Here is a 144179-nt window from a genome sequence, read left to right as displayed (position 1 = left end):
GGAAGTTATGAAGAGAAAGAAATCTACAGAAGTCTCCTGTGCTGCCACCAGACAGAAGCCCTCTTCATTCTGCTCATGGTTTCCATCACAGGCTGGTAAACTGGAAAGTTCTTATTTCATCATGTTCTAGCCCAAAGGAAAAGATGGCAAGCAGACACAAAATAAGAATTCAGGATTTAACTCACCATGAAAAAATTCAACTTGGTCTAGTTTTTTTTATTTGTTTTGTCTCTGAGCTGTCTTCTGGTGGTCATTAAATGGCAAAATTATCTGCTTGTACCATTTAAATTATAATGAATGCACTGGATCTCAAGGACACAGGCCTGGATCACATTCTGTGACAGTAGCGCACTGTGGACAATGGGTAGAAGTGTCATTACTAGTCTAAACAACATTCCCACACCACTAAAGGAACTTCCCAAGGAGCACATCCAAAATATATTTCAATGACATCTGAAATCAGCCTTCTTTGAAGAAAATCATCCTGGAAAATGGAGCATAGCCAAGGCCATTTTTCTGTCCAGTTTCAGAATGCTCCAGTGTTTTTAAGAGGAGAAATAGTGTGTTACTCAAGTCAATGAAGCATATATCACTAAAACGTCTACATCTTTGTGTGGTATCAGATCTAGCTCTATAAAAAAAAGCAAAATTATGGTGTCTTTTTTATCACGTCTCCTAAAAACAGAGTGTTCCCATGAATTTTAAACCAGTAAAAGAATTCTTTGGATGACCAGAAGTTCACCCCCAAACCTATATTTTCTCAGTCTAATTAGGATAATTGCTTAGTAAATCATCTAGTCCCCTAAATGGATTCCTACTCATTAAATTCTATGACTTGCAACTGTAAACAATGGAGGCACATTCTTAATGGTAAAGACTATGAGATGGGAACCTTTGTACGGGTCTTCACCCTTCACTTTGCTGTGACAGCAAAGGCCCCATTAATGTCATATTGGTCTAAAGAGATGCAGGCTAAGAGCAGTACCCTGCCTCTACGATGCCAGAAAATATACCAAATCTGTCTGTCTTGGATGGTTTGATCAGGCCTTAAGTTCATATGGATTTATTTCCCCGAAGAAAATCATATAGGGTGTATCTTCATCCCAATGACTGTTGAAAGTTCCATCTTCCAGATAATAAAGGGACACTGTTGCAGTGATACGTGGCATAGAACTGGTACTCAGAGTAAAAGAACTGCTTACAAATAGGTTTTATGGGCTGCCAATCATAGCCATGTTCTGCACGTATAAGATCAAAATTTGAATCTTCAAATACTGCCTATAAATGAAGAGGGGAAGATACAAAGTGTTTTTATTCCTTCCAGTTATATTCTTGTCTTTGTTTTCCTTGAGAAACAACTAAGGTTACCTACTTGTAAGACTTTCCTAGCTAAAGAAATCAGAATTATAAGTAGACAACTAAAGTAGTATCAACTCTACATGTGGAATATTTCTTCTTTCAAACATTTGCCAAACTTTAGACACAGAAAAAAGGTTAGCAAAAGTTCCCAAGACAGAGCAGAAGTCCTCAGTAAAATCTTAGTGAATTGAGTCCAACAATGTGGGGAAAAATACATTATAGCCAAGTGACATTTATTGTAAGAGAAGTATAAGACCTTAAAATCATCCTCATTAACAACCTAAAGAAGGGGGTTATATAAGCATATAACATGATTTGTAAAAGGCATTTGGCAAAAAAAACATTTATCGTGATAAGCCTCAACATTCATCATAGAACCTTCTCTTTGCAGTAGATAGCACTTAGCAAAGAGATCCACAACTGGTCAAGGCACAGAAAATAAGAGACTATGGAATGCTCAGTCCTAAACAGGACATCTGTATCACACTCCCTCCCCTCAAGGCTCAGGGAATAGGGCAGGGAGACTTCTCAGAGGCACAGCAGTAGACTACAAGGAAACTGTGTGCTGGACACATAGGGAAGTTGCACGCTTGAATTCACTGCAGTTAACAATAGTGTGTACAAGACCTTCGAAATTTCAAACAAGACCAAATCCTAGAATTGGAAGAGGAGGTGGTCACACAGTCTCACCCATAGCCAAGGAATTATTGATAACTGATAGATGCCAGGAGAGTATAAGTTCATTTTTCTCAAGGAAGCAGCCCCTGGTAAGGCAATTATACTTGATGGGTTAAAAAAAAGAGCGACACAAAGTTGAGTGGGTGTGGAAGTTCCATAGATCTGGAAGAGGGGGTGAAATGATCTAAATACACTGTACAAAATTATCAAAGAATTAAAAAAGGTAAAAAACTGTAAGTATACTGGGAATAGGGGAAATCCTCTCCATCATAAAAACAAAAACCTAAATAAAGACAATAAACTTTCAAAGCATTTGTTTGGTGAAGTCAGCTATAAAATATGGCTCAGAAACAAAAAGATACCAGTTATGGTTTGTTTGGACTACTGAGTTTCCCTTGAGAGAACTTGCAAGATGTTTTAGCTAATAATTTGTGGAAAAAAATTGCACCACCAAGTACTGAAACACACCATGCCATGACTTAGGGGTGTCAATAATTCTTAAGGTTGCAGTAAGTATTTCCTGTGAATATTATCACATAAAATCTTCGGCTGTCATCAGAAGGTAGCCACCCATTTATGAATGCTTTTAATCACTTCTCTTCTGCTGCCCATCAGCCATAGAGTACTACAGCAGTGAGCCTGGCATTTGGAGAAGACAGCAGAACCCATGATTCAATGTCTCTGTTCCCTAAAACCCTCATCTTCACAAATCATTCTATGTAAACGTAAAAGACAAGAACTGTTCTCTGCATCTGGCTAAATGTTTTCCTGTAAGAGGTGCAGTTAGCCAGAGCTACAGTTATGTCTTGGCCCATGAGTCTAAAACTAAGAGCAGTCCTCTGATATGTTCCAGTTCTTTAGCTGTGGGGAAGGTTAAGTGAAGCTATCAGAGAGGGCTCACAGAACAAGTGCAAGGACAGGCTCTGAGGTCTTCCACTCTTCCTCCACTGTGTTTTGCAGGAGTTATCTCACTTAGATACTGCGGTTATCCCAAAACATACACCAGCCTCTCAAATCAGCCATCCTCCAGTATCCATTCAACCCAGGGCAGCAAGTTCATGCTTTTATGAGGTGTTAAGAACCAATCCTGCAGACTCTAGAGGAAGACATTGCTACAGCCACTCGGAATCCCTGCTCCTTGAAGAGTGAGACCAGAGGAAGGAGCAAGTGGAGTGACCCGGAAGGCAGGGTGAGCATCCAGATGCCTTGGTCTGAGATGTCATGGGGGCTGATGTGCTACCTACAACTGCCCTATGGAGAAGAAAGGTGCCTCAAACAAGTCACACACATTCCCAGGTATAGCCTACACCCATGGCTGATTGAGGGTGATATGAGGTCCTAAAGGCCTCATCTTAAATCCAGGGAACTCAAAAACACTATCCTGTCTCAGACATCTTCATCAACTGAGGCCTTCTCTGAGTCTCTGTCATTGACTTCTCTGACTCACCTAGCTCCCCCCCCTTTCCCACACATTGACATCCAATAGACATCCCACTATACAGTTCCTATACTTTATCTTCCTTTCCGAGTCAACCTTGTCCATCTATCCATCCACCAAAGCTTGTAACAGATTACCATAAGAAAAAGTTATATTTTGTATGTTTTTAGTATGTACACATACACATTACACACACACACACACACACACACACACACACACACACATACATATGGAGAAGACAGACAGACAGACTGACAGACAGACAGAGGGGGAAGGAGCAGATATCACTATGGACTCTCTGGACCCATTAAGCTTCCAGCTCTCTTATGTAGATATTTTCGGATCCAAAAAGAATATCAAGAAAATGATCTCAAAGTTGCAGATGTATACATTTATTTGCCAATACAAAGTAGAAATCTAACTGCACAGAGTTCAGCATCTCTGAGCTACATTTATCTTCACGACAGACTGTCTCCTGACAGCAGTTTAAGATTCCAACACAGACAAAAGCCTTCTCACTCTTATTTGCCATCTTTTAGGAGGCAGGACATCACCACCCATATGACAAAGAGGAAATGCTTCCTCCAAGCACCCAAGATGGAACATGAGCCCTAAAGTCTCTTCAGCCAGGTGTTCCGTTGGAAGGGACACACTGTCCTTGGTTTGCTCGGCACTCATCCTGGTGTTCAGTGGTGGTGCGGACGGCAGTTCTCAGCACCACTCCATTCAGTCCCTCTATGGCATGGACTTCAGACAAGTGAAATCCTGGTTCTACTTCTGGTTCTCTAAATTCACATCTTGATTTCAAAAATCTTTCTAGTAGAGAAAAGCAATTTCTAAGAAAGAAACAAAATGTACAGGAAATAATGAAACTCATTCTAGAGGGACTAAATCAACCAGTTTAATTTGGAAAGAGACAGGAGAAGGAGAGACCTCAATAAGAAAGCACTGGAGCCAAGGCTCAGTGGCCGGAAGAAAGTACACCCACCCGAGTCTTCATGGTGGCCCGCTGCCCTGACAGTGGCATTTCAATAAAGGGAGACAGCATGAGGAGGATAAGAGTCTTTGTTTGTAGGAAGTACAAGGAGAGTTAGGGATCAGTGATCCACAAGCATGGGACAAGGGGGCTTTGGCAGAATTAAAGGACGCTATGGGAGCCCCTGAGACCAAATAGGAAGAAGGCATTTAAGTCATAAAAGACCACATTGTGGGGGTGAGAGAAAGTATTTTCCATAAAAGCTCTAAGGAAGAGTGAGGAACTACTTAAACAGAAATTCTTCCTGCATGAGAGATTTTAAATTGTGGCTTGCCCTTCTCTATTATTTAAAGTTTGGAGACTTACTGAGTTAGATAAGTCTTAATAAAATGCTTTATTAAAAGTAAAAATGAATTCCTTTTATATACTAATCAACCACTTCACCATGTCACAAGACTTATGGTCTTTTGGTCACTTACTGCTAAGAAAGACCCTACGACACATGGGGCAGACAGTGAGGAAAGAGGATGATGGCTGGGCCGGTGCTCTGCTTGTGACCTTGGCTGCTACCATCATTCAGAATCCACTCCATCAGTGGAGAGCAGCATCCCTGCTTCCTATGCCATTCCACAGCTCTGAACCTTCACCCTCTCTATACCTCAGCAGACCTCTGTGTCTTCACATACTCCAAGAAAACTTGGTTTTAATTGTGTTGTCTCAGAGACTACAGGAAAATCCACTGTTAATCATCTCTTGGAGAATAAACATATCCCACTTGAAATCCCATTTTCACTTTTTAAAAGACAGTGCTTTCACATAAGTATCACTTCCTTATGTTTTAAAAGAAGATGATTTCTGCTGCGTTCTGGCAGGGTTTGCTAGCACACCCAAAGCAGAACATCTAACATTTATGGAATGCTTGCTGTGTTCCAGACACTGTGCTAAATATCATCATGGCCACGCCTTCAGTGTGGCACAGCTCTCTCCTTCTGTTCAAGATGAAGAAGAGAATATGACCTCAAATGCCCTGGCTGAGCCCTGGTGACTCAGGAATGAAGCAGGGGCTCTAAATTTGAGAATTCAGACAGAGACCGCAGTTTGCAAAATTTTGAGACTCAGAGGCTGTCAGCTCTGCAAAACACCACCATGAACTGGTTCTAATTTATGTCAAAACTTTGGCCTTGATAAATTGGTCAAAGAAACCAATTTACTTTATAGAAGGCTGATGACTTATAGAAACTCAATTTCCAGGTCTTGAATCCTGCAGAATGAAGAAAGCCATTTTCTTCATTCCCTTTGGGTGAAGAAGCTACCTAAAACCCAGCCTACCTCATTGCCCCTACTGTATATAGTCAAATGGACTACAGTCATACATTTCTCCCACATCTGAGACTTAACAGAATGATGCAAAAGGCAGAGAATCCCAAGTTCCCAAATCTCCATCTTCTTGCACATGGTACTGATGCTGGATAGCCTCACTACAATCCCTCTCATTTATTCTCCATCTTTTCAACCCTGTGTTCTGCCTGAGGAGGCTCACACTTGTGGAGTACTTTAGCAGAACCTTTGCCATTTGGCTGGTCAGGTTCATCCACTGGAGGTAGAATTAGGAGACCAAACATGAGAAGAAGGTACAGGTGGTCCATTGTTACCTGCTCCACCATTCCGGGGAGTGTGGTGACCATAACTCTACTGATAGTTATGGTGTCTGTCAGGCAGCCATCTCTACATAGCTCAGGTTCTAGCACCTCCTTCGTCCACCCCTTCAAGCCTAGGAGTGGGAATAGGAAACCCTATTGACACAGGGTTACCCACCATTGCTCACCACTTCTCCTAAGCCACACCCATTCCCACATGGTCTTTTCTTCCCAGTCTTCTCAAACTTCCCAGTCTTAAGGCACTATCTGTTTACCGTCAGAATCCTCACTGATACAACACTGAAAATGTTGGCAAAAGGCTGCAAGCCTCGCCAAAAAACATTAGCAGACTATAAAATAAGCTTAAGATAGAATTGTTAAAATCGCAAGAGATAAACCTTTTATAATGTCCAAGCTTTCTTTGTCAAAATTTTTTTCTAATTTCAAAATTTTTAATTGCGTTCAGATGTTTAAAAAGAAAAGATCAAGTTCTAAATTATTGAGTGAATTACTCACTGACTCAGAATTAGATGGAAAGAGACAAGATTTCTGTCTATATAAATAAAAATATTATTGTCTGTATGGCATATTAAAGGTTGGCTTGTTTGTTATGATTGTTTGAGGTTAGTATTCCTGACTGCTATACTTTTGAGGCCACCCAGCAGCACCAAGGCTCTGCTTTCTCTTTTCTTTCCTACTATCTGAAGTAGAGTAACATGGAAACTCATCTCACTCCAGAAACCTGGTGCCCAGGCCTTGCTTTGCCACCTAACAATATTCACCTTGGTTATACTGTAAAATTTCCCTGAGTCTTAGCTGCTCTTATGGACTAAATGCTTACATCACCCACCCACACCTACTCATGAAGCAAGCCTTGATCCAGACATCATTGTACCATCAGATTAGATATTCGGATGGTGTAAATGAAGGCTAATATGGAATACAGGCCTGCCGACTTTCTTCATTGATTTTCCAGGAAGCCTTCTCTATTTCTGTCACAGTGACTCATATTTATATGTCTGTAGTGGTGGCAATGATGATTAATACTGAGTCCAGCTAAGTACCAGGCACTGTGCTAAGAACTTGATTTGGGTTATCTCATTTCGTTCTCACAGAAGGCCCCAGAGTATACATTATTACTCACAAACTGTAGAGTTCTTCTTGATAAGCTTGTTATGCAGAGAAATTTGTTAAGAAGACAGGGGTAAGGGAAGAGGAAAGGGGATAAATGAAGGAACACCCTACACACTGTGGAAGAAGGCAGAGATGGACTAGGTGGCAACTCCTGAAAGCACAGGGTCTACACTATCACCCTGTGGGACATGGAGACATGTAAGATAAGACTAGAATTGCTGGGTTGTTTTCTCCCACTGGTGTTTTCTCCATTTGACAAGGTGCAGTTGCTCATTATCCCTAGCCTTCGGAGAGCGTTCATCTTCAATAATGTCAGTTGCTGCAGAGTAATGGGAGAGAAAGAAGTAGAATAGATATTGTGTTCCTATGACTTTCCATATTAAGGATATAAAACACACAAAGGGAAATGAATGAAAAAAGAAAATTAGATTGACTCAAACACACCCCAATTTAGAGCATTGTTAATTAACTGTGAAGCTGATTGTGAGGATAGGGCATGAGTGTAACATTTCTCACAGGATGTGAGTCTGAGAAATACCCTTATATAAATGCTGCATCTACCTACTGTCTAATGGAGTAGGTCAGATCATGGCAAATTAGGACTGATAGAATGACCTGGAAGAAAGTTAATATAACTGGGTAAGACATATTTACACTTAGAAATGGCAGTGGAAACTTCAAAAATAGTACACCTAGCATATTTGGTGCTTATGTTTATTTCGCTTATGCATAAGAAACACAAAAAGAGCTAGCTGGTCTGTGTCTAGTGTACCCCTCAATGAAAGCCCTTGCTAGTGTTCTATTAATCTTTTTCCAGTATGACTCCCATGCAATTATGTTTCCAAGATAGCTGCTGAAGCTCCACATATCCTGTCTGTGTTTCAAACAAGAGAAAGAAATAGTAGAAACTTCCCTTTGAGCCTCAGTGACTAAGATTCTGCAATACGAGTATACCCTCCTACCTGTAAAGGACAGTTAAGAAAAAACAGTCTAGCTTAGTATGGCAGAAGGCTAAGAGTTCAGATAGAAATAAAGAAAAAAGTTCCTCTACAAACATTAAGGTTTCTCATAATAGCCTAACCCTGTAGTTTGTGGCCTGAGTCAAATGTTTTGAAGAAGTTGAAACCAAAGTGAAAACTGGTGCCTAATAAGCAAGTTTTCAAAGAGCTCTTGAAAAGCCTCAGGCAGGGGAATTAAGGGCAGAACTTGTTGCACTGTTAATCGCTGCAGTGTCAATCATTGTGAAAATGTGGCCAATCACTGCAGTGTCAATCATTGTGAAAATGTAGTCAATCACTGCAGTGTCATTGTGAAAACGTGGTCAGGAGCAACCAGAACATATTCACACATGGCAGTGCATGACTCACACTAAGTAAGGCATGATGGTGCTGTTTATAGTGTCTGCCTAATCCCTCCCATTCTCACTCTCTTTCTCCTTCCCTGCTCCTGCCATAATTCATCAAGAAAATCTGAGCTTTTTCTGTAATCTCCAGAGAGCTTGGATTCCAGGCACCACCTGAGATTTCTCTTTCAAGAAGACTCTATGGGTGGTGGTGCACCTTTAATCCCAGGACTTGAGAGGCGGAGGTAGGCAGATCTCTGTGAGTTCAAGGCCAGCCTGGTCTACAGAATAACCCTATCTCAAAAGGAAGGAAAGAAAGAAAGGAAGGAAGAAAGAAAGAAAGAGAAAGAAGAAAGAAAGAAAGAAAGAAAGAAAGGAAGGACTCAAACTCTCTCATGTTGGCATTTAGTTCATTTTTAAACTATCTTCATTAATTTTTACTTCCTAGAATATTGGAATATAAAACAAAGTAGTTCATACACAATTTTTATGACTTTTTATGAAGTCATGCTTTACGGCTATGCATACAATTTTTATAAGCATTAATCAAAAATATCAAGCTATCACATAGGTATGCCCTAAAAGCCTGAAGTTTGAGAACTTGGAGGGATCTTGCCAAGAAAGTGTTTTGAGGGGTAGCATTCTGCCCAGTGCATTTGCACTATATGATGTTCAGACTGAGGGTCTGGAGATGAGCATCTAGAGTAACGAGCTCCCCACATAGCTCAGACCAATCAAGACACAATTTGCACTGTGGTCTGTGTAAATTGCTCTCCTAGAGCACACGTCCATAGACCACCCATGCAGTTGCCATGACAACAGGTACAGATGGGTAAGGATGCCCTTCTAAAAGTACCACATGGCAACGACTGAAAACAATTTAACATTTTATTCTCATAAATGTTTTCCATTTTTAAAAATCTCACATATGAATAGAGTTGCTATACTTCGTCACAGCAGAGGAGAAAAAAGCTTCATAAGAGTTCAGTGATATTAATTAGTTGGACATTTATATCATTTGTATATACCCTCTCCAAGTCTCATGGAACATCATGGAACAGGGGATTGGAAGAAATTAAGAAACAACATCAGGGAGAGGTGTGACAAAATGACATCTTCTGGGCATGGCATAGATTTGTACTTGTTACGTCACTGTATAAGATTTCCTCATGGATTGCAGGAGGGCCTACACAGCTCCTCATTATATTAAGTGTATAAAATGTTTATAGGGTCTCACACTTCCTTAGTAGTAGAACCATGGAGTGCCCCAACATGTACTATGACAGTACCCAAACAGACAGGCCCCAGTCTCCCTTGAAGACATAGACATTTCATTCCAAAGTTGTTATTACACATGTCATATCTTCTTTCTTCTTCTGGTTATTCACATAGCACAAAAGCCTCAAGGATAGTGAGTCACTAGTTTATTTAATTATATGGTTAAAAGTAAGAACTACTTTCAGCTCCCCTCATATGCAAAACTTACCTATACTTTCATATAAAAAATGAACTCTTACTCACATTAAATTTATATTGGAGACTTGGAGTCCAGAGATGTGTTTCTTATTAAATGGCAGGCTTAGACCTTGAATGCCTTTTAGAATTCAATACTGGCCTGAACAAAAGCCCACTTATACATACTAAAAGGAATCATTCCTTCCAATTCCTATGGCACTATAAAGAATGATGCAAGATAACGCAGCTTGTCTACATGACAAGGCTTCCCCTAAAATAGGAATCCTAGAATATCTGCTCATGAGACTGGCAGCTGGAAGTCTCTCAGTTGCCTGGAACTGCTATAAATTCAGAAAGAATTTCGTTGCTTGCCTCTCCTCCCTACTTCTGAAGTCTCAATAGCTACTTTGAGACATAAAACTAATAGATCAATGTTTCATGCAGCTTAGTGCACTGATAAGCTTGTGGAACTGTCGTTACTACCATTATGTGCTCAGGGTGTAATTTTCAGAAGAAAGTTTAGGGGTTTGTACTGCTCTGTTTCCTTGCCAATGCTGGTCCAAAGCCCAACCTCTGATACATAGGCTTCTATTAACAAGTAGAAAACAGTGACTCAGAAAATAACTTGAACATGTAGGAGCCACAGAGGAAATTACCATTTTCTACCTTCAGGTTTCTTCTAGAGTGAAATGAAGCATAGTAGTTGACATTGGTCACCTGAAACCACATATCAAGTCTACCTCTCCTGAGCTCAGATTACCCTTGGTTATTCTATATCTTTACACAAAAGAACTTCCAGCCCCCAAGACACCTAAGATTAAGAGGCACCAGACAATCAAGACAGTCATACTAAACGATGAATGGTCTTGGCTACCTGTTATGTTCTCTGTCTCTACTCCTGCACATCCTTATTTTCTGGAAAGTTGCTGCTGACATTTGTTGAACCTCTTACTTGGTAAGTCTGTCAGTGTCAAATGGAACACAGAGCCACAATCACTGAATGTTCCATGTCCTGTCACTCCTCCTCTACCAAGGCCCCCTATCATGCCTGACAATAAACAACTATCTTCAACAGATTACATGGTCCTGCCCCAGAGCTCTGGAGTATGTGCTAAGCTCCCATCAAACCCCACCATTAGTCCCACATATCTACTTCCCCACTGACATCTCTAACAAAGGTCTTCTGTGCACATGGTCAAATAGGCAGGACTGTTACTGCCACCTTGCACCATCCTTATGAATCCTTCTCAAACCTGGAAGCTGCTACATCAAATCAGGTCATGTCCAAGCCCTCAATATTCAACATGCTACCTCCAAAAACCAAGGAAGCCAAGTGAATGCTTGGAAAGCACAAAATGATAATCTGTGCCTATTGAGCAGAGGGCACATGGTTATTGTTATTTGTTCTTGGTTTTGAAAGGGATGTTTTGTCATATGCATGGCAACTACAGTATCACACAGGAATGAAGGTCTGTGAGACACAGCTGAGATAATACATTCTGACCTTTAAAACCCTAGGAAGACACGCTTACAAGACAGGAAAACTTATTTCATGAAGATTTCTAATTGTTATTGTTATTGCCAGCATCTAACAACACACGTCAAAACTGTTCTGAAGGCATTCAAGGAGAGGGGCCTGCTATCCCCTCCCTACTCCATCCCATTCTTTACATGTGATTGTTCTGGATATTCACAAAGGCTCAGCAGGAACAAGGAATGGTCTATCAGGGACAGCCTACCACCCTATAACTCCAGGTGCTTGAGGTACCAAATCTAAGTCTTCACATACTTCACACATGAATACATCCATCCCCTGCATCGCCCTTACCATGAAGCCAGAGGTGGAAGTCTGAGAAGGAAATATGGCATACTTTGTGAAATAGAACAGTGTTTGATATTTTAATGGCTTGTTTCCTGAAGAAGGAAACAAAAAGAATTCTTAAGCAACTAGGAATTAGGAGCTTTGTGAGAATCTGGCACTTGATTCCTATATCATATTTTGAACACTTTCAGAGGAATAACTTTATGTGGGTGGGGTTGCATAGGCTTCCACAGCTCAAGAAGACAGGAGGCATCCAGTCATCTGTGATTGAAGGAGGGATCCTGCACCCTCGCTGTTTACATGCTTATGTAAGAATGCCCCAGTTTCACAGCTGAAGCCAGAAGGAGACTCTGCATCACCACCTCTCCATGGTTGCCTGGCTGCAGGGTATTCCACCCGCTTGTGCATCATGCAGCCTGTGGCCCAGCAGTTCACTGTTATCCTTTGCTGCTAATGAGCAGATCTGTAATAGAGAAAGGTGGAGGGTGCTGCTCCTCCCACCTCAGACTACCCGGCACCTACAGTCTATTCTTCCCTTGCCAAGTCTCAAGGCTCAACCCTTTCTTCCCACTTATTGCCTACCTCTTCATCTCCAACTCGATGCAAGAAAGCCGGACATGACCCCAGCTTGGTCTCCCATGCCCAGAATAGAGTAGAAAGAAGGAAAACAAAAAGGAAAAAGTTTATGGAATTCGAAAGCAGAGGGAAAACGAAGAGGAAAAAAATAGCTGTCTCTGCCTCAACCTGGCTCCTCACCCGTGGCTTAGTTTCTAGACAATCTTACCACTCGCCCTATTGTGGCGTTCTTCTAGTCTGTTCTAAATTCTGAAGCCCCTGTATCTGTCCATCATCTTTCACAGCCAAAGCCTTCCAGAAGCATGCTTCAAAAAACAATAATAACAGTGCCTCTCTCCACACAATAGAGCCAGAGAAGTTCAATATTGTCAGCTCTACCAGAAAGCAGGCGTCAAAGCCTGCGAGGGAGCCCCTTACAGCAAATACAGCAGAAGTGTGTACCCTGAAAATATGAAAAAGAATTTACAGGTATGTCATTGCTAAGATTAACTTGGGGCACAGGAATTATTCATGCATTTCTGACACCATCACATATAATGTTCTGCTCTGACAGAACATGTTTATTCTCAGAGTCCCAACTTACCACATGCACCAAGTATTGAATGTACAAGAACACAGTACCACCTTGCTTATGAAACAATGAATTCCTGAGGCTGAGGAGATCACTCAGTGGGTAAGAGAATTTGTTATGCAAACATGAGGCTCTGAGTTTGGATCCCCAATATCAATGTAAAAAAGCCAGGCACAGCTGCATGTGCGTGGAACCCCAGCATTTGATGGTAGAGACTACTGTGGTGGTTTGCATAAGAATGTCCCCATTTGTTGAAGATGCTTTCTTCTTTCCATTGTATAGCTTCTTTGTCAAAAATCAGGTGTTTGTAGGTGTGTGGTTTTCAATTCAATTCAATTCAATTCAATTCCGTTGATCAGCCTGTCTATTTTTGTGACAATACCAAATCAGGGATGATGAAGCCTCCGGAAGTTCCTTTATTGTACAGGGTTGTTTGGGCTTTCCTGGGTTTTTTGCTTTTCCATATAAAGCTGAGCATTGTTCTTTCAAAGTCTGTGAAGAATTGTGCCGGGATTTTGATGGGGATTGCATTGAATCTATAGATTGCTTTGGGCAAGATTGCCATTTTTACTATGGCGATCCTACCTATCCAAGAGCATGGGAGATCTTTCCATTTTCTGGCATCTTCTTTAACGTCTTTCTTTAAAGACCCAAAGTTCTTGCGACACAGGACTTTCACTTGTTTGGTTAGCATTACCCCAAGATATTTTATATTGTTTGTGGCTATTGTAAAGGACAATATTTCTCTGATTTCTTTCTCAGCACATTTATCATCTGTATATAGTAGGGCTACTGACTTTTTTTTAGTTAATCTTGTATCCTGTCCCTTTGCTGAAAGTGTTTATCAACTGTAGGAGTTCCTTGGTTGAAATTTTTGAATCACTTATGTAAACTATCCTATCATCTGAAAATAGTAAAAGTCTGACTTCTTCTTTTCCAATTTGTATCCTGCTTGATCTCGTTTTATTGTCTTGTTGCTTTAGCTAGAAATTCAAGTACAATTTTTTTTATTCATTCATTTATTTATTTATTAACTATGCCTCTATTTCTTTTATTTTTTCCTTTTATGGGACAGAGTTTCTCTGTGGAAATCCACCTGCCTCTGCCTCTGCCTCTGGAGTAATGGTATTAAAGGCTTGTTCCACCACTCTCAGCCATTATCCTGTATCTTTTTTTCTTCCAAACCTACGTATATGTTTTAAACTGTAAACCTTTACAGCTTTTTCTGCATCTGAATCTGTCTTTTCTGTAAATCTTTTTTCCCTCAATATATGTTTTTATTTGAATTAGAAAAATGAATGATTCACATGTCAATCCCAGCTCCCTCTCCCACCCCTCCTCCCTTGTCTCTCCACCAACCCACCCATCCCCAGTTCAATCCCCACATCATTCCTCAGGGAGGATGAGGCCCTCCTTGGGAGGATCTCCAGAGTCTTTCATTTCATCCAGGGCAGGACCTAGGCCCTTCTCCACGTGTCCAGGCTGAGAGAGCATCCCTCTATGTAGAATGGACTCCCAAAGTTCATTTGTATATCATGGTAAACACTGATCTACTACCCAAGGCCCCGGAGATTTCTGAGGCCTCCTCACTGACACTACATTCAGTGGATCAGTCCCCTGTTGGCCTCTCAGCCATCAGTCTGGGGTTCAAGAGCCCCCCCTTGTCTGGTCAGCTGTCTTTGCTGGTTTCACCAGCACGGTCTTGACCCCTTTGCTCATCACTCCTCCATCTCTGTCACTGGGCTCCAGGAGTTCAGTTCAGTGTTTAGCTGTGGGTATCTGTCTCTGCTTCCATCAGTCACTGGATGAAGGTGGATGTTTGTCTTTTTGTGACTGGGTTACCTCACTCAGAATGGTTTCTTCTAGTACCATCCATTTACCTGCAAATTTCAACATTCCATTGTTTTTTCTGCTGAGTAGTACTCCACTGTGTAAATGTACCACATTTTCTCTATCCGCTCTTCAGTTGTGGGGCATCTAAGTTGCTTCTAGGATCTAGCTATTACATATAATACTGCTGTGAACATAGTGGAACAGACATCCTTGTTGTGTGAATGGGCATCTTTTGGGTATATGCCTAAGAGTGGAATTGCTGGGTTTTGTGGTAGACTGAGTCCCATTTTCCTGAGGAATCTCCATACTAATTTCCAAAGTGGCTGTATGAGATGGCACTCCCACCACCACCAACAGTAAAAGAGTGTTCCCCTTTCTCCACATCCTCTCCAGCATAAACTGTCATTGGAGTTTTTGATTTTAGCCATTCTGACAGGAGGGAGATGGTATCTCAGGGTTGCTTTGATTTGCATTTCCTGGATGGCTAGGGATGTTGATCACTTTCTCAAGTGTCTCTCAAGTGTCTTCCTCTATTGTGAAGTCCCCTACTTTTTAATTGGATCCTGTGGTGTTTTGGAGACTTGCTTCTTGAGTTCTTTGTACATTTTGGAGGTCAGCCCTCTGTCAGATGTGGGGTGGGTGAATGAATATCTTTTCCCAATCTGAGGGATGCCTTTTTGTCTTGCTGACTGTGTCCTTTGCCTTACAGAAGCTTCTCAGTTTCAGGAGGTCCCATTTATTAATTGTCCATCTCAGTGTCTGTGCTACTGCTGTTATGTTCAGGAAGCTGTCTCCTGTACCAATTTGTTCAAGAGTACCTCCCACTTTCTCTTCTAAGAAATTCATTGTGGCTGGATTTATGTTGAGGTCTTTGATCCATTTGGATTTAAGTTTTGTGCATGGCAATAGACATGCATCTATCTGCACTCTTCTACATGCCAATATCCAGTTATGCCAGCACCATTTGTTGAAGATGCTATCTTTTTTCCATTGTATAATTTTAGCTTCTTTGTCGAAAATCAGGTGTTCATAGGTTTGTGGATTAATATCAGGGTTTTCAATTCTATTCCATTGGTCTACCTGTCTATTTTGTGCCAATTCCAAGCTGTTTTGAGGACTATAGCTCTATAATAGAGCTTGAAGTCAGGGATGGTGATGCCTCCAGACGTTGCTTTGCTGAGCAGGTTGTCTTGGTTATCCTGGGTTTTTTGTTTTACCATACAAAGTTGAGAATTGTTCTTTCAAGGTATGTGAATAATTATGCTGGGATTTTGATGGGGATTGCATTCAGTCTGCAGATTGCTTTCTGCAGGATTGCCATGTTTACTACATTGATCCTACCTATCCAAGAGCATGGGAGAGCTTTCCATTTTCTGGTGTCTTCTTTAATTTCTTTTGTGAAGACTCAAAGTTCATGTGATACAGGCCTTTCACATGTTTGGTTAGCACTACCCCAAGGTATTTTATGTTGCTTGTGGCAATTGTAAAGGGTGATGTTTCTCTGATTTCTTTCTCAGCCTTTTTATCATCTGTATAGTAGGGCTACTGATTTTCTTGAGTTGATCTTGTATCCTGCCACTTTGCTGAAGGTGTTTATCAGCTGTAAGAGTTCCCTGGTAGATTTTTTGGGTCACTTATGTAAACTATCATATCATCTGCAAATAGTGAAAGTTTTACCTCTTCCTTTCCAATTTGTATACACTTGATCTCCTTTTGATGTTTTATTGCTCTACTGAAGAGATATGGAGACAGGGAACTGCCTTCTTTTGTTTCTGATTTAAGAGGAATCGTGTTGGGTTTCTCTCCATTTATTTTTATATTGGCGGTTGGTTTACTGTATATTGCTTTTATTATGGAAGCTGGTGTGTAGAAGACTGCAGATAGATCCATATCTATCGCGATGCACAAAACTTATATCCAAATGGATCAAAGACCTCAACATAAATCCAGCCACACTGAACCTTTTAGAAGAAAAAGTGGGAAGTGCCCTTGAACGAATTGGTACAGGAGACTGCTCCCTGAACATAACACCAGTAGCACAGACACTGAGATCAAAATTAATAAATGGGACCTTCTGAAACTGAGAAGCTTCTTTAAGGGAAAGGACAGAGTCAACAAGACAAAAAGGCAGCCCACAGAATGGGAAAAGTTATTAACCAACCTCAAGTCTGACAGATGGCTGACCTCCAAAATATACAAAGAACTCAAGAAGTTGGTCACAAAAACACCAAATAATCCACTTAAAAAATGGGGTACACAGATAATTAGATAATTCTCAATAAAGGAATCTAAAATGGGTGAAAGACACTTAGGAAAGTGCTCAACATCCTTAGCCATTAGGGAAATACAAATCAAAACAACTCTGAGATACCATTTCCCTCCTGTCAGAATGGATAAAATCAAAAACACCAATTACAGTTTATGCTGGAGAGGAAGTGGAGAAAGGAGAAAACTCCTCCACTGCTGATGGGAGTGCAAATTCACACAGCCACTTTGCAGTCAGTATGGCAGCTCCTCAGGAAAATGGGAATCAACGTACTACGAGATCTAGCAATTCCACTCCTAGGCATATACCCAAAAGATGCACATTCATACAACAAGGACATCTGTTCAACCATGTTCATAGCAGCATTATTTGTAATAACCAGAACCTGGAAGCAACCTACATGTCCCTCAACTGAAGAATGTATAAAAAAAATGTGGTACATTTACACAATGGAGTATTACTCAGCAGGGGGAAAAAACAATGGAATCTTGAAATTTGCAGGCAAATGGATGGAACTAGAAGAAACATGAGCAAGGTGACCCAGTCACAAAAAGACAAACATGGTATGTACTCACTCATATGTGTATTTTAGACATAGAGCCACGAATTATCAGCCTACAATCCACACCGCTAGAGAAACTAGGAAACTAGGAGGACCCTAAGAAAGACATACATGGTCTCCTGAGAAAGGGAAAGGGACAAAATCTCCTGAGCAAATTTGGAGCATGTGAGTAGGGGAGAGGGACTTAAGAGAGAGAGAAGGGGAGAAGAGGAGGGGAGAGGAGGATATGAGGCAGCAGGAAGACTGAGTCAGGGGAAGAATAGAGGAGAGCAAGAAAAGAGATAGCATAATAGAGGGAGTCATTATATGTTTAAAGAGAAATCTGGCACTAGGGAAATGTCCAGAGATCAACAAGGATCACCCCAACTAACAATCTAAGCAATAGTGGAGAGGCTGCCTTAAATGCCCTTCCCTGATAATATGACTGATGACTACCTTATATGTTATTCTAGAGCCTTCATCCAGTAGCTGATGGAAGCAGAAGCAGACACCCACACCTAAACACTGGGTTGAACTCCTGGAATCCAGTTGCAGAGAAGAAGGAGTGATGTGCAAAAGGGTCAGGACTAGGCTGGAGAAACCCACAGAAACAGCTGACCTGAACAAGGGGAGCTCATGGACCCCAAACTGATAGCTGGGGAACCAGCATAGGACTGACCCAGACACCCTGATGATGGGTGTCAGTTAGGAAGCCTGGGAAATCTATGGTGCCTCTGGCAGTGGATCAGTATTTATCCCCAGTATATGAATGGACTTGGGGAGCCCATTCCACATGTCAGTCTAGACACATGGTGGAGGGCCTAGGTCCTGCTCCTAATGATATGGGCGACTTTGAAGATTCCCCCATGGAAGGCCTCATCCTCCCTGGGGGACAGAAAGAGGTTGGTGGAGGTCAGGGGAAGAGGGGAGGAAGGGGGAACTGAGATTGGCATGTAAAACAAGCTTGTTTCTAATTTAAATTTTAAAAAAGGAAAAAAAGAATGCCCCCAGGGGCTCATAGAGTTGAATGCTTGCTCACCAGGGAGTGGCACTATTAGGAGGTATGACCTTTTTGAATTAGATGTGGCATTGATGGAGGAAGAGTGACACTGGGGTGGGGTTACATGTTTCAAATGCTCAATCCAAGCTCAGAGCTTCTCTTTTGCCTGCTAATCTGGATGTAGAACTCTCTGCTCCTTCTCTAGCACCATGTCTGCCTGTGTGCCGTATGATCAGTGCCATGACTCTAATGGACTAAACCTCCAAATTGTAAGCAAGCCCCAATTCTTTTCTTTTATGAAAGTTGCCATGGTCATGGTGTTTCTTCACAGCAATAGAACTCTGACTAAGACAAGCAAGCTCTTGGAACTCTCTGGTCAGATAGCCCAGCTGAAACACAAGTTTAAAAATCAATGAGGGGCCCTGTCTCAAAAGAATAAAACATAGAGTGACATATGAAGACACTTGATATCTTCTATCTCCATGTACATGTGTGTAACTCCACAGAGGCACACATTGGCACATACACATATACCACCAACACATCACAAAGACACACACACATAGACGCCTTTCTTAGACTACTCTAATTTGGTTGTTTTATTTCTCTCCATCCCATTCAGAACACATTATCTTTCAAGTGTAACTTTTCTTTTTTCATTATATATATATACATATATATATATGTTACAAAGAGTCTTTATTTCAAAATTTCTGAAATTTCATAATAATATCCTTGATTGTGATTTAAACTTTGTTTTTAGGGTGACCTTATTATAAGACCCTTTGAACTTGAAGGTTAACTCTTATCCACTCTTCTAAATAATGTAAATTACTTCTTTAAACTTTTCCTTTTTTCTTTAAAGACCTTTTTTAATTCTGCATTTTTGTATCATAATCAAGATTAATTGATTCTCTACTCTACTTCTCTTATTACTTTTCTATTTCTTGCACCATCTTCCAACACTGAATTATTTGAATCATCACATATTTTTAATTATGTGTTCTCTCTCATATTAAACATCACTTTTTATTATCTACTATTCCTGTTTCATGGATACAATATCTTATTATATGTGTCCATTGGAAAACACTAATAGAAAATTAGTTATTTTTCTTTTGTTTCTTTTTTCCTGTTTTATTCCTACTATTATTTCAGACAGAATCTCACAGTGCAACCTAGACTGCCCTTGAACTGCTGGTCCTCCTGAATTCTGGGATCATATTGCATGCCATTGCTTGGTTTGTTTTGCTTGCTTTGTATTTTGACATTTTTAGTAGGAGTTTTCCTCTATTACCCACCATCTTACTGTCCACATTTCAGCTCTGGTTATACAAGAGCCAGGTACTGATTCCTTGCAGAGCTCCCTTATGGTATCTTTTTGTTGACCTTATTCTTGGAGATTGGCAGGTTTAGAGTGAACTGACCTTGTCTGGTATCGAATACTTCCTTGACCTCTTTCTTTTCCTTGGCTTGTTCCCCACCTGCATTATGTGTCTGCAATAATGTTTCCTTTATAAACTACCAGCATCCAGGCTATTGTCTCAAGATCTGTTTCTGGAAGAACTGAGCCTACAAAACAAGCAAATCCCCGAAACCAATTTAAGCAGATCGATTATACTTATCCCATCCAAGTTTCTATTCATAGTGCCACTGAAATTGGTACTTAGGTAAATGCATAGATATTTTGCAATAAATGTTAAGAAATAATAGACCATTCCAACAAAGGAGATGAGAAGTAATTTTCTCTTTTATGTAGATATTTGATATTGGTACATAAAACATGTCAAGAGTTTCAAAAATTATGTGCTTCCAAAGAGAAGATGTCATATAAATTTTTCAAAATCAAATTTGTCAACACATAAAAATCAGAGTAATGTATTAAGTAAAAACTTGGCAGGCAGAAATAAATCCTAAGGTATTTGAATAACATATTAGAAAGCTAAAATTCCTCCCCCTCAAAATAAATGCCATAACACTGAACACTGTCAAATATCCAATTTCCTAAATTTGAAATTTCTAAGAATTCTTGTAAAATGCACCTTCTTAAATTCTCTTAATATTGCACCCCCTCATACACACATATACACACTACCACCACCAGGAGCATACATATTCTCATCACTGTGGAACAAAATATAGTTGGGGGGGAGTACCTAAGAATTACAGCCTTGATTTACAGATGACTTAAAGGGATTCTCAATAGTTATTCAGAATTTACTGGGTACAATTCCAGGCATTAAAAAAGAATGGCCCATCACCTGAAGGCCTGGTGTGAGGGAAAGTGATGAGACCATAAGATCAAATGGATGGGAATGAACCACAAATGTGTTCAACTGGGAAAAGATAGGGAAACATGTTTTGCTTATTTTTGAAAGTTACAGAATATACCCAATGAATGGTATCTATAAAGCTAGTCTGGAAAGAAAGTATCTGCTCTCCACAAAGAATGCCTAACAAGTAAAGTAGAAGCTATGGCTCCTGATGTTTCTGGTAGGCTTAGGAGGGCACAGGCCTTGACAGTGACTGCTAGTGCCTGAGGATCCCTCAACATGAATAGGAAAGTTTTTCTGACTAAGGACAAACTGTGTTCCTTTTGTTGATGAAAGTTTCTGCCCCGCAGCTACTCAGTCCCAAATAAACACACAGAGGTTTATGTTAATTATAAATTGTTTGGCTGATGGCTCAAGCTCCTTATTAGCTAGCTCTCTCTTAACTATTAACCCATTTCTATTAATCTGTGTACCTCCATGTGACCATGGCTTACTGATGATACCTGGATCTCTTGCTTTCTCAGTAGCTACATGGCATCTCCTTGAATCTACCTACTACCTTTCTCTATCCCTGTTTGAATTTCCTGCCTGGCTAAATCCTGCCTGTCCATTGGCTTGTGCTATGCCATTTCATAAAATAAAACCCAGAAGTACCATTTCTAAACCTACTTCAGTCTCACCAGCCTGAGCCCAGACCAATTTCATGTCCTACTTCCCCATCTAAGGCCTTCAGCTAATGCCTCAGACATCCATGACCTGCTCCCTCGTCATTCCTCATCCCTTCTGCTGACACTCTGACTCTAATAGCTGTAATGGACTCCCTGCCATCTGGTCCCTGCTTTGTCTCACATTGGTAGTAGATATTAAAGATTGCTGTGAATTTTAGTAAAGGACATCTCAATTCTTCAGCAAGAAACAACTGTTCCCAGAAAAGGTTATTATTGAAATCAGATGAACTGAAACAATGGGAACTGTCTGGAAGGACACAGAGCATTTCATTGAATCCAATGACTCTAGAAGAACTAGAACCTCAAAAGGAGGAAAAGAAGTTCTGCTGTCCAGGTTCATGGGCCCAAGTGCCTTCTTTTTTAGATTCCCCCTGCAGCTAACTTTTCTGGCATTAGTAAACCTTAGCAGCCTCAGACCTGTTTCTATGTGACTTTTCAATTCCACCAACTAAAGGCTGTTGCCTAATCTCAGATTCTTGAAACAGAAAATTTGATATGCTCAGTCTGGTAAAAAATCAACCATGACAACAACAACAACAACAACAACAAAAAAAAAAAACCAATCAAGTAGTATCTGTAGAAGATTCTTTAGCAATGTGGGAAAGATAACCCACTCCACCCCAGGGTGACAGAGAATGGTTTCTACTTTACCCTTTCTCCCAGAAAGCCTGAAAGATGAGTCATTAGGAAACTGTTTTTCATGGTGCTAAAATTTTATATATACTCTAAATTATGTTTTATTGGCATCATGCTTATTGAAAATTTTCTAAACCTATATTTCAAGATTCCCTGCCTTCATAATCAGTATGCTGTGGATACCTAAGCTTTTCTCTTATGACTCATCCATCCTTATTATCACCATGTACTTTGCATTTTGCAGTACAGAGAGCCTCGGATCCTTTAGAAGCTCTCTGGGCTATTTTCACCCACATAAAATGGCATAAATTGTTACATTTGAGGTCATTTGTCTGTTATCATCAGCTTCCTGTTGCTTTCAGCGTACCTATCTGAAAGCCCTTCTCCTCATGTTTAATTTATGACCGTTATGCTCCCTGTGGCTTTTCAAATTAAATCACACAGGCTATTAGTTGCAATCCATTAGTTTGCCAGAACAGTCACTCAGGATACTCAGTTAATGGAGGAAAATATAAAAATACACAAAATATTAAGGTAACTCATCATTCATAAAGCTAGCCCACACAGTGAAATAGAACATTGTTCAAGGTGCACTTCCCAAGTCTTCTGTCCCAGTTAAACTGGTCCATTTGGGGAGGCAGAATCTGAACCCCAGAGGGAGTGTAGTGAAAGTAAACCCCTTCCTGCAGCTACCGTTAAGTGGAAAATTTTGGAAAATGGTCAAATATAGTCTACCATAACTGAACCATGCATTCTACTGGATTTAAATATACAAATAAATTAGTGGGATTGCTTATAATAATATAAATTTTGATTAACTAGAGATACGTGGGGCCTGATTATTCTCTGGTCAACAGGCACCAGGAGGTTCCTGAGACAGATCATCCTGGTAACATTGATTTGGGTGTTTTCAGGTTGTGGCCCATTAATACCTCAAATCTTTGCAAGAAGATCCAGGGGAGATTCCCAGACTAAGGGAGGATCTATGGAACACACAGATGCTTGCTATATGGACAGGCAGGTCTGTCAAGATGGCAAGAGTGCCTTTTTTGACTAAGTCTTCCAACCCTCACAAGCCTCAGAAATAGTTGTGGGACTAAGTAAGATCACATATGTCATCCATGATAGGAATCCCATTTGGTCACTGGATGACTCAGAGTGTAGGGCTGAGTGCCACCCAGAAAAAGACCTATTGTTTCAAACTGAGCTAAACTGAGGGCCTGATGATGGCCAACAGTCAAGAACGGGAGCCTGAACTTAATCTGCCACTGCATCAGGGCCAGAGACAGTCTTGTGAGGCAGATGTGGAAAGGAGGAGGGTCCACCACTGGTAATTTCTTCTATCTTCCTTCCTATCTGTGTTTCTTCTCCTAAACAATAGGAAGGACCATGATTTGTAGCCCTCTCTTTTTTTCTTTTTTATATTTAAGTTAGAAACAGATTTGGCAATAGGGTGGGAGGGTGGGGGGGAAGGGGAGTGCGGGAGGAGGGGAGGGAGAGGGAACTGGGATTGACATGTAAAACAAGCTATTTAAAATTAAAATAAAAAATGATAAAAAAAAATAAACAAGCTTGTTTCACGTGTCAATCCCAGCTCCCTCTCCCTCCTCTCCTCCCCGGCCCTCCCAACCAGGCCCCCCAATCCCCCACCCAATCTCTACTCCAATCCCTAGGGAGGGTAAGGCCCTCCATGGTGGATCTCCAGAGTCTGTCATTTCATCCAGGGCAGAGCCTAGGTCCTCCCCCAAGAGTCCAGGCTGAGAAAGTATCCCTCACTGTGGGATGGGCACTCAAAGTCTATTTGTACGCCAGGGATAAATACTACCCAAGGCCCCATAGATTACCTAGGCCTCCTGACTGACACCCACATTCAGGAGGTCTGGGTCAGTCCCATGCTTTCCACACAGCCATCAATCTGGGGTCCAAACTCCCCCTTGTTCAGATCAACTGTTTCTGTGGGTTAAACCAGCCCAGTCTTAACTCCTTTGCTCATCAGTTCTCCCTTTCTGTCACTGGATTCCAGGAGTTCAGTTCAGTGTTTAGCTGTGGGTGTTATCCTTTAGTTGGTGACACAATTATTCTCAGTTCACATCCCTAAAATTCTAGTCCTTCTATCTTCAAGCTCCTCTTCCATATTTGTTTGGCATATGAGGCAAAGCATTGTAGATGTTTATTAAACCAAAGTTTAGGTATCTTTATTTAAGAGAAGTTTGAGTTAAAAAATTAACAACCTACCTCAAAATTATGAATGAAATTTAACTGTTGAATGTTACAATGCAAAGCAAATATGTAACTAAATAGTTTTTAAATTGGTATCTTATGAGCATAAAGAATATGTTATAAAAGGTGACATGAATCAAAGTGTATTAAGATTGAAATAGTCAATATTGTTAAGCCTAGTAGTGTCTAATCTGTGAACTATGAAAATAGTAACACAAATCATGAGCTATTTTCAATATTTTCACTGGCAGAGTCATTGCTTTTGTATAAGATTGTATCAAATTTGTGTAAGACCAGGTTGTAGAGTAGGACAGTGCTGGTCTCTGTCCATGATAAGAAGCCTATTCACATGCAAAAGTTAGGAAATCTCAGACTTAAACTGAGTAAATTTTACACACAATCAAGCCTGTATTTAAAAATAAGCTGAGATTTAATAAGCTTATCTGTTGGGGGAAGTCCTGTGCATTTGTCAATAAAGTACTATTGAGCCAATAGGAAACCTAGATAGGAGGGACTAGGAGTCGAGGAGGATTCTGGGAAGGAGAAACACAAGAGAGTTCGAGATGTAACGCCATTGGGGTAGGAAGCCCGGAAACCTCTCCGGTAAGAAACATACTTAGATTAACAATTATGGGGTAATTACTTAAGTCAGAGCTAGCCAGTAAGAAACAAGCAAGACCACCAGCTTCATAATTAATACAGCGTCTTGTGTGATTATTTGGGGACTAGAATGCGGCAGAGCCCAGGCGGCTGGCGGGTGATAAACCAAAGCGGCTAGAAAGGAAAGGCTTCTTGTTACAAAATGGTGATCAGGAGTGGGATGATGAATTTCCACGCAGAATGACAAAAGCTTTAAAGGAATTTTAGAAACAGAAGAGCGGAGAGTCGCACAGATTTTTGGTAGCAGCATTTTCTCAGGTGTGCTCTGTTTTGCTAGCTACAAGCAGAGATTCACGCGGCTCGCTTACGGGAGTCTTCCTGACTCGGCATAAAAAGAAAAAAAAAACCAGCAAGGTTGTTTTAAGAGACTCTGCTAACAATTGAAAAGTTGTACGTACAGCTGGAAGTGGCAGCTTTTGCTGGAGGTCAGCATGGACTGAGGCGGTAAGCTGGAGTCACGCTTACGCCCGCCATCTTGACGAAAAACCGGCAGTTTAAAACAGCCTTAGTTTTACAGATAAGACACGTGGCCAGAAAAACTTAAAGATTTACTGTAAAGTCAGACTTGGATAAAGGAAAGCCTCTAAAGGTTTACAGTGTGTTTAAAAATATACGTGAGATTGAGAGAGAAAATGAAACAACAAAGTGGTAAATAAATAAAAAAGCCGACGTTGTGGTGGCACACACAACTGGATTTCCTCCAGAGGCAGAGGCAGGCAGATTTCCAAAGAGAAACCCTGTCTCAGAGAAAAATAAAAGTAAAATAAATAAAGTAATAACAGATAAATAAATAAGCCACGTAAAGATGGAAAATACACAGAGAGTCTGGATACTGTACGCTATTGTGTTTTTCAGTTTTTTCATTGCTAAAGGAACAAATGCTAAAGTACACTTGATTATAAATGCTGCTGAATTAATCCAACTTATATCTTTTGAAAATGCCTTGACTTCAAAATTTAAGTATAAGGATATGTTACTTGGAAAAGGAGATTTTACTTATGTTTCCACAGAAAATGAAAAGCTGAGGATTCCTTCCAGGCTTCTGTGGTTTGACGAACCAAGACCCCCGGAAGCAGTGAACCAGGTGTTCCAACAACTGAAACAGCTAAGATGATGGAGCTTTACAGACCACGAAAATAAGGACTTATACAGGTTTCTGAGTTTTGTCATGATCCCCATGGTATGAACAGCGCCCCCTTCCAGCATGAAGCAGTTTGGAATGAGCGACGTCCTAATTCCCATCTTGTTTATAAATCTTTGTTTTCATTTAAATGGGATTGTTTATAATTGGCTAATGATCACAGCCGATCTCTTGTTAATGGAAAAAAGGGGAATTATGGTATGGGTATGGTTTTTCATTTATTGATACAAATTCAAGGTCAATTTTGTGACATGTATACTTCTCTTGATTAAGTATTGTGCTTATACTGATCTTTTAAAACGTAATGCATAATTGAATACAGACTATAGATAGTTATTGATAATAGAATTTATAGTTAGGTAAGTTAGGTTTTCTAGACATACAGAAATATATTTGAGATAGACAGTCTTCAAACCTCTCAGAGACCTTCAGAACATGGCATTTAAAATGGTTTAGGGTTTTTCTTGACAATGTCTGCTCCTGGCAGCACCAATTACGTCTGAGAGGAAGATGGGCATCGAAGAAACTCGTTATGGAGTTTGCTTTCAACATGGCAAGATTAGCCATTTGGGCAAGAAACTGCTCTTGCCTAGACTGTTTGACTGTTGTTATATAATCTGGACATGCAGGACCCACAGAAAAGTGACTGCTGAACTCAGTCTTACAGGGTTCCTGCTTCACGGAAGAGTCTACCAGACTTTCTACAGGACACAGAAAAATGACTGACAGACTGCCAATACAGATGGACATTTTGAAATTTCCTGCTTTGCTGAGAAGTGTTCCAGACACATTGTGGCCTATGAGCTGAAGATGGATGCCCCAACGTTACAGAGGAACTTCGGGTGACTGTCCAGGCAGTAAGATGTCTCTGTCAATCCTAGTGTTTATATATTATCCTTCTGTGGTCTTTGATGGAGTTGAAGATAGATAGTTATAATTATAGTTTTCCTTAGTTATGATAAGAGATAAACTACATATAGGACTTTGGACTCACAAGAATGAGATAGATGATATTTTCTTTAAATCTTGCTGAATGTTGATAGACAAACTATTGTAACTGTATTCTTACTTGATAACTGTTCTGCTATATATGATTTACTATGTTAAAGTTAAGACCTTTCTTTTTGTTTAAACAGAAAAGAGGAGATGTTGGGGGAAGTCCTGTGCATTTGTCAATAAAGTACTGTTGAGCCAATAGGAAACCTAGATAGGAGGGACTAGGAGTCGAGGAGGATTCTGGGAAGGAGAAACACAAGAGAGTTCGAGATGTAACGCCATTGGGGTAGGAAGCCCGGAAACCTCTCCTGTAAGAGACATACTTAGATTAACAATTATGGGGTAATTACTTAAGTCAGAGCTAGCCAGTAAGAAATAAGCAAGGCCACCAGCTTCATAATTAATACAGTGTCTTGTGTGATTATTTGGGGACTAGAATGCGGCAGAGCCCAGGCGGCTGGCGGGGGATATACCAAAGTGGCTAGCAAAGAAAAAGCTTCTCTTAACACTTATCAAAACATAATTTTTAAAAAAACATTTGAATGAAGGTATTCTACACAAAGAGATAGTGTTTCTCCCAGAAACCATTAAGTTACAAAACAAAACTTCAAGTGCCAAGTGTGAGATAACCTATTTGTGAGTTAATGATCAAGGAAGCTCCAGAGGCTTCCAAAACAACACGGTCTATTGCCATTTCTCTTGGTTGCCCATCAGAACTTGATTATAAGACCCTACTATTGAAGACACATCATATTTTGCCTCTAAAGCATAGAGAAATAAATATAGGTCTGAGTGGGAGTATGCTTCTTGTTAGCTAGCAATCATGGTGACAAAGGGTGCTATGCAGACTGCAAGGAGAGAAAAATTACCCAGTTTACCCTGCAAACTACAATAATAATAACATGCTGGCAAGATGTGTCTGTTGGTACATTAACGGCATGAATATTATAAGGGTAACCTTCCACTTTATGATTGGATTCAAGGCTCATTCCATAGGAGGGAAAACATCCCTGGTACTATAAACATGGTTAAAAGATGGGAACCAGCAAGATCATAAACCCTAGCAGAATAGAGGGGATCTTCTGTTGTTTTGTTAAATGGGCACGTGGCCAAACTGTCTTCTAGATACTTGTGTTTATACCCATCGATTATTAGATTCGCCCTGTTCTCAACCTTCACCACAGAAGCTTCTCACTGCCACTGAGTCTCCCGCTCCATAAACCAGGCTGGTCTCAAACTCACAGAGATCTGCCTGCCTCTGCCTCCCAAGTGATGGGATTAAAGGCGTGCGCCACCAACGCCCAGCTCAGAAGCTTCTCATTGCAATGATGGTGTTTAATATAAAAACTCATAACTAGTCAAATTACTGGAATAAGAGATCAATGTAGTGTTCACCCCTTAATGGGTCATCTATACCACACAGCTCAATTCTCAACACCAAGGAGAAAGAGGCAGAAAAATGGAACAGGCAGAAGATGGAGAGGTGTGGTACAAAGATATATTTTCTGGATATGGTATTGTCATTGGACTCATGAATTCACTGCAAATGTGGTTACCTGAACAAAACTTACACAAAATTGGGCCCACCAGCATTGTGTCATGTAGTGGAAAAGGCTACTAAAGGACTATTTACAGGTGACTGGGGAAGAGAGTTCCATTTTCTTCAGGGATGCAACCACTGGTAACTTGACAGTGCTCCATTAAATAACCTCACACCCATGCAAGCAGCACTAATTAAACTCAGAGGGTCACACACTCATAGAATACAAAAGGGACAGGGACTCATTGAGGAAAAGAAACATTTCAATGGTACTAAGATCAGTGATCATTTAGGCTTCATTTCTAAACTCCTATGTTGGCATAGTCTACAACCCACACATCACACCTTTAAAATCTGGGGCAATGTGAATGCAATGATGACATAGATGAAGTTGGTATATAATTCCTTAATGAACCGTGGGGTAGAATTATTTTAAATGCTAGAATTCACAAGAGAAAATTAACAAAAGAATTTGTTTGAAAGATGTTGGAAGCCTTATCCAGTTTAGTGGCTTTCTATCATGCTTAGTGAACTGGTTTTCAGAGAAAAGTGAAACATCCAAACTTAACAAAGCAGAGCACTGGAAACCCCCTCCTCCTCATGGCAATTGCCTCATACACGCTGTATCTCCTTTCACAACACAGAATATGCTTTTGCAGACACATTCTAGTTTGACTTTCCATCATGTGTGTGTGCACGCGCGCGCGCGCACACACACACACACACACACACGTCTGCCTATTTCATTTGCATTTCATGCCAATTCACTGAAGTCTTAGCTCCTATATCCAGCTGTTGCCCGTTTTCCTCACCTCATTAGCTTCTCTCTGACTCTCAGTACAGAAATGTGAGTGTACAACTTGATTCATTTCTCTTCTCAAAACTTGTATTCAATCACTGATAAGTCCTGACATTTCTGCACCCAAAACACATTTTCCATTCCACTGCTTTCTCTCCTCCTTCACTCCTCCCACCACAACTCAGGTACCAATATGTCCTGTGCAGGAACCCACAATAGCCTTCTATCTAATTTCTATTCATCTCCCTTTCAAGACCTTTAAAATAGACACTAGGAAATACAGCCTCCTAGCTTAGAAAGCGTTTGGCAGTATCTCTTCCCACGGGTTTTACCCTTACTTCAGAGGCGTGGAGATGGAGATTCCTTTGTTGTAGGTTCTACCCTATACATTGTTGGGTGTTGAGCAGCATCCCTGGTCTCTACTATGAGATATAAGTCATATCTCAATCTGCATAGTGAAAAATAAAGAAAAGTCTCACACCTCACTCCTGGTGGAGAACGACAGCTTTATTTGCATGATGAAGCTGTTTTCATGTTGCAAATGTGAATAAGATGATATTCAATTTTCCCAAGCTTATTCCACATTCAATTTTCTCTCAAAATGTCTCAGAAGCCTTTCTAGTCTGCATCTGGCCCACATTGTCCATCTACTCCAATGGTCACCACAACCACCTAGTATTGGGGAATGCGTTTTCATATTTTAGATCTGGCTCTAGGTCTGTGTTTCAGTCAGGAAATTCCACAGATAGCCCAGTCTTAAATAATATTTAAGTTAGGCAAGTTTTAAATTTTCAATAAGAACTCAAAACCTTAAAATGATGTTGTATTAGTATCATAATAGTAAGCATGCAAGAAAAGCAGGATTATAAACCCATGAACAGTAAATTTGATCTGTGACCTGATTTCCTGAGGTCGCATATTTAGTGTGTGGGTGGTTAGCCTCATAATAAAGGCCAGCTATGCAGTGGGACAGAACCATGCTGGGAAATATTAAAGTCAGCATGCTGTATAAAGTTTGCTCTTCCATTTCTTTAAAGAAAATACAAAGTCAGGAAACAGGTTCAAAAAATTTACATATAAACAAATGCTACATTTTAACACAATTGATGTCAAAACATACTATCATATTCCCAGTAATAGCTGCAGGACACCAGTACTTTGAATGCTATGGTGCCAAGTTCAGGTCAGACCACCCATCTTGATTTTAATAAAGGGTAGCTTTAGGACCCTGCTCTGAAAACATGTATCCCCTTCCAAGTGGATCTTATGTTCTCATTCTAGTACCTTTTGTCCTTAGTACCAGGCTTTGGCAAATATGAGGAGCAGGGTGTCCCAACATGATTGAAGCAGTCTATTCTAGATAAGGAAGCTCAGCAAGTCAATGACCGTCACAGATGCTGAGGGCACAGAGAGTCCTTAAAATTTAACCGAAGCAGTAACAAAAGCATTCCCAGAAAAACTAACTGAATGGTTTACATCGGCCTCCGCAATACTTCCAAGATACTGTGGTCTAGTTTATCACCATGGAGCAACGATAACAAAACTCAAACACATGTCCTTCTAAACATGGCCTCTGTTTTGCAGCCTGTAAGAACTTCTAAAGGGAACTCTAATGCATTTTCCACCAACATTTTTTAAGAAGTTCAGCATTCTCACAACCTTTGTGTAAGTACCACACAGCTAGTGTTAAAACTTAAGGTGCCTTTGGTGAGTTTCCAGATTTTACAGAGCTACATTGTACACAATTTATAAACCATTGCTGAAAACACTACCTCATGTTATATGGAGGAAACTGGCTTTCATAGAGCTTAAGTGACGGCCCAAATTGACCCAAGAAGTTAAAATGCAAGCTAACATTAATAATCCAACTGTCCATCTATACCCAGCCTACTGTTTAGTCTAATCTATGGGTAGACATAGCCTGAACTAGAATTTGAAAATAGCTCTTAGAATTTCCCAAGCTGGAACTGTTCACATTTGAGAAAAGAATAGGAAATCTACGTTGATAGACCAGATAGACAAAGAACAGTGAGAAAGGAGTTATAAGGATTAGAAGTCAAATTATAATCCCAAGTAAATATGCTATAACTAGTTACAATTAAGCCTTCTCAAAATTATTTCAGAAAATAATGAGTTGAAGTGAAGCATAACAGAATCTGAGGACAGGAAAATGTTTCTATTAGGTCTGTATTTATTGAGGCCATTTGATCACCATTTGTCTAGAGCCTACAAGAACAAAGTTACATGCTGGGAATATTGAAATGATTAAAAACATTTTGTATCAACATAATCACCACCCACTGAGAAAACAGATGAACAATAAATTCTTGGGCCTTAGTACAACTATGTTTGAAGTGTCAAGGAAGAACAAGAGATAATACTCCACTCTGTTCAAGGTGAAGTTCCAATTAGGGCAGATTTTGACAGTGAAATTCAGTCGCAATGTATAATGCACCCTATAGTGGTAATTTGGCAAATACCTTGTCAAGTATTTTATAGCAGGATGTCAGGTAGATTGGAAAAGCTCTTTAAAATCAGCTCTGTCTCCTTTCTTATGTCTTTTTTTCAAACTGCTTCACTCTGCTTCCATATAGCAGTGAATTCTCATGTGGCGATACCTTGAAAGTGTTGCCTCAGCTGTCACTAATGCTAAGGCTGTCAAGATGGAAAACAGAACTGATTACTTTCATATATGATCCCAAAAGAGTGATTTTTTTAGAAGCAAGAAAAAATACATTACATTCTTCCCAATCAATAGAAAAATACTGTCAAGTATCAAGTTGTTGCAATGAAATAAAAATCTATCTTTCCGATGTTCCATTTGACTTCTAGTCAGTTGAATTATACGACTAACATCTGAATATGAAACTTCTCCCTTCTATTTACACTACATGTGGTGTTATTTCTTCTTGCTCTGTACCCACAACATAGAGACTGGGGATTACAATAAAATTCACAGCATGATACAAGAATTATATCAAACCCTTCTCCCTCCTATCCGTTCCTCTCTAAGTGTTTATTCTCCTTAATGTGCCAGATATCTTCATACAAACCTGGGAAACAGGTGACTATTACAAGATTATCTTACAGAAATGAACCATGGTCTGATTCAGAATTAGACATCAAATTGGTGCTTAAAGTAGAATTAAAACTCAGAAATATTTTTCATAATAGTTTTTTTTCTTTCATGTCAGTTAGCAAAGGGTAATTAACAAACATATTAGACTTAATATACTAGGTTGCCCCAGTCTACGATTGCTAGACTTATCACACAAAAATATTGAGGTTATGGTCACATTCTGACTGCAAATGAATATTGAATAATTTTTAGTATGAATATGTCTCATGTATATTGTTTATCTGATATTCAAATAGTGGGTTTCCTATATTTTATCTGCCAACTCTTCTGCCACAGACACTTAACTCTGCCATTGGTACAAAATCATTCACAGACAATAATTAGTCAGGAGGTACACATTCCAATAATTTTTTATTTACAAAATCATGGGCTGATATACCTAGGGAAGATCATGGTTGGCCAACATCTGCTGTAAGTCTTTGGCTTATTCTTTACTCAAGAATGGCCTGCAGAAAGAAACCAAGTTTATATTATTTTATATATTTGACTCATAGATCATTTGACAAAGTAAACTTTTAATGTCACATCTTTCATAGATCGTGTGAATAACTCATTTTATCAAATTATAACATCAAGCACTTTGGAGTTTTTCCTGTTTTAATTTGTCTATTCAGAAACCTAAAATGACTGACAGAGGGGACATTACAGCTGGGGGAAAGAAGTCTACTGTTTGGAGGTAGAAAATCACTTAAATGCCACTAGGTTATTTTGTTTGATTTGTTGAAATACTGAAATCTGAATGCTAAGTTATGACTGGGATGCCTCCCAAACAGTTGAAAGATTTTTTAAAATGGGCAAATAATAGAAAAGAGAGCATTGCTTGCTCAATTTCTTGCCTTCTGGGGACTCAGTCAGGTTGACTTTTGTTCTTCTCAGCTACTTTGTGCCTTCTATTCTCACTGCACAACCTGAAATGCCTGTTCCCAATGAGGATGCTTCACAGTGGCACAAGGAAGTCTGCCCAATTGTTAAAAGTTCAAATGATATCACAGGTGTGGATAATATTTTGTATCACATATATCAAAATTTAGCCTTTCCCATCAGGGCAGAGCACACCAAATGCAAACCTGAGTACTTCAAAGGTGTAGAGCATGAATAGCACAAGGTAGACAGAGAACATAGATGCATTAGTTACCACTATCTTGGTACTTTATACAGAAAAACTCACAACTGTTTGTAGTCCAGCTTTTAAAGAAGTAGGTAAAGATAGGATCACACTGTCTTAAATCAGTACTATTGCCCTGAGACAGTAAAATAACTTCTCAGGACAAATGCGTGTAGAGAGCAATGTGATACATACAATAAATGATTTGATGGCAGAAACTGAGAAAGGTCCAACCGAATCAGAACCAATGCAGCTCTCTTAGCTAAAAGGACAGTGGATGGTCATTAACAAGGAGTAATTGGAGATTTATATAGAGACTCAACTGTATAGTACCTTGACTTATCCCTAGAGCATGTGTGAATGTCAGTGTTTTCATTACAATATGAACTACCTCATCCTTAACTTTCCCTTTGAATGAATGTATCATATTTCTGTCAAAGGACTTCATTCAGGTGCCACTTTATATAAAAGTTAACTATGGGGTCCCATATGACTAGTTCAGTTAACTTTGTAGTATCTGAAGGTCAACAAAATCAGACAAGCCCATATAAATTTAAAATGTAATTCTTACTGGGTAAATACATAGGTATATATAGATCTTTTCTTCAATGTATTTGACTTTGGAAATAAGTGACAATAAATTTGCCCAACATACACTATGGATTTGGTGTATCATTTTCTATTTAAATTTTGTCTTCATTTTTCTATGCAGAAGATTCTCACTGTTTGCTCCACGAGCAACTAAGTGTTTTTCAGAGAGTTTCATGACATATGAGAAGTACCTTCCACTGCATAAATAAAGAGGAACAAATACTATCCCTACCACAATTCTCTGAAGAGGTTATTTCAAACCACCCTACCAGATCCTGACAGAATTTGTGATATTAAAGGACTGGTACAAAGGTAGATAAGGCCAGCGACTTAAGTATCCACTGGCCTCCAAAGAGATGAAAAGTTCATGTGTCACACATAAATGAAACACCAGTGTGTGACATTTTCTGATCACTGTTTTTGGTCCAGGAATAGGAATAAAAGTGAGTTGACTCAATACAACAGAAGAGAAAAATTACTGTTCTTCCTAATTGGTGATGGAATCCATCATTCATTCATTCATTCATTCTATCATCTGTCTATATCCCAGACTTTGACTTCTTAAAGCCTGTGTTCACATGTTTATATTCCCATATGCAATACTAGTTAGCTCATTTTAATTATCTCTATCTCTAGATCTTTTTCACACAATCACACACGTTTCCCAAAAGTTTTGGAACACCAAAATGTAGTTATATATTACAACATAATAAATTATCCCTAAATTCAGTTGTTCTAAAATAAGAACTGTCATTTCTTAAAGATCCCATGGACATGAAATTCAACACAGCAGAGCCATGATGGCTGCACTCTTCTCTACCATATCTCATAACTGGAACATCACCTGGAAGACTACATGACCAGAAGTTGAACTCCACTGAAATTTTATTCAGTCTAATTGTTGATGCTAGCTATCAGCTGAAAGTTAACTGGGACTATTGTCTATAACATTGCACTTGAATTCTCTAGGCAGCCTGGGAACATTTGGTGTTTTGTTCTCCTTCATATAGTGGTTGGGTTCTAACAGAAAACACTTCTAAAGGTAAATTTTGCACACCAATCACAAGAGACAGACACACTATCAAGTGACCTCTGAGAGAAGCAGAATAGAAGGATGACAAGAACTTGGCCTTGATTACACAGCTGACTTGTCAACCATCCAACCCAACTGCAAGCCTTACCATCTACTATCTACATGGCATAATATATTTAAACCAATTTCTGTTAGCTACCAGAAAACTACCTCAACACACAGCATTTCAACTGTCAATAGCAGGCTAGTAAGAGAAATCATTAGAAACGGGGTGGGGGGACAAAAAAATGACACACGTGCATTGTAGGATAAATGATTCTACAAACTGTATCCAGATATCTTATAACATTCCTCTAGATTTTAGCACAATTGATACCAGGGTGCCATTTTGACCTTAAAACCAAGCACATAGTCCCCAATACCTAGAAAAATGGAAACAAAGACCAAGCCCATCTTCTAGGAAAGTCCCTATGTGTACTAACCTTGCTTTTTTGGCTTCTGTAGGTTCACTTCTTACTGAAGTATGCCAACCAAGTTACGGTTTTGTGCATAAAAGACAAAAGGGTATAAGGCTTGGGGCTACATGATTTGGGTAAGCTCCCTTTGCAGACACTGGCCAGCAATAAAGACTTTCCTTTCAGCTTTAAGAGAGTCCATGTGCTAGTCTCTGGCAGGCTTACCTCACAGCAGCCCGAGCACCCTGAATTCCATACATCCACTGATCTACCTTTTCACCTTATTTTTTAATGAAACATACCTACCTATATGATACAATTTAATTGCCACTGGAACAAGCAATATACTGTTTGAAAGAGTTCATGGTACTGTCACTATGCTTCAGTTATGAAATATCTTTGCCCAATTGTGCCCCAGAGCCAGGGTACTTTGGTGTTGGATTGATGAGATCCTATCTGGATACTGAAGGTCTTAATTATTGAACTAAAATTATTAGATGTAAAATGCTATGCTCCAATTGCTTTCATCTGTTAATATTTTAATTCTGATCCAGGTCGCCACTACATAGCTCCAGATGGATTGTGATATTGAGTATTTGTACTGTCATTTACTTTGCCGGTATGTTTATAAGGATAACAAACTTATGTAATAATCTGAATTGATCCTAAAATTCTGTAATATTCCAAGTAACAATTTAGAGGGAAATTAGATGCTTTCTATAATTTGAATGAGCACCCAAATAAAATATTGATGTTTTTATGTTCCTTTATAGTCATACAAGTTCAAAATACCATTTCAGTTTTAGAAGTAATTTTGTAGATGGTTGGTTCATTATGTTCAGAGATGACGGCTTTAAGTCTATGGGTTTTTATTCATTGTTCATCTTTTTAGCTTTTGAAATTGTTTGACTGCACACCTGTGAGTCAGCATGTACCATATCAGAGAAACTTAAAATTCAAAAGCTAGCTTCTAGGGCTTAAAGAAATTAATGACTTAAAGCAAGTGAAAAATCTTTAAGTTAACTAAGAATCTGGCAGGATGAAAACAGTTTGTTTTTGTTCCACTATGTTATTAAATTATAATGATTTACTAATAACGTGTTGCATAACACCGTTTGTTTTGTTTTGTTTTTCGAGACAGGGTTTCTCTGTGGCTTTGGAGGCTGTCCTGAAATTAGCTCTTGTAGACCAGGCTGGTCTCAAACTCACAGAGACCCACCTGCCTCTGCCTCCCAAGTGCTGGGATTAAAGGCATATGCCACAACCGCCCGGCTAATGATTTATTTATTTTTATTTTATGTGCATTGGTGTTTTACCTGCATGTATGTCTGTGTGAGGATGTCAGATACCCTGGAACTGGGGTTATAGACAGTTGTGAACTGCCATGTGGGTGCTGGAAATTGAACCCAGGTCGTTTGGAAGAGCAGCCAGTGCATTTAACAACTGGGCCATCTTTCCAGGCCCCCATAATACCTTAAAAAAAAGGTGTGCTGTTCAGTAGACGATTGGGCTTACTAGTAATGAGCAACCAAACCCTGGAAGCAAAGAAGCCAGGTCGGCCTTCTTCAAGGACAGGGTAGGAAAACTACCAAGAAACACCTTAATTTCTTAGAGTCAGAGAAAAGGCAACCCGAAAATCAAATGGCATTAAAATGCTTTCAGTGAAACATTGAAAAAAGGAATTAGAGAATGAATTGCATCAAAGTGCTATGATCCCTGAGAATCTTAGGAATTGACTTTCGTAACGTAAAAAAAATAAAAAAGAAATTAGTGGGTAATAAATATCCTTGAATATAGGAGAGTGGGATTTCAACAGCAGCCACTGAATAAGAAGAATGGATTGAACCAATGTTCATCAACAAATCCTTAGAAGCATTCTCTCTCTCTCTCTCTCTCTCTCTCTCTCTCTCTCTCTCTCTCTCTCTCTCTCTGTCTGTCTCTGTCTGTCTCTCTCTCTCTCCGAAGGAGGTTAATGTTCTAGTCCACCCTTGGGTAGGGGTAACTCTAGAAGATTCTGTTATTTTATCCCACATTGTGTGTTATACAACATGTTCATTTTCCATGTCAGCAACTTCTTTCTACCTTTCTTCTTGGAAATGATTTTATCATCTATCCCTCTTTTTCCTTTTCCCTAGAAAAAAGAAATACAACCAGAAAAATAATCTTAATGAAAAAAAACATTCTGAATAGAGTGTTTAGTGTTTCATGGGAATAAACTAAACAAAGATCAAAATAATTAAAAACAATAAAATTATAACAAAATCAGTTTTTCAGCTGAGATGTGTTGTGAAAGAAATTAAGGAAGTAACACCCTTTATGTTGATTGTTAAGAGCTTAATATATCTGTATAGTTTGTAGAGTGATAACCTGAGCTTTCTATATTGACGTGTTCTCAACCAGTCTTTTTATTATTTTATGTTTTCTCGTATGTGTTTCTCATTGTGAACCGTTTAAAAGAAAAAAATTAGAAGGCAAGCAGAACATCTGTCACCAAACAGATGACACGTTTTTACTTCAGACTTATTCTGATTTAAGTTCCCTATAAGTCCTCTGTCTGAGAAATCTTACCCCCTTACCACTTCTTGTCCCAGCCAGGGACCATTCACCTACGCACACACATTGTATCCCACTTTCCTTCTTGCTCTCAGGACTTGGCTTACCCTGTACCCCAGATCAGGAGAGATTGGATTCTGAGGGCTCTTATCTTATTAATGGATTCATGTTTTCATGAGATTATTGGAAGATGGTGGAAATTAGGTGGTGAGGTGTGGAGGACCCATAAATAAAGATAGCGTAATATAAGCTATCTTAATATTCCTACTGTGTTCTTAGAGACTAACACTTAGTTAAGCTTCTATCTCCGTGTCTGCTTATCTTCCTGTAAAGCACATTTTCAAGGCCTGCAGTTCAGACTCCCCCAGCTGCAGACATGTCTCCTTGCAACACATCCTGCCAAGGAGAACTTCTGCTCCCCGGCCCTTCTGCCACCTGCCCTACTTAAGCCCTGTTGATACTTTTAATAAATGAGACTTGATCAGAATCCTGTCTTGTCCCCGTCTCCCACATCTCTTGTTCCCCTCATTATCACTCCCGCCCCTAGGGTCCCCGTTGACTGACCTCGGGGGCCAGGGCCTCTTCCTGTCTCTCTGATTTAGGTTTCTGCTGCCTTACTCCACCACAGTCCGGCCACTGTGATGTCCTGCCCTCAACACAGGCTCATAACAGTGGAGAAAGTCAGCCATAAAACAAAATCACAAACACAAATAAGTACTTCTTAATTTAAATTTTTAACATCAAGTATTTTTTTACAGGACTAAGAAACTGTCTAACACAAATTTATTGCTACCCTATAACTTTGGATGGCCCTGGATGCTACATTAATGACTTAAATATCTGACCCAGAATATCATAAAGGCACCTGCAAGTCTTCAACAATTCAATTTTCTCCTTATCTTTATGTTTCCTATCTTTGCTTCTAAATAAATATAGACTATTTAAGTAATATTTGATAATTGAGTTATTATTATGACATCCAGATGGTTAATTTTCATGCCAGACCTATATTAGTATGCTACGTAACCATTACAAAATTATACCCAGCTGTGCTAACAACTAAGGAAGGTGAGAGACAGCTGAAGTCAGACACTTAGGATTTCTATCCACCCTCTATAACCAACCAGTTCAATAATTAGTGAATGTGTCTCCAAATAGGGAATGGTGTTCATAATTCAATTTTTCCAACTAAATAAGTGATCTCTCCTTTCCACTTAGTGCAGTTGTTTGTCTAAAGATCTAGTTAGTATTCTAACAGTTAAACTTCAATCTCTGACACCTCTTTGAATTTTAAAATCCTTATCTAACATTCTTAGCTTGATTAATTGACAAGGTTACTTGAAGTCATGTTAAGGAACAAGTTCATAGCCTTTGTCTCTTTACAAAGGTTAAAAATGTTGTTTTTCCATCCCTATCCAAGTGCTTTCCTGACTAAAAGGTTGACAGTCTCTTGGCTGGATGTCTGTTACCCCCACGTTGATGAAGAAACGTAACTTTCAAGGGTATAACAAAATAGGTCTGCAAGAATTATGGGCTCGTCAGCAAATGACAAAGATGATAGATGGGATTAAAGAGCCCAAAGCTATTCTATCTTGAGTAAGTTGCTCAAGTTTTAGAAGGATTTTGATGCAGTTCATTTATTAAAAAGGTGATTAGTTGATGCCTGACATATCAATGCCCCTGCTTAGCCTCCACCAAGGGTGAGGATTGTCTTCTTGCTTATCCAGTCTCATCCATCTGCTCTGTTCTTTCAACCCTGATCATGATGGATGGTGATAACTTACGTAAGATGTAATTGTTCATTAGATGACATCTAAGTGCCCATCTTACATTGAGCACTTGTTAAACTAATGCCCTGTTCTCCAATCAACTATAGGAATAAACCAATGCTTTCTTTCCTCATTGTTCTCACATTTTTCCACACACATAATCTAAATTTATAATTTATATAACTCACTCATAAAAAACTAAAAGCTTTCCATAGAAGTCTGAACTCAAAATAGATGAAAATACTGAGGGGATGGCTCCAGTAATTTAAAGCTGGTCTCTGAAATTCTCTTTATCACAGTCATGAAAAGTCAGCATCCCCAAAGGCATCATAAATACAGTCTTTTCAACAAAATCTTACAGCATATTTTAACCTTCTACTGATCACTTACCATCGTGTAAGAGAACACTACAGTATTGCTCTATAATGGCCTAATATTGTAGAACTGCAGAATCTCAGCTATAGCTTTCTCATTCTAGGCAACATAACTTCTCAGCTAGGTCATAAAAGATCCAAAACTAGATATCAATTCTTCCTTCTCTAGCCCAGTGCTCTTTGTACTTTGTGCTGTTTTTACTTTTGTTGTTGTTGTTGTTTGGTTAGCAATATTCCAATCAGACTTAAATACACCAGATTCAATTCTGATTATAAATTCATCAGAAAAAGAAATGAATGAATGGAAAAATTAAACATTAAACTTGGGCCCTAATTGCCAAAAGATTAACATAATTTAAGGTATTACTAGGGCTAGTCATCCTTATTAAAAACATACACAGGCCCCTAGGAAATCCAAGGGAATGCCTGTCTGTGAAAGAATTGTGAGATAATTACTGAGAAATTATCAAGAACTATCGAGTTTCATGACTACCCTTCTATAAGCAAGAGCTTGCAGAAATAAATGAGATAACAGCTTCATAAATATCCTAAAGAGAAGAGATGATTGACAGCTCTTAGAGAAGGGAAAAAAGGATACCTTGAAAATGATATTATGCATTATATGTAATGCCGCCTATGAAATATTCTTAAAATAGAATCAAAGTAAGGCCATAATGTAACTTCACCATTATTTTCTCCCCATCCATATCTCAGAATGTAGAAATTGTCTCACCCTGGCCCAGTAGGCAGAAGCTTCCAGTTTCTCCTTGAAAAAGAACTAGTGCATCCTTCTCTTACCCATGTTCGTGATCTCCACTCAAGAATCCAGTCTCCTTACTCTTCCAGTCAGGTTCTTCTCACAGTACTGGGTGGTGCCATGTGAAAACTAAATTTTGACATTTCCCTTTGATTATAACATCATCGAATTCAGACTAAAAGAAGCCTAGTGCTTCTTGCTCTATATAATCTAAGGAGATCTGAAATCTCTCTGGGTTGCTTTTGAAGGAAAGACACTTACATAAATCAATGTGTAAAGTATAAAGTCAACCTTCCTCCCTAGTTTTCTCTCTCTACAACCCTTCCACTGTTTTGTTTGAACCCCCCTCCATTCTTTCTCCACTTTCTCCCACCCCCTTCTTCCCATTCCCTTTTTCTTATCTTTTAATCCCTTTGGAGTACAGCAGCTCAGTCTATAATTGTAGTTGAGCCATTTTACAACGGTTACAATCAGAGACAACCCTGTAAACACAGTGATTAACTCCGGTATCAGAATTGTTGGGTTCACGGTGGGTTTACAGTGGAATCTTAAGGCTACAAGTAGAAAGGACATTTTCTAATAGAAATGTATTAGATTAATCAATGTCCCTCCTCACCTCTTCTTTGCTCTCTCCTCTCTTTTGTTTTTTGTTTGTTTGTTTGTTTGAGACAGGGTTTCTCTGTGGCTTTGGAGGTTGTCCTGGAACTAGCTCTTGTAGACCAGGCTGGTCGAACTCACAGAGATCCACCTGCCTCTGCCTCCCGAGTACTGGGATTAAAGGCCTGCACCACCACCAACTGCCTGGCTACTCTCTCCTCTCTTTGTTTCATCTTCTAGTCTAGACTTTTCAAGAAAAGCATCATCTGTCATTGGGAACTAAGTGCCTCCTAATCACACTAGTTGACTAATGTGTTTCTGAAGACCTTGTAACTGTAGTTTTAAAATATTATACACCTGGGAGACATTTTAACACAAAATTTACAGACAGCAAAGAAGAGAAGGTGCACGAATAACTGTCCACTTAGTGAGCCATGCAAAGTAATTATAGAAGCACAGAAAATGAGATTTGTACAAGAGATGCTGTGAGACACTGGAGAAGTCAAAGGGAGACTTCTAAACTTAATGAAATGAAGCCTCCCTCTGTGGCAGATACCCATCACATGACACAGGGAAGGAGGCGAGTGGTGGGAAGAAGTCCCATCTCCTTCAGATATTCTGTGTTAACCTTTAGCTATCTCTCCCACCCAGAAGACAACCCTGAAATCCATGTCCAGACTAGAAAGCAATAATCAGAAACAAAAGTGTTAGCTTGAGACAGATAGATTAAAACCATCTTCTTTCTCCTGTAAGTTACTGCATGAAGAAGGTTGGCAAGTTGCTTGACATTTTGGTCCTCCTGTTCCTAATTCACAAAATGGGGGAGAACCCCCGTCTGTTCTTTGTGAGGTACCAAAAAGATGGAAGACAGCACACGATAACTTCCAGTGGTAGTCAATAGACAGTTACCAATATTAACTGATACGATGAAATGATCAGACTACTTGTTTTACATAAACTGAGGCAAAACTGAAGAAATGAAGCAGTTTTCTCACATATGGCAATCGGGACCTGTATCAGTATCTTAGTATGTCCATAATATATATATAGCCTTCTCTCTCCCTCTCCCTCTCCCTCTCCCTCTCTCCCTCTCCCTCTCCTTCTCCTTCTCCCTCTCCCTCTCCCTCTCTCCCTCTCCCTCTCCCTCTCCCTCCCTCCCTCCCTCCCTCCCTCCCTCCCTCCCTCCCTCTCTCTCTCTCTCTCTCTCTCTCTCTCTCTCTCTCTCTCTCTCTCTCAGAAAAGCTGCTCACAGGAAAGCTGAAAAGATCACAGAGAGGTGGTGCCATGTGGGCAATGTAGGAAAAAATATACTGACATTTACACCATCTTTTCATGCTTTTAAAACATGTATGTGTATGTATATACGCATATGTCTGTGTGAGCATATGCCATTTATGTATATGTGAGTGCCCAAAAGAAGGCTTCAGGTCCCTTGGAGCTGGAGTTACAGGTTACAACAACATCAGATGAGGGTGCTGAGATCCTAACTCTTATACTCCTGAAGAGTGGAACTGCTCTTACCTGCTGAGTCATCTTGCCAAACCCTTACTCCATCTTCATCCATCTCTGTGTGTACCAGTTAAATCCTATTATTAATTTCCTGTTATTGATATCACTAATGTTATTAATTTCCCTGTATGTAAAAACTTTAAAACTTCTCCATTTGGCATGACTTTTGAGCTACACTGTTGCCATGACCCAGGATTTGTACAGCATGTGCCTTTAGAGGAAAAGGTAACCAGGCAGACTGAAAATGTGAAATCTGATGCAGAATTATGGGAGACATAAAAAACAAGAATGACACCCAAGGAAGGAGCCAATGCAAACTTAATAGATTAAATACAGTTTTGGCATAGCTCTCATTCTTGAAATGCATTTGCAAATTTGAAATCATTACAAATACATATAAACCTTTTCCAGGATGAATCCCCTACATTGTTGTAATTTTTCCTCTTAAACGTGTTACCATTTCTAATGCTGGTCATCCTCTAAGTTCAGTTCTTGGCTTTGGAATCCAATAGCAGCCAGTTAACCTCATCACTCAATATATGCTCTTCAGTGACAAATATCAAGAAAATAGATCAAGAAATCCTAGGCTACTTGTGGCTTTAATGTCCTATGATAGACATTTTAACATAAGATGTACTCATCACTAATGTGTCAAATGGAAGGAAAGAAAGAAAGGAATGAAGGAAGGAAGGAAGTAAATAGGCAGTATTTTCATTTTTTAAGATCTATGCTCTAATGGAGGTTCTAGTAAAAGATTCTCATTGGTATAAGAAAAATATTGACTATAATAAGTGGATAAATTTTTATTACTTAGACAATATTAGGTTCACAACTAAATTGAGCAGTATACATCTTACACACACACACACACTACCTATACATATGAATAGTTAACCTGCTATCCCTATCCTCCCTCAAAATGGTACATCCATTGTGAAGCTGATGAACCCATATGTCTTGTCAAAATCACCTAAAGTCCACAGTTAACAAATCTATCCTTGTGTTGTACATTCTTTCTATTTGAGAAACTCATATTGATTATCTCTTACCTACCACCATAATAACATATAGAATCTGCCCATTGTTCTAAAATCTTGTGGTTTATTACTTGATACCTCCTGCCCACCTGATAGCTAGCAAATACTTGCTGTTTCCATAGATTTTTCTTTTCTGGAGAACCACATAGCTGGATTTATACAATAGATGCTATTTTCAGGTTGCTTTTGAATCAGTAGTATGCATTTAAGACTCCTCTATTAGTATTATAAATTGCTCATTGTGTTTATTGTTTAACAACATCAAATTACCTGAAATTTTATCTACCAAAGAATGTTTTGGTAATTTCCAAGTTTAGACAAAGTTTTCCATTCCTTCAAGTAAACATCAAAGGTCAAAACTGCTAGATTGTGGTAAGAGTATGTGCTATACATAAGAAAGTGCCCTACTTTCTGTAAAGTAGCAATAATATATTGCATTGTCACCAGCAGGGAGAGTTCTGCACAATGCTGGTTCCCCAGCTTTACAACTAGGGTCTCTGTGCCCTCACTAGGTCAGATCAACTGTTTCTGTGGGTTTCACTGGCATGGTCTTGGCTCCTCTGATCATTCCTCCTTCCTCTCTACAACTAGATTCCAGGAGTATGACTCCATGTTTAGCTGTGAGTGCCTGTTTCTTCTTCTATAGGATAGCAACCAAGGTAGTCATCAAAGGCAGCCTCTCCACTACTGCCTAGATTCTTAGTTGGGGTCATCCTGTAGATCCTTGAACATTTTCCAAGTGCTAGATCTCACTCTAAACCTATACTGGCTCCCTCTATCAAGGGATCTCCTTTCTTGCTCTCTTCTATTCCTCCCCTGTCTCAATCTTCCTGATCCCTCTTATTCTCCTCCCCCTCCTCTTCTCCCCTTTTCTTTTTCCTACCTCCCCCCTCTCTCCTCCAGTGCTCCCAATTTGGTCAGGGGTTCTTGTCCCTTTCCCCTTCTTCGGAGGAACATGTGTTTTTCTGTTGGGGTCCTCCTTGTTTCCTAGTTTCTCTGGTGGTGTGCATCGTAGGCTTGTAGTCCTTTGCTCTATGTCTAGTATACATGTATGAGTGAGTACATAACATGCTTGTCTTTCTGTGATTGGGTTACCTCACTCAGGATTGTTTCTTCCAGTTCCATCCATTTTCTTGAGAATTTCAAGATTTCATTGTTTTTTTTTCCACTGAGTAGTACTCCATTGTGTAAATGTACCACATATTCTTTATCCATTCTTCAGTTGAGGGGCATCTAGATTGCTTCCAGATTCTGGTAATTACTCTATAGATGTCTGTTAATCACAGTAGGGTTATAACTTCTGTTAGTTCTGAAGTTTCTGTCTGGTGGTCCTGTCTAGTGGTGAGAGTGGGGTGTTGATGTCTCCCACTATAATTGTGTGATGTTTTATGTGTGAGCTTTTATAATGTTTCTTTTGCGAATGTGGGTGCCTTCCTATTTGGGGCATAGATGTTCAGAGTTGAGACTTCATCTTGATGGACTTTTCCTGTGATGAATATGAAATGACCTTCTTCATACCTTTTGACTGATTTTAGTTTGAAATCTAATTTGGTAGGTATTAGGATTGCTACGCCAATTCGTTTCTTGGGTTCATTTGATTGGAAAATCTTTTCCCAACCCTTTACTCTGAGGTAAGATCTGTCTTTGACATTGAGATGTGTTTCTTGTATGCAGCAGAAGGATGGATTCTGTCTTCAAATCCATTCTGTTAGCCTGTGTCTTTTATAGGCAAGTTAAGACCATTGACATTGAGGGATATTAATGACCATTGCTTGTTAATTCCTGTTTGTTTTGGATTTGGTGGTGGTGGTAGTATTATGTGTGGGTTTCCCTCTATTACCTTTGTTTTTGTGAGTGTAGTTATCTTCCTTGGGTTGGAGTTTTCCTTCCAGTACTTTCTATAGGGCTGAATCTGTGGATATGTATTGTTTAAATCTGGTTTTGTCATGGAATATCCTGTTTTCTCCATCTATAGTGATTGAAAGCTTTGCTGGGTATAGTAGCTTGGAATGGCATCCATGTCCCCTTAGCATTTGTAGAACATGTATCCAGGACCTTCTGACTCTCCGAGCTTCCATTGAGAAGTCGGGTGTAATTATGATAGGTCTGCCTTTAAATGTTACTTGGCCTTTTTCCTTTACTTTATTTTTTCTTTATTCTCTAAGTTTTGTGTTTTGATTATTATGTGGTGAGGGGACTTCATTTTTGGTCCAATCTATTTGGCGTTCTGTAAGCTTCTTGTACTTTCATAGGCATGTCCTTTTTTAGGTTGTGGAAGTTTTTGTATATGATTTTTGTTGAATGTTTTCTGTACCCTTGAGCTGTATTTATGCACCTTCTTCTATACCTATTATTCTTAGATTTCTCCTTTTCACTGTGTTAGGGATTTGTTGGACTTGAGATTTTCTTTTTGCAATGATTGTGTTTCCTCTAGTGAGTCTTCAACACCTGAGATTCTCTCTTCCATCTCTTGTATTCTATTGGTTATACTTACATCTATAGTTCCTGATCATTTACCCAGCTTTTCTATTTCCAGCTTTCCCTCATTCTGTGTTTTCTTTATTGTTTCTATTTCAGCTTTCAAACCTTGAACTGTTTGAATTGTTTCCTTCATTTGTTTGGTTTTTGTTTCTTGGCTTTCTTTGCATTCGTTAAGGGATTTGTTTATTTCTTGAATTTTTTGTTGTCTTTTCCTTTGTTTCCTGTATTTTTGTTTGTTTTTTCTTCCATTTCTTTAAGGAATTTTCTCATTTCCTCTTTGAGAGTCTGTAATATCTTCATAAAGTTATTTTTAAGGTACTTCTTTTCTGCTTCATCTGCATTGGGATGTTCAGGTCTTGCTGGTACAGAGTCCCTAGATTCTGATGGTGTCATATTGGTCTTTCTGTTGTTGAGTGTGTTCTTATACTGTCGTCTTCCCATCCCTTCTTCCAGTGAGTGCAGGTGGGGTCTCTCTGTCTCCTCACATCTCCTGGTGGCATAGGTGGATCAAGACTTCAGTGTCTGCAACTCTGGATGGTCTGGCCAATCCTAGTGTTCTCCTCACTCAAGCTCAAGAAAAGGGCAGAGTGAGCAGAGGGGGCCAAGACCAAAGTGTGGTCAGACTCCGGGTGCAGGTCCACCACTCTCGGAACAGTCCCAGGACGTTTCAAGAAGGGGGTTGGGGGAAGCCAGGCCCAAGAAGAGCCCACACTCACCTCAAGCAGAGGGCGGAGGCCAGAGAGGGCAGCCAAGACTGAGGTGTGGCCAGACTCTGGGTGGTCAGTCCTACTATATACTTTTGATTTTCTGAAACTTAAATATGATATGCTTTACTGATGCTATTTTTGTTTTTATTTTTGATGAAATTTTTATGATTTGTAGTTTTTGGCATTTGTCCTGCTAGGTGTTTTCTATACTTTTTAGATATGTGACTAGGGAACAGGGATTGATAGTTTTCAATTTGGAATTTTTTTTTGTAGAAGAGAGGCAGTACTTATTGCTTCAAATATTTGGTTTCTTTTTCTTTTCTGGTAGCCCCACTATCCACATCTTACAATGTTAACTGTCCCACTGTTGTTGGATTTTCTGTCTCCAATACGTTCCCTTTTTGCTTTTCAGTTTGTGAAGTTCCAATTGATCAGTCTTCAAATTCAGATTTCTTTTTTTTAGCTATGCCACATGTACCAATAAGCATTGTCTCTTCTGCCATAGTGGTTCTTCCTCCTGCTCCTCCTTCTCCAACTCTTCCCCCTTCTCCCCCTTCTCCCCCATCTCCCCCTCCTTCTCTTCCTTTTCTCCCTCCTCCACCTTCTCCTGCCCCTCCTTCTCCTGCTCCTCTTCCTACTTCTGTTCCTCCTACTCCTCCTTCTCTGTTTCTAATTCTTCTTCCTTGTTCTTTCTGAGGTGTTCCATCTTTATAGCTAAGTTGTTCATCTCTTCTTATGTGCTGTCTACTTTGAGCATTAAAACCCTTAATGTATTATCCTTGTCATTGTAAGCTCCTAGTCTAGGAACTCAAACATCCTTGTTGTGACTGGTTCTACTATCTGCTCTGTCTCTTCAAATTGCAGGGATTGTGTTTTGTTTTAGAGTTTTGGTGTACTGGTTTGCTTTCTGTATTTGGGAGTGTTTCGTTTCTTTTGCCTTTCAGCATACTTTGTCACTTTTATTCCAGTCATGGTAATAAAAATAAGAGCTTTATGCATGCTAGGTAAATGATCTACCACTCACTTTCATCCCTAGCTCTTGAGGTTTTGAGAAACTATCTTGCTAAGTAGCCCAGACTGTACTCAAACTCTCAATTCACATGTTTCTTGATAGCCATATATGATATGCTGCATAACACCTTTATAAGTACAGTAGTAAGGCATGAGAGGAGAACTAACCTGCAGTTTAATGATTCAACCTCAGTCTCTGTGAGGCTACATCTCTGGATAATACACATGTGTCTTGGTCTTTCTGTTTCAGAGAACAGGATAGTGACAACCAGCCGAAGCTGTCTATTTCCCTTCCCTCCAGGTCAGTTCTGCCCTTCTATAACTCAATCATGTTAAAGTCTATAAATACACCCTCTTTGGGAAGCTAGTAACAGCCCTACCCAGCCATGATACCTATAAACCACCACAACAATCATCATGACACAATAGCCCTAAGGAGACTATAGTGGTACACATACCTTGGCAGTAACCAACAACTTTCGAGAAGACCTAAGATCTACTCAACAAGAAAATCATGCCTGGTACTAGAAACCTAACCAGCTACCAAGGGATAGTGAAGTCATGGATCTCAGAGGAGAACCATAACCAATAGATTACTAAACCAACATAATCCCTAGCTACATCCTAAATATTTGTCTTTATATGCACAGAAGTGTAGTCTACCACCCCCTCATCCAAGAAACTTCTCATTGCAACAGAAGATCAGTACAGAAAATCAACCAATCAAAATGCAGAATTAGGGAGCACAGTCCTAAATGGTACATCTGTGAAACAACTCCCGTAACAAGGGCTCTGGGACCACTGGGAAACAGGAGAAGGAAACCCTTTCTAAGAACCAAATGATCAGTGAGTTCGATGTGAGACTATATCTCCTAGGAATGTCAGAAGCTACACCTCAAAGTCTCACCAACATGGCTGCCCAAACACGAGCCGAACAGGACAATAACAAAAGAGGTGTTAAAGTGGAATGGAGAAGTCCAGGGAGACCAGGCAACCAGGGAGTGCTGAAGAGCACTGGTCATCCCTGATACATACAAACAACATTATAAAGATTGAGCAGGATGTATTTATATATTTTGAAATATATGTGTATATACATATTTATATGTATGTAACAATAATTAATGAAACATAAGGCTATGACTTTGAAACAGTGCAAGAGGAGGCATATTAGAGGGTTTGAAAGGAGAAAGGGAGAGGGGTGAAATTGTGTAATTATAATCTCAAAAAACAAAATAAATCATTTTTAAAATACCCTTTTTAGACAGCCTTGTTAGAAAAGCAGAGTGCTCTAATGTATTTCCATTGTTTTTTCTCATTCCCTAGCAACAATTGTTGATACTAGAAGCAATAAGTATATTTTCCTCTGACCTTTCATGACTGCCTGACCTATTACAGGTTTTGATTCTCAGCTTCCCACCCCAGACTGGGCTTCCCACAATGTCAGTTTTCTCCTTTTTCCTGCATCAGCCTTGGTTCTTAAGCAACTCCCCCCTGTGAGTTGCTACATAGGAAAACTATGACACTATAGACTGGTGTCTCTCCAGACCTGAAGGGAGTGACATCTCCCCCAAATGCAAGGAGAGCTGGTTTTCAATGTCTTTTTACTTAGCTGTTGGGGCTAAGTGGCAACATCCATGCTCCACAAATGTAGAACCTGTGCAAAACTGGTAGTCTAACACTGGGGATTTTAATTTAATTTTATCATCCTTCCAGATTATATTAAGTATAGATAAAATAGATTTGAGTCATCTAGAAAAATACGCTGAAAGAAGCCTTGACAGTAAGTTTCTAGAGACTGAAGGTAAGGAATTATTAAACCCAACACACCTCATAAAAGTAGTCTGCTACCCCTCCAAATGAACATTGGATGCTCAAATCTGTGTTTCAAGGGGAGGGGGGATAGTGGCACATACCTTTAATCCCAGATTTGAGGAGGCAGAAGCAGGCAGATCTCTGTGAGTTTGAGACCAGACTGGACAACAGAGTGAGTTCCAGGACAGTCAAGGCAATTACCCTGTCTCGAGAAACAACAACAACAACAAAAAAAAACCCTGTGATTCAGCTGGCATTAGGACTTCTGTTTGGATTTTAGATAAGGAAACTCAATTATAATAGGTAGGTTGACTAATTAATAAACCATGAAAAGATACTAGCTTCTTCAAAGTAATAGATTAAATCAACAACTGGTTAAACCAAAAGAACATGTAATAGGTTAAAAATGAGAAAACACCAGAGAAACAAACCACAAATATTTATAAGACAGATATAAAGGCTTTTGAAATCTAATGTCATTGAGATACCTAGAGTACAATGAGACTGTTTTTGTTTGTCCTACTGTAACAAAATTCCACAGACTTAGTAGTTATCAAGGTTTGAGGCTGGGAGTGTACCTCAGTAGGTAGGGTGCTTGCTGTTATACACAAAGCACTATGTTTAGTCTCCAGCAGAGTATGAGCTAGGCATGGTGGTGCATGCTTGTAATCCTAGACTCAGAAGGATCAAGAGAGTCAGAAGTTCAGGGCTACACTCCCCTACAAGGTGTTTGAGGCCAGGCTATAAGAGATACCTGCATTCTTTCCAGTAAATAAAAGAATGGGGATATAGGTCACAATTCTAGAGTCTGGCAAGTCTGAGATTGAATCCCTTGGTCTGGTTGTCTGGGGGTGGCCAGGAAGGGGCTGCCTTCTGCTTCCAAGACAGCACCATGTGGCTACATGAGCCAGAGGAAAGAAGTACTTTGTCCTCACATGAAGGGCAGAAAGGCAAGGAAGCCTCCACTGCATGCAGCGTCTTTGTTGAGATCCTTAATCCCACTCACATGGACAGAGTCCTCAAAGTCTCATCACCCCTTAGAGGCCCCTAGGGTGTCTTAAGTCCACTGTATTGTCATTGTGTCTCAACACGTGAATTATAGAGAGGACACAGTCAAGCCATGGCAGGCCCTTCACAGAGCGACTTGGCCAGCTCATAGATATGGAGGGAACCTGTGTGTAGGCTGAGGCTAACCATTTAGACAGCTGCTGAAGCAGGCATGACCACCCTAATGAAGCAGAACAAAACTCTTGGTTGTGAGTGAACCCAAAGAGATGAAAGTCACATATTGTTCAATGTCAGACATGGAATGTCCAACAGAAACAAGTTATGACCATCCAAACCAAAGAATATGCAGAATTACCTGAATGTACAGTTTTCAACACCTCACTTTTGTCTCTGTGTCACAGGAAAGGTCAGACCAGGCTGCCTCTGTCTGTGAAAATAGTAGTTAGCAACATGGAGGAGACATATTTCAGACACCTCTAGTATATAAATGTCAAATCAAATTAGACTCATATTTCCCCTAAGTTAAACTATAATTCAATGAGAATTTTATTATGCAAATTGACTGGAAAGCTCCAGTCTCTATAGCTCTGCCAAATACTCGTCATGCAACAATGACAATCACATTGTTCCAATAAGAAAACACTCTACCTTGAAGACAGACCCAGAACTGATATAAAATTCTAATGTATTTATCTCACCTGATACAGTGGTATCTTCAGAGAACACACAGTAAATAAAGCTTGGAAGGGCTGCTGTTCTGTGCCAAGTTCAACAGCCTGAGCTTAAGCAGAAAGCATTTGTCTCTCAAATATGTCTCCCACTCTATAGTTGCCTGTGAACAAAGGGTACGTTTTAGGTTTGTTTCTTTTTTCCATACGAATATTGCCATATAATAACCTTTTGAGATTAACTACCAGTCTCAGAGTGAGAAATTGGATGTGTGTTCCACATTCATCAGAAGGTCTTGATTAATGGAATAAGGTGAGATACTGACGATTGCTTGTTCACCACTCTAATGACTTAGGGGATTAATGCTTAAGCACCCTTATACAATCAATAAATGAGCTGAGCAATTTTCTAGAAGCTTAGAGACACTTTGAAAAAACTTCAAACCTCTAAATACCCATGAAATACACTCATTAACTTTATGAAGTTGCAGAAAAGCTCACTAATACTCTTTAAGCATAGCATTTATTCTAATCTCCACTTTTCCTAAGTGCTGTTCAGATGATACCTAGATGACAGGACACTTCAGAGCCTTTGTTTCCATCAAGCGTTAAAAGAGTCCTTTGAATTACATAACTGCAAATCTAAAAGAGTTTTCGAGCTGACTACAATCTACTTAAAAGAACTTAAGCTGAGTTCAGTCAATGTAACCCTTACTCCCAAGTTATAAGGAAAAATCAAGTCAAATTTCTGCTGCAGGACTATTATGACAACCCTGATGCAAATGAAATAATAGTCAAGGGTGCAATGAGCATCATGTCCCAAACTATTCTTAGAACATAACAGATTGAGAACATCTTCCTGATTCTCAGAGCATCTTTGGATGCTAGAGATTCAGATGACACATACTCTCACCAGACCCCTAATTGCATGGCACCTTTTCCAAAAACCGCAATAAAGGAACATCCAAACCACACTGGAGAGTTCCTGTGGCAACATATGGGCCATTAATACCACTCCTGGACTTCTAGGAGTCTTCACACTCACCAATGACCTTTCTTATTTTGCATCCATTACCAAGGAAATGACAACATCTGTAAGTCTATGTACGATAAATCTGCCAGTCTATAGTAACCTGTGTTTTCCTACTCCTGTGTCTTTTTCTGGGTTATGGGACTCATGAACTTGCCTTTCTTCATTTTCTGGAACTCAAGTTCAACCTTGTAGTTCCTGGTTACAAACTCTGTCCCAGCTTGCTTTGATGACTATTTAGATAGATTCTCTCAAGCACAGCTATGCAATATTACGAACTCATAACTCTGCTCTCTAACCCCGCACAGGAATGGAAGTGCTATATGCAAGGGCTCCACCTACCTTCTGCCAAATTTACTGCCACTCCATTCTGACCAAACAACCCTCCAAGAGACAGACCTACCATAGAACAGAGAAAACTGACACTGAATTTTCCCTAAAACTTTCACTCATGCCCACATTCTGCAATCAGAATCAAATAAAACAAGCAAGATGTGCTTATAAAAGATGAAACCTGAGTTTCACAAGAAGATAAGGTTGGAGGCTTCTATGGACAACCATAATTATTCTAAGCCTGCTCATTGTGTTGAAAGCAGACACCCAAGGAAGGCAAGGGTTGAGAGAGGCTGACAGCCCAAGGCAGCCTTGTTGAAAGCAAACCTCCATCTTGGTCCTGAGTTCCTCAACCATGCTTCTCTGGAATCGCTTCTTCAGTAACTCTATTGTCACTGCCCTTTGATCATGACGTTGGACACTTCAGACCCTGAGCAGCTGTCCACACCAGTCAGATGAACCAACTTCCCATCCTAAGGGTTTTTCATTCCTCTTTCCAGCTCTATTACTTCCTTGGTCTAGCTCCACATGTTCACTTCACGTGTTCCTCCCTGGAGTTTCCCACAACACAAAGCTGGCCGTGTCTTGTCCCACTGTCCCTTGCCTGTGGTTGCCCATGTTCGTATGAATACAGTCTAAACTCTGCTGCAGAGCGAAGCGTGACTCCCTGACCAGCCTCAATGATCTCACCCAGTTTGTGTCTCACCATTCCCTTTCATCTTCGTTCCCTGCAGCCTCCAGGCTGATGCATTGCCTTTGTGCCTTTGACATCACCAGCCAATTCCCTCAGCCTAGAATGACCTTTGCTCAATCCCCACTCATGATTTAAACATTTCATATTTATTCTCCAACACCACCTAGAGACCATCTGCCCCAGGGAATTTGCTCTGTCTCCCAGTGCTAAGGAACTTTCAGAGCCAGTGCCTCTCTCTGACGCTATCACATCAATTGTGAATGACTGTCGGCTTCCATCTCTAAGCCTCTGGGATGGAAGGCATGACTAACTTATCCCTCTCTAAGACCTTGGCACCTGCTGAAGAGACTGGCACACAGCCTCAGGAGTGAAAATGTGTGTTAAATAGATGCCTCCATGGATTTTAAAAAGACAGGACATAGCAAGCAAACATGAGTACAGATTCATAACCAGGGCAAAGCAGAACATTTTCAGGTAAGCACCAGATTGAATGAACTGATGATACAGAACCAGCCTCAAATCTTTGCAGGGATGATTTAGCAAAGCCCAAACTCAATAGTTTAGAATAAAAGAAAGAATCTGAGGTGGTTTGTATTGAAGGAAAGGTATGGAACTTTTAGAAGGGAACACTTAGGAAAGGTTCTTTTCTGCAGACAGAGGGCTCTGAACTCTCTGTATCATCCTTGGCCTAGGTCCTTGGATTTCAAGTTGCAGTTTTATTCTGTGAAACATTCAGAAAGATAAAAGCTGTAACTATATTGCTTTCGAATCTTAATTATCTCTAGAAAAACATATCACAGCGAGGAAAAATGGAGACACAGAAGAGAAAGGAAAGGGCTGCCTTGGTGTTCATGGCCTTTCAAATGTAGAGAGTTCCAACAAAAGCCTGGCACTCCATTTCTAACCCATCTTCTTATTCTCCCTGCCCCTTCTTCATTTCCTCCTTTCTTCCTCTTTTCTTCCTCCCATTCCTCTGAACCTCTGGCCCACAAACACAGCATCAGATTCCATCACACCGCTGAAGGGGCATCTTATAGGTAAGTACTCCATATGAATTTCAGAATCTTCCACCCCTTCTAAGAACCAATCCAAAGCTATTCCTTCAAACATCCTCCAAGGGTTCTATTCTCACTGTCAATCCTAAGCATTTTTAACCAAGGCAGAAATTAGTGCTCAGATAACTGTAAGTATAATTCACTTATGTCATGAAGAAAATAGCAATTATTAATGGTTAGCATATGTTAAAATGTTCCTCTAAATGTCTTCCTTTCAAATAACTTTAAGGGAAGGAGTCAGCTACATATTATCGATGATATCCAATCCAAAATGAAGACTTTTAAAAGAAGTAACAGAAGCTCAAAAGAACATGAGTCATGCTTCATGCTTCATGGTATGATGAGAGTGGAGATGCCAGAAGTCAATAACTTCTGGGCCTTCAGAATCCCAGAAGCAGTCCACTACAGCAAGTAGCAAAAACAAACCTGGAAAATAAATGTGTTATCAAGATGAAAGAGTCAACAGAATCTTCAAATCTACAGAATTCAGACACCGCAGGTCAAAACTGTTTATGAAAATGTATTCATCCTTAGAAGTGTATAATTAATGTAGTGTCACCTTTTCACAGGTTTTTATCTAATGTGTGTGACCTCAAAATTATTGAGTATAGAGAAGTTAATATTAAGAATGGCATAATGTTTAATAAAACATTAGTCATTTAAGTTTACAAACCCAAAAAAAACTGTATGACATCCAATATAAAGGTGGCAAAATATAAGACCAGCTTATATACATAGATATTTTAATTGTAGCTATGTCAAAGGCCTTGTCTAGCAAAGTTCAGGATCACCACAGACCTCTTTCTAAGATTCTTTGTCCCGGTCCCAAGCCATGTCCTCCACCTCACTCCTATTGTGAAATATTTCTTTAACTATGTAAAGGTGTGTTACATTTGTTTATGCTGCAGTTGTTTAACTATGTAAAGCAGTGTTACTTTGCCTGCCTAAGGTACCTGATTGCTCTAATAAAAAGCTGAATGGCCAATAGCTAGGCAGTAGAGAGATGGACAGCACTGGCTAGCACAGAGAATAAGTAAGACAAGGAATCTAGACTCGTGGAAGAGAGAAGAGTAAAAAGGGGAAGAAAGAGAGGGAGATGCCCAGGACCAGCCAATCAGATAGCCACCAGACAGACAGACACAGAGTAGGAAATACAGAATGAAAGAAAGACAAAAACCCTAAGGCAAAATGTAGACAAAGAAAAACAGGTTCAAATAAATGAGCATAAGATAAGGCCAAGCATTCTTAACTAATATTAAGCATCCATGTCTTTATTTGGGAGCTGGCTAGTGGCCCAAAGAAAGCCTGTTCATGACTTATAGTGTATCTGAAAAATGTTATTGAGTGTTGTACATTTTTAAATGTACAAATCAAGCTGGTGAGATAGTGAGATGGCCCACCAGGTAAATATGCTCACTGAACAAATCTAATGACCTGAGTATCAGCCATGGAAACCATGGTGGACAGAAAGAGCTGGCTCCGAAACATACAGGTGTATTTACTATGGAGTTATGGTAGAAGGTAGTTGGAGGTAACTTAGGTGACCATCAGTAGGTCAAAGACCAAGTATATGTATGCTATCAGACTGGTCAAAACAATGACCTAAATGGTAATATAAGCAATTGTGTGTGTTCCAAAAGCACAGTGTTGGGTGAAAAAAGAAAAACAGCAAAATAGATAGCCTGAACTCAGGTCATACACATATTAACATTACATATTTTAAAATATGCTAAGAACACAAATACATTAGAAACAGTTACTTATGGAAATAGGTATTGTGCACAGTGGGAGATAAAGCAATGAGAAACTATTTCAGAATTCTTGCTAGGTATGTGACATTGCTCTAAGCACTTTACATCGGCTGATTAAGTTCTCTCAGTGGTGCTGGGAGACAAGCGCTATTATCACTCCTTTTATCCCAGCTGAAGAACTAGAACACAAAGTGCTTACATAACTTGCTCAAGGTCACACAGAAAGCAATAGAGGCAGAAATGAGTCCTAGACAGACTGGGACAGGAGTCTGTGCTGTCTCTTGGGGGGCCTTCCGAGCAATTCTTCTGATGCTCAGATGTGAGTGACGCCATTCTCTGTCCATGTTCTCAAAAGGAATCAATGGGATGTCTACACATTATCAAGTGCCGATCTCTGGGTAAGGCTGGCCGCATTTAAAGTTGCAACTTCTCACCAAAAAGGTCATCTCTTAGGAAAAATGTTTTCATTTCCACACAGCCCAGACCACTTTAGGTGTGTAAGCAATGTTTGAACACATGTCAGCAGAAGCATGCGGTCTCACGGGTTTGTTCCATTTATCTGAGAAGCTAGGGCATACATGATCTTTAACTGTGTGCCGTCTTGTGCATGAGACTACCGTGGCACCCAGAGATTGGGTCTCATAAATCAAATTAAAGGGCATCCCGTAATGGCCTGTTCTTAGGATATTAGAGAGAGAGAGAGATCAGTGAAATGGGGACACAGAGGCAATGGCAGGCAAAGTGAACAGGGTAGTCACTGGGAGCTGTTGCCCATAAGAATGCACGTGTTGGTTGGTAAATGCTGTTTGAAGAAATGAATGAGAGACAAGAATGAGGGAATTGGGGAAGATGGAAGGAATGATGAGGAAAGGAGGGAAGAAGAGGAAAGGAGGCCGCTGAAGAGTTAACAAAGAAAGGGGACAGAGGAAAGGAAGGGGGAGGAGGAGAGCAATAGCAAAGGAAGAAAGATTAAAATAAAAGAGAAGAAACTGAGATTTTAAAAACAGAGTAATCATTGATTTGACTGTAGCATGCCTTTAACATGCCCTTCAAGGTGGTTGAAGACACTTTCCAGATCTGTTCCTCCGAGAGACACTACCAAAGTGTAAGTTAGATGCTCCTGCAGCAGCTCCATCCCCCTCCTGCTTCATTTACGTTATATTGATAGCTAGTGCTTCTCAATTAACTTAAAGGTTACCAGATGCTCATCTCTGCTAGTCATATGTACTCTGGTCATTCATTGTGAGATACCCAGGCCATTCACCCGTTTGCCTCAATATCTACTGCATATCTCTTGCCTGTGTATTTTACACAGAGCTGCCAGTCACAGCCTTCCTATATTTTCCCACCAAGCTTCTGGATAAGGTTTACTAATAAATAGGAGGTGCTCCTGGTGAGGCAATGGAGAAGTGGGGGAAGCCAGGGTTTTCTCACTCTTTCTCTCACCACAGGTGGCATCCCCAGCACTGGCTCTGCCTCATCCATCATCTCAGCTCCCAACAGGTGCTCCCTCCCCTGATATCTGGTACCAGTCCCTTGAGCTCAACACTTTCCAAGTCATTCACCTTCCCTTGTTTACAGCTCCTGTGTCGTCTGTGTAAATAGATCTCCCAGTCAGTTCCCGCTACTGTACTTCAGGTACCACACAGCTTTTCTACCTAGTTCCCACCTAATACATACAGCCTTGCTCTCCTGTTACAGCTTCTGAGGTAAGCAGAATAATGTCCATCTTATCTACCTCCTAATCCCGGGGATGTATGAACATGCTGTCTCACATGGGAAAATGAACTTCACAGTCATGGGTAAGGTAAATGTCCCTAGATGAGGGGATTGTCTTGGATTATCAATGGGTCCCAGTGTAATCATAAGGCTCCTTATAAAGGAATGGGAGACAGGAAACATGGAGTCAGAGACAGAGTTTTAATGGAGTAGCAGAGGTCAAAATGGCACGATAGCTAGGAGACAAGCCAATGTAACCAGTTCTATAAAACTGCAAAGGCAGTGAGAAAGGAATCTCCCCTAGAGCCTCCAAGACCTCTCAAAACAGTGCTCTTTATTCCATATGAGACAGTCATCTTCCCAAATTACAAGATAATGGGGTCTTTCTTGTCTCTAACCTCCACATTTTGTTCCTTTGTTGTAGCAACAATAAGAAGTTAATATATCCTGAAGAAAAGTCATCTAGTTGGTGCACACAAACTAGGTGCTGGGCGATAGTAAGCTTATTCAGGAAACAGCACAGCAAGAAGAAATCTGCATTGTATCCTAGGCTAGAGATCTGTAAAGGTATCCATCCATCTCCAGGTAATACTCCAGACAAACAATAAGGAAGAATGGCTGTTCACACATGACTGGTGAAACAAAATGTCACAGGCAATAAAGACAAATACAGGTTGAGGATAAAAGCAAACAGTAAAGGGATGAATTTAAATGTGTTTGCCAGCAGGCACTGGCTGTGTGTTTATAGTCTGGATTGTTTCATTATTTTTCCAGAAAATGAAAAGAAAACATACATGGTCAACACTACACATAAAATGAACTTTGGAATTGTATATGCCTCCCCCTAACCTAAAACTGAGGTTTACAGTCTGACTTCTAGACCTAGGCACAAATGGCCAAGACTCAGGCAGCTGCTCTTGGTAGATGATTAGTTGAAGATTTATAAATCACGGGATGTAATCACTACCCAAATTAATGCCATAGACTAAAGGCATCAGGTAACTGATCTACAGACTTAAAATAACCTGACAGCAGGGAACATAATTGCTTATTTATACAAATGCTCTATGCACTCAGGCATTCAGTGTAAATAGATCGTTACAGCCATTTCCAAGACATTACAATCCATTAGGTAAATTAGACATGCTTTACAATCTTAATGATGCAATCACAGGACCAAATATCTCCAGAAGCATTTACCCAGTCCTGCTCTCAGATAACCCTGGCTCTTCATGAGGGCATTCGGCTAATGAAACTATGAAGTGATTTTGTTTGGAGAAGACACAAGGACAGAATCTCATTTTTGTTGCAGAACAATAAGCTGTTCTGCAGAAGCAAACTTGCATGTAAACTCACTACATTGTGATATTTTCAATAACAACATCAGACTAGTCTCTGCTTACTCCACTATTCTTTCCTTTTGAATGCCCAGGGTACATCTCATTTCTCCTTCCTACAACCACAGCTACTTGCTGCCTCATACTGGCCATCCTGGGTTTTCTCCCATCCATTGGTGTCTCTTAACTGGATTATTCTCATCCCTTACTCATATCCTTGGTTTTAGCTTCTTTGCCTTCATTCATTTAATACTCGGGAGAAGAGTCTCCTTCTCTTCAGAAACACAAATAAATATGCTTTGTTCATATTTGTTGGTGTATAATGTTTCACTTACTTATTGGAGAAATCTGAAAGAATTAAATCAGTCCCCTGGCCCTGAGTTTCTTTGTTTCAACATGAATATGTTGTTCAAGGCCAGTTCTTAGAAGCATTCCTTTTCATTCTCAAAAGTGTCTCAGGTTTGGACAAAATTGTATTATTCAAATGTAAGGTAGAGCTAGATGCTACTGGCTTAACACTCGTTCCCATGGTGACAGGGACCTCTCTGACCACAATCAACTACAAGCCCAGGACTCTGGGAAATCTGAAGGACAAACCAACCATCCTGCCCTACTAAGCTCCTGTAGGTCTGAAACACTGCCCTTTAGAATCCCTGAGCCAACTGAGCTAGAAGAGCCCCCTCCCGTGCCAAGCACCTCCACAATTTTGCTGGGATTTGACTTGCCTGTAACGGAATCATTTTTGACCTTGGGAATTTTTCAGTTGCAGCAGCCCCAGAATCAAGAGGCTGTGCATGTGGACAGTTCTTTTTAGTTGTAATATTATGAATAGTTTCTGCACTGAGCTTTGCATCCCTCCAAACCCAACAGCTGTGCACTGTTCAGGGTTAGGGGATGCAATCTGTTCTTGGGAAGCGCTGATGCTAAATGACTCAGACAGAAATCACACTCACCGCCTCGGCCTCATTAGCCCCACCTGTGCAGTCAGGAACCGCAACATACGTGCATTTTAAATAAAACACGCGACCAGAGTCACACCCAGATGCTCAAGAAAGAGTATAAATGGATCCCTCGCTTCTTTCGTGCTCTGGTTTCTCCTGTAGTCCCCAGGCCCTGAGTAGGGCTTGGCTCTTTGTCCTTCATTTCCTTCTCTATCCATCTTTCCTATCTGGAATTTTCCCACTGGGAACAGGGAAGATAGGTGCAGAGCCTACATGTCCTGTCATTCCTGAGGCATCACAACTGGAAGGTTGGTAAACAAAGCAGTCACCTTAAAGGATGTTTTCCATGGATTTCTGCTGTGAATGGTCGCTACTGAACAGATGCAGCTGCCTTTTAGGAAAGGATTGTAAGAAGTGAGTTGGGTGGTCAGTTTGGTGCATCAGCCTGACTGTGCTCTTGACCCCAACTGTTCAATGTAACACCAAATCTAAGCATGCCTCTAAGGCAGTGACTCTCAACCATGGGTCATGACCCCTATAGCAAACCTCTGTCTCCAAAAATATTTACATCACAATGCATAACAGTGGCAAAATTACAGTTGAAAAGTAGCACTGAGAATAATTGTAGGGTTGGGGGTTACCACAACACGAGGAACTGTATTAAAGGGCCCCAGCGTTAGGAAGGTTGAGAACCACTGCTCTGAAGGTATTTGGCAACTGTGATGATAAACATCTGTACCAGCTGCCTGTCGGTAAGGAAGATCATCTGGGCACCATCGTGAAAACTGTCCAACAGCCCTAAGCACAGCACCGGGGCTTCCCCGAAGGAGTTCTGCCTGGGGTATACAGCTTTACATCATACTCCAGCCCTCTCCTGGATTTCTCAACTTGCCCTACTTATACCCACAACCACATAAACCAAGTGTTTGTAACAAAACTCCCACTATATAACTCCCAGTGGTGCATTTCTTTGGTTTAAATGTGGTTCTCAACCTTCCTAATGCTGTGGCCCTTTAATACAATTCCTCATGCTGTATGACCCCCAAACATAAAATTATCTTTATTGCTACTTCATAACTGTAATTTTGCTACTGTTGTGAATCATAATGTAAATACCTGATATGCAGGATGTATTTTCATTGTTACAAACTGACCCAAAGGGATCATGACCCACATGTTGAGAACCACTTGATTTATATTAGGGTTTTGTATTATATTGGTGTTTAGTCATTAAACCCTAATATAATAGCTACAGGAGACCCTTGGCTTTTATTCTTCTTGGTATAGAATTATACAGCAAAAAATAATGAGACAGGTTTCTATTTGACGTGCATTTCAGGCCTAGCGAGGTCCAGGCCTTCTAGAATGCACTTACCAATACTGAAACTGAGCCCCACACCATGTCATGTAGATTAAAAATCTGGAGATGTCGCCTAGGCATGGGTATTCATAAGCTTCCAGATGGCTCTCACATGGGCCAGAGTTGGAACACACTGAATTGGACTGATCAGTTACAGTTGTAACTTCAATGTCAGCTGAAAACACCCTGCCCTAGATACTCTGGATAAGTTATCTGGCAACCAGGTCACCATTTTTTTAAGGCTGTCACCAAGACTCCTACAAAAGTTTAAGAGCAGTTGTGGTCTTGTGGTAAGATTTCCAGATTTAGCCAAGAAACACTGGGACATCTAATTAAATTTGATAAAATAGTCAAACAGAGGAAATTTGAAATTTATGAGGAAATGGTGAATATAGAACATTGAGGACACTCTGACAGACTTAGCACATGGTTCAAGACAAAATTACAAAATACACACACATGCTCTGTGTACACAGGACGCCTGTCAATCCATTCTTCTTTCCCTGAGTTGCTTTGATCTACTCTTTTTAAGATTAAAGCGCTTTTATTAATTTTTTATTTATTTACAAACTGACCCTCATCTCCTTCTGTGCCCTTTCCTCCCCTCACTTCTACCTCCCCAGCTCCTCTTCCGTCTCTATTCAGAAAGGGTCGGCCTCCCATGGGAATCAGTAAAGCATGGCACATCAAGTAGATCTGCTTTTAACCCTGCATGTTCTTACAAGGTTCTATATACAAGAATTTAGAAATATATCTCTCCTGTCCTAAATCTACAAAAACAATAGTTTTGGAGTTTTTGTTTCTTTGGTTTTGTTTTGTTTTGTTTTGTTTTGTTTTTATGAGAGTGGCCGAATTCCTGAGGAGTCTGGGGAATAAAGAAATGTTGTTGCAGCAACAGCCGTTAAAGATCAGTATGAAACACCGTGTTGAACATGGTGGTTACAGCTTCACTGTCACGAAGGTTTTTTTCTCTTCCCTGGTCTTCCCTAAATTCAAGCTCTCATTCATTGCTCATGCAGAATAAATGGTTGAGTAATGCTCCAGTTCCTTCTCCCCCTCTGCCTGAAATGCCTCAGCCTGAATAGAACCAGCCATTCTCAATGGGGGGTTGGGTTCTCCAGCCCCTGGAAAGAAACTACACACCCATCTGAGTGGTCATCCTAAGCCTTTCTGCATTAATGATACTAAGGTTGGAGTCCTCTGAGTTTGACCACTTCTGTTTCTGTACTTCCAGGTTTTCATACAAGATGATAGCTGCTTTTGTTTTACTTGCCTTGCGTGGGTCAATTTGAACTAGATAAACTAATTTCCTAGAACTGCACAGTCCATTAACCTGAGTTGGTACCTAGAAGTTACAATGCTAGTAACTCAGCCTCTGAGTTTCTGGAACTATACAGCTTAGGCTGATCATTGTAATTATCTGGAGCTGTTAAAAGTACAACATCTTATCCTCATCTCACACCTAGAAAATCAAATCCGTGAACAAGATTATTTCTACATTTCACCAAGTTTAGAAAACACTGCACTAAAACCCTTGATGGCCCTGTTAAAATGCAAATGGGGTGTTTCCAACAATGCAAAGTGAACAAGGAGATGAAATGGATATGTACTTCATAGTTCACCTTAAATCTCCAAGCATGATTAATTCTCACCTGCAAGACGGGTGAGCTAGGATGATGTCTAATGGATCTTCCAGGTCCAGGATTCCATGACTCTGCACCAACACTGACTCGTCAGAATCTTGGAAATTTTAAGAGGCCACAGAGTGAGAAGCCAAGTAGAGCCTTGTTGGAAAGGATACTTTAAGTTGAGAGATCTTGCTTTTGTGGAAACTAACAGGCAGTAGGGGTAGGAAGCAGTGATCAAGGACTGATGAGGATCTTTGGTGACATTTGATTGTTGTACTTTGAACCACCCCCATTGTCTTTTCATATAAAAACCATTAGAGTTTAGTATGGTGTTACACACCTATAAACTCAAGATGGGGAAGCCCAAGGCAGGAAAATGCCTAATTTGAGGACACCTGAACTATTTTAAATATCTCTCAAAGACAATTTAGAAGGCTTGTGAACAAACAAGAAAAGCACAGTCTGCAAACATCAGTTTAAAATTAAATTTGCTATATTGATCAAAACAATTTTTAAGTGTGATTTTTAACTGTGGTTTGTGATGACCAATTTTTTTGGTTATATTCAAGGAAGGAAAGAGATCCCTTAAGTCTCTTCTAAGATCTTTTGCTAAATGTCATAATGGGGGAAGACCCAGGGTACATTAGAACACACAAGAGAAGCACTAAAATGTGTTTGGACCGGAAAGAGCCTATAGAGCAGTGGCTTCTGTGATAAAACACAAAATGTGAGTCCAAGCAGTGCTTCTTAGAGTGGCAAGGCAAGGCCACCAGGGGCACTGAGACCTTCTTACAAAGATGTCAGTGAATTCCCACCTTTCACATTGTCACTTATTTAATTGAATATGCCCCCCAAAATGTGGTGATGTGTCAACCTCGGGTGCCTCAAAATGTTACCTTCTTTAAAAACAGGGTCTTCGTGGATATCATTCAAGAGCTGGAGTTATATTGGCAATCAGAATCAGCTTCCCAACAGCTAAGGAAAAAAATTATCTCTCTCAGGGATAACAGGAACATACCTAAACATAATAAGACCAATATACAGCAAACCAACAGCCAACATCAAAAAATCAACATGATTCCTCCCTCTAAAATCAGGAACAAGACAAGATTGTCCCCTCTCTCAATATCTCTTCATTATTGTAGCTAGAGCAATAAGACAACAAAAGAAGATCAAGGGGATACAAATTGGACAGGAAGAAGTCAAACTTTCACTATTTGCAGATGACATGATAGTTTACAAATGAGACAGAAAAACTCTACACAGGAACTCCTACAGCTGATAAACACCTTCAGCAAAGTGGCAATATACAAGACTAACTCAAAAAAAATCAATAGCCCTACTATACACACACAATAAATGGACTGAGGAAGAAATCAGAGAAACATCACTCTTTACAATTGCCACAAAGAGCATTAAATACCTTAGGGTAATACTAGCCAAACAAGTGAAAGACCTGTAGAAAAAGGACTTTGAGTCTTTAAAGAAAGAAATTAAAGAAGATACCAGAAAATGGAAAGATCTCCCATGATCTTGAATAGATAGGTTCAACATAGTAAAAGTGGCAATCTTACCAAAAGCAATCTACAGATTCAATGCAATCCCCATCAAAATCCCAGCACAATTCTTCACAGAACTTGAAAGAACAATTCTTAACTTTATATGGAAAAACAAAAGACCCAGGATAGCCAAAACCACCCTGTACAATAAAGTAACATTTAGAGGCATCAGCATCCCTGACTTCAAGCTCCATTATAGAGCAATAGTCCTGAAAACAGCTTGGTATTAGCACAAAAATAGACAGGTAGATCAACAGAATCGAACTGAACACCCTGATATTAACCCACATGCATATGAACACCTGATTTTTGATAAGGAAGCTAAAATTATACAATGGAAAAAAGAAAGCATCTTCAACAAATGGTGCTGGCATAACTGGATGTTGGCATGTAGAAGTCTGCAGATAGATCCATGTCTATCGTCATGCACAAAATTAAGTCCAAATTGATCAAAGGCCTCAACTACACTGAACCTTTTAATAGAGAAAGTGAGAGGTATCCTCAAACGAATTGATACAGGAGTCGGCTTCCTGACCATAACACCAATAGCATAGACCTTGAGATTGACAATTAATAAATGGGACCTCCTGAAACTGAGAAGTTTCTGTAAGGCAAAGGACACAGTCAACAAGACAAAACAGCATCCCACAGAATGGGAAAAGATACTCATCAAACCCACATCTGAGAGAAGACTGATCTCCAAAATATACAAAGAACTCAAGAAGCTTGTCACCAAAACACAAAACAATCCAATTTAAAAGTGGGTACAGAACGAAATAGAGAATTCTCAATAGAGGAATCTAAAATAATTGAAAGACACTTGAGGAAGTGCGCAACATCCTTAGCCATCAGGAGAATGCAAATCAAAACAACTCTGAGATACCATCTCACTCCTGTCAGAATGGCTAAAATAATAATAATAATAATAAACCCGCCAATGATAGTTTATGCTGGAGAGGATGTGGAGAAAGGGGAACACTCTTCCACTGCTGGTGGAAGTGCAAACTCACACAGTCACTTTGGAAATTAATATGGTGATTCCTCAGAAAAATGGGAATCAGTCTACCACAAGACCCAGAAATTCCACTCTTAGGCATATACCCATAAGATGTACATTCATATAACAAGGACATCTGTTCAACTATGTTCATAGTAGCATTATTTGTAATACCAAGAACCTGGAAGCAACCTAGATGCCCTTCAACTAAAGAATAGATAGAGTAAATGTGGTACATTTACACAATGGAGTACTACTCAGCGGAGGTGGGGGGACAATGGAATCTTGAAATTCGCAGGCAAATTGATGGAACTAGAAGAAACTATCCTGAGTAAGGAAATCCAGTCACAAAAAAAAAACCATGGTATGTACTCACTCATATATGGATTTTAGATATAGAGCAAAGGATTACCGGTGTACAATCCACACTGCCAGAGAAGGTAGGAAACAAGGAGGACCCTAAGAGAGACATACACGGTCCCCCAGAGAAGGGGAAAGGGAAAAGATCTCCTGAGCAAATTGGGAGCTTGGGCAGGTTAGGGGGAGGGAAAGGGAGTTAGGAGAAAGAGAAGGGGAGAAAAAGAGGGGAGAGGAGGACATGAAAGAGCAGGAAGATTAAGTCAGGGGAACAATAGAGGAGAGCAAGAAAAGAAATGGCATAATAGAGGGAGCCATTATAGGTTTAAAGAGAAATCTGGCACTAGGGAAATGTCCAGAGATCTACAAGGATGACCCCAACTAACAATCTAAACAATAATGGAGAGGCTACCTTAAATGACCTTCCCTGATAATGTGACTGATGGCTACCTTATATGCCATCCTAGAGTCTTCATCCAGTAGCTGTTGGAAGTAGAAGCAGACACCCACAGCTAAACACTGAGTTGAACTTCTGGAATCCAGTGACAGAGATGGCGGAGTGATGTGCAAAAGGGTCAAGACCAGACTGGAGAAACCCACATATACAGCTGACCTGAAGAAGGGAGAGCTCCTGGACCCCAGACTGATAGCTGGGAAACCAGCCTACTGATCCAGACCTCCTGAACGTGGGTGTCAGTGAGGAGGCCTGGGCAATCTATGGGGCCTCTTGCAGTGGATCAGTATTTATCCCTAGTATACGAATGCACTTTGGGAGCCCATTCCACATAGAGGGATACTCTCTCAGCCTAGACACATGGAGGAGGGCCTAGGCCCTGCTCAAAATAATGTGACAGACCTTGAAGATCCCCCATGGAAGGCCTCACCCTCCCTGGAGAGCAGAAAGTGGATGGGATAGGGTGCTGGTGGGGGGCAGGGGAGGAGGGGAGGGAGAGGGAACTGGGATTGACATGTAAAACAAGCTTGTTCTAATTTAAATTTTAAAGAAATTTTAAATTTTAAAGAAAAGAAAAATAAAGAATATACTAATCTTGAAATAGAAAAAAAAGAATGATCTCTCCCTGCCACCTTCAGAGAGAGCACAGCCCAGCTGACAAGCGATCTAAAGACTGAGGTAATACTTTCCTGCAGTTTAAGACACTCAGTTTGTAACACAGTTTTAATGGCTCTGAGGAGCTGATATTCCAATTACCTATCTCTTTGAGGCCAGATCTTTTCCATACATCCCAACCAAACAATAATTCCGGACACTGAATTCAAAATCAGATAGGAAACTCTAGTGTCTCACTTGGTATTAGCCAAAAGTTTAATAAGCAGTTAATCTAGGATCTTCTATTCAGCTAAATATTGAAGGTATTTCCAAATTTTAAAGTAATGCCCCTCATCTCTAGCTGGTTCCATCATGTCAAATATAGTCATTTTCATAAAGTATGCTGTCATTTTTAACTCAATTATATCCATAATAATCAATTTTTAAATGCTTACTTATAGATATAACTTCCACCAAACAGAATTTTAGAGGCTCCATGGATAATTCCTATAGTTTAGAAGGGTTTGTTTGTTTGTTTTGCACCGAAAGTTTAAGAGTTTCTAGGATGGAGTAGGACAGGGAAAGAAAGAAGGAAAGACTGTGAAAGACAGAGGAAAATCACATGCAAAGACACAAGACAAATGAGAGCTGTAAGGTTCGTGCGAACAAAACACAGAGTATAGGAAGGCAGAAATGCGAAAGGATCCCAAGGACCTTGAACCAAGTGCTAAGGAATTTAGTTTTCAGCACAGATATACAGACCTGAGCAGGAACACTTGGGGAAAGATTGTCCCAACATAGTAAGAGAGTTGCAGTGAAATGGGAAGGAAATTGATACAAGCGACCAGCTAGAGATTAAGGAGCTGAGAAAACTCAGAACAGCACCAACGGTCATAGGGAATAGGCAGGTCAATAAAGAGATATTATTGAGTTTAATCAGAAGCACATATTGGCTACTACCTGCGGAAGAGGTGGAGAGAATTCTTCCTTAGAGCAACAGCTTCAGACTAGGTCAGCTGAATGGTTGGTCAAACCGTGTAAGCACAGATAGGGAGGGTCCAATTCAGAGAAGGAAATGTGAGGAATGGAATTTTGGAGTAGCATCACTAGAGCACTTGTAGGATAGCCAAAAGGAAGTCACTGTGTGCAGGTCATACTTGGGCCTGGAGACCAAGAGATGAATGTGTGCTGGACATGTATTATGTGGGAAATGTTCACATAGAAATTATGGCAAATTCATGGACTGAAAAAAATTACACACAGAGAATATGGGGAGCACTGTGTATATGATGGACTCAGGTGTAACCACTAGGCCACTGCCACCAAGAGAAAGCAAGAGATAGAAACCAGGATCCCAAGGAAGAAGAAATGACAGACACACAAGAGCTGGGAGATATAGCTGTCACAGAAGCCAAGAGAAGAAAAAATTCTGACCAGAAAGCAGTGTTTAGCAATGTCAATGGGTAGGTTTGGAAATAGATAACTTGAAGACATTTATTCACCTAAAATAAGAAAGAAATGGCTGACCTTGATGGTGGAGATTTCAATTAACAACTTTCACTCACACACTTGTTTACATGCATAGCTCAACTCATGAGAACTCGGAAGTTTTCTTAGAAGAATGTTAACTCTGACCATGTCCTTCGGCAATTCTGTGTCTGAACTACTGAGATGAGAGAACAGCAGGTATGTCCTAAGGGCAAAAGATGGCAACTCAAAATTCAAGTCAGAGGGGGTTGTGGTTGTTTGAATGAGAATGGCCCCCAGAGAATCATGTCTGTTTCCCAGTTAGACCATAGGAAGGATTAGGAGGCATGGCCTTGTTGGAGAAGGTGTATCTCTAGGGATGAGCTTTGAGGTTTCAAAAGTTCACACCAGGCCCAGGCTCACTCTCTTTCCCTCTCTGCCTGATGCCTGTGGATAAGGATACAGACTCCACCTACTCCTACTGCTGCCTGCCTATTACCACACTTTCTGCCATGACGGTTGTGGACTAGCCCTCTGAAACTGTAAGCAAGCCCCTAACTAACTGCTTTCTTTTGTAATTTGCCTTGGTCATGGTGTCTCTTCACAGCCAGAGAACATTGACCAAGACAGGGAGTTGATTGCATTTGTGAGACCATTTCAGCAGAGTACTTCCTGGTACAATCCAGCAGTGACATGGTTACTGGACACACAACACTACCGAGCACTCAAAGTTTGTGTGAGGCTCATTAAAATGGCGTGTGCTGTACATAGGAAAATACACACAGGACTTAGGCAAAAAAAAAAACATAGTTTGAAAAAAGACTTCCAAGCAGCTTTTTATATTGACACTATACTACAATGAAGATACAGTCAGCATAGCCTGGTGCTCAGACCAAGCTTAGAGTTCTTTCTCCCTGTTCTTGTTTCCACACTGTCCCAGTGCTTGCCATGCTAGGCTTTTCTTGTTTGGTTTTGTTTGTTTCCTTTGCTGATAATTGTCACCGCTGATGACGATTTGGAGCTGTGTGCTTCTTTATTTTCATCCATAGAGACAAAAACTGTGGCATCTATTTCTTTTTTAAAAAAGCAAATTAAGTTCTCTACAGTTAACCTCCAAACTCTCTGTGTCGCACCAGCTAGATTTGGCTTACACATACATCCTGGAATCAATTTTTCATTTCTTGAACCACCAATCAGATTCCCTTTTTGAGAGCTGACCATAGAATCTGGCATCTCCTCAAGACCCTAGGTTGCCAGAGAGCAAGATGGATACCTAACAAAACTAAACGGAATTCTGTTAGGAAGAAAGATCAATTCTGCTGGGTAGGCAACTCACAGTGTGAACTGTTTAAATCCAAATAAGGGGTCAACATGGGGGAAACTTTAAAACACAAATTGGAGGATTATATTTCCAACCAAACTTTGAGTCCTGAGCCACAGTCCCTCAACCTCCCCTCAGCCCCAAATTCCCTGGTTTGAGTTCAGGGAAAACCATCTAATTTTAAGTGACCAAAGTAATGGGGTCACTATAAAAACTAAAGCATTGTAAAGACAGATTTTATTTCAAAGCTTAATGCCAGTGACCAAAAGGATCTACCATTTGCTGCCATCTGACCTCCACTGCCTCTACTTATTTGCGCAAATGGCAAAGAATCCAACCATGCTTATTCAGCTCCCCACTCCTCTAGGAGACAAGTTTAGTCTGCCTTTTGGGACCATCTCCGCCTCATCCACACTCTCTCTCTCTCTCTCTCTCTCTCTCTCTCTCTCTCTCTCTCTCTCTCTCTCTCTCTCTCTCTCTCTCTCTCTCTCTGTGTCTCTCTCTCTGTGTCTCTCTGTCTCTGTCTCTGTCTCTGTCTCTGTCTCTGTCTCTCTCTCTCTCTCTCTCTCTCTCTCTCTCTCCCCCTCCCTCCCTCTCTCTCTCTCTCTCTCTCCAAGCCACAGCAGTGACAATGTTCTTGCATGACTATATTTCAGGCTTCATTGACACAGATGAGCCATGATTTAACAGAGGAGAGAGTTTGAAATCTCAGGGCTTTGTTTCTGACTAAGCAGGAGACAAAGATGTCCTTCAATGACTGTTATGTTTGTCACAAAAAGAGCTTGGGTTTGGAAACCCTTGGCAGGCACGACATATTCTAATTCACTCCGCAAGACTCCTTCTGTAGCAGCCCAAAGGTCAAGACGCACAGAAGGAGTTGGAACTCCACAAAATTGTCTCTTCGCTGAGCACAATGAAGCACAAAGAGGGCACAGAGGCAGAGCGAGTAATTAAATGAAACAAATCATGCTGACGCGACGGCAATCGGCCCATGGAATTTTCTACTTGAAGGAGGACTTCAAGACAATCTGGCCCTCTGTAGTAGGAAAATAAGGGCCCACTCCAAAGTTCTTTACATCTTAATCTTCAAAACCTATGAATATGGTGAGAGGGCATTCACACATACTAGCAAAGTAAGGAAATTGAGTTGAGAAATTGTTCTGGGATCATCTGAGTAGGCTCTCCACACAGAGGGCCACCCACAGCTCCTTACTCAGGGGAGCAACTCATCCTGGAGTTTCAAGTCCACAGCTGCATCACATCCTTCTTATAAAGAGTTCTTGTCACTGGTTATTCTTATAAACCTGGCACTGTGCTGTTTTCCAAATGAGGATAGGTTAGAGGACACTGTCCTTGTTTTCCTAGGATTTGGGAATCATATGGGGAATTTTTTTCTTTTTGGATTGGCTCTTGATATTACATATGTAAGTGTAATGCAATGAAATTATTATTAGTTATCAATAAGTTATTTTTATAGGATAATATTTATGCCTTTCTTCCAGTTAATGGATATTTGGTAAATGATTCCATGTATCAATAACTTGTGAGCAGTGCTGTTGGAGACAGGGAAGGGAAAAGACAGCCTCTACCCTTAAAATTATCGCCCTCTAGTTAGGGAAGTGGTTCACAAACACCATCCTGACAGTCTCTACAGAGAGAAGGATGAGGAAAGGGTGTGGAGTGAGTTTTTTGGAAAGGTAGGGAGAATCTGGGAGGAGTTGGGCGAGGGGGAACCAATTAAAAAAAGAAGAAAATAATAGACTTGAACTAGAGGGCAATGCAGAGCCTGGCTCTTTGGTGGTTGAATACTGTGAAAAAGGAAGCGCAAAAACCGCAGTGTGAGGCAGGTACTAGGGAAGGGAGTCATTATAAAACAAGATGATCAGGTGTATTAGCACAAGGTAGCTGAGAGATTACCACAAACACAAAATAATTCATTCCGTCACAATTTTGGAGATCAAAACTCTCAAGTCAAGGTGTTGGAAGAGCTATACTCCTTTTGGCAATGCTAAGGAAGACTGCATTTCTTAGAAAAAACGCTTTCTAGCTTCTGTGGCTTCTTGTATTATTTTTCTTTTGTGGTCCAGCAGTTGTATCCCTGACTTCTACTTCCATCCATCATCTGCTGCATCTCTAGTTCTCTATATTAACAACCCAAAGGGGAGCACCCAGCTCTGGCCAGGCCTGTGACCTCCCCCAAGGGTGCTTTCAGAGGACTCAGAGCTTCTTGGTGCTGGCTGTAAGGGTGTGACTGGGGCTGACTTTCTGTTTGACGAGCAGAAGCTGGGAACCAGAGATCACATGTTAGAGGGAAACAGAGGCAAATGGAAGACTCCAGGCAAATTCAACCCCTAATTGGTCGTAGGAGTACCCCGCATTGTGTAGCCTACCTCTGGACTTGGAAAATTAGACTACTAATTCTCTCCTTAGCCCAGCCGTCAGAGACAGTTGCTAAGCAACCAAGCCCCTGCTTCGTCTATGCTTCATGCTCTCGTATGCTCAGAACTCGGGCATTTCCTGCGCTTCCTGCCCCTGTGCATCACTCACTTGTAGCAGGCTTTCTTTTGGCCCACCAGCAAGTTCCCAAATCAAGACACGGAGACATTATTAGATATGAGTGTTCAACCTTAGCTGAGGTTCTTGCTAGCTCCTATAATTTAACCTGTTTCTCTTCATCTACATTTTGCCTCAGGGCTTTTTATCTTTCTTGCATTTTGTGCGTCCTACTCCATCCCTGTCCGGCTGGCTGGTTGGCAGCTGCCTGGCTGGCTGGCACCAGGTGTCTCCCTCTTTTTCTACCTCTTCTTCTCCCTGTCCTCTCTTTCCTCTCTTCTCCTCTCTCCCCCCTCCCTTCCCTTTCTCTCTCCTCTCCTGCCCACCCCTCGCACTCTCTCACACACACATACACACCTAGATTCTTTCTCCTATTTATCCTTTCTGCCCACCAGCCCTGCCCATCCCTCTACTGCCTAGCTATTGGCCATTCAGCTTTTTATAGACTAATCAGGTAACTTCAGCAGGCAAGGTAAAACAGCGACACATCTTTACATTATTAAACAAATGCAACATACCTTTGCATAGTTAAAGTAATATTCCACAACATAAATAAGTGCAACATATCTATACATGGTTAAAGGGATATTCCACAACACTCATTCCTGCTCTACTTTGCCTGATGTTCTAGGGAAACTTTGCCCACAATTTTCTGGTGTCCCCACTGTCACAGAATGTAAAGAAAAGCATCCACCTGCAATAGACCAGCAGAGGTGGCAAATTTTGCTAAGATATTGGGGTTACTTTTAAGATAGTCAAAGGACTATCCATAATAAAATTCCCTTCGCAATTTTACAACTCTTTATTGTTTTTTTTTTTTTACTTGGATGTTGCATGTCAGATAACATGCTCAGACCAAACATTCACACAGAGGCTCAAAAAGCAAGGCAGGGGGAGAGAATTTCTTGAAAAGATTCTGGTTTGGTCAGCCAATGAGTCACTTATTTTGGCAGGATTGACAAAGCTTCCAACCTTGAGCATCTTTTGTTCCCTGTACTTCCTCTCAATGAACCATAACAAGCAAGGAAACTAATCCAGAATATACCTAAGGGCCCATTGCATGCAAGGTGCTATGTTAACCTCTTCAGGCTCTCAGCAACCCATTACGTAGAACCTTGATCCTCAGACAGACACTACTGTTAAGAGTAAATGACAGCTGCCAACATTTACTGAGAACTTACTAAGGTCTGTGTGTAGTATCTAATTTAAATACAAAAATAACCAGAATAGCAGAGGAATTATCATTACTCATACTTTGTAACTAAAGAAGCAGACAAGAATAAAATTCTATCTTGCTCAAGGATACAGAAAAGGTAAAGGGATTAAGGTTCACAGTGAAATCCTAAAGTTCTGTTTCTAATGGAATTGGCTGACTCACTAGTGATGAATTCTGTTTATGTGGCCTTTAATTCCAGCACTCGGGAGGCAGAGGCAGGCGGATCTCTGTGAGTTCGAGGCCAGGCTGGACCGACAGCCTCCAAAACAATACAGAGAAACCCTGTCTCGTAAAAAAAAAAAAAAAGAAAGAAAAGGAGTAACTTAGGGCAGAGATATTGATTATATAGATAAACATAGAGGATGGAAAGATAACATAACACAAATGTGGAAATGATAAGAGTGGAGGGAAATGAGGGCTCACTGATTAGTATTTGCAACTTTCATAAATTTGAATTATTTCCAAACAAATTATTTAATAAAATGTATTCCTATCTTGGGACATACTTCATTGTTAAATATAAGCTGAGTATGGCTAACACCTGTACCAGTTTGATGGAAGATGGTTAATGTAATTGACGTTTATTTGTCAAGCTTTTGGGTTTTTGTTTTGTTTTGTTTTCCATAGTGTTCATAATTTTACTTCTAGTCATTTGTTGGCTTGTGACTTTTCCCATTTTTTTCTAGAGGGTGGTGATGGGGATGTCTTCAATATATGTTTGTCTTATTGGTTGATGAATAAAACACTGTGGCCAATAGGGCAGCACAATAGGCGGGTCTAGGAGTTAAGGAGGATTTTAAAAAAGGTTGGCAGAGGGAGTCTAAATGTAGGATGCTGGAGGAGTAAGAGGTCCCAGGACCTTTCTCTGGTAAGATATGGCCACGTGGAAATGCATAGATTAGTAGTTATGGATTAGAAATTAAGTCAGGTCGGGTGGTGGTGGCGCACGCCTTTAATCCCAGCACTCGGGAGGCAGAGGCAGGCGGATCTTTGTGCGTTCGAGGCCAGGCTGGACCGACAGCCTCCGAAACAATACAGAGAAACCCTGTCTCGTAAAAAAATAATAAATAAAAATAAAAATAAAAAATAAAAAAAAAAGAAATTAAGTCAGAGCTAACCAATAAGAGGCCCTAGACACTGACCAACAGTTTCATAATTAATATAATGTCTTGTGTGTTACTTGGGGACTGAAGCAGCAACTGGACCCAGGTGACTGTCTGGAAAGAGTATGCATAACAGGGTAATGAAGTAGACCTCACAGGGATGGAGGGTCCTCTTGTAACTGCACATAGCTCATAACTGAGTCCTTCACTGGGAATTCCCTCAATGACAGAACTGTCTTATCAACAGTTACCCTCCTCACAGGGGACAGCCCATGACCTGCGGCTGAATGATTGGTAACACTAAACCTGCTCCCCCTCCAGCATGAATTATGAAACTTAGAAATTCCATCCCAACTTGCAACAAAAGTAGGTAGGTATGACCTCGGTTAGAACCACTCTCTGCCTCGTCATTTTTTTTTTATTTTTATCCAGGTGTCTTTCCATAGAGAACTCACAATCAGCCTTCCACACAGAACACCTCTCAAAATCTGTTTCCTAGGGAACACCACATAGGCTGTGTTTCTTTGGCTTGACACACATTGTCAAGCAAATGACTACACTTTGTATCACTAAAATGTAGAATTCTTGACAATATTGTTTTCAGAAAAGTCAAACTTCTCACTGTCACCTTACCACTCTTCACAGTAATGTCTCATATTACTCATTCCTAATTCTTATATGCTTTTCAAAGTCTTTTCTGTATATCTTCTTGAGTCTCGTGACCTTATTTCTGTAGAGCATGAGCTCTGACACCCAGAACCTATGAGTGTTCAGACCTAAATGTGTCAATCATCAAAGTCTGTAGGCATCAATAGTCTTATTGACTAAGTGAAGATGATATTAGCTTCTATCCCATAAATTTAAGTATGCAGGGTGACTAGATCAATTTAAATATGATGATTTATGCTATTCAGAAAATAGTGTGCAAATTAATTGGAAAGACAGCAAGGGATGTATATGGGGGAGCTTGCAAGGAAGAAAGGGAAGGTAGAAATAATGTAATTATTTCATAATGTCAAAAATTTAAAAAGAATGCTTGACATATAAATGGAATATGAAAGGTTATAAATTAGCTGTTAGAGTATAGGTAGTTAATGACTGACACTTCTGGAGCAGCAGTATATGATTTCATTCAAAGCCCATGCCAATCAAAATGTGTTAGTATGCATAAATACAGAACTACAAATAACTGAAGAGAGATTTGTAGTATACTAAGTTTTCTGGGTATAAGCTTCAACAAATAAGTGAGCATGGCATTATATTTAATTATATTTCATAGTGCTTATGATCATATAATTGTATTTTACTTGGTTATAGTTTATCTGGTCACAGGTCTAGGATATGTGTTGACTTAGAGATACCTTGAGTATTTCCATGTTTCTTACAGAAAACAGAAAGTTGAATACAGTTCCAGGAATTGAGCAATGCTATGAACTTGAAGACTAAGTTTTTGGAAGAGAAACTAAAAGAGCAAATTATAAGTCAAGTGTTGGTGGACATTTCTTCCTTGCCCACCTGTTCCCAAATAACCAACCTGGAGACTTAATATGAATTATAAGTGATTGGTCAATAGCTCAGGCTTGTTACTAGATAACTCTTACATCTTAAATTGACCCATACTCCTTATCTATGCTTTGCCACATGGCTTGGTATCTTTTCTCAGTATGCCATGTCCATCTTGTTTCTTCTGTGTCTGCTTACAACTCCCCCAACTCCACCCTCCTTTGCAGCATCCTCCTAGTCTGGCTCTCCTGCCTAATCTCTTCCTGTTCAGCTATAGGCCAGTCGGTTCTTTATTAACCAGTGAGGTAACACATATTCACAGTATACAGAAGTATTATTCCACAGCAGTAAAGCACTATTTAAAATATGCAAACCATTTTTTGTAAATTATGCCTCTTGTTGTATTTCAAAAATAATTCACACACTTAATGTTCTACAAATGTCTTTAGCAATCCATGGTACACAGAAAAGCAAACACGGATATATCAACTGTTCTAAATTTCAGCTTAATGGATTTTGTTTTGTGGGATTGAGGGGGAACAACGGAATTGTCCTCATTTATTTACAGGTAAATACGTGTCCCTTTAGAATGCTTCAGTGCTTGGTGTGGTTGGTTTGAACTCATAGTCACTAAATTAATGTGTCAGTGTCGCATTAAGGAAAAAAATCAAAGCATTTTCCCTTGGTGTCATTTAACCAAGAACAAGTCCAAATTTGAATTCTCTGCTTCATGGTCCCTGTAGCTTCTATAGCCTTCCTATTTGTCTATTGAATGCGTCTCTTATCTATTTCTGTATAAAGGCTATTATATCAATCGTCAATCTGGCCATGTGTGGGGGGTGTGTATGTGTGTGTGTGTGTGTGTGTGTGTGTGTGTGTGTGTGTGTGTGTGTGTGTGTGTCTGCGTGTATTTGTGTGCTTCTGAGTGTGGCTGTATCTGTGTAGTTTATCCCTAAAAAAGAGCTTTGAACGACACTTATAGAATAGCACAGGAAGCATCCTGAGGAGAAGCAATGAGGGTTACTTCAAGATATCTTTGTAACAGAGTTTTACAAAGAATTAAGTCGCTGATTACAATTGACCCTGACTGACCCAGATACCAGACAGTTTTACAAATATCATTGTTGACCAAGCAATGTCCATATGCTACATTCAGTATATAAGATAGATATTCGTTTTATAAGACAGTTTTCAGACTATGTTTGCTATTATCAGCAAGGAATTATCATAGGACTTATTCATTACTCTAGGTAGGGGTATGGACAAAGCCATAGATTACAGCTTTGCAATAGCTTAGGCTGTAAAAGTTGATTACATTGGAAAGCCAAAGCAAGTGAGGTTAGGTTTGTTGTTCCATTGTTCTCTTAAAGATAGGTTAAACAAACAACTGTGAATACACAGTGGGATAGTAGTAATGAGTGACCTTGGAGTATAATATTAACTCTGGCTGTAAAGTCCACCAAAACTTGAGTCTCTTAGAACGCAAGAGATATTTTCAGCTTAATATGCATCACCACACTTAAGAAGAACCACATTTATATCTAATCTAAACTTGGTTCTAAAGCTCCTGTTTGTATCATTTCATACAGTCAAAGCAAGGCATTTCGAATACCATTTCAAGCCACTATCACTATTAGAAGGAAGGTCTCTAAACACCATTTCTTATCATGCAAACACTAGAACTCTTGTGCAAGTTACTTCCCCTCTCCCCATTTTCCTGGCCCATGTCACATGGATAACAGGAGCCTACCTGATAGAGAACTTGTGAGTGACAGATGTAACACATACACATATGAGGGTCTCAGAACCAGGACTAGAACATAATAAGAACATTATGAGTGTTCCCTATTGTAACTTTAATATTATAATAGTCATCATTGCTATTATTAAATATAAGCCTATTGCATGGACCTGCTATACTCAAAATTACATCATGTGTTTATATTACATGACAGTCCAGTCTTTATGTGTTAGTGAATTCTGACAATTATACTTGTGATTATTTTTTCTCTTTACATAATATTTTGAAAATCTCATACACTGTATTTTGATGATGTTTATGTCCCCCAACTCTTCCCAGAACCACTCCCACCTCCATACCCACCCAAACTCATGTTCTGTCTTTTTTTTTTTTTTTTGGTTTTTTGAGACAGGGTTTCTCTGTATTGCTTTTGGAGGCTGTCCTGGAACTAGCTCTGTAGACCAGGCTGGCCTCGAACTCACAGAGATCCGCCTGCCTCTGCCTCCCGAGTGCTGGGATTAAAGGCGTGCGCCACCAATGCCCGGTATGTTCTGTCTTTTTAAATCCACCATGTTCAATATGTACACTTGGTTTTTTGCCCTCTTCACAGCGTGATAGGATCTGACTATGAGACTACAAAGGCCAAATAAAGTCTCCTAATTCTTCCTGCTCAACAACAAAGAAAATATTTAATTCTGTTTATTCCTAACTAGTGACATTTGTTCAGTTCCTAAGGCTGGAGTGTCTTAAAATTAGAGTTCATTTTAGAGCCTTCCAAATTCCTGGAGGGCAAGCTAAAGTTCTGGGCCTAATGAGACCAAACTTTAAGATAATTACCAGAGCTAGTCATAGGATACTACATTTGAAAGACATTTGTTTTCTAAATATAAAATGCACAGTCTTTTAGATTTTTCACTTTTTCCATGTAAAGGAACATATAAATGAACATAAATAAACCAAAGTCAACCCAGCTTTAAAACTCAATATTCTACTCAGGTAGCAACAATAATTTTAATGTAGCAACACTTGAGGGCAAGGAGTCAGAACCTCCAACAGGTACTTGTAATTGGGTGGTAAACAGGAATTCCGGGAAAGATTGATGGGAAAGAAGAGATGAGCAGTGGCACCTATACAATTACAAGCACTTTTAGCTGTGTCAACCTGTCCCCAGACACAAGCTGAGATATGAGCATCCCTGGCCCCACTCTGTCTGCTATGTGAGGTCCAATGTGAGGCCTGTCCTTTCTAGATCTCCTCCATCTTTCAGAGACGTATTTACCTTTTCCCCACCCAGCACGCACCTACTTTCAAAACCACCTCCCAGCAAAATTAAAATGAAACTCCTATCATTGTCTATATTTTTAATGTATTCACATGTCCTCTAAGCTTTGAGGGGAAGGGGGGTTTCCAAGGACTGAAGGAATCATGGAGCATTCAAGGGAAGCAGAGTTTCAGCTAGGCTCAGGGGACCTAGTGTGTGATATGCTTACTAAAGTTAATAATGCAATGCATGCATGCCTAGAAACTGCTAAAAGTTTGGTTTTCTGTGTCCTACCACAAATAACTGAGAAGTGTGTAAGGTAATTCACATGCTAGCTAGCTTAATTCAGTCATCCTGCAATGTAGAGACATTTCAACTATTTGTCACATATACCATAAGTATATACCATCTGATTTTCCAATCAAAAAGTGGTTCTTTTTAATCAGCCTTTAAAAATTCCAAACAATGTTTCCACCAAGAAGTCCAGAGGATATTTAACTGCCTTTCTAGGTCCTTTCTAGTTTCTAGATTTTATAAACATCTTTGCAAAATACTCATAAACTTTCATAGACCTTTCCAGTGACTGATCTCTATCTTCCATAGATGCCACTCCACTCTCCTTCCATATTTATAAAAGAAGAAAGTCAAGTCACAGAGGAGAATGTGTCTCTTCCAGGCTCTGGAAGGTGCTGGGTCTCTTCTTGTTCTCTGTTTTATTTTGTTGAATAAATTATTTTTGAAATTATAGGTGACACATAGTAAAAAATTACTCAATAACTTCCAATAATTTTCTTACTTTTTTTAAAAATTGAAGCCATACTATGTAGTCCCATCGTAGGCTAGAACTCACCATCCTCCTACCTCAGGATCTCAAGAGAGTAAGTAAGCCATCTCAGTCTTGATGGTATTAAGGTATTACATAACTGATTTGAGATTTCATATTATAAATATTACAAATACAAGGCATTTCTAAAAGGGAACAATGCCAGAAAATAACTAAATATAATGTCACCATAGCAATAAAGATGGGGCATTTCTCCAAACTTTGACAAGCAAGCTGCTTACACTGCTGTCCAGAGAAAGCTGTGGCCCCTGGTGGGAGGAGGGAGGATGGAGGAAGGAGGAGAAAGATCTTACAAGTTGAAGTTGGCAGGTGGGGTAAACACATACTCAGTACCACACACCAGCATCTTGAGTCAACTTTGTGTTTAAAACAGTTATCATAAACCCATGAAGAGGTAATTATTATTGAAACCTCCATTTCACAAATGAGCAAATTGCTATTGAGAGAACAAAGGCAATGGACTCACACTCTTTTTTTTTCCGTCCATTGCATATGTTCTTGGTATGAGTGTTGCTGAGGACTGGTCCTGCTGCACTGAGCATTCATCGGGGGCATCCTCTAGAACCGATCATCATAGTTGGACAGCATTTGCCTACTGCATAGTGAGCCTGCTCTCAGGTGAGCCAATAGCCCAGAGGCTCTTCTACTGCAGCTTCTCTGCTGTGGCCTGGCAGCCAGGTTGATGACGAGCCTGCATCCCTTGACTCAGACTTTCTTTGCATCTTCAACACTTTTGCTCTGACCACTCAGCCCAGCTAAGCATGACTCACACTGTTCAGTCCCCTCTCTGTGTAACAACCACTGATCTTGCCCCCTCCCTCACAACCGTTGACACGGAAGCTCCAAGGCTTTGGTGAGGGCCCTGTCAAGGCTAGAGACATAGCATGAGTGAAGTGCTAGAAAAAGCATGTAGACCAGGTGGCTTCAGACCTTTCCTCTCAAAATGCCCTTTTCATAAAATCTCACCCTTCCTACACACACGCACAGAGTCCAGTTGCCTCCACTACAGATATGGTAATATTCCACCCGTATATCCATTTTGAGCAATTTATAACTCTGAAATTCTAAAAAGAACATGGTTTCTTAAGCATTTCACAGGCACTTATGGGACATCTACTGTATACTAGACACTGTTTTAGCTCTTTCAAATAATAACCTGTTTGATCCTCACTGGGGTACACTGTCTCCCTTTCACAGGGAGGAAAACTGATACAAGAGGTACCCATATAAGATCCCCCATTAAAAAGTAGGAGATGGAGAGTGGATTAGGTGAATCTAACCTTAGCATCCATGTCTCATCCACTCACTACAAAGAGATTTTATGTGGATAGATGAAAACCAACTAACAGTGTGCAAGAGCTCAGAATAAATGTGATCAGGTTGAAAAGATAAAAGAGTGAGCCAACAGAGTGACGTGGGAGTGGGGTAGATCCTCTTGTAAGAAATCAAATATTACTTGGGGTCTTTGGGCTTCTCCATTTTCTCAGTACCAGTATTTTTTTCTCCCCAAGCTCCTCACATCAAAGACATCTCTAGTCCTTACCTCCCGGCTCACAACAAAAGAGTGCCTGTTTATGGCCATGTCTAATCGTCAACAAGCAGAAATTATTATGGATTTACAAATACAGACAATGATTTGATGGTTTTTAATAACTGTTGTTCAATCTAGAACACCCAGACACTTTCCTGGGGTTGGTGAAAAGAAAAAATAACTCAGAAGTTTTATATCTCAAGTATCTATGACACCATTGTTTTGGTGGAGTTTTAGAGGTTTGTTTCTGATTTTTCTTAATTTAGTATTCCAATCATGTGGTTGAGCATTCTGAATAGCGTGCTCTGCACTCATCTGTGGGTCTTTTGTGTGGCGGCCCTACACACATCTCAGTATTATGCATAGATCCTGATTTACTTTGTGATGACTTAGGATAAAGTGGTAATGTTATGGCTGAAGAATTTGTTATAATATTAGACCTTTTGCTAGCCTCAAAAAGGCCAATTGTTCACCGTCCTACATTGCAGCAGCTTCCTCCCTCCCTGAGTTACTTCTGAAGCATTTGACTATCTGGGTGGGCTCCTGGTAATAATTAAATTGCCATCTTCATTAAGTCCTAGAGGAAACCAGCAGCAGAGAGTACCAACTGAATTGCTTAGAGCAACATTTAACAGTCATCAAGAGGGTGACTTGAAGGGCTCTTTTGTGTTCTGTCTCTGTTCTGGCCTTAAAGCTAAAAACATCAGATAATAAAGCATCCTTTGAAACCTGAATACTTTACTGGGTTCTTACTTACAGTAGGATGCTATTATTTTTTGACACTTCATTTCCACAATTGGGCAGTAGTTTTGGAAACTCATTAAAGTCTGCTTCAAGTAGCATGTGATTCAAATGCCAATAATTATCAATGTTTGAATGTTTAGCTATGAATTGCAGTTTGGGGGAGAAAGGAAGAAAGAGACTGGGAAGAAAGTATTATGGAGGCTAGTGGGCCCAGGCAGGACCAGCCCTATCAATGGTCAGTCAAGGAAGTGGGAGGGACTCACTCTGCCCTACCCTTTACTTTTGGCTATCCATCGATTCTGGGAGAGGGGGGAATCACTACCTTAGTTGTATCACTTAGCTGTGCCACCAGGCTCCTACAGATGCCTCTAAACTCAAGGCAATATAGATGGCTTTACTTAATGTTCGTGAGTCACAACACAAAGTGAATAGACATAAACCTAAGAGGGGTTTGTGAGAAGAGGCAAGGGGAAAGAGATGATCAGGAGTTGGGGATGAGAGTGATCAGTATGCAAGCTGAACAAAGGTGAATTTGGAAAATAGGATAATTTTTTTAAATACTAGGAAGATGTTGATTACTGAAAAATGAATATTTTTATTATTTTAATTTTAAATAGCTTGTTTTACATGTCAATACCAGTTCCCTCTCCCTCCCCTCCTCCTGCACCCCCCCACCATCCCCCCCCCCAGCCTCCCACCCTATTGCCAATTGCCAATTCCTTCCACATAGGGGATATCTAGAGTCTGTCATTTCACTCAGGGTAGGGTCCAGGCACTCCCCTAAGAGTCCAGGCTGAGAGAGCATCCCTCTTTGTGTTATGGACACACAATGTCTGTTTGTACGCCAGGGATAAACACTGATCCACTGCTTAGGGCCCCATAGGTAGCCCAGGCCTCCTCACTGACTCTCATATTCGGGGGGTCTAGATCAGTCCCATACTTGCCTCCCAGCTGTCAGTCTGGGGTCCAAGAGTTCTCCCCTGTTCAGATCAGCTGTCTCGGCTAGTTTTGCCAGCCCATTCTTTGCCAATTTGCTCACCGCTCCTCTCTCTCTGTGACTGGGTTCCATGGGTTCAGTTCAGTGTTTAACTGTGGGTGTTTGCCTCTGCTTCCATCAGTCACTGGATAAAGGCTCCAGGATGGTTATAGACATCAAGTTCATTATCAGGAATGGGCATTCAAGGTGGTCTCTCCACTATTGCTTAGCTTGCCAATTGGTGTCATCCCTTTAGATCACTAGAGGTCACACTGGTGCCTGATCTGTCTTCTAATCTATGATTCCCTCTTCCCCCTATTCTACGCCCCCACTCAACCTTCCTGTTCCCCCATGACCTACTCTCTCCTCCTCTTCTACCTCCTCCAAATGTTTGGGATAAAAAAGAAAACAAAATATCTTTAAGCTCTCATCACCTATTTTTTTAAACTAAGAGGTTATATATATTGAGCTGAGTTTTTAAAATAAAAAGATAAGAACAGTGATACAAACAAATAGTAGAACTTGACACCAAGTCCCAGCACTCAAGAACTCAAGAAACTGAGGCAGGAGGATCAAGAGTTTGGGCCAGCTCCAGCTACCCAGAACGTTTTAGGCTACATAGTAAAAATCCTCTCAAAAAGAAAAGAGAGAGAGAAGAAATCTGAGGTTGGCAGTTGGGTGCTGATATGGTAAAGCTAACTTAGGGCTCAGGGACCATTCTGTGATGCTCCTGGTATTAAATCTGATTTCCAGAATGAGGCCAGAAACCAGAGTGAAGAATGAATAAGAAAGCAATGCGGCCTGTCCTTGGAGGCCACTTTGGAAGTCACAACAGACTCACACTTCCAGTCACAGTTCCTTGTCCAAAGTTAGTCCCCTCATCACACCTCAGTCACAAGGAAACAAGAGGCAATAGTTAGCATGTACTTACACTAAGCCCAGCAGAGACTAAATCTGGAACAGCAAGTGGCAACCTCTGCTACTCAGGTCACCGTTCTGGGATACTTAAACATATCGATGATATTTGACATTAGAATACTCGGCTCATGATGAGTAGACAGCATGGCCGAGGAAGGAGCAGCCCCTCTCTCCAACCTGACCCACCCTCTGCAACCTTCCATCCCCCAGCTGCACCGCTGCTGACACTGTCCGCCAGATGAAACCTGACCATTAAGTCAGAGAAGGTCTCTGAATGCAGCTCATGCTTTCACTGTCTGCATTGTTGGCAGGTGTGAATTACAAGATGCTTCCTGGTGAAACAGTCACTAAAATAAGTGACATGTGATGACCGTTACTAGAAGTAACTGTGGTTTCAAGAACAAGCTCACTTCTGCAACTGCTAATGGGATGATCAGGTGACATTCAGCGTCCAAATCGTGCTGACAAGAGAGAGCCAGAGACTGAAGGTCAAATGAGATGCCAGTGCCGGCAGGACTATACTCGCCCTTTTACAAATAGTGTCGCACAGTTGTTATAAAATACTACGAGATAAAAGGAGGAGGAAAAAGCCTCACGTCTCTTACTGCTGCTATCTGGTTGTTAATGTTTCCTAAAGGTGCAGGTGCCTTAGCCTCGAGTGTGGTCCTGTTCACAAGTATTTTAAACATAACAAAGTGAGAAGTATTGGGTGTTTTTAAGTCATGGGGCAGGGGGTGGAGTGGCATGTCATCAAAATGATGCTACACCCTGCTGCCTTCTTCCTCTCACACACATTTCACATGAAAATAATGGGTTTGCATGAATTTTGTTGTTAGTTTCCCAGAGAGGTGCTTCTTGCTTTATTGGTATTTTTCCTTGTCAGGAGCTGCTTTGCCATCCTCAGACACCATGGTTCACCCAGTGGACGGCTTTACTCTTCATTGCATTCTCTGTTTTCAATATAGTTAAAAATCTTTTGGAAATAAAAAAGAAAGAAAGAGAGAGGGAGAAAAAGAGAGAGAGAGAAAGAAAGAAAGAAAGAAAGAAAGAAAGAAAGAAAGAAAGAAAGAAAGAAAGAGAAAGAAGAAAGAAAGAAAGAGAAGGAAGAAAGGAAGGAAGGAAGGAAGAAAAAAGAAAAGAATGTTTTTTGGGGAGGGGAACAGAGGAAACACAGAATGAATGTATATCATTTGACATGGGCACAGCCATGACAAGGACCTCAGACTTATGGAAAATTGACAGATCCTACCCCCATCAGGCTCAGAGAGATGACAATGCCTTCCTCTGGTCTGTGTGCCAATACTGGGGGTATGGGCAAACACTAGAAACCTCAACATCCTCCTGCGTGTTTACACCCTGAGTCTGTTCACCCACAGTTGCTTTCTGAGACCACCTAACTCCTCCTGCCCTCTGTGCTCGACAGTTGGTACAACTCTATCAGACTGCACAACTCCCCCCATTCCAACTTTTCTGTGTGTGTGTCTTCCCTTTCTGCATTTCCTTGCTGTTCCAGTCAGGTTTCCAGGACCAAGCTATATAGGACATGGTATTGTACCATCATCCTTTCTACCATGATGTTCTATCTTACCGCAAGCCCAAAATAACAGAGCCAGCCAACATAGGTAAAGCTCCTAAAACTTTGAGACAAAGTAAAGCATTTTTCCTTAATGATCTCAGATGCATATTACAGTAGATGAAGAGTAAACACTTTCGCAAATAAGGAAATTGAGGTTCAGAAGGTTTTATGATACTCAGTCATGATCATTCATGTAGAAATGGCAGAAATAAAATGAAATCAAACAAACACACTGAACAAAAGAGAGATCCAGTCTATCGTCTGAGAAGAAGAGACCTTTACTAGAGGGACAGAAACAAACAGAGGATACCTAACAGGAAGGGGTTCTGGAGTCACACCTCAGACTTACTCTCTATCCTCTGTCAATCTCCTGTAGGTGCCTACATACAACTGGACACCCAAGGCCAAGGGTGTTCTTGACTTCAGCGAGACAATCTCTCAGAGAAGAAAACAGTTGAAAAGAGAAGACTTCATCCAAAGGGGCAGCAAGTCATGACACAGAATGTAGACTCTCACCTCATTCAAAGACAATTGGGGTGAATAGGACTTTGTTACTTTCATTATAAAAAAAATTCCCTTCCCATTCCTCAGGCACACTTACAAGAGGGAGTCAGGATACCAGATAGGCATCACTGCTCTCTTACTGCCATGGAATGAGAAGTTAGAACTTGGGCAGGCTATGCCTATAGGCATCTGAAACTTGGTCCCAGCCATATAAGGGGGCAGCAAACCACCCATCTAAGCTATGTTAAGATTTCAGAAAACACAGGATTCCACATCACGCCTTCCATGGTTTAAAGAAATTCACATTAAGAACTTTTTCCTTCTACATGAGCAGTGGTTCTGAACCATCCTAAGGCTGTAATCCTTTCATACAGTTCCTCATGTGGTGTTGACCCCAACCATAAACTTATTCTCATTGCTATTTCATGGCTAAAAGTATGCTACTGTTATGAATCGTAATGTAAATATCTGTTTACCCATGGTCTTGGTCAACCCTGTGAAAGGATCATTTGACCCCAAAGGGGTTGTGACCCACAGGTTGAGAACTGCTGTATTTGAGTTACCCGTTCATCAAATGAGAGTCTAGGCAAATCTTTTCATTCTCCTGAGAAATTGAGAATGGCCAGTTGGCAACTTTCTCCTAAAAACAGATCTCTACTAATACATTTGACCCCAGGTGAGCAGGTCCAGAAACCATCCTTTACAAGCAATCTGTTTTCCTTTTTGTTCTTTCGCACAGTAACCATGGCCTTGTTTTACCCTCCCAAAACACTTGAACCCTACCTAATCATTTACTACAAAGGAAAAATAAAAGCCTATTTGAGCTAACCCATTCCTCACAGAAACCTAGGGGCACTTAAATTGTCATAGTAGCTTGTTCATAAACAAACACTATGAATTCATAGCATGAACTGCAACTTAAATTTTTCTTACACTATTCACACAGACATGTAATAAAGAGTCCTCCCTTGTCATGAGGACACAATCTTTCACTAACCACACTTACCACAGTTATTTAACTAATACCCTATCAGGGGGCACTAAGTTCTCTGTCATTCTACCATTATGAACAACACTATATTAGACATATCTGTGACTACATCCCCATCCCCTTCTGAGAGTATACCACTGGACAGATGCTCAGGACAGTTGACAGTCAGAGGACTTACGTATATGTTATTGTAATAGACAGTACAGATTTCATTTTTAAAGTCATCTGTACTCCTCACAAAGTAGGAGGGCCTGCATTCCCTCAAACCTCTCACCAACTCATACTGAAATAATGGACATGAACAAACTGTTGCCATGGAACAGACAAAAAAGGCAGTGTTGAAGGGCCTTAGCTCAGACATCTGCGATTCCGAGTAAAACTGAGCGTTTCTCATTTGTCTGTGTGGCACTTGTGCTTCTGTTCTCTGACTTGCTCCCAGCATTTCCCACTTTTTATATAAGATGTATTTTTCTCATTGGCATGCCAATGTTCTGCATGTCATAGAGCTTAGGCCTCCAGCTATATAGCATATTACAAATGTACACCTTCTCCTAAACTTATTCTTGCCATTCATAATGAGTTTCTTTGTGAATAAAAAAAACCATCGATGTCATGTGATAAAGTATATGTATGATTTTAATTCCCTAAAATTCCAACAGCATGAAATTTGGAAGAACACAACCTCACTCTCCTTGCCCCAGCTTCTGGGAATTCTCTTTGCCCACTTGACTGAAATCTTTTATTCACTGGGTTGAGCATTTGATATATCCATTTAATCTGGAAATGACTTAGCTTTGGAAACATCTTTTGAGTTACTTTAAAACTCCATTCAAGTCTATTGTCTGAGTTCCCACGTTCTGGTTTATCCAGCAGTCTTGGCCCTGTAAACAGATTGGCTCTTCTAATCTATCTTGATTCTCTTGATATAGGGTTACTAAAGAACTGTCAGTCTTGCCTTTCAATTGGTCTACTAGTTTATAATTCTAATTCTTATTTATTTCATATGGGTTTTGTTTGTTTGCTTTAGGCAGAGTCTCACTATAGAGCCCTGGATGCCCTAGAAATCACTACACAGCCTAGACTGGCCTCACATTCATGATGCTCCTGCCTGGGATTACATACCTAACTTTCAAAGTTTGCTTTTATATATTTAATTTCATATGATCTCCCTCCTTTTAAATGCTTTGTTTTTTACAGCTTTTGTTTGTTTCATAATTCTCTGAGGATATTAATGAAAATACATTTAATTTTTTGTTTCCATTGTTTTCACAGTTCCTATTATCTTTGAGTTACTTGCTTCTCTATTTTTTCCTAGATTAGAGTTTTCATATCAGATGCCCTTCTTAACGATCTAGTGACTTTTGCCAGTTACTCCTCTAGAAAGGAGGGGCTATAAACCTATGTAGGTGTTCATTGCAAGGTGTTTTGGCTGCACTGTCATGTTAGGGAAGCTCTTCCACTTTTCCAGCTCTTTTCTGGACTGGGAAACTGCTGAGGCCAAGAGAGCTCAGCAAGTGTTCTGACAGCTTCCATGGTGGGGATAGAGAAGGAGGGAGAACATTGCCAGTCATTGAGGGGGTAAAACCCATGTCACATTTTCCAGCGTGGCGCTTTACCCTCACCTCTACCTGGGCCCCGTGCCCCAACCCGTTTATGCATGTCAGTCAACATGCTTTCAGTCACTGCCAGGGGCAGACAAAGTCTTATTCTGCACTATGGAGGGATTAGGACCTGAGAACCTCCTGCTAATTCATATGTAGGGATTAATTCCCTGTCCCCACCCTGGACTTCTCTACCCTATCACACACCCCATTTCCAACAGCACCTCATGCTGCTAAATACCGGGGCACAAAGCTTCCATGGTGCATGTCTGACTGCATCTTCACTTCTGATGCCAACTTGGCTCTCTGGTTTGCTAGGCCAGTGACCCCTCATCTTTCTGCTTTGCAGTTCCCAAATGTTGTTCCTGGTGTCACTTCCCCAGGTCTATTTCTCATGTGAGTTTATAGCTTCAGGGACTCTTTTTCCTGTAATTACAGTGGCATTTGTGAGAGAAGGCAGGCTAATGAATATGTTCGAGTCACCCACTCTAGCAAGAAGCTTCTCAGCAATAAATTTTAACATACAGATTTGAGCATGCTTCCCTGTCAATATTGGTTGCTAATGACTGTATATGACCTAGCATCTCACACTCTCTACATCTTTGCGTAAAGAGAGGGACAGAAATGGGGAAAGACAAAAATATTAGCATCTTAGCATATCCCTCCTTCATTTCCCATTGTCTCTCATGTTAGACTTATCTGGACTCATGTTTTAGATTTATCATGATACACTAACTTTGCATACCTTCTACACTAATGATGCCTCTCTACATCATCCTCTCTTCCTGCCACACGACAACTATCTAGTATTTCCTGTATTTGCAGAATTGTTATAGGGTCATGCACCCTGTCCTCCTGCAGCTTGAATAATCATGGTGGAGACAGGCTGAGCATGTAGCTAAACAGTTGGGGTAGTTACATTTTCTCTATGAAATAAACCGAAGTAAAGACATATGAGGAAAGAACAGTGTTATTTTAAATAATATGGCTGAGGAAAAGTTTTTTATGGAATTGCATCTGTGCAAAGACCTACATTATAGCAGAGCAGTCTGTGTCAGCAGCTGTGAGCATCATTCTCTCTCAATCCCTCCCACTCTGCTGTACCACTGAGGCAGGAAAACCACACCCCAGGCTTCTTTCTGCTTGTGTGATGACTCCTGTAAGAGGTAGCATGTACAGGGGAGAAGCAGGCCTGTGATACTGAATCCTTACTCTGTACCCCATCACCCCAAAGAAGTCGGTGATTTAGAATGATAGCATGACCTACAGAAAACCCAGTTATAGCACCATCTGGCAAAGGCATCTTGTCAGACTAGGTGCTAGCCACAAGTTGTTAGATATGTTCCTAAACAATGGCCAATAAAAGATGTCCCTGCTCTAGTTAGAATATTGTGACGTGATGAGGTTAGAATGTGTTAATGAGCCAAAGAAAGAAGAGGGTTCATTCTCTCTGTCTTTGGAACTGGTCGGACAGTGGGATTAACTCCCAAGGCAGAAGCTAATCCACCTGGGACAAGTGTTCCATTGACAGAAAATTGCAGCTGGTTTCCTGATCATGTACGGTCTCCCACACATGTAAAGCAATCATCAAGAAGAGTATTAGGCTCCTGACTTAAAATACATGTTTATTTACCAAAGGGTATCAGGGTCATTACTGAACAAAGAGGCAGAAAAATATTGCCTGGAACCTGGGGGCATTTGCTAGAGCATGCTCTACTTTAATCAATGCACTGTAATAAAAGCATGTTGGGTATAATTCAGAATTCCTGATGACCCAAAAAGAAGCCCAACATAATAAAGAGCCCAGACCCTTCAACAAAGACAGGCCATCATGTCATAGACACACACACACAAAGATATCCTGACTTGCTGGGTTCCCAGATGAAAACAAAGAACATGAATGAAAACAGTTGTGCACTCTGACTTCAGCCTCCCAACCAGGTAAAAAAGTGAGGTCAATGGTAATTCCAGATTTCCTTTATGTTGGATATGTCCCTTGGGATAAAATTAGATCTTTTTTTAAGTATACTGTTTGGCCGAAAATAATGAAGGTGGAGAAGGTCATTCTAAAGTATTAAGACAAGAAAGATGTAATTGTGAAAGAAAAGAGAGAGAAAGAAAAGCCAGAGAATCAGAATCAAAATGTCAGTGTTGTAACCTAAAAATATGAAGACATAAATTGGCCCCCAGACTGTAAATTAGTTGATCACTACAGAAAGCAATTTGGCAGCTTTTCAAAAATTTAAACAGAGGCATTGTCTGACCCGGCCACTCTGTTCCTAAATGTGTATCCAAAGGAACTAAAAACAGGCTCTCAAACACTAGCAGGATGTCCATAACGGCATGTTCACATAGCTGTTTAATGAGTGTGGGGTTCAAGTACTAATGGGAAACTTCTGGCTTAATAAAACACGAATGTGACTATACTTAACAATGCTGAACTATATACTTCAAAGCTAAAATGTAAATTTTACAAAAAGGTAAAAATGATTAAAAGCCTATACACTGGTTTAATTCCCCATGTTTAAACTGCTTCCTCATTTTAAGAAGCATCCTAGTAGTAATTTTTTTCATTTAAACATGTCAGTTTTCCATTCACTAAACCCTTATACATACTATCTTACATTAAATTACGTTACTATAGTTAACATTGCATTAACTTTCCTCTGAGTTCCCAATACTGAGGACACTATCATACACCCTTAAAGAAAGGAAAAATACAGATTTGGTGTTGATTTGTGTCTTGGCTAAATCATCTTTGTGTAGCTGCAGAGGCTGTAACTCAATTCTTTAACATGTGTCACCTTCGCCTCACACGGCTTCTCCACCACTGTCTCCTAGTAGTTTCTACAAGGAATAAGGTGCTAGCATCTATGATCTAGTAGTAGTCATGGCAAAACAGTTGCTTCCAAACTGCCAATTTACTCTTAGGTTGGGGGTGGGAAGATGCCACTAATTGTTTCGCCCAAGCTGCAGCAGATCTTTGACTTCAGGAGTCTTGGTATAGCTGGGACAAAGACTCAGAAGTAATTCCAACAGTCTCTCTTAGCCATAAATATGTGTCTGCAGCATAATGGCATCAACTTAATCCCAGTCCCTTTGAGATCATTAAACCAGATCATATGTAGCTCTTCTGTTGTTTGCCTGTGCCTCGTGGTCATTAAGGAAGACACACCTGACCCTCGAAAGTGTCATTAGGAAAGTGTTGTTTCCAGCTGTCTGAGCAGCTAAAACCAGACTACAGAATCACACACACACACACACACACACACACACACACACACACACACACACACACACACACGCTGCAGCTGTTATAACCTTTCTCACACCGCTAAGACTCTACTGTCTTGCTAGGGCGCAGGAGAGGTAGACCAGGAACGCCTTTATAAAGATCTCCTCTGTCATAGTGCCTACACAAAGGAAAGAGACTCCTAGGTTACCAAACTGTGTTTCCAGCCCTTGCAGATCATTTACAGTCTGACTTAGATTATGACATCCTTAGCCATCCCAGAAGGCTGTGGACTAATACCAGGAGTTAGGGCAAGTAATTACATAAAGACCAAGGCCCTCTCTCCCCATCTCAAACTCTCATTGCTAAAGAGCTTGATAGATGTGACTACACCAATGACTCACCCCAGGGCTTCTGCCATATTTAGGATAGGGAACAGTGACCGTTGAGACCCTTGTTAGAAAGCTGGCTAGTGAGTGTTCATCACATCCTGAAACACAGAGGCTACCGTCTTCAGAGAATTTGGATCCCTGCATAAACTCAAAATGCTCTCCGGCAGCACAGTTCAGCCTTCTGTACTCTCAGTACAAAGATGAATGCAGGAGAGACTCTCCCCACTGAGAAGATGAGAACATCCTGGGGTGGGGTCTGCAGTATGTGCATTTGTCTCAGAGTTATTGTGTTTCGATATGATGATAGTCCTATGGGTTCATTCATGACAAGGTTAGCCAGGACAAGGTTATTTCAGCGAAGCCCTGCATCACGCAGCCATCATCTTATGAACTTCCCATGGGACACCCCACCCTAGAGGATGAAGTCACTTGTCACCACAAATGAGAATCTCCCTCTATTAGTAGGGAGGAAGAGGCAGTACTTAGGAACTCTCAGAATTAAAGAATGGAGGAAGACCAAAGCAGCTATCACTTAATGTCTTGACAGTTTCATACGTGTATATAATGCATACTAATTACACTCACCTTCTACCCTTTAATGCCCCCATGCCTATCAACCTACCCCACCCTCCGACTTACAAATCCCTCTGCTGTTTCCGTGTTATTTTGTTAGGCTTTTTTGTTTGTGTCTCTGTGAGCCTAACCAGGACCATCCACATGAGCATGGCTGTAAAACTATGGACCAGAGAGGGTTCCTGAGGATAACAGCAGCTATGTATAAGCTTTGTGTTACTAGGAGTCTTTTTTCTATGAAAAATAATGTTTTGGCTTTCCAATTTTGAGAATTAGGTCATTATCTCCTCTAAGCACAGTTTATGTCTGTGTGTGGCCAGCTTTGGCTGAGTGGGACCTCCTGGGAGGGGTATGCTCTCTCCAGTCACCCCAAGAGAAGGATTAAAGGCTGGAAAGCTCTGGTGGTATGTTTCCCACATGAGCAACAATACAAAAGTTGGAGGTATACAAAAATTCCAGTACCCCTCCCTTGACAGCTACTCAGCAGGCACGCAGGGTGTAAAAGCTCTGCTAGACATCATCTTTCACCAAGGGAACTGGTCCATCAACATCCAGACAACTTCCCACTCCACCCTCTGATTCCAACTTAATGATGGATTCAAAAATAATTCTATTAAATAGCAGCTTCCAAGACGTTGTACTAGAATAATGGATGTTTCATGGAGCCTTCAGTGTAGTACCTTATAAAAAGCAAACATGCTTTGCCTCCAAAAGGGAAACCAATAAATTATAGATGAGAATTGGAGAGCTATTTATCTCCAAGTCTATTTATTCCCCTCTGTGGTGAGTAGAATAATACACCACACACACACACACACACACACACACACACACACACACACACACACACACACACTAGAGTGTCCACTTCTCAATCTCTGGCACTTAGAAATAAGATACTTTACAAAAAGGGATTTTGTAGGCGTAGTTAAAGAAGCCTTGAAATGGAGAGATTTTCCTGGATTATCTGAGGTCAAATGTAATTACAAAAGGGAGGCATAGAGTAGAAAGATAGGGGAGAAATGAAAAAATGAGTATGAAAGCTAAGGTTAAACAATGTAATATCTAAGACAGTGGAAGAAGGGACTTCCAGCCAAGGAGCAAAGACAGCCTCGAGTGACCAAGAAAAGCAAGAAAGCAAATTTCCCATAGTTTCTAGAAGGAATTTCAGCACCACTGACTTCGTACTTTTAGACTTCTGACCTCTAGAACTCTTAGGGATTGCTTTAGGCTGATAAACTTGTGGTGATTTGTCCCAGCAGCATAAGGAAACTGACCTGCTCATTCTCCCTTGCTCAGAATGATGGAGTTGATACCGACAGCAGTTGGGGAGGCTCCTTGCTGCGCCTTCCCACTCTGCACAGCAATGGGAAGCACCGAAAAGACCTGTGAAGTCAGGGGGAAGAGAGAAGCTGGCTGTTCCTTGCCCCTTCCACATCTGGACAATGCTCTCATCAGTGGTTTCTCTGTGTGGTCTCAGTTCCCTACCTACTTTCCTAGGAACAAACACTTGTAAACCACCACTGCCTGCCTCTACTCCTCCAGCCTGGCATTACCTTCTTCTATCTGTCTGTGCAACTTTTCTCATGTGCTCGTTCAAAATGGAGCATATTAAAACCATTTCCTTAATGCACCTGATTTAGCTGGGTATGCTGGCTCACACCTATAATCTCAGCACTTGGGCTCTGAATCAGGGCAATTTTGCTAGGAGTTCAAGGTCAGCCTGAGTAACAAGACCAGTCAGGACTACAAAGAAAGATCCCATCTGAAGAAACCAAAATAAAGAAAAGATTAAAAAATTACCTGGCTTGAGTTGTTTTCTTGGCTCGTATCGAAAGGACTAGCCAAATTTCTGGTGCTAGCTTACATGCATTTTGAGTCCCTGATATTGCTGAGATGAGTCTATGTTTAGAGTCCTCTCCTATCCCTTCCATTCTCAGTAAAGTAATATTAATGGTTTCCCATGGGGATCATGTCTTGTCTCATCTTTCATGCTCTCACCTTGTCAGCATAATAAATTGGATAACTTCTTGATGGCAGCTGAGCTGCAATTTTGTTAGTTTATGCAAATTGGTGTCATTCAGGTGTGAATCAGTCAAACCTTCTGTGACCTAGTGACCTAGAAAAAAATGAGTGACAATGCCTAAGGAAGGACTTTTTTTCTTTCCAACAGCCTAAGTCTCTCTGGCAAATCAAAACACAACCCTGTCGATGTTTGACTGAAGAACCATTCTGGTTGGTATTAGTTAACTTCCTTTCTGCAGGTGAAGAAATTAATGTTTAATTTCAGACAATGCTGAATAGGGTCATCCTCTGAGTCCATGCAACAAACTATTAATTCACAAGTTTTATCTGTTTTCCAAGTTCCAGGGAATGGCAGTCTTTGGTTGTCTTTGGATTTGTAGCACTGATTCCTAGAAATAAAATCTCAGCATCCAAACCCTTCCCTGATGTTATTAGTTTTCCAGGGCTGCCACAGCAATGCCACCGCTGCATAGCTCAGGCAGCAGGAATTTATTCTCTCCTGGAAACTAGAAACCCAAAATCAAGGAGTCTCCAAGGTTTGTTCCTTCTGAAACTGGACTCAGATTCAGTTCCTTGTATTCTCCGTTTGTTCAGCAATCCTAGTGATTGTTGGAGAGGTGTCTTCCAATGTCACCTTGATATTTGCATGGAGTCCATATGCATTTCCCCCACATGTCACTGTTTATGAGAGTGGGCATATTAGATTGGGGCCAATCTTAATGACCTCTTTTAACCTGGTGACCTCTGTAAAGGCCTTGCCTCTAAGTCTGGTCATAGTCTAATGTGTTGGAGCTTAGATTTCAGCATGTAAATTGGGCAGGAAAGAAAACACAATTCAATCCCTACTCCCTACTCTCCAAGGAGGAGTATTGATGGGCACATTTTTAATTCTGACAGAATGAGTTTATGAGCCATAGGCTTTCACTTTTCATGAATTCCATTTCTCTTCTACTAACACCAGAAGCAAAAGTAATTTGACCTATGCCCATCAGTCTTTTCTGTTACCGTAATCAATATCTGATATTTGATTTATTTTGGCCCATAATCTCAGAAGTTTCAGTCCATAGTCAGTCTACATTGCTTAAGGCAGATCGCCATGGTTGGAAGGGCATGTAGTGAAGCATATTCCTTTCCTTTCTCCCAAGCCCAAATTTGAATAGAAAGGCAATTTGCTTAAGTTATCTTACTTTTCACTCTACCTTTAATTTTGTTCACTCTCCCCAAATTTACTGGAGGGAACTTGATTTTGTAATAGTAACAGAAAAAAGAAATGTTAACAAGTTCAATAATAACACTCTTTAGCATAGAGGGTGAAACAGTAAAGCAATGGGTGTAGTTAGTGTGAACAGTAAAGCCACGGGTGTAGTCAGTGTGAACAGAAGAGCCGTGGGTGTAGTCAGTGTGAACAGTAAAGCCGTGGGTGTAGTCAGTGTGAACAGTAAAGCCACGGGTGTAGTCAGTGTGAACAGTAAAGCCGTGGGTGTAGTCAGTGTGAACAGTAAAGCCACGGGTGTAGTCAGTGTGAACAGTAAAGCCGTGGGTGTAGTCAGTGTGAACAGTAAAGCCACGGGTGTAGTCAGTGTGAACAGTAAAGCCGTGGGTGTAGTCAGTGTGAACAGTAAAGCCACGGGTGTAGTCAGTGTGAATAGAAGAGCCATGGGTGTAGTCAGTGTGAACAGTAAAGCCACGGGTGTAGTCAGTGTGAACAGTAAAGCCACGGGTGTAGTCAGTGTGAATAGAAGAGCCATGGGTATAGTCAGTGTGAGGCCAGAAAATCCTCCCATGTTCTAGACAATGATGTATAACACAAATTAACATGCAATGGCCCCCTAGGAAAGCATCTCTATCTTAGTCCTTTTCTATGAAAAATGAAAACGTGAAAGCATATGAATCATTCCTTCCAAGGACACTCTGAGCTGACTGAAAGTTATACTTCTTATTTTCAGAAAAAAAAAACATGATCACAGCTCAAGTGAGCAAGCAAATGGCAAATGTTGGCCTTATTCCATAGAGAGATTATGCACTATTTTCTTTAGCTTTTACATATTCATGTTCATCTGAAGACGTGCAGTTTATATAATGCCTTAAAGAAAGCATGTAATACTTGAACAAATGGGCTCTGATTAAAATGGCCCATGTAATTTTTCTTGGAATTATAAGATGCTTTATAAGAAGTGTAACTGAGAAGTAAAACATCATTTTAGAACAAAGGGCAGAGAGTCGGGATGTCATTCCTCCCTATATACACTTTTAGCTGGCCTCTCAAATACCAAGTATGCAGCTACGTGACTCACCACTCAGACCTCCAACCCAGCTTTATTACGGGGGCAGTGTGACCTGCCTTCACCATGAGCCTTTCACAGACTCTCCCAAGTCGCTGAAACCATTATCTACAGTCTATCAATGCTTAACACCTTAAGTGTACACTTTACTGTTTCTACACTTCTTGATACTTGTACCATATATTAAAGTACAGCCACAAGTTGCCATGCAAAGTCCTTGTTACAACCAAGAACTGAAGAATGGTGAGAATTATTGGCAAAATTCATAAAAACCAATCGTCAGTCCCCTTGAGAAGTGTCAAACTTTTATTAGCCATGCAATAAATTAGTTGATTATTACTCCCTACTAGAGAAGATTTTCTTACTGTCTCAGAGTGAGGGAAAGAGGAAAACACTGGCCTCTTGGAAAGCTAGTCTTTGTGTCTTCTTAGCATATTTAGTCACTCTGAAGGATAAAATATATCAAAATATTTGGTAAAGAAATCTTTCCTTCCTTTTCTAATTTCCCACAGACTTTTACAAACTTCAGCTTTTGAACACACAAATGCATACAAAGCTAAAATTAATAGACAGAAACAACTTTATATTCTACTATATATAGCCTAAACTTCACTTAAAATCATTGACCCAAGCTGAAAATTACAAGGCAGAGCAAAGGATATTTGAGTCTGGGAGAGAACTGGTATTAATACCTACTGTCTCCGGCTCCATGGGAGCAAGTGGGAGCAGAAAACACATCACCTCAGTGCCCTCCCCTCTCCTCACTGCCTTGCCATTCACCTCCGTCTCATCGGGAATGTTCTCATAAGCTCCTTTTCCCTCCAGAACTTTATTGCATGTTAACCTTGAAACTCAACAATGTACTCTAGTCTGTGGGGTTTCTTTGTATTGAAAAACCCATTGATTGACTCGTGTGGCCACCATGGTAATAGAATAAGACTGGAGGAAGCATTCCAGCCATACTGTCCAGTTCTGATCTCAGAGTCACCACAAGCCTTGTCTGAAGAAAGTGTCTTTGTTGTAAGCAGACTGAAAAAATTAAATTTATATTTTCAAATGTTTTATGGTTCTATTTATTTGAAGCCCAACCTATCTGAAACATGGAAAAGCAATCATTTGTTCAAGTAATTAGATAAGTTTCAAATGTTTTGATGAAATAATTAGCTATAAACAAAATAGCAAGTAATAAGTATAGTAAGACAATGTTTCTCTAACTTTGTTTTATTTAAATTCTTTAATTTTTAAGAATTTCATGTGCGAGTGCTGTATTTATAACATTTCTACTTCTCCTTCTCCCCCTCCAAACCACTCCGTGCCTCCCTCACTCACCTTCAAATTCATGACCTCTTCTGTATTATTATTGTTGCATTGTGTGAGTGTGTTTAAGAGAAAGTGTGTGTATATGTGTGTGTGTGGGTGGGTGGGTGGGTGTGTGTGTGGTGTTTAGCAAGGATCTGCAAATGGATCTTTTTATAAGGGTACTGCTTTAAGTAAAGAAAGCACAAAGCAAACCTCATTAATGGGAGGAAAGAAGTCTGCTATTTAAAAAACTACAAAGATAGGTAGTAACTCTGTATTAAAAAATTCCAAATGGAAATGAGAATGATTGAAAAAAGAGAACTAGAATATGGGGACCAGTAGATGCCAATGAAAGTAGCTCTGTCTATCTGGAAAGGAAGACTCATGAAGGAAAAGACCTCAGTTATCAGATAAGAATACTAGAACTTTATTTTTAGAATAAAAAATACAAGCATAAAACCTTGAAAGATGTTGCCCATTGCTGAGCAGAGGTAAGCTGGGATGTAAGCACCATGGCTATATGTAGATTGAAGCCTGGCCTGGACCAGTATTACTGCAGTCTTATTGCTGAGAGTCATCAACAAGGAATGACTCCAGAGTGTGATCTTTGCTTTGCCTCCACTTCAACAAGGGTGGAACATCCATTGAAGGTGTTCATATGGTTAGTCGTTTTCTAGAATGTTTGTTTTCAGCCATTTCAAATAAAGCCATCTGTGAACATATACACATGATGAAATGGTAGGAGAACTAGTTACAAATCACAAGTACACTAGTCCTCATCTGTGCACACCTCCGGAAACTCAGTCTTGTTGCTCACTGAACTCTAATTTCTCTCAGAAACATTCCCAGTTCAAAGGGGGCCAGTAAACAAGCTTATTTTCAGAGAGTCTGGCTGTTCAACTCAAGGACCCTCTCTCTTTCCTTTGGGTTGTTGTATTGATGGGGCAAAGAAAAGAATCACCAATGTGTGGGTTGGTGGGTGGGTAGACAGATGCTTGCATGGATGCTTGCATGGATGGATGCAGATATTTGTCCCTCACTCCAGGCTTAATAGAGTGCTAGTTCCACTAACAAACTTCCTCATGAAATCTGTTCTCCATGAAATCTGTGTCTTGTGTGCCCTCCCCGCATTGCTACTGCTGTGACTTCTGCACAGAATTATTTCCACCTGGGAAACCTGGAGAGTCCCCAGGCTTTCAGTCAGAAACTGTCTGTCTCTACTCTGTGGTCTGCAGCTCCCTGATACACTCACTGCCTAAGTGGTCATGTCTTACCCAGCAAATCTCAGAGCCTGTGTTCCCAGTGAAATTCTTGTTTACTAGTTCACAGTATTACCTGATTTCCCAAGGCCAGTGAGTGTTCCCCCACTCCAGGGTTTTCTCTTTTAGGGGCCAAATGGAAAGTAAAAACTTTCTGAGAGGCACTGGACTGCCTTGGATGAGGAAAGCCGACAACATGTGTATGTGTTCTGAAAGTTTGCTCAAGACAATAACAAAGGGACTCCTGTTTCACACTCCAGGAACCAAGAGAATTATAAAGTAAGTGGGAAGGGCCAATGAACACCCAACACACACACAAGAGAAAGGCAGACAGAGGACAAAGGAATAAAATACTCAATCAGCAATGCTCAAGATGCTGTCTAAAGACTCTAGTGTACACAGAATAATTTTTTAATCGCAGCTCACGTGCACTTAGACATTTCTTTCTCAGAAACAGCAGGCACAGCAGCCTCGAGGATCCCACACACTGCATTGTGTACAGTATCTCTGTCACAGCTGACAAGCATAAACAGTCCTAAAATAGCCCTTTTATTCCCTTTACTGCAAGTAAACACAGCCCACTGACACTGACACTGAAGGCGTTCTCTGCTCCAGTGCTGACTCACTGGAGACCACTTGACTTCTGTGTCTTAGTGTATGCCTGGATAAAAGGGAACAATACCAGCTCACACACTAGACAATGGCTGCCTTCCTGAAGTGTCCACTCCACAGCAGGGGGATTGGTGCTTTAAATTATCACATGAAGTGATGGGTTTTGTTATAATATTTTTATACATATATTTTATTTATCCGTCCTCCAAGCCCTGAACCCTGACTCTGTGGCTTTCTCCATGATGCACCTTCTGCTTTCTGGTCACATGCATTGAAATTCCCTCTTTTTTTCTTCTGACTTATGATCTCTTCTTGTGCTCTCATGGTTTCCTTTCTAGTTTTCACACACACACACACACACACACACACACGGTTAAATCTGGGCTCTGCACCTGAAATCGTATACACAACATCTGTCTTGATGAACCTCCCTTCTTTCACTTAACATGATTTCCAGCTCCATCAGTTTTCTTGCCACTGTTATTGTTCTTGGATGAATAAAACAGCATTGCATATATGTATCGCACTTCCTCTACCCATCCTGCTACTGATGGGCAGCTAAGCTGGTTCCATTTCTTAGCTACTATTAATTGTAGCAATATGGAAGGATGTGCCAGCTTACCTGGGGAGGTGTTGACTACTTCACTCAGCTACCCTTCATTCAATGCATTCATGCCAACTTACTAGCATTTCATCACCCTACTTTACAGACAAAGAAGCCAAAATGTGAGTCTAAATCAGTCTCTGGAAAACATCACAAATGGCAAGGCAAAGGCTTAAATTGAGAATAGTCTAGCTACAAAGTTGCGTTGCCACGCTTCCCTCTGTGGAGACAGATGATCGACATGTTCCTACCAGCTAATTAAATTCCTGAATAAAGGGCTCTCACAGTGACAAACCACAGATATGAAGCCCGCATGCACACGGGGGTCCTGCTCTCTTATAAGACATCTCTAACCTGCCTGTGATCTTACTCTTCTGGGCACCACACGATAAACTCTGACGCCATTTTTATCTTCTCCCAATGTTCACAAGGCTTATGGGACTGTCTCTTTGTGACCACCATATACATTTTAAGTGCTTGGGAGGATGTAGTTGGTAATGCAAGGCCTGGTCACTTCCTTTTCCACAACTTTATGTTAAAAGGACGTTGGCCATAATGTAGTGTTTGAGGCACATAGTAACATCCCAAAACGAAACAACAACCAGCTACCTAAGCACTGCCATCCCAAGGCCAGCTTTACAATCGTACAGTCACTTTAGTTTTAGGAAAAGTTAAAAACGAAGCTTTTTTTCCCCTTATCATTTTTAAAGATGTTTTATCTCATAAATGGAATAAAATCACACAACTTTCTCCACAGGCATATTTGTTGACTTGGGAAATGATTCCTGGGTTTTGATTCTCAACATGGAGACTCTCCTTCCGAGGCACTATTGGAGGGTTCCTCTGCAGTAACCCACTTTTACAGACTAACTCAGCTTCTCAAAGCCCTCTAGATGGAGATGCATTGCCAACACCAGAGTTTGAGGGTTAGGATTGGAAAGCAAGCAGAACACTGTTTGCTTCTTCACATGTTTGGGTAACAAAAGCCAGCTATAAAAACAAGCCAGCAAAATAAAGCTTAACTGACCAAATGTGTACTTTTTGCTAGGCCATTATGCTTGATGCTTGCATATAAGAACTGGTTTTGACCCAGTAGTAGTTATTTGGAGGAAGGTCCACTCCCAAGGAAACTTCATAATGACCAGAGAGCCCATGAAGGAGATACTGCTGCTTTGAGATTAGGGTCAAAAGCAGAGTGCTAGTGTCTTGTTGCTTCCTAAGGTGTCTCTACCTAACCTCAAGAGCTACCACTAAACTTGTCTTGCGGTCTTTACCAGCTTAGGACTTAGGGAAAGGAAAAAACACAGCCCAGTTGTGTAACTTCTACTTAGAGTTAAAATACCAGAAGCAGAGAAAGGGAACTAGGGATGGAACAGAATACGTGTGTGTGTCTTTTGTCTTATCATCTCTTCCTTTTGGTTGATGGTGTATTTCTTTCACGGAGTTCTGAATGATAGAAGAGTATCATTTCTTTCCTTTGTTCCTTCCTTCTTTCCATATTAACCATGTACCTAAAAGTTCTCTATCTGTTGACATGATGAGAGATGGATGAAAAAAGGGTGAGAGAAAGAACTCGATTTTGGCTCTGGGAAACAAGATCAAAGTGCACAGATGATTCATGTAGGGAGTTTTGACCTCGCTGTGCAGGTCTATGGAGAAATGTGGGTTTGAATCCCACCCAGAATCCAGAGATCAAGGAGAAGCTGCCTTTCTTCAACCCCTCCTCCCTCGCTTGTTCCTGAGCTAATTGAGACCATGCCTGCCTTAGAGACGCTAACTGAATGTGAACTCTCAGTGGTCGTGACTCACTCTCCATGTAATCGTTAGCTGCCTCATGTTCAGTGAGAAAGAACAACTTCAAGTCTGCATACGTCTGCTCTACACCACAGAGATACACCCATCAGCCTGAGTGGTCCTGTCTCACCCTGGGCACTTGACAGCCAGCCTTCAGCACCACCTTTGTATTATCTCTCTATTCAGAACCTGGGTTACTGCCATGGGAGCATTAATTTCCTGCTGTATGGTACACATAATGTGTTATTATCTACAATTGTCACTCTCCTTCCATAGACTATGAATTAGGAATGACTTTCATTAAATCACCTATGTGTGTGAATTTCACAGGACATTAAAATCCCAGCAGCCAACAACTTCACCCCACACTAAAGAAGATTTCCTCTTTGTGCCTATGTAATTGATGGTCTGTCCCAGGCAGGTGACTACTTCATCATCATAATGTACATGATTTTCTTCTTGGGTTCTACAATAATATTCTTCCTTTTAAGTAAGAGAAACCCATTATTTAGTTGCTCCCAGCATGGCTCCCAGTTAAGGACGATGTCTCCTAGTTTCTACATGAACATGTGATTTAAATTCCACACTTAAATGTGAACAGAAATCAATTCCACACCTTCCTCATGTCCTAGAGGTACGTGTGTGTGTGTGTGTGTGTGTGTGTGTGTGTGTGTGTGTGTGTGTGGTTTGCTTTGCTTTGCTTTGGTTTGGTTTGAAAGGAAATCTCACTATGTAGCCTGGCTGGCCTGGAACCACTATATAGATCAGTCTGACTTTGAACTCAAAGAGATAGCCCTGCCTCTGCCTCATCAATGTTTGGGATAAAAGGTGTATGCCATCATATCCAGCTCTTACCCAGGTATTTTTAAGGTATATCTAAAACATTTTGGAGATTCATATTGCAAACAGAAAGACAATAACATTTTAAAACATCATAAACCAGCTAACCATAATTGATATTTATAAAACACTATACCTAATAACAACTAACTTAATGCTTATGAAATATTCATCAGTATTTACCACTTCTGATTTAGCTATAAAATAAATCACAATGAATTCAAAAAGTAGTCATTATATAGAGTATGAAGTTGGACTATTAGAAAACTTAATGAAAATAATATATCTGGAAATTTTATCCAAATCTTTTTAAATTAAGTAGCCATTTATAATGAATGAGACAGGTAAGAGATTAGAACTTTGGTTGAACTGAATAAAAACAAAATGCAACACAATGTCAAGGTTTGTAAGATGCAGCTACAGGGGTGATTAGAGGAACACACCTGTGCTTAAATACAAGAAGAGAAAAGTCTAAACTCCGTGACCTACCTCACCATACATCACAACTCAGGGAGCTAGAAAAGAAAGAGCAAATTAAATGGAAATTAAGAGAAAGGAAGGAAAGGAAAGAAATAGAAATAATTTCATGATATAGCAAGCAAACAGTAGAGAAATATCAATAAAATCAAGAGCTGGCTCTTCAAAGTAAATAAATTTTATTAGCTCCTTTTCAGATTTACCTATGTATATCCATATATAGAGAGATTTTAAATTTTTATGCATATGCATATATATGTGTAAGTTTTATTGCCACTATCAGAAATGAGACCGATTTTATCCAAAGTAAAAGAGGTGCATAAGGAATATTAGGAGCAATTTTTTATTTTGTTTTTCTTTTGTGTTCATTTTTTAATAGGATCTCACTGTATAGCTCTGACTAGCCTGGAACTCACTATGTAGATGAGGTTAACTTAGAACTCAAAGATCCACCTGTCTTTACCTCGTGATTGTTGAAATTAGAGGCATGTGCCACATGCTTGGTCCTTATGAACAATTTTTAATGATGAAGTGAATAGCATAAGCCATTGTGGCAGTTCACACATTATTAGCACTCGGGAGGCTATGGCAGGAGGATTTTTATGAGTTTGAGACCATCCTGGGTGAGATGCTATCTGAAAACAAGCAAAACAACACAAATTAAAAGTCTTCAGCATAAATGGGATGGGAATTTTTCCTTAAAAATCAAGGGATAGAGCAAAGAGGGACATTCAGCAGTCACCTCCTGATTAAACATCAATTTGAACAGCAATTCACACAAAAAGTCTCTTGCAAAAAGTTGGGGAGCCACATGAAAGACCACACAGGCTTTGGTTTAACAGTAAGAGAAGCTACAGTGAAGAAGGCAGGCAGGAAAGCTGCTTGGATTACTCCTCTGCCTATTTCAAGAGGTCCTGAGACCTGCCACAGCACTGTTGGCAATATCCAAGATATAAAAATGATGAATAAATAAATAAAATATGGGGGGTGTGTATTACTGGTCATAAGAAAAGATAAAATCCTATCATTTGCAACAATAGAGACAGAACTTGGAATCACTACATTAAGGGAAATAAACCAGGCATAGCAAGATAAATACTGCATGATCCCACTCTTGTGTGGAATAGTTTTAAAGTCAGTGTGCAGAATAGTGGTTACTAGAGGTTAGGGGGTTATGTGGAGGTGGCAGACCAGAGAATGTTCATCCAATGGATCCTAAGCAGTAGGTCGAAGGAGGAATAATTTCTAGTAAGTGGGTATGTATAGCAACAGTAATTGACTGCATATTTCAAAAGAGCCAGAAGAAAGAACTATGGATGCTTTTATTGACCATCACAGGAATAGAAATAAAAACCATAGAGTGTTACTACAGAATTACTGTACTGACTAGCTAAAAGCTAACAGCAGCCAGCATCAGTGATTTTGTGGAACCCTTAGGATTCTCATGCAAGGCTGACAAGGCTGTGGAGTATTTGATCCACCATTGAAAATGGTTCAACAGTCTCCCATGTTACTAAATGTTATAGTCTTCTCTCAGTGCTGTAATAGAATGCCACAAATGATACATTTATAAAGAAAACATTACCTCTCACAGCCCCAGAGGTCAGGAAATGTTAGGTTAAAGTTCAAGCCTCTTGATGCCTGGTGAGGGCTCCCTTCTGAATCTGCACATGGCAGAAGGAGGAGAGCAAAATGACTTCCTGTTCTTCATATGGCATGAAAGCGGAAGAGAGGCAAATTGTGTCGATGGGGGCTGTAATCTATCCATAATAGCATGGAAACTACTGGAGAGTAGACCAACACTGGGGATTAATTTTCTAGCACATTGCCTGTAGCACATTTAGATTACAGAACCACATGATCTAGCAATATCGATTTTTGTCTACCCAAATGAAAACATATTCAACAAACACACTTACTTTTATGCACTGTTTGTAGCCATTGTAGTCACAAAAGCCCAAATAACGCTATGCCCATCGACAGAGAGAAATACAAATAAGCAGTGGCAGATTCACAACATGGAATTCCATATAGCAGCAAAGGGGGTTGAATTACTGGTTGACACAAGATAAATGAGCCTAAAAGAACATACTGAGCAAAAGAAACCAGACACAAAAGAGTATTCACGGTACATTATAACTTGAAGTGGATAGAACTGAGTATGGGGCATGTTCACATTTGCAATTGATATCACTAGGCTCCAGCCTGAAAGTAAGTACCTGCTGGGATTCACTTCTCTGAAATCCTGGCACAATCCAAACAATAGGAATGGAAAGCATGCCAGTAGGGATCTATGCCAAAAATGAATGATGCTTTCTGCAAAAGACTTCAGGGAACTTCCAGGAATAGCGATAATAATCAGTGTCTCAAATGGAGTGGCAGTTACATGTGTATAGATAATGGCCCAAACTCATTTTTATGTCTTTATAAGAGGTACATTTTGCTTTCTGTAAATTATACCTCAATGAAAGACATGGCTCATACTCTACTTCCTGCCATCTGTCCTCCCGTGAGCTAGATTATGACAAGGTAAGTACCAACTACAGGCATGCTTAGTTTCAATTGTGAACTTTACACAATTGAACAACCTAGGAAGAGATCCTCAGTGGAGGATTGTCTGAATCAAGCTGGCCTGTCCAACTGGTTGTTTTGATTGCCTTAATTGATGTAGAACAGTGTAGCACCATTCCCTAGGCATGGGGTCCTGAACTGTATAAGAATGGAGATACCAAGCTAAGCACATGCACACCAAGAAGGCATAAATCAGCCTCTTGGAGGTAGTAGCAGTACATTCTTTCGAGGTGATGTATGCCTTCTCTATTATAGGACCTATTAAACAAATGTATTGAAGCCATTTCATAGTTTCCTGCAATAATAAAGAAGAATGTTGTTGTCATTGTTGTTATTGTAAAAATTAATACAAGGCATCATTGTATAGTTCACCTTGAACTCATGATCCTCCTACCTAACGCAGTTTCCCTAGTGCTTAGAATACAGACATATACCACCAACAGGAAAAATATTTTTTAAGGAATTAATGGCAAGTGATTGTCAGGAAACCAGCATGAGAATGAAGAACTATCAGAAAAGTAATTATGATATTGGAAAGCTTATTTATGGAATCCATATAACACCAAAGCAGTCAATCAGATCAAAGAAAAAATGTAATTATCCTATCTCTTATTTTATTCAGCCTTTCACTGCTGTCACAAAATACCTTAGACAACTCCTTAGTTCAAGAACTTAGTCTCACAATTTAACAGGTGTTAGCCTATTGCAGAACACCACAGAGAAGGGCAGCATGGAAACACTGCTCAACACGGCAGGAGGAAACAAAAGAAGCAACAGGAAGGGGCCAGAGCCAAAAGCAACCTCCAAAATCACAACTTCAGTGACAGTTTCCTCTCCAACCAGTCCCCACTTTCCACGGGACTACCACATTCCTACAGTTTATTCAAATTTTGAATCTATTAAAGGATTAAATCACTGATTAGGTCAGAGTTTCTATGATCTAATCACTTCTAGAAATGTAGTAATCACAGCCAGAGGTGTGTATTGCAAATCTCCCAGATGTCTCTTAACTGACCAAGATGACAATCAAGATTTAACCATCACACTGCCCAGCATACACATAATTAAAGCATTCAACTTTGAATTCAATTTGTTGACACTATTCTTACTGGCATAAAATTTCATTTATGTTTGAGACATGGAGAAAAAGCATAAAGATGATAGAAGTTTCTCCAAATAGTTTAATTGTAGTAGCTTTAGTGACACAAACTCTTCTCAAAATAAATAAATAAATAATGAATGAATGAATGGAAGGAGAGGTGAGGGTGTGGTTTTGAACCAGAAACTGTTGAATGGCTCATTTTGTTCACTGGCCACTTTTGTGTGCAAAGCCTCACCCTAAGTTCTAAATAAATGAAAACCAACAGGATGAATTCACTCTTAACAAACAATAACACTGTGCCCAGTTTTAACAAGAAAACAGCAACACACAGCCAGAGAAGATACCCTTTCATCCCCAGTTTTATTTCCTCATTTTTTTCTCTGAGAACTTAGAAAAAATGATAAGAAACAAAATACCCACACTGGTTTCTTAGAGACATTCCAATGTGCTCACAGGACCAGCTCCCTGCGACAGTCTCCTCATTTATAGGGTAAAAACCACATGCAGTGAATGCAATATCTAGGCAACCACTAGCAAGATTCCATGTCATTTTTAGCCAAAAAATGGAAGGAAAATATGCTGTTAACACTCCTCTATACAGTGAACACCTCTCCAGCTTCTTCCTGGATTTTTCTCTCAAATTTCTCAAAGTCATAACACAGAGAAGGAATTAAACTCCTTGCAATGAGGTATGTGTGTGACCATAGCTCAATGACTCCTCCACAGTCCTAAAACAGCACCTACTACCAGGATAGTCTTTGTCCTTTACTCCTGTTCCTGTTGGGGAGCTGTGTGTATACTCTGTACTAAACAGACACAGTTAAAGAAGGAACGTAGGCTGCCACCCCCTCTTTTGTTTCTCTGCCCTTTCACACATTGTTTTGTTTCTAATTCCCATAGAAGAGAAACTGTTAATTTAACTATCTTAGTCCAGGTCCTGAATTGAAAAAGAAGCTACAGAGAGTAACTGTGGCTCCCCAGAGTGGGAGTCTACCAAGTCTTCCAGCCTCTAGGAAGCTTCTCAGGCTGGGTAACCCCAGGACTCACTACCTTCTCTCACTGGGGCAGGCAGCCTTACTGTCCTTCTGTTTTCTCCCACATAGATCACTTCTTCCATTATAAGTCACCTGCTCGTGATTATGGAGCTTCCAGACTCAAAAGTAACAACGTAGAAAGCCTCACTTAGGCCTGGAGCTTAGGCAATATTCAAGTCTTAGAAAATGAGATGACTATGTGCTTACCAATATTTTCCAAAGTCGTATCTCGATATCTGCTTGCTATTTGTTTCTACTGTGTGATCCTTAGGGGAAAGATCCAACCGCCAACCTCCACCCTCACTCCCCAAAAGTAGTAATGGTTAGACATTCTGGACACAGTCCTGGACGCTGAAGAAGCAGGGCCAACCTCTTTTTTCCTCCATCCCACATTGACCCAACAATGAGCATAGCCATGATATTGTTATTGACACAATACCTATAATCCTCAATTTTCACATATACTGCCTTATTTGAGTTTCTTACAACTCTATGACACTGATGCAACAGAGACTACCAACTCCAGAATAGCAAACCCAAAGCAAGGAAGAATGCATTGGCTCATATAGTGAGTAGGTCAAGGCTCTCCCTGCAGATATGATCAGAGCTATTCAGTGTTCATTTGTTTCCAAAGAGCAGAAGTGCAACTACGCTCAGAAAATGTGTACACAGAACATTCTGTGATAACTGTCATATATGTGAATGTGCAACCCTACAATGACAAAGACCTAGAGAGTTTAAAACATAGGTATCATTTTTGATCTGCTGCAATTTTAATAGGTATCACCATTTTTGCAAATATATTCAGGATTAAAATTCTCAACTCCCAGAGGTTAACTTAAATTCCCTTCCCCTATAATGAGATTTATAACTACCTTAAATGCCATCCTAGAGCCTTCACCCAGTAGCTGATAGAAACAAAAGCAGAGATTCACAGCTTAACACTGAGCTGAACTCCTGGAATCCAATTGTAAAGAGGGAGGTGTGATGAGCAAAGGAGTCAAGACCATGCTGGGGAAACCCACAGAAACAGCTGACCTGAGCAAGTGGGAGCTCATGGACCCCAGCCTGACAACTGAGGAACCAGCATAGAACCGAACCAGGCCCCCTGAACATGGGTGCCAGTTAGGAAGCTTGGGCAGTCTATGGGGCCAGTGGCCATAGTATATGAATGGGCTTTGGGAGCCCATTCCCTATGGAGGGATACTCTCTCAACCTAGATACACAAGGAGGGGCCTAGGTCCTGCCCCAAATGATGTGACAGACTTTGATGATCCCCCATGGGAGGCCTCACCCTCTCTGAGAACTGGATTGGGGTTAGGATGGGGAGATGGTTGAGGGGAATGGGAGGGTGGGAGGGAGAGGGAACTGGGATTGGTATGTAAAATAAGATTGTTTTAATTTAAATAAAAAATTAATAAAATAAAATGAAAATTCTCCACTCTGTTTCTTGGAAATTTGTGCAGTTGTGAGAATCCTTGTGGTCCCATCCTCCTGATGTTAAGTTTCATTTACTTTAGAACTCTACCAGGCTTTCCTGTCTCCAGAAAGTAATTGCAAATATTGCCATGTATGGTAAGATGACCTCAGTCTCCTCTTTGTTGCCATAAAATAAGCAGCACACATGCTTTCAAAAGGAAAAGATTTTGTTATTCATAGTACAGAAGCTTATCTGCTAATTTTGTCTCTGCCCTGGTACTCCTGGTACTCTCCAAAGTATTACCTCTAAACTGGAACTGCAGAATTGAAACTGAAGTGTGTTCAAAGCTACCAAAGCGTGACAAATAGTAATGGGGGTTACCAAGAATCTTCTTCAGGACAAATAGGCACGTGAGCCCTGAGCTCTAATTAACACTTTAGGACACCAGCAAGCCCCTGTTGTGATCAAAGTGATTCTAGCTCAAAAAATAAAAAAAAAAAACCTACTATGGTCGATAACAGCAACAGTTGAAAAAAAAGCCACAGCAACAGTCCACATGCCAAGTACAGAAAGACTGACTGCAGGGATGGAGCAGATAGATCATGGCAACCGCAGGCCATGGAATGGAACTTCAGTCAATGGAGTGAAATCAAATCAAGTCGGCTCCCATAGGGAGACTGTCTGCCAAGTTCCCAGGAACAGCCACCGCTGGGGAGCCCCAGGATGAGAGGAGCAGAGTAAGTGCTGACAGGCCATGAGGTCTGGGCAGGCAGGCAGACACTGTCCTAATGCACAGAGCATGTGTCCCGCTCGCTCATGGCTGTCATTTGGCTAAAGGATCTAAAAGCAATTTGCATATGCTGGAGTCTGAAAAGACGTTTTTCAGCCAACATCTAGGTCTACAGACAAAGGCATAAAATGAATTCCATGGGATCTCCATGAACTGCAGACACCACTGCATCATTTCATCAGCTGTGAAGCTTAGTTGCTTCCAGCAGACAAGGGCACTCTGAGTCTGGAGACCTTGGCCAAGTCACCTGACCCCGAAGCAAGCTGACTTCCATCTGCTTTACAGCGGTAACAAGATTACCTTGCTCGCTTTTGGGCTCTATTGCATGTGCTGATTGCCCCACCATTCACACAGCATGTACCAGCCACTGACGGCAAGAATGAGGCAAAGCACAGGGGACGAAGTGAACAAATAGTCCTGCCCTGTAGAACTTACATCTAGCAGAGAGGAGAGAAGATCCAGGAAGATGAGCGAAATGCAGAGTGTGTAAAGGGCTGTGGGAATTATGGTGACCTCGGGGAAGGAGAATCCTCAATGATAAGGAGGCAAAGAAAAACAAGGTTGAAAATGTTTCATCGATGCATATTCCCAGGATGGACTCCATTCTTCGTGCTGATCTGCTCTCAGAATGAACTTAGAATGAATTATCTGAAAGGCCATGCATCAGTACCATGTATTATACAAGATTAATCAAAATGCCTTACTCAGATCTTAGTTTTCCGTTGGGGGAACAGTGAGAAGCGTGGTCATTGCAGTAAGATCATAGAATCTGAGCTGGCACTTTGAGGCTCTAGTCTCTGTGTTCAGTGAGGTGATTGGTTATTTATTTACCAAAGTGAGTGTTTTGTTTGTTGATTTGTTTTCATGAAGCCCAGAACATCTGAGGAATGAGGCAGATGATACAAAAATCAGAAATTAAATTAGAAAGGGAGAAAGGTTTCCATCAGCACTACTTCTAATGAGAAAAGGAAGCTCTCAAAAGAGACTTGGGGAGTGAGAGAGAAGTAATTTGCCAAGTGAAAGATGAGAGGCAAACCAGAAGAGAGGGCACGCGGGGTCAGACTGAGAGGGATGGGTGACGACTCAAACAAGTCATTTCCTTGGCTGGCACCAAAGCATCGAAGAGACTGACAGTGTGCAGTGAAATGCAGACTGCGAGCCACAGCCAGGAGCAGGGTCAACCTGAGGATGCAGGGCCGAAAAGTCCGAGAGCAAGGAAGTCCTGTTACCCCAGCTACACAAGATTCTCGGATTGGAAACAACGCCGAGGAGACCAAGCTGACATCCTCTCAGTTCTAAGGGTGTTCTGCTCCAATTTCCTAGTTGTTCTTAATATATTTGTAACCAGAAAGGAAATATAACTAAACATACATGTTGTTCATATATATAACATATACCATGTGATGCCAGAAGTAAACAAGAAAGCTATAACTAAGAATTTAAGTGAAGTCATTGCCCCAAGGTCATGGTCCAGTGCTCATCTCTATTTAGATACTGCATATAGGAGGAGTGTTCATCAGCCAGTTGCTGGGGGAGTTCTTGTACTATGGAAGATGAATGATACAGAAACAATGTCACAGGAGGAGAACTAAAACCAGTGGCAGAACCAGGGAAAAGAGGGATTTTGCTCCAACATCAGTATCATAGTTAGATGAGGGGAGCAGATGACAAGGAATCGTATTTTAAAGCCAGTAATTTTTCAAAACTGAGAACAAGGCTATGTGTAAACAGATAGAGAGTCTAACTTTCTGTAATAGAAGAACCTAGAAGTCTACCTTCTTAGAGATCCCCCAGGCCATAGAGCAGCTACCCTATGGCACAATCTGGGGAATCCTGGGCTCAGAAGAAGTTGATAGAATGCAATTTCAAAACTATTGACATTATATCATACCTACCAATTACGATTTTAACTTGCTTCATGGGAGTTCATATAAATGCACATGTAACATAACCTAAGTGTCATTTACAGTCTCTATTTAATATTAAAATGGGGGGAATTCATAGGCTAGGGATATAACTCTGTGGTAGAGCACTTGCTTAGCCTGTGTGGTAGGGGGTCTCACCCTTGGCAAAGGAGGTATTGGCAGCCAAATGGTTACTTAGGGAAGAGACACACTCTCCTTTGGAGATATGGGTGTTGGGGTTGCAAATGGTCCAGTGAATGCCCCCCAGCAGTACTATACATATAGGCATCAATAATTGAACCCAAGTGGCTATTTATAACACAAAATGGAGGCCATTAAGTTACAGGAGAGATACGGCACTAGGGAGAGTTGGAGGGAGGTAACGATGGATGAACCTAATCAAAATATATAAATGTATAAAGTTTTAAAGAATAAATAAAAAAGCATTATTTTAAAAACTTCCCTGTATAAAGTTTGAAATTTCAAAGTTGAAGTCCGATATCCATAATTTATCAAGGGTTCTCTGAACATGATTAGAGTCATCCAACTTTAAATTGGTGTTCTGAGGACACCACACACTGAGATCATACAGAGTGGCTTAGTTGACATACCCCATGTCTGTATGTGTTGCTTAAACAATATCATCCCCTATTCAGAGCATTGCTTGGAGGACACACCAAAATGAAATCCAGTGGCTAGGTTATCTGAAAGTTCGTGAATAGCTTTGGCAAAGTGAAAAAAGCTGGAGACCCAAAGCAAATCCAGAGCCAAAAGAATTGGCTACCTAGTTACACCACTCACTAATCATTTACTTTTGTCCAAGGCTGGTCTTGAACTCCTGAACAACTTATATGAAGAGCTGAGCCTACAACATAAACCACTACACCTGACTTATTTTGTTTTCAATTTTTCTAATTGGCTTTTGCTTTTTTCACTTTGATATTTACATGGAGCTCTCTTAACAGCAAAACCTTGGGTGACATCTGCACGTACCGTTTTCTTTGAACTGTGGTGTAAACAGCCCACTAACATATTATAGAGCTATACTGTGTTTGCTAGGAAAAAGTAAGGACAGAGATGATAAATGACCTACAGGGGGCTCCAAATAAGCCCGGGTTTCTGTTATAATTCAATACTAATGCATAAATGGAAGGGAAATCATACTTATTTGTCCATTTTATTTGCCTCTTATGGCTTAAAGAAAATAGGAAGTGCAGGCTACATCAGTGCTTTCTGAGAAGACATGTCAGGGTGGGGAAAGGGTCTAATTAATGGTTCTTTTCTTTTTCTCCTGTGTAATCCAGCCTGATATGAAACCAGAAGTTCTCTTGCACCAGTCTCCTAAGTGCTGAAGTTACAGGTTTGTTCACTGTACCCAGAAACAGTGAGTAGAACTTTGCGGTTTAGTTCTTAGAACAAATGAAATGTTCTCTCCACACATTTACCCATTTGAACATATAAATAGTGAGGTAGACATGGCAGAACAGGAAAGGGAGGGGAGAGCAGTGCTCAAGTAGAAGGCTCATGAGTTCAAGACTAGCCTGCACCACGAAGCAAGACCCTATCTCAAAAACACGAATTATGAGTTGTGTAATTAAATATACCGATGAGATCTGGTTGAGAAGGTGGATACTGCTTTCTTGAGGCTGTGGTTGAGAGCCTATGTCTCTCAAGCTCTCCAGTGTTCCTCTTTTCCTCACCCAGGCAGCCTCCCTCCCTTACCGCTGATGTTGAGACTCTAAACAAAGGATAGGCAAGCCATTCTGTGACTGTTTGAGGAACTGGAAACTGAGCAGTATGGGCTTGGGGTGAGGGGAGCAGGGAGCTCGTCTTCCTCCCTTCCTAACGAAATCCCTCACAGGGAAATCCCCTTTCCATTAAATTAAAACCAGAAATGGTAGGGCTTACATTTTAAAACTTCAAACCATTGTCTTCGGTTTCTGTGAAACTGGATAGCACTTTCAAACGCTCCGGGAACTTCACCAGCTGGTTCAACTCCTTCGGAGCTCAGAGGTTTTGCAGCATTGGCTGGCTCCCATCCCAGCACGGAAAATGACAAAAGCCCATTTTGAAGGTGGGTTACCACGATGATGTATGGCCTCTGGAGAGTTGCAGGGAGCGAACAGAAAGGGGCCTGTGGGGCTCCCCAAACAGGGTGGGTTTGGAGTGCGGGCCTGGAGCTTCTTAAATTTTCTTTACTAAGACATGGCTAAAAGGGAGGGGTTGTCTGGTTCTCAGGGAGCTGGAATGACAGGTCTGCTGGAGGCTTAGCTCAAGGGCTCCCTGGGCAGTTGCATGAAGGAAGGAAAACCAAACCGCCCCTTCATACAGACAAATTGTTGCTGCTCTCCTATGTGTGGCTTCCCATGGGACCTTTAAAGAAATCTCTGGAAATGATAGAGGGGAAAATACCACATCTTTACTTCTCCAGAATAAGGAATAGCTGATCTCTTTGTTTAAACATATTCCCAAGGCTCCCTTTCCCACTGGCCCCCTCAAAAAAAAAGGGGTAAAATAAAACTTAGTCTTCACTGTAAGTCTTCCTCCTGTGTCTGCCTGGTGCCTTGAACCTTTGCGGCTGTCTAGACTTTGCAGTCTTGATCTCCGTGGATTTCTCCTGAACTTTATGTTCAGAACATACACACAAGGTCACCCAGAAACAAGAAAGTAGGAGAAAGTTGTTTTGAGTCATTGTAACTCAGGAGTGGTGTATCAACCAGAGCCTTCCAGGAGATTGCCTCCCTGGACAGACTCCACAAAGCCTGCATGGAATGCACTGATGGGGATGGGAAAAGGAAAAGTCATCAAAACAGTCTTGAGACAAAGAAATGGTCCAGAACTCGCTCCCTGTAAGATTCCTTTTATGACTTAGGAGTCCAGTTTTAACAAGAGCCCTGCTTAGTCAGACGGGGTGGGCAGGGTTCATTTCCCATCGCTCTCTTGTCTTCCACCATCAGTATCTGATCACCCTGACATGTCATTGACAAAACGTAAGCTGATTTAGCCAGAACTCTGCACTCCTGGTATTTCCTACTAATAATTTCCCATTGATTATGCCCACCTTGCCCCTTGGCTATAACTTCCTGCTTACACAGGTTGATTGTTGAAAGCAGCTAAGAGAGATCTCTTTACCTGTCACCATGGTCCTAAATGAAAAATACATTGACTCTCTACTCTCCAGACATGGTTTTCCTTTCACAAGCCTACCCCTTCTGTAAGATTTGCAACTAGGAAACTAGACGACTTCATGAATGGACAATACCAATTGTTTATTCACAGAATGGAAGGAAACTTGTCAAGAATGGATGGATTTCAGGGACTCAACACAGAAAAGGTTTTGTAGATTGAGAATTGCTTATTAACAATTGGTTAACTAGTGAGAAGCAATCATAAGATACCAGACACTGAATTTAACATAGATGCGTAAGATACAGGTGCTCGGTAAGGACCCTCAGAACCAGGAGCCTCCCAAGCTCTGATGTCCCTGCAAGTTCTCTGGGAGAACTTCAGTTCTGAGTACTCTCCCTGAGAAATACAGGACCATCATCCTCCATGTTATGCTATTCTCCATATCTAGACCTTAAATACAGTTCCAACAGATCTACAGAGACAGCATGGCTAGATGGTCCTGACCCTGGGGATCATTTTCCACAGTCCTTGCTTTACGGATGGCAGGAGATGAAGTTCCCCAATGTTCGCTACTCCCTCCCGAGGTAATGTTTTCTATACAGACAAGTGTTGAATGACAATTGCAAAGTAAGTTCAGAAGAGACAAAAGCAAAGGGAACGAGCTCAATTCCAAAATACCTTCAAGAAATAAGAAAATTTAATGAAAGGAAATAAGTTAGTAAGCCATTTCTCACCTTAAGAAACCCAAGTTATTGGATTAAAATCTATCACTTTCAACTGTTGTAACTCTACTGTTAAACCCTAACCTTTTTATCAGTGTAGTCTTCAACTCAAAAAAGACTATATTTATGGTTAATAGGAAACTGAGGAGAAGACACTTGAGGTAATAATTTCTAAAACAGGACATCAGGTTCACCCAAATGACATTCAGAACACTATAACTAAACCACTGAGAGCCTGCTGCATGGTGGGCAGTGTTTAAGTCCTTTAAACGAATTCATGCATTTAATCCTCACCACAGCTTACTTACTAAGTCTTAATAGTAACTATATTTCACAGTTAAGGGATGTGAGTTCAGAGAGACACATAAGTAGATGGAAATTTCACAGCCAGGATTCCTGCCCAGGCAGGTTAACTGACTACTCACCCACGTGGCTACTGTATTACATTGAAATCCAAAGGAGCCTGCAGATATGAAACTAAAAATTCTCTCTGCAGAGGAAAGTACATGAGTCTGGGCCGGGGGTCAAAAGATATGACAAGATCAAAGGTTCTTATTTTGTAAAAACACAGATAACTATGAAAAAGATTTGATGTTTGTGAATCTAACATAAAATTCCAGGAAGTGCGTGTCTAAACAGACAGTTTATGGATTAGAAAAGGATTAGGAAATGAAGTCCTAAATTCTGAGTGCCAGCTCATACTCATTAAGACCAAACCTTACCTTCTGACACTGTCACTAAATAGCAGATCAAAGAAAATATAGAAACAGACAGTACCTGGGTTCAGTGACACATTGGCATTGCCTATCTGGTTTGTTTTATTTTGGGGTGTGTGTGTTATATATACATTTCTGTGTGTGAATGCATATGTATGTTGGAGGGTGTGTGTGTGAGCATCCATGTAGAGGCCAGAAGACAGCCTTGGCTGTTGTCTTGTCAGGCACCACCCACCTTTTTTTTGAGACAGCTCTTACTAGCTTGGAACTTAGCCTAATAGGCTAAGCTGGCTGGTCAGTGAGCGGGAGGAATCTACATGTCACCACCACCACCCCCACCATCACCACCCCCAGTGCTGGGATTATAAGAATGCATCACCTGCCATCTTTTCAACTCAATAAACACCTCATTGACTGAACAATCTAGCAATGTTCATCTTAGTATTCTGAAAATTGTAATAAATAATGAAAACAGTTCCCAAAGCATGTTAACTAGTGGGTGATCACTAAATTAGAAGGAGGTGGCACATGACTTCCCTTGAGTCCTGTTGTGTTTCTAGCTGTGATTAGGATAAAACATAATTTGCGAAGTCTGTAGATATCACAATTGGAGAATTTGCATTTTAGTATAACTTTTTACCAGGCCAGAGTAATCTATTCAAACTTGTGAATAAAAACTTAATGGAACAAAATTTTTAATAGCATTCAAGTTTTTAAAGGGCAGCTGAAAACATACAGCATAAAGAATTGGCTTCATCCTGGTGAGGATTTAATTCAGTGATCAAATGCTTGCCTAGGGACCTAAGATTCTGTATTCAAACTCCAATACAAAAACAGAAAAGGATTTGCATCAAAAACTGTTCATATGAAAAAGACCTCAGGGTTTGAGTAGATGGCAATTTAAAATAGGCTTCCTGAACTAAAAGAAATGCAGCTGGCATTTCCTATGTGTTCAGCCTGTGCACCCAGCACAGGATTTTCTGTGACGTGGGATGTATTCGAGATGTGTGTTGGAACGTATACAGAGGAGACAAGTCCGCACTACAGAGGGGCTTTAAGGCCTATCAGAAGACAGAATCCATAGGACCTGCAATCCAACTTCTGTAAACTCACTGTTATCGCCATCTGACCTTCCTCTTCTGTAGGCCATCTTGGGTAATGACACCATCTGTCTCACAGGCTGGAAAGCTAAGTAACTCCCACACAACCTCTCCCAGTCTTGAAAACTGAACCCTCAGTCCTGCCAATCTCTCTAATAAAGTCAACCATTCTTTTTTCTCCATTTACCTTGATTCAGTTGGCTTTCTATGACTCTTATTTGCACTATTACAAATTCAAGTCTCTTTTCTTCAGCTTCTCATCTTTTCAATCACTTTCCTTGTTATATGTGATGTGACTTCCTGAAATGTCAGATATGAAGCTGTTCCTTTATTATGTATAAGGTAAAGTCCAGGCTCTCTATAGTGACCTTTAAAGTCATGATGAACTTCAGTGCTGTCGCAAGTTTCTGCATCATCTTCTTCACACACACCAAAGGCTCTGCACTGTTCATGGATTCAACCAGAATCAGTTCTACCATTAGGGGAGTGAGTATGGATAATGGGTGTCAACCACATAAACTGCGGTTTTTTTCTTTGCATTGATGTTTTGCCGGCATGTATGTCTGTATGAGGGTGTCAGATCCCCTGGAATTTGGACTACAGACACCTGTGAGCTGCAATGTAGGTACTGGGAATCTAAGATCAGTCAGTGCTCTTAGCTATTGAACTATCTCTCCCGCTCCCAACACAGAATGTCTTAAACCATTGTCTGTTGTAGTTACCCCCCTGTGTGGCCACCCAAATGTACCATCCATTCATCTTCTGTAAGGAGGGTAGTTGACTAAGTCTCCTGTTACTACTATCCCTTCAAGTTTATTGCCTCCTTCATGCACAGGCCACAGTCCTTGAGACCTGCTCTTAGCCCCAACAGAAAGAGACTGAGCCTAAGGGAAGGAGTGTTCTCTAATAAGCAACTTTGTCTTAAGGTCTCCCCATCAGCCTTCACAAAACTTTCTTGTAATGCAATATGAAATTCTTCATACCCTATCTCCTTTGTAACTTTTTCCTTCCTGGGTGGAAGAATTGCATTATGGGTGAGGCTCCCTCTGCCTCCTACCTCATCCTCCTGGCATTTCTTTATGTAAATATTTGCAGCTTGATATCTGCTTCTTGTCAGAATGTCTACACCATCTCCACATGTCGCATAGTTTTACTTTCTCTGTATTTCCTCCAATGTCTCCTAATCAAATTCTTTTCCCACCATGTTGACATTTTATCTTAGATTCTAAGGCTTAGAAAAGTTTGAAAAGGTGTCATTCATTCAAAATGTGCTTGAGAAGAAAAAACTGTTCTCTGAACGTGGTTAGGAAGAGCATGCTATGTCTCACCTCAGTGCTCTTCTTTCTACTGGAATACCTGTAGTCCATTCATTGTCCTGTGGCTAGACCCACAGCATCTTCTCTGTGAAACCTGCTTGAACTGCCTAAGAATATTAAACTGTAACTAACACAACATTGAGACTCCTTGGTTCCTACTATATCACCTGTTCTCAAACCATCTTTGGAAGATATCTTTCTGCTTGTTTTCTTTTTTATTGATATATTCTGATCATGGTTTCCCCTCTCCCAACTCCTCCCAAATCATCCCTACCTTTCCACCTATCCAATTCCATTCCTTCTTTCTTTCTTAATACTAAGTCTTGACCTATGGCTTGACATACAGTGAATTCCAAGACCTGTTAAGTGGAACACATTTTTTTTATCCTACAAAGACTAAGACTCAATTGTCTGAAGCAGTCTTACTAATTATATCAGGTATTGTCTCAAGCACACTAAATAATGAATTCTACATGATTTATGGAAAGATAGCAGTTAGAGGGCATAGAAAGCCTTCATTAAACAAGAGTATAACTGATTACTTCCCCTGTCCCCAACATGAAAGTGCTATGCTTATTGCATAAGCCATGACAGCACCATGGATCTGTCCAACCTACCAAGCCTTTAGGACCAGTATCCTGGGTCTTAGAACAAAACACAAGTAAAAAAGGTGTTTTTAAAGGAGTACTTGTAGCAATGGCCCAAAAAGGTAATTTTTGTTTGCTGAAACGTCTTGGGGGAAGAAAAGTAGTTTACAAGTATCAACTTGTCCTCTATACTCCCCAACACTAATTATAAAACACAAATTCCAAATTCCAGTTTTAGGGCATTTCTACACACACACGCACACACACACAGAGAGAGAGAGAGAGAGAGAGAGAGAGAGAGAGAGAGAGAGAGAGAGAGAGAGAGAGAGAGATGTAGTTGATTGCTGAAAACTTACTACATAAAGGAAAACATGTTCTGAGGCTAAAACATAGATAAGCAGTAGAGAGAGAAATGGTTTTCATAATGCAGACAAGGTTCTAACTAACCTCAAAGCATAGATGAAATCCTACCAGTTGTTTGTTTACAAGGCAGACAACCCAACTGAAAAGTGGGCAGACACTAACACGTAAAAGATTATGGAACACTAGTGATTTTAAACATAAAAAGATGGTTGGCCTCACTCATAATAAGAGAAATACAAGATAAAACAACTAGAGCTAATCACCATTTCCATGGATTAGACTGGCAAATAAATAAGAACTTACAGATGCCCCGTGTTATTAAGGTGTAGAAACATAGCCTTGCATCATATCTAATTACTGCAATTTAATAATAATTAGTAACATCCTACTGATGTACTTTCAGAGACTCACAAAACAATAGATATAGCATTATTCACTGGAGCACAATTATTAGAAGAAATAATTAAATCTAAAATAAATATCATAAGTAGGAGAATATAGAACTATTCAATAATTTTTAAAATAGGCCTCAAACCCAGAATAGTGAAAGAATATTGAAGAGAAATCAGTTTCCAAGACTGACACTTCCTGACCTTAAACCTTATTATAAATTCCCATAATCAAGACACTGTGGTTTTGGCAAAAGACTAGACAAATAAATCAATGCAACAGAATAGGGAAGCCAGAAATAGACTTACGTAAATGCAATCAGCTCATCTTTGACAACAGAGCAAACACAATGAAGCAAAGAAATGACAGCTGCCTCCACAATGCTGCTGGGACAACTGGACAGGCATGAAAATCTGAATCCAGGCAAAGGGCCTTGCTTAAACCCATCACAAAATTAACTCAAAACGGGGAGCAATTTTACTTATTTGTTTTGTGTGTGCGCACACATGCGTGTGTGTGTGTGTGTGTGTGTGTGCGCGCGCGTGCGTGCGTGCACAGAAGTGAAGGTCAGAGACAATGTCCCTCTCTCCTGCTACCTATGGGAACTGGGGTAGAACTTAGGTCATTCACACCTGAGCAAGTGCACCTATTCCTACTGAGAAATCTCCAAAATGGATATTATTATTATTATACTATTATAGAGCAAATTGGAGGATACAAAATTTCTAGTAAATAACATATTAAAACATCTCGTTGAACTTAGATATGATGACTACTTTTTAGAGACAGGCCCGGAGACTCAGTCAAAAGAAGAGATAGATATCAAGCCGGACCTCATTAAAATTAAAACTTTATGTGCCATAAAAGACATATCAAGTATATGAGAAGATCAAAAAGTAGGAGAAAATATTTTTAAAAGATGCATCGGGTAAAGGAATATTATGCGAAGAATTCTTAAATATCAACAAGAAGAAAAAAGCTTAATTAAAAACTGAGCAAGACACTGCACTAACCAAGATATGCAGCAATAAACAGACAAAAAAACTACTCGTGTCTATTGTCATTAGGAACCTGAAAGCTAAGACAATGAGACCAAATTCCAAGGCATGACATCAAATGCTGATAGGTATATGGATCCAAACAAGCTTATCTATTTCTATGGGGAGTGCAAAACATCACGGTCACTTGGAAAGATACAAAACTAAACATATTCTTCCTTTATGGTCCAGGAAATTGCACTCGTCTGGCCTTTGGTAAATGTGTTAAAAACTAGTCCACACAAAATCTTGCCCAAAGGTATTTACCCCAACTGAATAATCATGAATAAATCATTCCTAACTTCCAAAACTTGAAAACTACCAAGATTCCCACTGGAAAATAAGTGGGTAAATTAGCTGAAAAACATCCAGATAATGAAAGATTATTCAGCAGAAAAAAGAAATGATCTATCAGGTCATGCATGAGAACACACAGAAGAAATTTACATGTCCATTAATAAGGACAAGAAACCAAACTGAAATGACCATGTGTTGTATGAGTCCAGCTATAAGGAATTCTAAAAAAGGCAAAACTATGGAGACAATAAAATAATAAGTTGTTACCAGGGGTTGAGGGGATAGACAGTTATGGATTGAACATGAAAGATTTCTAGAGAAAATATTCTCATGATACTTTAATGATAGATACATGCCATCTTGTGTTTTACAAACCCCAAGAGGTGTACACCGAGACTGAACCTGAACCCAAATATAACTATGGGATTTGAGTGACAATTAATTATGTGTCCACACAGGCCCACTGATAGAAAAAGCTACTACTCTGAGACTGGGTGTTAACAGTAGAGTAAGTTGCTCTAAAAAGGAAAGTATTTCAAGGTTTAAATTATTTTTTAAGGATCCAGGTATGGTGGCACACATCTGTAATCTCAACATTCAGGAGGCAGAAACAGGGGTGTCACAAGGTAGAGGCCAGCCAACAATACATAGCTAAACCCAGTCTCAAGAAGTAGGGAGGGCCTGGTAATTAATTGCATGTCAGCTTGACTGGACCATGAGATGTTCTGATATTTGGCCAAACATTATTCTACTTCTATCCATGAGAATGCTTCTGAGTGGATCCTCCCACTCTTCATAAAGTCACATGCTATACCTTGAGTCTTCAATGAGCACCCAAGAACCATATGCTGACGGCTTGGCCTGAAGTGCTACTGGGAAGTGATGGAACCTTCACAAGGTAGGGCCTAATGGAAGGAAGTTACATCACGGGGAAGTTCCCTTGAAGCGTAATACTGGGAGTCTGACCCCACCTTTCTCCCGTTTTTTTGTTTGTTTGTTTTGTTTAGTAAAATGCCCAACAGAAACAACTTAAAGGAAAGGCGATTATTTTGGCTCACAGTTTTAGAGGAGTGAGTCCATCCTAGCAAAGAAGACACTGCAACAGGACTAGTTGTTCTGTGACAGCAAGGCTAGGCTCCTTACATGTCACCAGTCGGGAAGCAGACAGCTCACCAGGACAGACCTGCTTGACCTAACAACTTTCTTCCTTCACCTTAACTCTACGCAACCCCTAAAACAGTGCCACCAGCTGGTGACCAGGTAGCCAATCACATGAGACTGTGGTGGATAATTACATTCAAATCATAACAATCTCGTCACAGAATATGCTGAGAGTCAATTGCTAATTGTCCCTAGACAGGTAACCTAATGAGAAGCTGTCAATTTGTTTCTTCTCCTGCAAAATAAGAATAATGACTCCATGGGAATGACCTGGGCCCTCTGCATACATGTGACAGCTGTGTAGCTTGGTCCTCTTGTGGGACTCCTAACCGTGAGAGCAGGGGCTGTCTCTAACTTTTTTGCTGGCTTTGGGGATCCTATTCCTCATACTGAGTCACCTTGTCCAGTCTTAATATGAGGGTAGGTACTTAGTCTTAGGGCAACCTGATATGTCATGTTTTGTTGATATCCATGGGAAGCCTGCCCTTTTCTGAATAAAAAGGAGGAGGGGTGGTTGGGGAGAGGGCAGGGGAAGTTGGGGGGTGACTACTAGAAGGACAGGAGGGAGTGGAAACTGTGGTCAGGATGTAAAAATAAATAAGAAATAATAATGACTTCTTTCTCTTTAGGTGATGAGGACTAAATGAGAAAATATACAGAAAGGTATATGTTTTGCTAGGGAATTCTTCTTCCTGTCTCCATGAGGAAATGTCAAGGCTTTAAGGCACTTTACATACAGGAAGTTAGTGATTGCTCAATTCAAACTAGCCCTACAAGACATCAGCTGAACTATAATGCACATGCCTTCTCTTAATGTTCCCAGGAACTAGCAGAAAAGGTGGTCCCTCTGTGCCATGAATGTCAGCAGAAGGGAGTAGGAAGAGGTTCCAATGCCAGACCAGTTTTAGCATTGAGGGATCACTTAGGCAGACTACCAAAGGAGTTTGACATCCATTTTTTTTTTAAAAAAATCCTACTTATCCTTTCTTTCCAGTGAAAACTCAATCCTCAATCTCCAGTTTCCAAAAAATGTTAGAATAAAAACCACCCTGGATAGCACTGCCCGGTGCCCAAGCAGAGCTCCAGCCTACCACGCCTGGACTGATTTTAATTTTCTTAGTAACTCTAAGCTGGGTGTTTTACTTCCCCCCCCCCCCCCCGTTGACTAATGCATGAGTTGAAGTCCAGCCAGGTTGGTCTGTCCCAGGTCACAGAGCCCGTATGGCAGACAGGGAACTAACAGAATCCAAGTGTTTAATCACCAGACTAAACTGTCCTCCAAAGCCCTGACCCACTACAGCCCGAGGGTGGCAGAAAGAGGGAGGCAATGTTTGAAGTCAGGAAGGAAGAGCCCGTCCCTTATCCCTCTTCTCAACCCTACCTTTAATGTAAGCCTTTTAATTCCAGCTCTGCCAATCCGCTAATCTCTGCGTCTAGTCTCTATGAATCCTTGATTTCTTAACTCTGATACCTTTATTTTTGGATGTTTTACTTGGGTCTCCTTTGCCAAGCCTTTCTCCCTCTTTTTTTTTTTTTAGTCACTTTATGTACCTAACTCACATACAAAAACCCCATGAGGCTTGTTTAAGGAAGACAACCAAATATTTGCCCAGTCCCAAACTTAATGCATCTCTGTGAATTTCTTTGTAGTTACAGTTGTCATTCTGAAGCTGTGGGTCTCTGAAGAGGGTTTTACACATTCACTATCAACCACATTTCATGTTGCCCGTTGCCCATGTTTACACTTATTTGGCTGTTTGGCCACACATCTTTGTGTATGTGCACGTGTGTGTGTGATGGGGTGCACAGGAGCCACAGTGAGCATGCAGGGCTGAGAGGAGTCAGTTTTCCCTTCCCCATGTAGGGTACCACAACCCAACCCAGGTCCTCAGTTGGGATGACAAGCACCCTTACTCATTAAGCCACCTCACTGGCCTACTTTTTCCCACTTCTCCATCCCTCTATCCTTGCTTCTCCTAGATCACTGTTCCAGATTCAGTTTCCAAGTACCTATTCCTGACTTCTACTCTAATTTAATAGATCTGTTTGCTCCTGCCAGTCACACTGTTGGGTTTCTAATCTTCCCAATGGCCTTGGAGGCAACTCTGATTGGAACAGCTTTTCTTCTCCCCAGTACCATGCAAAGCCTGCTTCCCCTCCTTGATAATGTTTTCTTCCACTGCTTACTTCAGCAAGGATGTGTCTCCCATTATGACACACCTTCTTCAAACATCCATTAAATAACTTCTCCTTTATGTAATGCCCCAGCTCACATAACACAATGCAGTGTAGACAATCAGAGCCCGATCAGCTTAACTAAATACTACATTAACACGGTGTTCTGCCAAGCATTCCAGTGATATCAGCCATGGCCACTCAATCTCCTTTGGGTTGATTAAAGACAAACTATAAAATTTGCACAGCCTAAGAGTCTAGGAAGAAGGGATCAGTTTGTAAAGTCTTTACCACACAGCTTGAGGACCTGAGTTCCATCCCCAAAATCCACATCAAAAAAGTGGGTGCAACAGTACTCACTTACAATCTCAGCCCTGGGAAGGTAGAGGCAGAGACAGGGCATATCAGAGGCTCACTGGCTAGCCAGTATAGCTGAACTGGTGAGCTCCAGGTTCAGTGAGAGACTCAATCTCAAGAAAACAAAATGGACAGAAACTGGGAGACACTTGACATTGACCTCTGGCATCCACAGACACGCTCACACATAAGCATGTTCCCGGATTCTCGCGTACACATACGCACTTACACAGGCTAGTGATTGTGACTACCTTAAGCGAGGGTAAAGTAACTATCTTGCCTGTACTCCTGGGAGAAGAGAGCAATTCCTCACACAGAGGCACACAAAGAAACCAGTGTTGGGGAGAAAATTAATGGAGGAAGAAGAAGAATCAAGAGGGATGCTCTGGTAAGGTAAAATCTGGAGGACTGCACTTGAGGCAAACTTAAGAGAAGCAATTCCTACCCTAAGGGTTATTCTAAAATAGAACATAGATATAAATTAATTCTAAGCACACAATGAAAATGTATTTCCATAAATTTAATAGTCTTAAACGTCTATTGCATGTTATAACAGAGTTAATGATACCAGGTTTGGGGATTTTTCTCTTACACGACTTTATTTAGTCTGACCTACTAAACAGATACTTGAACAACTCTAGAATTTGTTTGTATTGTTTTTAGCTTGTTTTGCCAATCATTTTGAACTAAGAAGAGTTTTCTTTTTTACATTAAAAGGGAGTCAAAATGATTAAATGTGAAGTCCACTGCTGTGCTCCAAAATTCAGTAGACCATTGCTAACGCACTGAAGTCAGGAAGCAATCACGAGCCGGGCTCTTTATAGAATGTCTTTCCTCCTCGGGAAACTTCAAAGCCCTTTGCTGACGCTTGGGCTCTGCAGCTGCCAGGAAAGAAATGTGGCTCCACTTACCTCAAAGGGGGTCAGAGCACATGGGGGACCTGCTGGGCCCACAGCAGACACGCCGCCCCCATGCCCACGCTGCCTCCACTCCATCAGAGACCACCCCAGGAACCTGAGGTGGGGGATAGGAAATCGAAAAGGTGCAGCAGTGCCAAACCTCTCCCAGGCCCTCCCCCCAGATAAGCCCCATAGGAGCAGGAGTGGCCAGATGTGATGATGTGACTCTGTGATCCTATCACTTGTCAAGATGGAAAGTAGGGCAGGCTGTTATGCCGCAATGCACAGACAGGAGATGTGTCTAGCTAATCCTAGCAAGGGTTTGACAAGAACGCAGTTCTGGCATAAACAGAAAAGGCAGATACAAACTAGGCATCACCCTGGTGGCTCCCTGAAGAGAGATGAGAAAGAGCAAGATAGGAAATCAAGACTGGAGTCCCAGCCCTGAGTCTGGCTGGGGTGCTGGATCCGCTTGATTTCAAGTGCAGACAGAGACAGAGACAGAGACAGAGAGAGACAGAGACAGAGAGACAGGAAGACAGAGACAGAGACAGAGAGAGAGACAGAGACAGAAAGACAGGAAGACAGACAGAAAGACAGGAAGACAGAGACAGAGAGACAGGAAGACAGAGACAGAGAGAGACAGAGGCAGAGACAGAGAGACAGGAAGACAGAGACAGAGAGAGACAGAGGCAGAGACAGAGAGACAGGAAGACAGAGACAGAGAAACAGGAAGACAGAGACAGAGAGAGAGACAGAGGCAGAGACAGAGAGACAGGAAGACAGAGACAGAGAGACAGGAAGACAGAGACCGAGAGGGCTACACGAACTCCTTGGCCATGTCAGGTTTGCACTCTGCTTCATTCTCGTCACCTTGCTTATTCCTCTCTTGAAGAACTTCAGTGCCATTTATTCCATTCTATACAGCTCCCACAGACTCATGAGAGGTCAAGTGGCAAGCTGTGGAGCTGGGATTTGTATCCATGTCTTTCTAAGTTTGAAACCAGATGACTATTTTTTATTATACCAGATTGGGTTCCTTTTTCAGACACTCAGGCCCCTTAAACCATGTGAGCTCTAAAATCCTATGATGACTCTCGCTCTCGTTCTGTGTAATTATCATACTTGGCTTCTAGTAGAAAAGAAGTCCACACAGTCTATGAATATTGGCAGAGAGGCTAATAAAATGTAAAAGCACAGTAAGCTAGATACTGTAATAAAATTTTGATTAAAATAGGTGGCTTCCCCAAATATCCTGGACATTTCAACAAGTAGGAGCTATAAGGGAGCCTAAGACTATATAATTTCCTGAATTATTTTGTAAGAACGAGTACATTGTTGACCTACAAATCAATATAATCTTTTAAAGTCTATAAAAATTATTTTAAATAAGCAGATGGGATATTCATAGCAAAATTATTTGTAATAGCCAGAACCTGAAAGCAACCTAGATGCCCCTCAACTGAAGAGTTGATAGAGAAAATGTGGTACATTTACACAGTGGAGTACTATTCAGTGGAAAAAATAATGGAATCTTGAAATTTGCAGGCAAATGGATGGCATTAGAAGAAACCATCCTGAGTAAGGTAGCATGTGCTCACTCATACATGGATTTTAGACATGGATCAGGGGAATGCCAGCCTACAATCTCACTGCCAGAGAGTCTGGGAAACAGAACCTTCAACCAATGACTGATGAAAGTAGAGGTAAACACCCACAGCTAAACACTGAGCTGAACTCAAGGAACCCAGTGACAGAGAGGGAGGACTGATGAGCATAGGGGTCAAGACTGGGATGGTTTAACCCCCCAGAAACAGCTAACCTGACAAGGGTTAGCTCTTGAACCCCAGACTGATGGCTGGGAATCTAGCATGGGACTGACCCAGACCCCTTGAATGTGGGTGTCGGTGAGGAGGCCTAGGCCCTAGGTCTATGGGGCCTTGGGTAGTAGATCAGTATTTATCCCTGGCCTACAAATGGACTTTGGGTGCCCATCCTACAATGAGACATGCTGTCTCAGCCTGGACTCTTGAGGGAGGGCCTAGGCCCTACCCTGCATGAAATGACAGACTATGGGCATCCCCCATGGAGAGCCTCACTCTCCCTGGGGAAAGAAATGGGGATTGGGGGGAGGGAAGGAGGGACTGGTGGGAGGGCATGGGAGGAGGGGAGGGAGAGGTAGCTGGGATTGACATGTGAAGCAACCTTGTTTCTAATTTAAATTTTAAAAATAAAAAAAGACTTAAAAAAAAGAAGCAATGGTGTATGACTAGGTATTCCGATAATATCACAAATGTTTGCAAGTGTGTGGTATATATGTTATATGCATGTAAAATAGATAGCAGATGATAGGTAGATAGAAGATAGATAGATAGATGATAGATGATTGATAGATAGATAGATAGATAGATAGATAGATAGATAGATAGATAGATAGGGAATAGATGAAATTCCACTCAGTCTCTGAGATCATCTTGCTTTTTATGCCCACAGCATTTGGCAGGGTTCATAAGCCCCCCCCCCCCCATTCTTTGATGGGTAGAGGAAAGAGATATTATTTCATGTATCTCAAGGTGGCTGTGAAGTAACAATGTAGGCAAGAATGACCTGGAACCCCTGATCTTCCTGTCTCTACCTTCTAGGTACTGGGATTGCAGATGTTCACTACCGAGCTTGCCTTAATTCTTTTGTTCTTTAAATATGGTTCCTGATCCTATGCCTGAGCTTTACACTCTCAGTACTGGTACCTACTCCCAGGTCTCCTCGATAGCTCCTCCTGTTGCTTCTGACTTCTAAGTAATGGAGTGCACCAGAGCGGTCCTCTAGCCACAATATCTGGCTTATCTCCTCTGAAGAGATGGTTTTATAAGATATCTATACACTAGGTCCCAAGATGTGTGACTCCAATTCACCCTCCCCTCTAAGCTCCCGGTTTACACATCTAATTGTCTTCTTGACGTCTCCTGTTGGAGTCCAGCAGGTATTTCAAACTCAGCACATCTAAGATATCATTCCCAACAAACCAAATGCCCTCTGCATCTTTTTTTCATGCAAAACTCCAAAACATCATTCTATTCATCCTCCTACACCCTATTCTCACCCGTCCACCTCATCCTTCTCCCTTCTCCCAAACACTTCAAGCTTGTTCCTGCCCCAGGACTTTACTCTGTCTCTTTCTTCTCCTGGAACATGACTCCATGAGATGCTCATAAAACAATCCCTTCAGGTAACACAGGTCTTTTTCACATGGAACTCCTCAGAGGGGCTGTCTGCAGGAGCTATCCAATTTCATTCTCTGGTCCCAAGATCACCTTAACCGCAGATCTGTCTGCCTTATCTGTCTGCCTTTATCTCACATAGTATTGTTTTAACTGTTGTTACATGGACTAGTGCTTGTCTGTGTACATTTATCCATAAGTATATTTGTTTGACCACTGACATGTTATTGTGGACCCCCTTTTCTATAAGTGACCTTCGGGGGTCCTTGCCAATTGTTTGCCAGTGTGTTCCAGTGCTTACCAAAGAGCCTGGAACACAGCAGGCACTGGGAAGTATGTGAACTGCATAACTGAGTCTTCTGTGATGCCCTAGTGTTCTTCTGACTCCCGTTTATCTTTGGTATCTGCCTAAGAACCTCTATAGAGCTCACGGGATATACAGTCCTTATCTACTTGTTTGTGTCCCTTCTATACCAGCTACCACTCCACTGTTAGTTAATTGCTATGTTGCTACCTTTTAACACAACTCTTCAATTCCCACAAACACAACCTATCCACTCACAGTAGAAAGAGAACTGGCTCGACGTTCCTCCCAAGAGTACAGTCTGGTTCAGCTCTAGGGAGAATGTTTTCCTCATCTCCGTCTCCTCCTGGCTCCTGCTCATCTCGGCCCAGGATACACCCCAGTACAGGGCAGCAGCGGCAGTAGCCGCATGTCACTTCCTGTCAGGTGTTGTGAATCAGTTTATGTCTAGTGCTGTGTAAGTGATGTAGTCACAGAAGAAAGAAGATGGGGAAACAAGCATGACATCACTCCTTGTCTGGAGATGAAGTAGAAGGCTCTACCACTGTCACTGTGTGGACAGGATTGTGTCCTGTCCACTAAAGATATGGACCACAGACCAGTAGGGTCATATACGTTGACCTGAGAGAGTAGAGAGTGTATTGTGTGGTCAAGACCAGTGAAAGTTAATGTAGAAAGTACTGTAGAAAGACTGTATGTCTACAATTTCCAGGGCCAATATACAGAAACAGAATTAAAGTCATATTGGCTTGGTCTAGAAATAGCCAATGAACCATGCTCACAGACCTTTATTTAAAACAAATCAACAGTAAAAGCTTAAAGATCATGCCTGACTATTATTAAAATATGTAAAACTTTGAAGGAGGAATATCATAAATGAGTTTAGAAAGGTACTTGTAAGTTTTTCCTTCTAAAACACATTAAACCAGAAAGAACAGTGTTCCTAGTGGAGGCAGAGGCCTTCCGGGTAGATGGCTTTCATAAATGACTGACAGCAACAGTACTTTCCTGTGCTTTACAGGAGCTGTATTTACATAATTGCATAGTGATTCAGAACTGACCTCATTCCTGCAAACAGGCAACAGATGGCACTGAGTTGTTCTGCGTCGGGAAGAAGCATAATGGAAACCATTTGCAACAGCAGAGCCACCAGAATGGTTTTCAGGCTCCATGGGCTCTGTGCTCATTTGTTAGCTGTTACGATCACTCCTTTTGAGAAATGTGACCAGGATTGTGTGGCCAGGTTCCTAAAACTGTCCTTCATTGGTTTTATTTACCTAGACTTGGCCCAGGAGGAGCAGAACAGTTTCTATAATCATTGTGGCTCACACAATCGAATGTTCTTTGTTCCTTACACTGTTTCCACTTGGATCAGTCCTGGCTGTAAATGTGTAGCTGTCCTCTGACAGTATCACACAGAGGAGTTTCTTGTTGACCTGGGATTCATCTGGAGCAGCCCAACTCTCAGCTTATGTTCATGAAGGAATGGTAAATGCAAAAGTCTGGTAATTCATGGACTATCAGGATGAGAACATAAATTGTTGTAGGAATGAAAATAGTGTCTTCCTACATCAAATATACAATGAACATTAACAAAGGGAACCACTGTTTTCTAAGTGAACATATGCCTTTCTCTTAAAGCAGTCAGTGTCCAAGGCAACACAAATGGGTGATTTTTTTTCTGAGATCTGCTACATTTCCCTCCAGAGAAATCATCTTGGATCTTTCCATAGCAAACGGTGATTTTTTTCTGAGATCTGCTACATTTCCCTCCAGAGAAATCATCTTGGATCTTTCCATAGCAAACAGGTTAAAAATAACCAGCACTGTTTGGTTCCCAGGCAACTCTTTCATGTACCTACTGTGTGTCAGGCATTTACCCTGAGCTCTAAGAATAGGCTACCTGACTTTCCATGAAAGGAAAAGGGCATGCTGCACCTCTGATTCTACTGCAAGACCCTGCACACAAAGCAACATTCTCATCCTCTGCCTCATTATGGGACACCTGTGTCACCAGTCAATACAGTCACTTTCACTGGCCTTTCCCACACACTCCCTCATCTCAGGCCCATGCATATGACCCCAGTGGTCTACAGACACATTGCAGTCTGCTCTGCTCTTGACAACACCCCACTAGTCTCTGCCCTGACCCCAGAGTCAAGTTCCAGCAAAGGCCAGAATAGAGTTTTCCCACATTATCTTAAAGACTTTCTGTTTGTCTAGCCTCTGCTGACACCTAGACTCCCTGTTGCACCCCTATTCACCTACAGAAGACATGCAAACCACACCGGCTAACACCCCCTTCATTAGCATGTCTATTTCTCTGGCAAGTCTATACTTTTTGCCTGCATTTTACCTAACTAAAAGGGATGAGACTAAAGGGAAAAAATAAACAGAATATACTGCAGGTTGAGTCCATAGAAAAGTGTCACTACTCAACCATTCTTGCTAGCTCCATATAGTTCAACCTAAAAGTAGAAAGGAGCTTTTTAAAGAATCAGCTAAAGGAGCTAGAGAGATGGCTCAGCAGTTAAAGGTACTGTCTGTTCTTTCAGAGGCCATGGGTTCAATTCCATGCACACGAAATAAAAATAAATATTTTTAAAAGAAAGAATCAACTAAAGAAATGAAGGGTGATAGCACATGGCTGTAACTTCAGCACTCAGGGCACAGAGAGATAGGGGAATGAAGAGTTTCAGGTCTTCCTGCACAAGCTTGAAAGACCTTGCCTCAAAAAAAAAAAAAAACAAGCACTTGTGCTGCAGGATATTTGATAAAAACCATGTAAAGATGTGTTGCTATTTTACCTTGCCTGCCTAAGCCATCTGATTGGTTTAATAAATATCTGAATGGCCAATAGCTAGGCAGAAAAGGTTAGGCAGGATTTCTGGGGGAAAGGGAGGAACTTGGGAAGAATCTAGGTGTACAAGAGATACCAATAAGAGTTGGACATACAGAATGGAAGAGAGGTAAAAAGTCACATGGCAGAACATCAATTAATAGAAACAGGTTTAATTTAAGTTATACGAGCTAATTAGGAATAAGCCTAAGCTAAAGGCCAAGCTTTCATAATTAGTAATAAGTCTCCACGTCATTATTGGGCAACTGGCAGTCCCAAAGAAAGAAGTCTGACAAGAAAGACTACACACTTGGGTATGTAAGCACAGTGATAGTATGCTTGCATGGAGTCCCTGTTTGGATGTAAAATGCCCCCAAAGACGCTCATGTTTGAAAGTTTGGTCCCCAGATGGTAGGGCCCTTTAAGAGTGCTGAAGGACCTTTGGGAGAAGGAGCACTGCAGGGCGAAGTATGTCATTGGAAAGAGACTTTGATGTTCCCCTTACTTGCCGCTGTGAATCTTCTCCCTTCCCTGCCTATTGCCTCGTCTTCCTCCCGTGCTGAATTCTAAACTTCGGGAACGCTAAGCCAAAACCAACCTTTCATCTCTTGGGTTGTTTTGGTCGTGATACCTTATCACAGCAACAGAAAAGAAACCGACACAACCAGAATGCCAAAGGCCCTAGCCTCTATCTCCAGCACAGAGAGAGGGGCCAGCCAGGGAGGAAAGGACAATCCAGTCAGACTGTCGTGACTGCCCCTTTCCTCAGCAAACCTGTTATTATGGGGATCTGCCTCTACATCCCTAACAACTGACCACAAACAAATTGTGGAACACAAGCCATTCGTAAGCTGAGTACTGCCTACAAAGGATGCTCTCTCTTGGATAAGACAGGTTGGTGGACTGTGTTTGTTGGAATTACTGGATAAAGAAACCACATAAAGCTGACTTCATGTCTCCAGATATCCCTCTCAGCCTTCTGGCTCCAAAACATAATCGCAATCTGAGCTTGTCGGGGAATGAGCCAGGCCTGCTCAAGGGAAAATGGAACCATGACTTTAATCAAACGCAGAAGGCCACAGGCCTCAACCTGGAAACACTAGAAAGCCTGATTCCCAAGGAGATCGCTAGAGGGTGCTATGAAAAGCAGGCTGCAGCCAGGCCTGCCTGCTGGAATAACCTGTGAAAGGTTTGTAATGTCAGCCAGCACTAAGTCCCTAGTTCTTTCTTTACCATGTCCCTACAGTCGCAAGACTGCCTGTAGCTCACTGCAGCCTTGCTTGGCCTAACTGCACAGAGGAACTTTCGGAACAAGACTCCAGCTTGATTTAGTAGCTTGTCCTCAAAATAGTCATGCCTTTGCATTTGCTGTGTTCTAGAAGGAGTGCTCTCCTCTAAACTCTGCTCACAACCTACGTTTTCAGGGAAACTTCTCCCTTAGTGACATAGTACACATGACCTGCTCCTTCCCCTCAAGGCAGAGTCCCACACAGGCAAGCTTGGCACACTACAGAAAGGAACCCAGCTGTGTGTTAGAGGCAGAAGTCATGACCCCAGACACGGGGTTCTTTCTGCCAAGGGGACCCTCCTTGTCTTTCTTTACACAGAGCCAATGTGGGGTAGCAGGAGCTCTGACAATGACAGTTGACTTGTATCTGTTCCAAGGGTTATTAGCTGAACTTACAGGCTCTAACCAATCTCACTGCCGAAATATGGATAAATGTTATACTTATACACTGGACAGAGAATCCTGCACTTAGCCTGCAAGCACACATTTTGCTCCTAAAACTGTTTATATCATAAAGAAAAGATATATATTAATCAATGTAGCAGCAGAAAGCTTGTACCCTGTCCTCCCAAATTCATTCACTGACGAAAGCAGAGCAGAGCATAACAGCTCTCTTGTTTCGCTATCTTTGTTTCCCATGTTCTGAGCAAGATCGCACAGGAATTACGGAACAGTTAGCAAATGGTGTATAAATGACCAAAAGCCAAATGACAGTTCCATGGCCAGAGCAGGCTAGCCCTAGCTGAGCCAGACTGCTTGAGTTCTGGAACAATAACCGGGGAGTCACGTTGCATCCCTGGCACTGTCCCCAGCTCTCTAGTGACCTTCGCTGGCTCTCACATCCGCGGCTTCCCAGAGCATACACACAGGGCTTTGTGACCTGCACTGCAGTGTAAGACAGAGGCCACTAAGCCAAGTGACTGCTGGGAGGGCTCCTGCAACATGCATCTCCTAGGACCTCTCTGGAGCCCACGAGCTAGATTGTTCCATTGTCAACCTTTGATGTCACAGGAACCGTGGGAGGAAAAAAATGGGCTGTAGAAAAAAAAACTCATTCTCCAGTGCCACAGATGCTGTTGACAACTTGATCCAACAGCCTTAGAAATTCAAGCAGCATCTGTCTGTCTTCAAAGGACGGACCAACCCCATCCATCCAAATTCACTTCTTCTCTGCTCTCCCAATGCCATCCCCATGCCAGGCTCATTCAGTGTTGAGCCATGTCATAGCCTGTGTGTCCTAATGTGACTCTGTCAATATTGTTTAGGTTCAGGGAAAGAAGACCCAAGCTATCTCGTTTAGACTCCAGGCTCTAACCTTCATCTTTTCACCATAGATACACTTATCCAGGCATCCTCGGTGCATGTCAAAGCTTGAATTGGTTGCTTGTTTAGAGAAGCATGTGCTTTCTCTAAAACCGGAGGTGCTCCTGAATGGAAACAGACACAGAACACACCTAGGCAATGTGTCTCACACCAGATTTGGGATCTGGTCTCACATCTTTTTCCTGCTCCAAGCCACTTCCCTGGAATGCTCTAAGAATGCCTGGGACAGATCAAAAGCAAGCTCCTGCCTTGCTGTGGAGTTTTAGTGATGCCCTCATGCTCTTGGATTCATCTAATCTATGTAATAGTTCCTCCAGTTTTGGGGGCCCCTTCTTCAATGGAAGGGGAACTGGGAAGGAGACTCCTTGTGGGGTTGTTCTATGAAGAACCAATCTCTAGCTTTACTTTTAAGCCCATTTTCCCCTTGCTCAGCCAGAGGGGGCACAAGCTGCCTTTAGACCTGCTCACATACAAACATGAAACCCCGTTTAAAGACTAAGATGTAGAACAGACTGGTCCCTAAAATCCCATGAGAATTCTGTATTTTTTTCTATCTACTGAACATTTTTTCAGGTATAGTTTTTTCCCTCCTTGCTTATTAAGATCAAAAGCAATCAAAACTAAATGAACCATATATCTGTGCTTATTATTGATAAGAAACAATACTTCAAAATATCTATCTTGTTTCAGGATGGCGTCTGTCACATCTTTACTTTATCTTTGTCTTTTCAAAGTCATTAGTTTTTTGATTCCTTTGGTTGGTGGGTGGGTGGGTGGGTGGGTTGGTTGGGTTGGTTTGGTTTGGTTTCTCCCTTTTTTTGTTTTGTTTCCATCCATTAAAAATATCTCAAAGGGGTCTAAGGAGCTAGCTAAGGAGATAAGAGCACTTTGTTCAATTCCTAACATCTACGTGGCAACTAGCATCTGTCTACAACTCTAGTTCTGGAATATATGATGCCCTCTTCTGGCCCCCTCAGGTACTACACATAAGCAGTGCACATATATGCAGGCAAAACACCCACAGACACACAGACACACACACTATATATATATATATATATATGTGTGTATATATATATGATCTACCCACATCATATATATAGTATGTATGTACAGTGTATGTGCATATATATGTGTGTGTGTGTGTGTGTGTGTGTATATATGTATGTGTGCATATGTGTATAGATAGATGATAGATAGATAGATAGATAGATGTGCCAGGAACAGTGGTAAATGACTTTAATCCTACTACTCTAGAGACAGAGGCAAATGCATCTCTGTAAATATGAGACCAGGCTAATCAAAATAACAAGTTTCAGGATAGACAGAGTTACATAATGTGACCCTGTCTCACAATACAAATAAACAACAACAACAAATCTCCCAAGCAAACTGAGTAGTTGAATATATTTAAAGTATAAGTATGTATGCTTTGATTTACCTATGTCTACAAAAGTTAAATGAATAGTATTGCAGGAGCCACCTTAGGAGATGGGCAAGGCAACAAAATACACTGATTCTCAACCAAGAGTCGTTTTTCTCCCTTCCTGAGACACTTAGCAATGTTTGAAGATGTTTGTAATTGTCACAACAGAAAGAGGATACTACATCTAGATGGTTTAGATCAGGGATCCTAAAATGCAGAGATCACCTATCACAAAGAAATACCCAGACCCAAATATCAACAATGGCAGCATTAAGAAAGCCTGGTCTATAAATACAAATGGTCCTGGATATACAAAGCCATCCTGGATATACAAAATCATTAATAAATAATAGAGTCGCTGCACCGGTGATCACGTAAATAGTACATTAAAGGTACTATATACATTTGAGAGCAAAGACTAAGGAGCCAGGACTTAACAGCTGCTCCCTTTATGACAGATTTGCCTAGCAACAGAAAGGACTAGTTAGGTGCTAAAGGATGATGCTGCCATCTAGGGGATGAGATGAGAAGAGAATTTCTCCCAAAGGCTGGGCTGTACTCCAAGAGAACAAGCTGCAAGATCTCTAGCCACACATTTCCCTTTCACAACACTGAAATGAGAAGGAAAAAAATCACTTATCTCTAGTCCATGTGTATGGTATGAAACTAAGAGTCTATGTTTCTGATAAGGACACCAAGCATTTAATTTTATTCTCATGCTTAATTGCAGTGCAGGGGGTCAACCAGTGGCCCCAAAATCCTTTCCTCCAGATCATAGTCAGGCCACTTATAAATCACGATGGCCCATTTTCTTTTCTCAAACTGCGAGGTTAGAAAACTTAAATCAACTCACATGAAGTGCGTACAAAGACCCAAGATGGGGCTGGAGAGATGGCTCAGCAGTTAAAAGCATTTGCTCTTGCAGGACCCACAGAGTGGTCCACAACCTTCTATAGCTCTAGATTCAGGGCATCTGATGCTCCTTGCTAACCTCCTTGGACGTCAATCATGCATGCAGTGCACAGACATACATGAACACAAATACTCAGACACATGTAGTAAAACAAATAATCTAAAAACAGGAAGAAAAGAAGACCCAGGACTTGAAAGACAGGTTTCCAAACAAACATAATGTGACCCGGACACACACACAAACACACAGACATACATATGCACAGAAACACACATACACACTTGCACACAGATAGACACATACATACCCACAGACAAACACACACACACACACACACACACACACACACACACACACAGGTACCACACACCTACAAAAGTAACTGCTGAAAAGAGCCAAGAACTTTGAGACGCGTGAAAATGTTTGGTTTTTCTGTTTCTTCTCCAGTCTCTGGAGAAGCTGTGCTCAGACTAAAGGCGAGACAGACCCATGGAGGCTGGCTTTTCATCCTATGTATGGTCATCCTTAGGCTCCTGCATGGCTGAAAACACTGGCCATGATTGATTATCTCCCACCACCATAGCTGAAAAGTTTCCACCTCTATCACAGGGCCTCCCAGACATCCTAAAGAAATAAAAAACTTACCTGAGATTCATAACTCACTTCAAAACAAGTCTGAACTTGTTTATGCTTCAGAAAAAAAATAAAGTTGAAGACATTCTATTGTGACTTACCTATAAAACCTTTAGACCCTAGACCATAATTCAGTTCGCTGTTGGAGTAAATAAAATGCTTCTTCCTCATTTCTGTTTCAGTGAAACATCCCCACCGCCATCCACCCCTGACATCCTGCAGTGATACAATACCACATCCAGGCCTTACTTCATTAGAGAAGGAAAGCCTTGCAGGAAACTACCATCAACACAGAAGAAGAAAGCCTCATAAAAAAGACATGATTCCACTACAGAAAGAATATCTGATGATCCACATTGCCACTTTTACAGCTCATGGACTATAAATAGATCGATGGAAAGATATTGATTGGATAAACAAGAGATGAATCGATAAATGTAGAGAGATAAGCAAGACGCAAAATTTTCATTGAATTCAAGCATGTAAGTTTGCTGCATGCCAATTCTAAGTACAGAAATGTAGGCAACACTACATATTACCAGGGAAAGCCCTTTCCTAAGAAAATGCATGGTACTTTTCGGGAACACACTCTCTTACTAACGTTTATATTATATTAAGTATTAATGTGTTGAGATGAAAACACGTCTTCACATCCCACTAAGTTGTAGTGAGAGTCAAGCAAAAGGAGGCTAGAGATAGCTCCTAACAGTTCTTAAAATGGCCCTATACATACAATAATCTGTCACTGTTAGTGTCAAATGTAGTCAAATGAATCACAGGAATCCCTTTAAAGAAATATTTTATTTATCCTAGGAGGATAGATGCTTATTCCTTCAAATATCACATATTATGGCCACCAACTATTCAACCTCAAAATACGTGGACCTTTGCAAAGATATCAAGCTAGAACTGTTGGAAGCTTCCTTCTTGCTAGCTAGTCCTCACGGTGCTGGAAGGTTCTATGCAAGCTACAGGAAGATAACTGTGGACAGTCTCACTTAGTCAGCACTATGTTCAACAACACCACCTAGATACACAGGATGATGCAACGGCGCAATAGTAGCACTGTCTATTATTTTATCTTTTGTCTTTCTTATTTTCTGGATCTTGTGGCCTTGTTTCTTGACACACCCTCTGGTTTCTCTGTAACAACAAGGTTAATTCTAACAAAGAGTGAAATGGAAGATTAGATTTGAGTCCTTCAGTGTTTGTCTGGGAAAGTTTTATTACTCCCTCATCCTCTTTGTGAGGGTGACAGGCCCAATATTGTTGTCCTGGTTGACACTGACGTGGAGAAGACTAAGGACACTCTGATTCAGTTCTTGTTGTAACTGTGGAGACTGCTGCTTAAAACCTGGAGGTATATTCCTACTCTTCCCTTCCCTCTCCCCTTTTTCTTCTCTCCAGTCCTAAACCCTCACAATAATGCAGGCTGTGTTAGTTTAGTGACTCTTCCACTGATCTCTGAGTCTACCAGTCCAGTCCAGGGGCTTCGCTCACATCCGAAGATTTTCTCAATTCTCTGCTTTCACACTACCCCTCCACTTATTTCTCCTCTATAATTTCTATCAGTCAGATAGTTCGTCTTCTAGGTTAACCCTTTAATTTTTAAGAAATATGACTTTTGTTTATCATTTTGTTATGTTTTCTGGTGTATTTTTGATAATGTGTAAGCTCCACACACACACACAACCTGCTAAGCAATGACAGTCAATTTGTCCAGAAACCTGTCAGCTCAGACTTCCCAGACTGAAGCCCCAGAGATCTAAAATGTCATCTTTGACTTATCTGCTTTTTATCCTTGCATTTATTTCATTTTCCTTTTTCTGACACCACTGGGTTTCTACTCTGTCTCTCTCTCTCTCTCTCTCTCTCTCTCTCTCTCTCTCTCTCTCTCTCTCTCTCTCTCTCTTTCTCTCTCTCTCTCTCTCTCTCTTCTCTCTCTCTCTCTCTCTCATCCTGAGCTTTTTCTGAGACACTGAAGTAAGAACATTTGCCATGGGCCTCCCTCATCACAACTGAGGCTCTGTTTCCTGAAGTCAGCTTAGTAACCATATGTGTGCCTCTCTCTTTCCTGCTATAAAGGTGTTGAGGCTATGATGTCTTCCTCTGCTCTCCTTGTTCTGGTTTTTAATGGCCTTTTATTTCCCAACTGTGAAGTTTAGTGGTGCTCTGAGAGAATGTCAGGCAAGCAGATGCACTAAATCAGCCAGCGTTAAAGAGTTCTCTCACTTAATTTCATAAATGAGCAAATGGATGACTACAGAATCTAAGAGACAAGACAAAAGCTTAGTAAATAATAATAATAATAACAACAACAACAATAAAGGAACCTTCTATAGTCCAGTGTTCTGTACTCATGCTACCTCCATGGTTAGGTCTGGCATCTCCCATATGATGGGATCAAGTCTTACTGTCTTGGTTAAGATTTCTATGGCAACACTTACAAAGGAAAACAATTCATTGGAGCTGGCTTACAATTTCATCGTGGTGGATTATGTACAGACAGACACAGTGCTACAGGCAGCAGTGTAGCTTTAGCAAAGGAGACCTCACAGCCCACCCCCACAGTGGCGCACTTCCTCTAACAAGGACACACCTTCTCCATACCTCCGAATAGTGCCACTGCCTGTGGGGGCCATTTTCTCTCCAACCACCTCCCTTACCCTCAGTTGATAGTATTATAGTCCCTCTGTAGAGCAGTTTAGAGTGCAGTCACAAGGTCTGGTCCAGCCTTGACAGCTAACATGATTGGCTTATGCAAGGAGCACTCTAGACTGGACAAGAGGGTGTATTATATTTCTCAGCTCATCTCTAACTAAACCATAATCCACAAAGAATTGTGAATGTTGCCAACTTTCATACATAAGCCAAAAACTAATCAATCTGTTTAAAATTTTAACTGCATGGGAAATTCCTGAGCTACAATCTAAGGCAAACTCATAAGCTACAGGGTGTGGCCAGGATGGGCAAGTAAATGACCCTCAAGCTAGTGGCAAACATCTATTTATAACTAGGTGCTTCAGTACTTGGTTTGTGGTGATGCATGGTTCAGCTGCTATTCCTACCCTCTACTAGTAACCATCATTAACTATGCAGAACGCTTGGTCCCAGTCACTTACACGAAACTGTCACAGACTGGCACATCTTCTCCCAGGCCTTTTTCCAGGACACCTAGCATTACCACACAATCCAGGAGGCATCAAAGGAACGTGGAAGGGGGGGGTGCTGTAGACACCAACAGAACACCCCACGCCTCTGAATAAGAAAGCACTGCACCCAGGTAAGTAAGACGTCACGTCTTGTTTCTTCACACAGACCTGTCTGCATCAGTGTCTTCCCCAAAACAACTACCTTCTGCAGAATGAAGTTACCTGTAACACAATAGTATGAGCAACCCTACCTGCCTTGTAGAACTCAAGCACTCAAGTGAGATGGGGGCAGGTTTGCTTCAGAGTCTTTCGTAGTTCCCATCCCTTCCCCACCTTTCCTTTCCCTGTGGCTAACCAGAGATTCCTGCCTCGTGCACAGGGTCTGCTCAGCCCCCCTCAGCCCCTCCCAAGAGTGTGTGCTCACTGCTTTTCACCTGGCACAGTGAGGAGGCCCCCTGGTGAGTAATGGGGAAAACTAAGATTGCTAACAGTTAATGAACTCTTGCTCTTGCCATATGTTTGGACAGACACTTTATAGGCATCTCATGTCAACCCAAGACAACTTCATGAGACAGAAAAAAAATAGTATCTTCCATTTATGGCAGCAGAAACCAAGACCTTGGGAAGTTCTGGATGACTCAGTGTGCAAGTATAACAAGTTTGGGACAAATCTCATTTTCCCAGATTCAGAAGTTGTCTTCCAACCACCATGATCACTATTTGATCTAACCA

General features: G+C 40.8%; 1 long non-coding RNA gene across 1 annotated transcript; it reads right to left on the bottom strand.

The window, feature by feature from the left end:
- Positions 1-51929: 51929 nt before the first annotated feature.
- LOC121133178 lies at positions 51930-128496 on the bottom strand. The gene is made up of 3 exons (XR_005869953.1): positions 128364-128496; positions 52264-52397; positions 51930-51992 (listed from the first exon to the last, which is right to left on the bottom strand). It is a non-coding gene; the product is annotated as an uncharacterized LOC121133178 (long non-coding RNA).
- Between the last annotated feature and the right edge of the window lie 15683 nt (positions 128497-144179).

The sequence above is a fragment of the Mesocricetus auratus genome, unplaced genomic scaffold (assembly GCF_017639785.1).
Source record: "Mesocricetus auratus isolate SY011 unplaced genomic scaffold, BCM_Maur_2.0 Super-Scaffold_100020, whole genome shotgun sequence".
Lineage (NCBI taxonomy): Eukaryota > Metazoa > Chordata > Mammalia > Rodentia > Cricetidae > Mesocricetus > Mesocricetus auratus.
This window is presented reverse-complemented; position numbering and strand designations above follow the sequence as displayed.